The sequence below is a fragment of the Epinephelus lanceolatus genome, chromosome 3 (assembly GCF_041903045.1).
Source record: "Epinephelus lanceolatus isolate andai-2023 chromosome 3, ASM4190304v1, whole genome shotgun sequence".
NCBI lineage: Eukaryota > Metazoa > Chordata > Actinopteri > Perciformes > Serranidae > Epinephelus > Epinephelus lanceolatus.
In genome coordinates this window covers 24,318,374-24,445,164 of record NC_135736.1, presented here as the reverse complement: position 1 = coordinate 24,445,164, position 126,791 = coordinate 24,318,374, and the positions used below count along the sequence as shown (strand labels likewise).

The following is a 126,791-nucleotide window of genomic DNA, read 5'->3' as shown; positions in this document are numbered from 1 at the left end:
CACCGGGTGATGTTTTCTCTTTTTGATTGATAGAGCACAATAGAAAGGCAGAGGCCAGGGTGAGTGTTGGGTTAGATGAAGTGTAATTTGTATTTTGGTGGTTGAATGATGGCTGGTTGACAGAATTCAGCATTGTATTGTCTCTATCACTGAAACATAGGGCTCAACCCTGGTAAAATTACAGCAGCTAATGACGCTTAATAATAATTGACGTCTGAATTGCAGCAGTTAATTACAGGAAAGTCTAATAAGAAAATCTAACAATACTGACATGGAAATAAAAGCCTGCAGCTGTGAACAGAAGGTAAAAGGTTGACTCGCACTTCAGTGACACTGCTAAACAGAGAGATGATGCAGGACTCTACATCAGCAGCCTCTCACAGATTTGCCTGGGCATTTCACCTGGTCAGCTCTTAGACATCAAAGCAAGTCTGGATTATAAGCGAAAGTGGCATGATGTCATTGCCAGACAATGTCCTCATGCACTCATACCAGGTCCACTCATTCAGCACCACTGTGCCACTTTAACATTGGCCAGACGAGTGAACCTCGGTATCAGCTGTTCCAAATGTGGATCTCTTTGGAAAGCATCAGTGGAAAGATGTGAGCGAGTGCCACTGGTCAGATAAAAGAGTTATTTTCTCACAAGATCCATGTGCCAGCGTGCTCTCCTTTATTGTGGGCTATTCTAAGAGAGGCCATGAGGGGTGCGGTGGTCGCACAACTTAGGGCTTGGATATTAGATAATGGCAGACGTGATGCGGATGAGGACAGGGCGCTGTGGCCATAAAAGCATGACACATGCTTGATGATGTCATGCCCTCTGAGATAAGGTTCTTGTTGCCACCCTTAAAGGGAAATACTATTATGGGAAGCTTTACATATTTGCATTTCAGTGAAGGTTTGACACATATCCAGATACTGTGTGCGGACAATGATGTATTGGTTTCTTGACTGTGGGCAGCTTCAGTATATCTTGTATCCAAGGTCAGCTTTTTGGACTGCACTCACGTCAACACATGACTCCACACATTGCACAATGATGACACCTCCACTACCTATGCTTAAAGCTCATTCTGAGCTCTCAGAGGGGGTTGGTAAAGATTCCTGTGACTATATGTGGCAACACAGTCCAGGAGGCCAAGTTATACTGGTTGTCAATTTAGGTACACTAGCAGCATGGCTCTATGGATGTCATTGTAGGCCTGTCGGTTCACCACTTTGATCCAGACTGACACACTTAACTATTGTGGTTGATTTACCGTTACATTTTGTAAAGACAGTCATGGCCCTGAGAGGATGTGGCCTACTGACTTTGGTGATCCCCTGACTTTTACTCTGGCACCATTTCAGTGAAATGTCTCAGACTGCCTATGCATTTGGTACAGATTTATGTCTTATGGATGACTTCTAATCATTTTGGTAATCCCTTACCTTTTTATTTTGTGCAATTGTCCAGTCAATTTTTTTTAAATTTTATTACATACTTTGGTTTATGACGAAATAGCAACCTGGGCTGAAAATTGAAGCCAAAACTTAACGGCCAAAACCTGCAGTTCTTTGAACGGCCACTTGAGGCTGGCTCCAGAAGCCAGTCAATCCCCATAGACCCCCATGTTAAAATGTCCGACTTTGTAGCAGGTATAAACATGTTTATAACCTGGTACGAAAAACTGTTTTGGTCCCATTAGCTAATTTAAACACTCGTGAAAACTGTAATGTATGAATATTTTCATAATTCACCCGTTTACATTTTATTAAGTCTTAAAGTTACACATAATCAAGGGTGGACTGCTTTAAACGACAGACTGTCTGCCAGTAGTATCCTCGGCTTCTCAATCAGATCTTTCCCCTCGCTCCTCCACAGTGCTAGCCTCTTGCCCAAATATGGTCACTTCTGGCTCCAAAAACGCAAGATGGCAACAGCTGTAATGCCGAACTTGAATTTGGTGACATCACGGTTACTACGTCCATTATTTTTGCAGTCTATGTTTATGGCTAAATACCTGCAAAATTGATGATATTCTCATCAGCCTCAGCTCTACTTTGTGTTTAGTTTAGTTATAACAGGTTAGCATGATCACATACCTGAACCTAAACATTACGACTGCTAATCATCAGTGTGTTAGCATTGTCACTGTGAGCATTTTAGCCTGATGATGCTGGCATTTAGTACAGTCAAATCACTGCTGTGCCTAAACACAGCAGGTCCCCAGGAAAAGAGCTGGTCTGTGAAGCCAGTTTGAAACAATGGCCAATGTCATGAGATTTTTTTTCTTTTTTGAGGTATATTAACTTCCCAGTACAAACACTTAAGTAGCCCTTTTCTAAATCGTTATGTCCTAAAAGTAAAATTTACTAATAGCCAAATCCAGAGTTATGAACTCTCATGTGAGTGAGACCAAGCAGTTGAGAGGCAGGGTTAAAAGAAACGTTTGCGCTCACTCTTTAAGGCCCATGGATGTGAAAGATCTATAGATGTAAAATAATAACAAGATACTGGATCCCAAGATGGTACCTATTCAGTCCAGTACAGCTGTGCCCCTGGTGCATACGCTTAAAAAGAAATTTCTTTCTTCCAGGTTTACTTTTGCACAAGGCTTTTCAAAAGAGGCTTGGACACGCTCTTTGACCCCATGGGAGCTACGGAGTATGACACATGTGCAGTGTAACTGGAGCTTTGATGTTGGAGGGTTACAGCAGACGGGGCTACAAATAAAGAGATAGTGTCTGCTCAGGTGCTCTTTTGGGTGTGCTACTTTTAGCCCTCTTGGGTACACCCAACCTGACAAAGACTTTTTGGATACACTCAAATGGATGGCAGCTGATATGCAGTAGAACATTTTCATATTGAAAACATCTGTTTTTGGTATTTTATTAAGGATGTTTTCAAAAGCTGCAGAATTGTAATTCTCACCCATATCTTTCTAAATATGTTTTGGACTGCAGACGCCACAGTGAGACAAATCAATCATCCTCATGTTGTATGATAGTGTGCCAGCTATTGAGTAACCTCCTTTAACCTCCTTTAACCTCCTTGGGTATGCGGCCCACTGAATATGCACAGTGGTGTTTCTCTGGCTGGCCATGCCTTCAAGTTCTCGCTCAGCTCATAGACTTTACATTGTGATGACATCACATTTCTTGGCTTGGGAAAAGCTTTACTAATATGAAACCTCCATAGATCAAAAATTCATAATAGTCTTAATTGAGGTTATTTGTAGTTCAAGGTGTCCTGTCAACAGTTTTACAGATGTCTCTTTCACAGTGGTGGTCAATGGGGAAATTGCTTTTTGGGCTGCCGGGGATTTTTTGCTGCAATGCTACAAGTGGCCACTGGAAAAATTGGAAGCAAGGCTCAAGGCCGGGGAAGATCCTACTAATTTTACACCCGGAGGTCAAGCTAACTTTTTTTAGTTTCATGCACCACTGGAATGGGATAGAAGTGAGGTCCCGCTTCCATCGCTATAACATATGCATTGGGCTGTGTGTTCATGATCACTGAAGGAAATAGACTTACAGTGTAAAAATGAGTCTTGGGATTGTGGTTTCGTGCAAATATAGCGCCAGTGAAATGCAAGCTGTTATGCTGCCTATGTAGACAGCTGAATTGATTAAAATAGAAGCTTATCTGTTCTGTGTGTGAGACGGACGTCTGAAAACACGTCTGAAACACCTCCTGTGTAGCCATGCCATTAATCTTGTTCTGTAATGTGTCTCAGCATCCTAAGCTCCTCCCTCAGTATGTCTGCACCTGTACCACCAGTGGACCACCGCATACCAGGCATAATGTAACGTCATCATCCTCGCTCGCCCCGTCAGACTGGATCGCTGAGAATATGTCTGTGGATAACATACCACCTATAAAAAGGGACCTACTTGACAACAGTAAGATTCAGTAAGAGCTGCCTTTGCCGCACATAAGAGCTGGTGATAAAAGACCTAACCCATGCATGCGTGCGTCTACACACACACACACACACACACACACACACACACACACACACACACACTCACAGATGTGGTCTCGTTGACACTTTGAAAAGGTCAACTATCAATAACGGTCTAAATTTGTGCACCTTTAATGTTGACAGGAGAAAGGGCTCTTTATGCATGTGTGAACAACAAAATAACACTGCAGCTTTAAAATGGCTTATTAGTTATTTGTCATTAATGTAACTTAAAGTATTACTTAAATCTAAGCTGACATGTTAATTGACCTTAGAGAGAGGTTCCACCATCTTGGAGCATTATATAGTAAAATACAGTATGATCAGAAATATTCACCATACTAAATCAACTGACAGGAATATCGTTAGAGAGGACATGATTTTTATATTAACATAAAACCAGGTGATCTACAGATTAAAAGCGCTGCAGAAAATTCCTTTTTTTAAGCAAACAAGGTCATTCATCAGTTTCATTACGTAAAAGTGGTTTTATTATTAGGATTTACATAAAGCAGTGCAATTTCTGCTGCTGTTTGGTGGGGGATGTGAGTTAGCTTTGCATAATCACAAAGCTATTAAAAACACCATTAGGCTGAACAGGTGAACACATAAACTTGGCACTATTGCGTAAGCTCGTGAAGGATTTGTCAGACATTTACATAAGAATGGATGCATTCCTTAAGTGACATTTTCACAAGGTAAAAGGGTCATATCTTTCCATATCAGCTCACTAGACTGTCTCTAACAGCCCTCTGAAGGTTTTAAGAATTCATGAGCAATGGGGCTTTTGCCTTTTAATCCAAGTCTGCAGATCTATGTCTCTGATGTTGCACTGAGACTTCATATTTGTAATTACTGCAAACATTAGATGGATATATAGATTTTGTTTTGAACCTGTTGGTTTAGCTGCTTCTCTGGGTGCACAATAAGAGGCCCAGAGGACAGACTACTCATGTTATGTCATTTAAAACAAAAGTAACCAATGTGGTAAATGTGTAAAGGCCATGTTTTCTGCCATGGTCACAGGATACCCAGCATTGACTATAAAGGGCTACCATCCAGTCTGTAAATAATTTAACAGCTTGGTGTGTGTGAGAGACAGAGAAGGAGACACACAGACAGCTAGAGGGAGAATTCCCAAGTTAAACCATCAAAAATCAAGACACGGTCCAGTTGCTTTGCCTGATGAAGACAGAGTTAAAACAAATACGGCTTTGTTACAGGGCAGCACTTAAAGAGACGAAACCATAATTCAGCTTTGGCGTTTACCTAGCAAACGTCAGTTTCAATTTAAAATGTTGTGTGTTAAAATCAACACCATGCCAGTGCTGATATAAATCCACACCCATCAGAGTTTAACACTTTCAGATCATTACAGGATTTCACTGCGGCAAAATGATGTCAGTGCTCTGTCAACAACTGAAAAATCCACACATGCGGTGTTAACACTGAAACAGTTGCTGTGTAGATGCACCACGATGATTAATGATTGGTAGAAGCTAACTATGGAAACTCATTTATCCAAAACACCTCACAGAAATGCAGATATAGGCTACTGGAATCTGTAGTCCTGTTCTACAGAGTGCTGCAGAGATGATGTTTATTTGTAGGCCAACATAGAAGTTAATATCGCCCTGGTTCCCTCGACATAAAGCCAGTGGGATATTTCCATTGGATTTGGATTATTGCTGAAAATAAATTCTGTGGCAAACAAAGGATTATGATACTATATGTTTTGCTCAGCAAGATAATCTTCACAAATGCATACCACTATAGAAATAAACCAGTAAACCAAAATGCCAATACCACTATGATTGTTTAAATGCAGTCACCAGAAGTAAAACGCTAACCTTAGGCTATAAAAGAACTCCTATACTATGGTCGATTTCTTTAGTGTTGCCACCACAAGACTGTAAAGGCCATGTTTGGTGCAATGATGTTCTGCAGTCTCATTTAGCCACTTGTTAGCAACTGCTTTTTTTAAGACATGCAAAAGCTTCTAAATTCACGACTAGTTTGCTGATGTATTTTATGTCGTGGAACAAAAAGTGTCTGAAGCTTGTGTTAACCACAGACCTTATTTCAGACATCTAACCAAAAAAAACCAATCAAAACAACCAACTGAATTCAAGGCAAGGCAACTGAGAGTGCAAAAATGCTGACTCACCTCCGGGTTTTTGGACTCATTCCTGCACCGCTCTGTTATCCAGTGTTGGGGAGCAGCTAGTTACAGTACATGTGACTAAAACTACAAAATAGATGTAATTGTAATCGGTTACAGTTACTGAGACAAAAATGTCTCTAAATTACAGTTACTAATCAAGATGTTGGTGATTACAAAGGATTATATCCAAATATATTATTTTTAAGAAAAAGCTAATATGTAGCATAAAACATTCATTCTGTTGCTTTGCATCTTTTTCACTTTTTCTCATGCAGGAATGCCTTCTTCTGGCAAAGCCTATTTCCAGACAATGAGTTACATTACTTTGATGAAGTAATTCAAATAGTTTCACCACTTATTTTTTTTAACAGATTATAGTAATCTGTAACCTATTAAAGTAACCTTCCCAACACTGCTATTTTTTTTTTTTTTGGTCAGACTGTCTGTCAAGGACTAGGCATCTAGGACTAACATACACCAACATATGCGTACGGAGATGAGTCAAACAGAGGTCCATTCATTCCTATGGGAATCTGTGTGATATCTGATGTGCCTGCAAAACTCCCTCCCCTTCGTAATATTTTGGTCCGGACTGCCTCGGGTGCGTTCAAAAAAATTTGAACATTTGCGGTGGATTTCGTAGGGACTCTATGACGGTGTGCTAGCTAAGCTAACAGGCTGCTAACTAGCTAACAGGCTATTTTCTTAAATTCAGTTGCCTGTGTTGATGTCAAGTGAGTTTGTTTGAATAAAAAGAACTTGTTTATCTAGTTTTAACGCATTGTGAATCTGAGTAATGTTATTCTGTTAAAATATTTCATACAGTCAGATTGTCATTATGACTCCTTCAGCCGTTCATACGTCTTTTTAATGGAATATTTCACAAAACATGCCACGTACCTGGCAGTCCAGCATCTTCAGTTATTTGTTGCAATGCAGTATTGGTCCTGTTTTTGTCCTGGTGCTGTTTAAAGCGCATATTCCAAACTACTGGATGGCAAAAAAATTGACAAAATTAGCCTCTTCCCCACAGCTAGGTAGTTTCTATTAGGTTTCTATCCATCTGTAAAGAAATGCACTTCCTTGCATTGGACACTAGAGGCATCATCCATAAACTCACGGCTCCATGGACACCAGTCACATATGTAAGTGAAAACAAGGCGTAAGTGGTTGCAAACAAAATGTCTGCAATAGCCTACTATAATAACATTTGAGTAATATAAATATCCTTGTTTTACCTATTTACAGTGTTGGAAAGGTTACTTTTTAAATGTAATAATTTACAGGTTACTAGTTACCCTGTTAAAACTAGTTCTATTACTACTATTCTAATTACTTCATCAAAGTAATGTAACTTATTATATTTAATTATGTTTTGAATAGTTTTCTAACAAATGTGTTAAAGTGGGCAATTAAGATAAGCTAAGTTAAGCTGCACTCGTGGAAAGAACAGAATGAATGTTATATTCCACACATATTATTTTTAACAGAAAGAATATATTTACATGCAACCCCTTTATAATCTCAAATGTTTTAAACTGGGCAATAAAGCTAAAAAAATGTCTGAAAATAGGCTCTGCCAGAAGAAAACATTTCTGCACCACAAAAAAGAGAAAAGATGCAAAGCAACAGAATAAATGTCTAAGGCTACGTTTTTTTGTTTTTTTTTTACCAAAAAGAATATATTTGGATATAATCCTTTGTAACATTTTGATCAGTAACTGTAATTTAAAGATTTTTTCTCAGTAACTGATTAAAATGACATTTATTTTGTAAATTAATTACATAACTCTGCCTAGATATAACCTCTACTCTGCTTGCACTTCTACAGTGTATAAAGAAGATATTGAAGGCTTACCTGTATGCTTAGTGTGGCCCTACAGGTTTATTTTAAGTTTATCTTTTTCAGTTCTTTAATAGAAAATGTAACCCTACCCTAATAACACAAGTCAGGCCCATTTCAAACAGCCCAGTAGCCTAATTCTACAAGGATGCCAAGCTATAACTTACTTGTCATTTATTAATAGCTCCACATATGGCCTGAAACAGTTTGATGACAACATGGTATGCTGCCAGGGAAACACATATACATGTTGGCACAGCTCGAGCTTTATTCCCAGCATGGCTGTATGTGGATCACCCAGTAAGCCTCGCTGTATTATTATCATGTTGTGGCCATTAACACACAGCATGGAGCCTCCATTAAAGTTTCTGCTGCAGATGCAGGGTAAAGTGGCACTTTGCTGTTAGCTGTGAGCTGCACACAGGCCTGCTATGTGTGTGTGTGTGTGTGTGTGTGTCCTCTGTGAGCACTGATTGAACCGCGGGCGTTGCCATGGCTACACGCAGACCCAATGAGAAGCTCGCGGTGGACTGTTGCTGAATGAAAATAACAGAGGCCATTTTGCGCACGGAGCCACGGCATCATTCAATAATAATAAAAAGCGGAAACAGGAGGCAGGTTCAGTCCATTTCGGGACAGACGGGAGTGTTTGAGAGCCGGCGGAGCGGTGTGAGAGCTGCGGGACCGCGGTGCGACTGGCGGCGTAGTCAAACACACAAAAACACAGCGGCATGCGGTAACTACTTGTGTCGCCGCGTCGCCTCTTCCGTGGTGGTTTGTGTGTTGTGAGGGGGAAAAACGGGGACAGGACGACTTCACCGCATTGCTATCCGAGCCCTTGTGACCCCCGAGAGAGGGAGTTGTCTTTACTTAGCTGACCGACACCGGCGACATCCATGCGCGTCGAAAAACAGGTGTACGGTTTCATCACACGGACACCGCACTAGCTCGCGAGCCTCTGCTGCAGCTCGCGGTCTGTCTGCCCCGAGTTGAGTCATTACACATGGAAGAGGCTGATTACCTGACAATGTGCTGCGGGATTAGTGGAGAGAGGCGACGGTCGTTTTAAGGTAGGTATGAGCAGTCTGTTGTTGTGAAGGGGCTGTTAATAATATCTCTCCCTCCGCGCCGCTTTGAGCAGCTGCAGCGGCTCCGACCTAGGACTCCCTGTTTTTGAGGAGGTAAACAGGCTGTTTGGGGTGTTTTAAGTGTCTTACAAGCAACAGTGACCCTTTAGTTGTAATCGGGCAAATGAATCAGCTCATCCGGGATGCGGTAAGGTCGCCTCTGTTTCCCACCAAAGTGCATTCCGGTGGATTGCTGTTTCCAGTGCATTAAAGGGAGATGCGGTCAGAGCTGCATGGATGGAGGATGTTAAATACTCAAACCACAAGCATTTCAGCTGGGGAAATGTTGTTTTGCATTAGTAGCAGTAGCCTAAAGATTGAGGTACAACAACAAGCATGAATTGGGATATCCATGTTTAACCTACATCCCAAATGCTTAGGATAATCTCTATTGTTTGCTTGCACTTCTACAGGACAGTACAGTGCAATGTTTGATGTGCCATGTCAAAAAAAAAAACTTAGTTTAGCAGGTTTATCTCAATTAGATTTTACCCATGTGCAAAACTAACCCACAAACGCATGTTTGTTGCATTCACTGGCCTTTAAAGGTTGAAATCAGCCTCTTCTTGAGAGGACATGGATGCAAACCAGTGGGCCCCTGCTTGACTTTTGAATGCTGCTGCAGTAGTGCATTTTATGTAACATTTTAAGACAGCTGTGTTGCCCATGTCATATCCCAAATGTGACAGAAAGCATCAAGAAGTAGTCAGCCGCTGTGTTCTTTGGTGGTGGCTGCTGACTGTTATGAAGGGATGATGTAATGAGGAACAAGAAAAGGCCAGCAGCGGTGGATGGTATCTATGAGTCCCATTTGAATGCTGGGTGAACAGGGAGAGTGGGGAGGTGTCCACACCATGCACAAAGTGTAACACTATCACTCCGGGAACCTCATACCACTCCCAGTGTGGCCTACCTGTTCTGTGTGTGTGTGTGTGTGTGTGTGTGTGTGTGTGGAGGCTTAACTGGATGGTATCTTTGCTGTAGTATTCTGTGTATTTCTATGACTGCATACTTGTGTCTGGGGGAGAGGAAGCAGCACAATGGGACACAATATGCCGAGCAACAGTTGGCCGCTATCTGTCTCATGAGGGGCTACTGCACCAATAAACAGCCCCTCATAGAGGCTTAAATATACACACTTAATGGGCCATCATAGCATTTGGACTTGATTGATGGCCAATGTGCCAGAAAGTATGTCTCTGTTAGCGTTAACTCAGTTGCACCTGCCAGTTTAGAGTTACTGAGAGAGATTGTGTGTGTGTGTTTGGTGTGTGTGGACATGCATGTTTGAGTGAGAGCAGTAGAGAGGATGAGAGGAGGAAAGGGGATCAAGGCAGGCCATCAGGGAATAGGAGAATGTGATAGATTTTCTCCTGAAAGTACACAATGTAACAGGCGGTTGCTCTGATAGTTCACTTCATTTCCCCCTGGCTGTCGCTCTCTTTTAATCTCGCTCTCACACACTCTCATTTTAATTTCCCTTTGTTTTCGTGCCCTTTATTTTTGTGCCTTCTTCCTCCATCTGTCTCCATCTCCATCCCCCTCTCTGCCCTTCTTCAGAGGCTGATGTCATGGCTCAAGCGGTGTGTGAAATGCTTGCCTAATTCTTAGTCCCACTGATAATAGGGGCCGCCTGCAGGACATGCTTCCTCCCTAAGCATTTTCACTGACCAAATCCGTGAAAGCCAACCGAGCTGTTTGATGGTGGTGACTTTTTGCCTTAACTTCTGAGCCTCTTTTTGATAAACATATTAATTTGTTGCCAACAGTGGACTCATCAACGATTCTGGGTCAGTTTAAGTAAAGGATGTCACGATAATTTTGAATTTATCAATTAATAGGGTTAATATTAATAATCCAGACAGTCCTGTTATAAATGTAGCCAACAACATCACATAGTGGAAAAACAAATTTTGTATTTTTTCACAAGTAGAGATAGAATCAAAACATCATATCATGCCCTTTTCTACTTGTCAAATTGCAACGAGGAAGCACCACTCACTGTGGACTGTGTGGCAATACTGTTGCATTTACATTTACAATGATCAGATGTAGAAAAACAAATATTCTAGTGGCACATACAGAAACAGCAGAAGCAGGAACACTAAAGCAGGTTTTTAAAATGTCTTAAATTCAGTATTACAACAATAAAGCCTTAAAAGTCATTAAATAGTCTTAAATTATATTTTGTGAGGTCTTAACTACTGCAACCATTTAATCTTATTTCATATATCCATTTTTAATTTCTTTTTGTGAACATGAGTAAAGCCTTTCTATGTAAAAGTCCACATTTCTAATGTTACTAATTAAAAAACTATAATACTGTCATTTTACTTCATACTTGCACTTACCTGTTGGCAAAATGTAGATTGACACAATTCACTCTAATAACCATAATCGTACATAACACTTACCTCTGCACAAGACCACATACTACTTGCCTGCAGTGTTTATCTGACATGGCTAATAAGTAAAACATGATTTGTCCAAAAATCTGTCCGAAATGTGGTTAAAATGTGTCTTAAACAGGTCTTAAAAAGCATTCAGTTTAACTGTCTGATACCTGTAGACAACCTGTAAAATGCATAATGTAATAAAACAATTCTTTTTGTGCTGTTTAATTTAAAATTTGTATTATAAATGTGAACTTTTAGACAACCAAGACCTCCTGAGGTGGGTTAGTATTATTGAAATGTTTGCAAACCATGCCCATACAGCACAGGTAAATGTTGAAATCCACCAGCAACTCAATGGTAAATCATGACTATGTGTCTGAAATTTACCTGACACTTTTTTTACCAGCATATGGCAGGTGGCTGGTGCTAATTTCCCACTCTCACTAGAAAATTAATGGATTTGATATCTTAAACTTGTACGTATCAAAGTTAGGGATATCCATTTTGGTTAATTTAGCTGCTCATAAACCTGGTTAGTGCGTGGTGCAGCAAACTGAAGAGCAGCAAAACAAACCTATAGACTGACATGTGTTATCCGTCAGAAATATTCTCTGCAGTTAACCTGTTAACAGGTAGCAGTTGACATCCCTATTTAAGGTGTGTTAATGTGGAAAAATCCTAAATTCATTAACTGGTACATCTTTACTTAGTAATGTCTTTCCCAGCCAGGATCCTTTTTTTAATCCTGTTATGTAAATACAACTTCCATTTAGGGAATTTTAATGTATCTGTTTCATAAACACAAGTTTATTGCAGCTTTATAAAAAGGCAGAATTTAAAAAAAGGCTCTAAGCAGTCGAGGACTGAGACATGCTTTGAGCTAATTAGCGACTCAACACAGAGGTATTAAGGAGTCTTTCCTGCTAAGCTAGGAGAGAGTAGAGGAAGACTACCTTGAGAACACAGGTAGGTCAGAAGTCTGATCTTTAGATAATGTTAGACGAGTGTTTGCTGCCTAATGCTTGCACATCTCAGTTAATGGAGAAACTTGTGGAATTTTAACAGAATAGTATTATCATTTCTGTTCATTGTAAAGACAGAGTTCAAGTCTGATGAAGAGCGTCTTGCTCGAAACGTTACTTGTATTCCTCTGCTGCACACGGTGCTAATAAATGGACTGAACATTGGAGCCCTGTGGTGTGCGAGCTGTTTCTTCTTTGCATTCTATGTTCATTGTAAAGAAAATCACAGCAGCACCACAATATTTTTGCTGATGTAGTATTCAGCCTGTCATAGATCAAACTAATTTGGAAATGTGTGGCTAATTTCCGCTAGATATTTCCATATGAATTCAGATGAATTTAAAATAGCTAAGATAAAGCTGTCATAGCTTACAGGTTTCCAGATTGCATTTTGGCCAATGCCAAGCCTGTCCACATGGACTGTGGTCAGTAGCCCTCAGACTACAAACAGACTACAAGTGAACTAGCCTACATACTGAAACTAGAACGCTTCCAATACCATAACCTGCAAATTCAACATAATTCAGACAGATGATGTAAGAATTAATACAACAATTAAAGGCAATAATATTTAATGAGATAAAGTAAAATGTGTCCATCTGTGTACCGGAGTGCAGACCTGTAAGAGAATCTTTGTGGGAATTTTCTAGGTCAATGGCTGCATTAATTCTTTATAAACTGAACTCTGTAGGGAATATTCTGCTCCTGTTTGACACCAGAGGCCTTAAAACCTTTCGAGGTTATGGTTAGCTGGTTTGAAATGTATTATAAATGACTTCAACTTGCATCTAAAAATTGCATTTACTATATCAACACAAACCAGTGAGTCCTGTAGCTCATACTCCTGCATCGTGTGCTGCTCCAAAGCAACGACAGGTGTGTCTTGTCTCTGTCGAGCAGTACATTCGTGGGTATATTTTTCCTTTTTTGATCTGCTCCCAGGTTGAAGCGTTTTCCAGTAAGTGACACTTACTAATGTGTACATGCACAGCTCTCCTGCTTTTAATAACCTGCCACTTACTTAACTGGGAATGGCAGGGCCTTGCAGAGGCTGATAATGAATTAGGTGTTGAAATCGTACGGACGAGACCATGTCGACGCGGCCACTGTGGTCCAGACTGGCTCATAGGTCAAAGTGTCGGTGCGTTTGAGTGTGAGTGTGTGTCAGTCGCTATAAAAATAGTTTGCGCTGGTACTTTAATGAGATCCTTCCTAAGCTGCTGGTGTGTCATGTTGGTTTTAATGGTTTTGTAAATCATTCCTTCACATGCAGCAATTGATAGGAGATGCTAACTTTGTTCACTAGTAACACTGAGGCTCCCTGACGAAACTTTTGGGAGCACCAGTGCAAAGTTTTGGACTGGCCCTTTTAAATCAACATACAACACAACACATTTTCATGTTTTTCTCCACCTTAACTACATTACTCATGAATGCTTTGGTAATAAATAGGCAGTTTACATAAATAACAATGTGTTGTTTTATTTAAAGGAAAAAGACACAAACTCTTCCTACGCTCTGAAGTTAGCTGGTGTTTGCTGGGAGCTGAACTTGTGTACAATGTTTACACCTCAGATCACCTAGATATTTCAAGCTGCACAAATATTGGACTTTAATTTTGGCAATTTTCTCAAACCGATACAGTAAAAATGCTTGATTGTGAGTGTGTATGTATTTTGTATGTGTTGTTTGCTGGTCCGTATTGGAAAGGTGATAGGACCTGAACAGATCTTAGTTGTGGTATGGATGGAGTAGTGACAGTATATGTTGACGCCTTATCTTGAAAGGCTGATGTCACGTGTGTATTATGGACTGTTTCAATGCATATATCTAAAGGTCAGGATTTTGGGGCACAGCAATTTCAGTGGTGGCTGGTTTGACCATGGAGACGTGAGTGGCTGCTAGCTTGATGCAGAAACATCAAACCCTGACTCGATTCAAACCAGCCTGGACCACGTTAAAGACTGTGGTCAAGCTAGCTGTCAGTGGTTAAACCAGCCTCCGTTTAAGTTGCATCCAGACACATGCAGAGCAGAGCAAAGTTGCAGTGAGTAGAGCAGACACAGTGACGTTGTTTGCAAATCAACACGCACACCAATTCTTGATCCGTGCTGGTGTTTCACAAGATATACACAACGATGACAAACAAACAAGAAAGAAATACAAAATGGGTGGCATATTTACAAGTCGCTCCCAGTAATATAATTTAAGGTGCTTTCACACCTAATGCATTTGGTTCAGTTAAAACAAACTCAGGTCCGTTTGCATAATTAGTATTGTTCATTTGGGGTGGTTTGAAGCTGTCAGTTGAACCCTGATGCAGACTAAACCACCAGACCGAGACTGCCTAAAAAGATGGGTCTTGGTCCGTTTCCAAATGGACTCTGGTGCAAGCTAATATGTTATTTTAGCAGGATTTCTACAGCTACACCAAGTCTAAACAACAAATCCATCTGCTGATTGTGAAATCCATCAGCACTCACGTTATTGATCTTGAGGAAGGCCATGTGTAGCCCATAACCTATTTATGCTAATGCATACAAGTAACCATGGTAATATGTATGAATGTTGGCAAGGATATTTTCTCTGATGAAAACACTGTTAATACTGCCATGATTGTATCTGACTAGGTGTGCATTGTCTGTTGATTATGTCCATTAAAATGTGTGTGACAGTGATTCCACAGTGTAAGACCCCGAATCATTACTGTACAAGATGCATTCCTTTCATCCTGTCTCTATGTTAGTCATTACTCATAACACGCAGTTGATTTGCAGTCTAATACTTTCCCACTAATAATGCTTCCAATCAGTTATTTCTCTATGAGCTCTTTGTGACACCAAAGAACATAAATAAACATTTTAAAGGCATTAAAGTGCTACTGCACAAACTTTTGTTGGAAATTGATTTCCCCAAATTTCCCCCAAAACTGTCCAATTGACATGTTACTTGCCAGGCGGTAGAACTTCATGATTATCCCTCTTGGTTAATTTGCAAAAAGTCGGTGTGAACAGGGATCAAACCAGAACTAAAATGCAGCAGTACTTTTCCTCTGGTATGGACCGAATGAACCGAACTACAGGTGTGAAAGCACCCTAGTAGCACTGTCTCCAAAAATGGGCGCAAAATGAGACTAAATGGTCTGAAGCCCTGTTGGTCATCCTTTATAAAGTCTCATTTGGGTTTAAGGATAATGTCTAAAGTACATAGATATTAAGTTTAATACCAAACTAAACTCAGGTGCTGCGGCCGTTCAATACTTTATCGGTCTCTTGATACTCCCCTGATTCTGTCCCCAGTGTTACATCATTAGCACCTGTCAGTCGTCAGCTTTTCACCATACCTCCATGATCCTTGGCACGTGACCAGAAATTTCCAGGGGCCAGCTGCTGTTTGATCACGTCTGCTGACACACCAATCACTGTAATAGGCTGCCAAAACCCTACGGTCTGCAGTTGGACTGTTTGGGGGGCATAGTTGCAGGAGTGCTACTTATCATTGGAGCTGTCCGTGCACGTGTAGATGGGATTTTTACATTACCACTTCATCACTGGCATGATGACAGCAGACACAGATAGTGTTGATCCAGGACATCTCAGCTAAGGCCGTCCATGTTTGATTTAAAGTTTGCCAGCATGTTGACACTTGAGTAAACGTGTTTATGAGTTTCGTGTTTTACATTTGGAGATTTATACACCATCTGCGTAAAATACGTGACCCAGCTAAACTCAGTGGTTTTTTACAGTTGCACTAAGTGGTCCACTTAAGATATAGAGCGACACATGGGATTGTTTTTAGTTGTTGGCACGCCAGCTTAAAAAAGGATGTGGACTAAGGAAGCTGATGTCACCCCACTGCTTTATTTAAGTAAGCTGGAACAAGGCAGGAAAACCTCAACAACAGGCAGCATCAGTAACTGTACCAGTAATTGTTACAATCACAGTAGTTTCAGCCATCTGTGTTTGTAGAGAAAAAATAAGTCACCGCTCAGCAATCTTATCAGCATTTACTCGCTACTAATGGAGCCGCATTACCATTTCCTTTATAACGACTGCTGAACTCTTCCTGAACCCAACACGGTAATTTGTTAGTCGCTGATTTTTGTGCCTGTTTTGTTTATTGTCGAATACGGGTGTGAAGGGAGGAGGTGGAAGTGATCCAAATAGCATATTGCACAGTAGCTGCCTGGTTGGTTTTAGGTATCCAGGCTCTAAAAATGAGATGCTAATAGCAGTAGTTACATCATCATTCTGGGAATAGCAGGGAGTCTGGGGTCTAGAGGTGCCTCTGGCTGACCTCCTCTGCTGTGTATATTCAGCCTGTGTGTGTACGTGTGTGGTCATTTCCAAATATACATTCCCATATGGATTACACAGCAGTAAGATTATTAATGACACAGGTGAGTGGACACATAATTAGTCTGTATATATTTACAGCCCGATATGACACTGACTGCACATGGTTTAGTTGTGATAAAAAGAGCAAGAGCCAGTGTGTCTGCTTCTCCTCTGTGTTTATGTGTGCACATTTGCGCATCTCTGAGCCACCCCCTCTTCGCAGGCAGTCAATGTGTCGGCAAAAGAAAGTGAAAGAAAGTCTCCTGTGAGAACACTTTGACACTCCTGTCAGTTTCCGTGTGGAGTCGTCCACTTGACATAGCCCCACACTGACGACATTGGCTGCTGTGTGACATTAAAGCCCTGGAGGGGCGATGGGCATGTGGAGACACCCCTCTCTGTCTGCTCACTCCCACTGCCATCCTAACCCTGGGTCATTTAACCATGCATAACTTGTCAGAGGTGCACCTACCTCACGCATTTTGTACCTTAGAATTTCAATGTGTGTGTGATGCTGTTTGTAGAGTGTGTATGTAGTATAGTCTGTCTCTGCTTGTTTTTGTGAGTGCATATCATGTGGTATGCATGCAAACATGTGTGCGTGTGGTAAAATAGAGATAGTCAACCCTGTCACTTTGCCCCCACCCATGTACACTGGGGGGTAACTTTCCAGTCTCATAGACGAGCATGCCTGAGTCTGAAAATAGCCGTATCTGATCACTGCTTCACCCAAACAGGGAACTCTCATTCCCTGTCACTCCCACTCTTTGGCTCTCTAACTTTCTCCTCGTTCTGTTGTCTCTTTGCTTCCCAGGCATTAAACGGGATAAGACCTGGGAATAAAGCCTGACCAGGAGGAGAGACTTATCCTGAGCGGAGGGAAGAAGACGTATAAACAAATCAGAACATAACAAGACAAAGCGTGAGGAAGAGGCAGTTGGGCTCGCAGCTCACCTATACCTGACTCTTCCTAGCAAGTCTCCAGTCTTTTGGTTTTATGACGGTAAGAGTTAAATTTCCTCTGCTTGATGGACTGTTGCACCTGCACCCTGCTGGCTTTTAGGGTTAAATACCACAAAAGATACTGCAGGGTTGTGTTTCATTAGGAGATAATGTGCTCATGTGCATTTTAATGCCAAAACAAAGGAGAAGTTTATTATTTAAGTCCAGTTTTCAAAGTGTTTGAACATTGGGAATTATGGATCAACAATTACAGGTTAAATTTACCTTTCTGACTCACAAAAAAAGAATACATGTGATTTACATACATTTGTGTTCTTAAAATTATCCTCAGTGTTTGATTTCTGCACACACACAAACAGATTACATAGTGCTGTCTGTTCCTCTGTGATGTGTCTGCATTCATATACACATTGATGCTTTAAAGGGAATGTAAATTAAAGAGATGTGAATAGATTTTACAACCCAAACGCCAGAAGTGAATTGTATTTATCTGTTCTGCCAAAACCCACAATTATAGAGCTAGAGTAGAATTTTTGTCTTTTGTGACAGTGGACAGGGGAAATGGTGTCAAATAAAACCGTGGTTGCTACCGCAGTCACCTCAGGAATAGCATCAGCAAATAACTCAGATTACAGTTTTGGATTGAGAAGTTTTATGCATCAAACCCAGAAGATTAATTTAGGCTTGAATAAAAAAAATTGCCAAACTTTTTGTACTTTGATTGACTAAATGTCAAGGAAAGTGTAAATTCTACCTCCTGAAACTTCCTGTCCTCTTTCCGTTTACCGCTTACCTTCCCATAATTTGGCCCCGGAATCACTTTTTCCTCTCTCTGTCCCTTTTATATACTTCCATCTCCTGTTACACCCTTTTTCATGGTCTCTTCTTTCCCACTCAACAAAAGCCATGCTCCAATCCCTCCATTAGGCCAGTCTCAGAGGTGTTGTGGAATGTCACCTTGACCCCTTGGGTACACAGTAAGGGGTGGTTCCCAGCCTCGGTTCGTAGCACGGGTTCTCTTGGTTTCCTTACTGCCGGACCCGACATACAGCGAGGCACTTTGTCTGTTCCTTGTAAACGTCACAGGGCGCTCCATTTTTCCATGGTATATGTGACATTATTGAAACATATATTGATTCATACCAGTCCCAGTAAAACTATTTGTTTGCAGACTTTTATAATACTCCTGTTAAACTGTTTGGTTAGACATAAGCTACATTATTTGGGACACAGATGGCTAGATAACCTGCAACGTGGGTCTAGGATGAAGTTACTCTGTTGGAAATAGAACAAAATAAGTCAGATTTGAACACAGATTTGTTTATTTATATGTCTAGACTTAAGTACAGAATGAACTCGTACAGAATGTTTCGAGGTATGTGTGTCCTACAAATCAGGGAGCTTACCAGGGTGGTACAAAAATACTAATGTCTCACTTTCAGCAGCTTGAAAACTTCAATTCCCTTGTTACTGTCACACTGTTTTGCCCTCCTCTTCCTCATTCCTTCCTGATAGTGAGTATTTGTTTAAAAGCTGATGTACAAAAGCGCAGACACATTCAAAAGGTGCCTTTGCAGAATAACTGCAAACACAAGGCTCTTGAATTTCAGTCTCATGAGGCTTTGTGATACTCTTAGTAAACAAGCATCTTTCCTTCCCTGTCTGACATGCAAAATACCTTTAAAATGCCTTGGTATTTATGCACATATTTGAATATATATTGACTCATATTTACTGTCATTAGTTGCAGTATTCTTTGTCACCATTTAACATCAACAAAGGGCTTTCAAACCTCTGACTTAATTAGAATAGATGAACTGTCACCTCTGTAAGATACTTCCTGCCATCATTTCTCTTTAACCAGCTGGTGAATTTTTGAAAACACAAATGTAAAATCACAATAGTCTCTCATGCTTTACATCCAGAGTACATAAAAATTCCTCAGATGCATTTCCATAATGATCTGGACCACCTCAGAGGGTAAAGGGCCCTGTCTAATGGCAGTAAATATAGCACCCCTGCTAATCAAGTTCCTCTTATCTTCGTGCTCGACACTTAACACTGGTACCTGGGGAATCCAGACTATGTATGGGAAACGTAATCTTAGCCACAGCTGATAGCCTTTCAGCTTTAGTGTACCCCTTGTGTCGAATGACAGACTATTTTCAAAATGTTTCGTTGTCCTCGTTAGATTTGAAAAATGGTGTAAAAGAGTGGCACGCAAAGTCTTCACTGAACTGCTAAATTTGTCCCTAAGGTATCAAATCTTAATGTGATAACTACATTTTTCTTCAGCCACTCATTTTTTCCTGTCGAGGTGCAACGATCTACAAGGCTTCTTTGCTGTCAGGCTGTATTTTGCACAGAGCTAATTTCCCCACAAGGGTGATTAATAATAAGCAGTGTTTACCTCCCTCATTCTCTAGATAGGAATGTTTACTGCCCCGGTGTTTAAAGAAGCTAATTCCTGCTTTCTCCTGGATGTCTGTTCTCCATTAGGCCTCTTACTAAACATCTTAGGCAGACTTCTTCATTACTAGATAGTGACACATTCAGTCAACATTTTTGGCCTTATGTACTGGTATGAGATTGGAATCAAGTTGGAGTGAAAGAAAAATGTATATACTGTTGAAGTGAAGTATCAATCAGGCAGTAAAATCAGCATTTGTCTAGAAAATTCTCTCTCAAAGGCATGAACCTAATTTGGAAAACATTCATTTAAAAGCAGACATGTATTCAGTGTCATCTACAACCTCTTTACTGTCTTTTATAACCTGTTAGTATGCTATGGTACTCATCTTACTGTAGATCCTTCTCTTGCTTGCATTAGCTGGTAGGCATTTGCCTACCATGGATTCCTGCTCTCAGGAGTGAGAAGTCTTCGTAAAGATCATCATCCCCGTAGCATTTTAAGAAATCATTTGTTGGTTTTATAGAGCCTGTGCATAGTTTGTGAGCAGTGTAAAGTCAAGTGGTCTAGTTTGTTTTACAGCTTGTACATCACAGTTTAAACTTAAAGTGTTTGAGATTCCGAGGTGACCAGCAGTTGTTCTCCCGTCACTCAACCATTTGAAAAAGCTGAGGCCATAACAGGGGCCCGGCTACAACACTAAGTCAAACTGTCTTGTCAGGAAAAGCTCAAGCTTCATCTTTGAAATTGCTTTGGCGTGCTGCACCATGTAGCAGCACTATATCCTATAATATAACTGTATCTCTGCTTATATTTGCTTGTTGTGATTGTCTACATGTAGAGTACACATCTTGCAGAGGAGGACATGGAATAGTGGCAGCTCTAGAGGTGTTGTTTACTTGTGATGCTGTGTCCCCAGACAGCTCTTGCCAGACTGCTTACATAATCCTACATGCTAATATCAGCTCCTTCTCATTTTCACTCTGTGTTTGCCTTTTCAGACATATTCCTTTTGGGAATCTCTCACCCTCTCTGCATCATCTAGTTTTTTATTTGAAATTTCCATACCGTCTTTTTTTCATCTCTCTCTCTCTCTCTCCCTTTTATATCCCTCCTCGTGAACATCAGAGCAGTCTAAAGCGAGTGCGTCTTTGGCTGTGTGTAGACATGGTAAGATAACAAACCCACAAATTGTCACATCCAATTCATCCTTCTTCTCCCATAGCCCCGACTCACAGTGCTGGGGCTTGTGTTGCATAATTGCATTAGTGCTCTCAGGCCAGTGGCTCTGCTCGTTAGTGGGGTTGTGATGCAATCTGCAGAACACACGGGCCTCTGTTGTTTGCAGTATGGGCAGTGAGTGGGCATGCAGGGTCAGCGTATTGACCTCCCCTATCCATTCATACAGCCAGAGGGGGGTCTGCTAATGAGTGGCAAGGTTGAACAAACAAGGCTGATAACGGAGACTTTGTTGGAAGAGGTTGTTCTTCAACTAGTGGCAGTGTTGATGCAGTCGAACAGTTACATGGAGCTTAAATATATTCCTTATAAAATGGCCTCCATCTAATAACAAGTATCTTTGTGTGAAAGAGAGCTTTAAAACTTTGTATAAAGACTCATTTCATTTGAGCTATTAGTTCTGCATTAGCTGTGTTTCTCAATTTTTTTAGTAATGCATTAAGACTGCTTTATGTTTAGTATTGATTTTTGATTTAAGGCATGGTTTGGCTCGGGGGTATTCACTGTTCTAAATTCAAATGCAGGCCACAAAGTTGCTTAAAAACCTATGCAACCATGCCAGTATGCTAATACAATAGCAACCCAAGCATAAGAAGGCTAACCTTTAGTGCATAATGTTTTGCAGAACGTGTCCACAGCAGTCATCAACATGTGCCAGTGTTCTTGTTAAACATTTTTGGCAAGTGACCAGGGAATAAGCAGGATAATCTTCTGAGTTAAGAAGAACCCTTAACAAGGATTTTGACACATGCCTCTGTGCTGTGCTTTATGTGCTTAAACACATTGATGTGGATCAAATTCAATGTCACATTGTCAGATTTTGATTTCAGAATTTTGACTGAATGGTGACACCATCATGGTGGAAAGTTGTTGAGCTATAACTACTATATTTAGGAGGCCTTACTAGACAGAGTCATAAACAAAACATTGAACAGAACTTGATTTAATTCATTCTCCTGCTTGTATGGAAATACAAATTCAATAAATCCAGATACTTGTATGGTCCAGTGGTTCCTAGCTTGTATGCAGTATACCAGCCTCCGCTGTATCTGAAGTTACCACAGCCTCAAATGAATAGACACATTTAAAAAATCAGAACAGCCTCATTATGTATTAATGTGTCATCAAGATGAATAGGTCCACTTCACCAAAGGCTACACTTCAATAAGCTGGATGGCTGTCGAGCCAATGTTATTTTATTAACTTGTCCAAAATGGAGATAACAAGTGATGAGCTGCCTTTGTGGCAGCTGATGTAACACTTTGCTGCTTCTGCAGGATTTACAAAAACTAGCAAATTTATGCTTGTAGTAAAACATTATTTGCATCAAGACCACCGTATCATTTTTTGATGATTTCCTGTGATTCAAACTACAAAAGTAAGCACCCGTAGAGTGTGAATGTAATTAACTTTAGTCAATTGTTAAAAAGCCAAAGCCAAACGTATAACCATTAGAAGAGAAGAGAATCCTTTATTTGTCCCACAGCGGGGAATTTTGCAACATTACAGCAGCAAAGAAACAGTGCAAACAGGAAGCATCAATAAAATAACAAAAAAAATACAAAGCAGTTTATAAGTACATAAAATAAGTAAACTGTACAAAATCAAAGAGCAGTGTAAAAACAAACAGTATAGAAACACTAAACAATCTGATAAGGAAGCATTAAAAAAATAAGCAGAGTGTAATAAAGAGACAGACTGAATGACTGATTTTACATTACTGACCAATGGAAGTAAAGATAATGCACAGTTTAACAACAATGATATTCCACTTGAGTGATCGATTGTAAGCAGTAAAAAATAAAAGCAAGATATAATAAGTATCCTTCTCCTGTACTGTTTCATCATAGCACTGAATGATGTACTGTTGAAATGTTAATTAGTTTCACTTGTTTGGCTCATGCCCGGCAAAACATTGAAACTGTAAAATTCAGTGTCCACTGAAAGCACAGTGGGTATTTACATATAGCTAGACTCTTATTTTGATTCCCAAGCCCTCCTTTTTTCCTCTTACCGCCACCACATACTCCCACATTTTTACCACAAAAATGCACCACTGAAATAACTTGGCCGCAATTCAGTAATTAAGGAATGAAGCATTTCTAAATTCTGCCATTTTTGGAGGGGTCATTGTCCCTGTCAGCAGGGTTTCAGGCTGGCCATGCCTCGACTGAGATTTATGTGGGATCTCCTGGGACATTCTGTTGCCTTGTTCAGGGTGGATTTGTTCCCTCTGATTTGATGAAATTGAATGTTTTACATTAATATGGTGTCTGTTAATATTTCTACCATAATGTATGTAAGAGGAAAAATCTTACAAGCTTTCAGCAGCTGATAATCTTTGGCATATAGAACAGCTGAACATAAAATGTCTATCTGATGACTTTTTGGTTGGGTCTTTAAATAGATCTGCTAAGGAGCTTAATCTGTTGACATCCTGTGAGTATGTCTCAGTCTGAGTGACCACTCAAGGGTCAGGACCCTCGAGGCCATAGTCGGCTTATCTCCAATGATTGTTCACTCTCTCCTGCTGCCCTCACACATGCGCACACAAGGATCATTAAAATGCCATCCTGAAACTGAGTAAATGACATGGAAATGGCTACAAATAAACTTCTATACAAAAAGTTATATTTCAGTCCAATGAGTTTTAATGAGTTGAATCATTTTACAGTTTATTTGATCATTTATATAATTATTGGGTTTATTTTTGTATTATTTCATGAGACTTTTTTTTCATTGTGACATCATTTATCATCAGCAATTTTGGAGTCCAGTTGCTGACAGGGGTGCATGCTTTCATAAGTAGCTGAAATGATAAATTCTTGACTTGTCTTGTAAAGGGAGTGAGCAATCAATGGAGGAAGATATGCAGCTGAGCTAGTGCAGAAGGAATTAGGAGTTGTCTTCCGCCCACGGCCACGTACTGTAACCACAAGACTGAATAAGGTCGTGTAAAATCCTTAAATAATGCTTCAGACAGTTCCATCATTGTTATTATGTCTTTTGTTTCCATTGTTATAATTTTTCTCATGGAAGGATGGTGACACACTTGTTTTTAGACACTTGTTTTGTCTATGCCAAGGCAAAGTGCCAGTGACTAATGGCATCCCAGCCAGTGCTCTTTGAGGACATTGTTTGTGTTTTTCTTTCTTTTCTTTTGTGTCTCCATTAAACTGTTTGGGTTACATTCTTCATCATGTTATTGTTTTTTCAGGACATTTCTTTTAGTTTAAGAATCGTGCCAAATGACCTTTTATTTGCTAATAAGGGCACCAATGGGGGTTCAGGACATTTATGATGCGCTTTAACCTCATTCATCAGTCGCATTAAGTTTGTCATCAAAGTGTTGTCTCCACACTCATTTTATGAGGTAGTTTATAAATAGCGCACACAGAGACAGATTACTTATTGAATGTCCTATATTCTCAATGCAACTTAAGTACTATTCGGACAGGATTAGTTTTACATAGCGATGTGGACTAATGTCAGTTTACCACAGGATGTCTGTATAATTCTCACAGGACAAGAAATCTCCGTAATTCTTCCAGAGATGGGAGTGGTAACTCGGTTTGCGCCCTGCCATCACCTCCTTGTTATCATGTGCATGCTACCTTGCTTCCTGTAAGCATCAGCTGAAGGATAATAATAATTAATGATTAGCCCAATATGAAATATTGCCCATGATCAGGATTGTGTGTACACAACGATTAGCAATATGGATTTATATTAGGCCTACCTAACACAGCCAGAAGTCTCGTGGCTCTGAAAAGTGCTTTCCTCTCGACCTTTTTGGTTGGTCTCCTATGTAGGGCTATGCGATCATTAGAAGAATGTCCACTATCATGACTGAAGACAGCACAGAATGCTTCTTCAAGCGCCTCCATCATCGAAAAAACAGAGGATCGCATTCGCACGGGATCAGTATTACCCGAGTTATTTTCTCTGGACCGTTTTACAGAAGGTAAAAGTCGCCGTAGTTTTTACTGACATTATCCGTAATTATTACAGACATGGCGCATTTGGACGGGACTAAAACCCCTGGTAATAATTACTTTACCCCACGTCTCCACGTTAAACTAATCCCGTCCGAATAGGGCTTTAAAGACATACTAGGCTGAAATCATCAATTACTGCTTGTAAACAGGAAGGCCAGCAAAAGTAAAAGTAAAAGCGAACCCCAGAGTCACTCTTGTTATGGAGCGAGCTTTGTCCATTTGTCATTTCGTCTCTATTTATTTGTGTTTTTTTATTGCTGTATCCATAATTTTCATAACTTCCTCTTAGATGCATGCTGCTTACAGTCTTATCACCTGCCTCTACCTTTTTATGAAGTCCTGACCTTACCTTCAGACTTTGTCCAGGTCTGTCGGGACACCGCAAAATAAGAAGAAAATACAGGAAGAGGGCAGGTTTCTTGCAGATAAATACACAGCTACACACATCTAGTGGGTCATATGTGATGATTGAGGGGGATTACGTCTGTGTGAGTCTGCGCATTGTTTATAAGCAAAATCCTACATAGTATAACTCTAACTTCCGGTATGGAAAATTCTCATGTCATCAAGTGGAGGAAAATGGCTGTGCCATTATAGAAACAGTTTCTGGTGATTTAGCTAAAATCAATGGTAATGTTCTTTAAATAAAGAGACGATGGGGGTGAGCTGTCTACCACAGTGTCTTATGTTTCTGAAGGAGTCAAAGCTCAAACCCTTTTAGTCCACTGATATGATCTGATGGCTCCCAGTAGGTCACCCAACAGGCTAATGAGACTTGATGGGCTTGTGGTGTTGGACATCACAGCTTTCTGTGGCTTATAGCTCTGACTTGGGTATTTGCAGTCCCACAGCTATTACACTCAGTAATTGCATACACACTAGTCTCCAGAGTGGCCGAGCAATGCCTAAATTACAGTCGGTGGATAAACCACGGCAAAGTAAGAAAATAAAGTTAACATACCAAATGCCTTGGCCAGCAAAACTAGGACACGAATTGAAAACTGCTCTTTGGAAACTAAGGTCTCTTGTTTGTTTATTTAGCACATTTAGCTTTCATTCAGTAAAGATATAGCAGGAACTTAATGTAGATATAAGTTCTGGGAATTGGCATTTAGATTAATTCATTATTAGAAATGAAAGGAGCGTTTGATCTGTCAACATTTATTCCCACAGCTTGTAATTATTACATTAGGCATTACATTTCAGAGAAGCACTCCTTGAATATTAATGGAAACATTTGTTGCCTCTCCAGTATACTGTATACCATGATGTGCATACTGAAAGACATGAGCTGCTAATGATCTATCTCTGGCTTTAGAGAGAGCTTCACATTTTGTGATTAAAAGCTGTTAAAGGTCTGAGCGGATAGTGAAAGTTGTCAGGAAGTGTCAAGCCTGGCGGGTTTTCTTCAAGTGTCCAGCCATAACATTACACCATGCCCACAGCTGCTGTGTCGCCGCGGATCTGTCCCCAAGAAACATGATCCTGTTTATAATCTGACCATCATTTGGACGGCGACTGCCTGCGACGCCAGACCCATGATTTACCCCAGTGCGTGTGTGTGTGTGTGTGTGTTTTCAGAGATAGATTTATGAGGGCATACTGTATGAGGGTGAGGGTTAGGTCTTGAGGGGCTGAAAGTATCCCACGGTGCATGGCTTCATGTAGTCCCACAAGTAATATTTCTTCCTCACCAGCATCAACTGAGTTTGCAAACCTTTATGCAGTGTCAACAAAGTAGTTGTGTATGTGGATAAATTAGGGTATATTAATGATTTGATGGTTGATAGTGAGTTTTTAATATTAGTATAGTACTTATAAGTTACTTCTGTTGCAGAAGAGCTCTTGTAAAGATCGTTGTCAGGCCGTGCAGGTTGAGTTCAAATAAACACAAGAAGTTTGTGCTCTAGAGAAAGGATCAACACTCAGTGAGAAACCTAAGCCCTATGATAAGCTAATATGGCAAGGCTTAACTGTACAAACCAATGAGCAGTGAGAACTAGCATGTCTTTGGGGCCATCGGGTGGGAACCTCCTTTCACCGGTGTTTTGTCTAGTTGGTCCCACGACACCTCCAGGAGGCTAGACAGTGATCTCTAGCGTCCCAGAGACACTCCCCTAATGCCAGGTCTCACTGCTCTCCTCCCTGCACCAACCCAATAACCTCCTTTACCTTACTTACGCATGACTTTCTCAGCCCAAACAGCACTGCCACCTTCAACCAAACCCAGGCTCCGTACATGCGAGCTCTAGGTAGAAGCAGGGCTGATACTACCTTTCCTAGCACATTCACCACACTCTATTTCACACGCTACATAGCATAACTACATATATATATATATATATATGTAGTTATATATATATATATATATATATATATATATATATGTATATATATATATATATATATATGTATATATGTAGTTATGTCTGAAGTGTTTTACCTGAGAGAAGTGGTCCCAAATGTGCCTTTCTGTGTGTCCAGTAAACACTGTCTTTAACAAACTTAGTAGAACATTTGCATTACTCATGTCACTGCCTTGGCAAAGCAAAAACCTACAACATAATTGATGGCAAATTAGATTCTAAATACAAATCAAATGACCTCTTTATAAAATAAGCAGGTAGTTATTTTTATTGACTGCCTCTCTGGGTACAGCTTTTATCATCTGTCTCCATTTAAACTTACCTAAGTTGCATATTCACTGACAGTTGTTTTTGATTGGACAAATACAAATAAATTATACATGTATTTTGTTGTGAAATGCCATGTATCGCAGCATGCTAAAATTCTGACCATGCATAACTAATGGCACCTTATACATAGACCATTTGGTTAGTGTTGGCTACTATGTAAACCAGTGTTATTAAGGCATGGCCCCGTAAGGTTTTGTGTCAGCATGGAGACAAAGTAAGAGAAGTGATAATGAGGTAACAAAACATTTTATGTTTTTATGTTCTGATTATAGCCAGATGTTTGTTGGATGTTATGTTATTTTTGAGGCTGATACTGACATAGGTATTTGGAAGTTTTTTTTAATAAAAACATAACATAATCAACAATCTGGATACAGATTTCTTTGGTTGGTTTTGTACAGTAATGCTACGTGACCTGCATAGTTACCAGGCCATTCTACAGTCAAAACAGTAACTCGTCATTTACCTCTGGTGGACAGTTGGCATGGTGACATAATTGGTTTTGGTTAGGGGTGTACAAATGTTTTTGGAAAGAGGGCCACATTAGTTAATGTGAAAATACCTGGGGACCAGCTGCTCCTCCCATCTAATCAGTTATTGGAAAAAAAATCATACAAATGAAAGATATTCGTCTTTCAGTGAAAAGGTATTCAACTTTCCACGGCTGCTGAAAGCCCTCGCTGTTGACTTTTATTTGTTTTATTGTTTTTGCTGTGGCCATGTCTGCTAACTAGCCAAAAATGTCTCTAGGAAACCATTTGTTTGCTACTTTAGCACCTGTTAATGAAAACACATTAGTTCCTCCTGCATAGTTTCTACCTGGTGCATGTGTTTCTACCTGGTGCATGATAGTGCTGCTACAGTGAAAAATGCAAAATGAACTTGCTTGATTAACCAATATTGTGTGGCAGGCTACATATTTTGAGAAACAAGTCACGGGACATTTAAAATCGGTCTGTGGGCCATGACGGGCCCCGGGCCAGACTTTGGACATGCCTGGTTTAGATCTAGCTCTAATCCTAATGAGAAATATTGTATTGAAGAACTGTAGTGTTGCTATTTGTTGGTTGTGTGGAAATACAGAGCTGCCACAGTAAGGAAAATGTGATTTTACAGCATCTTGTTATAATGGTTTTCTTTTTCTTTTTTTTAATTAACACATTTTATTGCAATAGTACAGTAACAAAAGTATTAGTATTATGAAGAATGTTAAACCCAGTTTTCTTGTTCTAACAGTATATATTGTCATAATTAGGTGTTAAAATGGGAATCTTTATATAAGTATTGTCAGTATCAGTTGTTAAAATGGGAAAAGGATCTCAGAAATAACTGCTCTCATATCTGGATGCCTGTAGAATTTTCAGCGTGGTCAAATACACGGTTATGTTATGCCATCCATCTAGTGCCACTCATCACTAGAGCCAACTGCTCGGCCACTCATGTCAGAATATGGTTGCATACCTACCTTCAAAATAAGCCCCGTTAAATGATAGCCATAATTATCCGTCAGTGTGCAGTGAGGCCCAGAGTTGTCACAGTGTTGAAGAAAATGTCTAGTAAGGCATTGTCAGTTTGTTCATACCCAGAGCTGTAACAGGATTCAACAGCATAAGACAGACTGAAAAAGGCACAGTGGGAACATCTCTACATTTTGCATCTTGAACAGAAGAATAGAATTAAAAATACAATTTTCATTCATTTAGGTGTGCAAACTCTGTATGTACTTATAGATGAATTTACAGCAGAAAGTTTTAAATATGCAGTCCAGGCGTAGGCAGGTAATTACTGTAATTGCCCTTCTCTAATGTACCTTAACATATTATTATACATTATTAAACTGCCAGATTACTGGAGATTGTAATGGACAAGAACATTAATTCAACACAGATGCTCTCTTGACAGAATTAAAATAATTTGAGATCACAGATAAGCATATATGTTGGTAAAATCACCCATCAGTCGTGCCCAAATGGGACTTATATGTTGAAACTGTGTATAGCGATGGATGATATTTGTGACTTTGTCCTTGCTGCCTCTTTAAAATATATTTTTCTTTCTGTTACATTTTCAGTTATTAAGATACTGAGATCATTCCAGTCATAACATTTCAGGTCTGGAGCCATCTACACCTCCATTTCAACAACAGCTACTATACATCACATCCCCAAAACTTCACAACAGTATCAGTGTGTGTGTAAGACGAGGCCAGCCTTCTGTATGTCGTAGTTCTTTACATACCAGACATGTATGATCCCCTTGTAGCCACTGTAAGATGTCACTGGTAGTATCTGTCATACACACTAAGTCCCATGATGACACACATGTGCATGCATTCACACAGCGATGCATCACTCTGTGTTGCGCCTTTGGCTTTTGATGTGTGCCGCTATTCATATTAATCATGCACCCTACTGCAACAGTTCTATAAAAAGGTCTCCTTATAGTAGGAGGCAGGCATCACATATGGGTACAGTTAAGTAAACATGGCACTCTGTATCATTTATCAGTGCCATTTAAGTTATTTTTGTTTCATATAAGTGCTGTAAAGCATTTGCCAAGGTCATTAAGTCACTCAGCTGGGAGAAGTTATGTTCCCACATGTTGGTTTCTTGGGCTTTGGCTTAAACATCTTTCTGAACATGACAGGCAGTATGTGTTGATTTGATTTAAACGTTTACTTTTTTTACAGTGCGGCATAGTAACTCAAGAGACAGAGCCTGTATGCCTGCTATTCCACAGCACTGAAGAGAAGATAGCATGGACTCTTTTGGAACTTATATCTCTTTTAGCTGCACTAAATCACAGACAGTTGAAGTATAATTTCTGTTCACACTGAAAACACTAATGTATAAAACAAGTCCTACATTTATGTGTCAGATGTTAACGCAGTATTTTTTGTCTTGTTGAAGCAGTTAGTCAGAAATGCCCTCATAGTCTTTCTGTGATGTTTCTAATTCTCTGGATCAGCTTCTGTTAATGATTCATCACCATGCAGTATTATATGTGTATCCACTTTCTAACACTCCTGTCTTATTTAGTGTGACTGGGGGCCTATCCTGGCACACTGGCAACACCTTTTGTCGACAGTCAGTCACACGTCTATACCACTTAATTGAGCGTAGCGTTAGATCAGGCAGGACATGATGTCAAGCTCAGCTCACATCCCAGCTACATCAGCTGATCTCAAACAGCCAATCAACTGATGGATCAGCTGATTGATGGAAGGGGGTCAGCTGATAGATCACACGATTCATTTCTATGCAACCAATTGAAAAGTCTCATTCAGGGCGCCCTATTTAAACTGCTCTGGGCTGCCTACTGTTGCTGTTTAATCTGCAAGCCACTTTGCAACCCGCCTCCACCCCAGCTCCTAACCCATTCTGTGTCTGACTTATCAATGTCATCTCTGTTTGTCATTGATGCTTCTCTGTTCTGTTCCCGGGGGTCTTTGCTGCTGCTCTCTCTGCCTTAGGCTTTCCATGTAGGCACATGGAGGGGCAGGGAGTTTTGCTCTTTCTGCCTCAGGCTTTCCTCATTTGCACATGGATTGGCAGAGAGGTGTGCTTTCTTTGCCTTAAGGCTTTCCATGTAGGTGCGTGGAAGGGCGGAGTGGTATGCTCCCCCCACCTTAGGCTTTCCATGTAGGCACATGGAAGGGCAGAGAGGTGTGCTTTCTTCTCCTTACGCTTTCCACGTAGGTGCATGGAAGAGGCTTTCTGTGTAGGCCCATGGAAAGGCAAAGATGCCCCAGAACAGAGCCATACCGGCAAATATAATACTGAAAATGGAAATATAATTTTCTTTAACTAAAATGTTCCTTACTGAACCCTGATAATCAGATTAATTGCCATTTTAGTTCACTTTATATGAATCAGTGAACAAATCAGCAGTTGTTCTGAGTTCTTGGGTCTAGGACCAGGCTAATGCCACCTTATTTTGCCCATAAATTCATAAATACACTATAATTCAGTTCATCCGCATGGCTGTCAGTTTTAATGTCCAGGAGGTCTACACTTCAGCCCTCAGCCTAGGGTTTCTCAAGATTGGAAAATGAAATGTGTGAAGTTTAAATTGAGCTGACTTGCAGTCATTTGCAGTATGTCAGCAAACAGCATTCCCACTCCTAAACATTATTAATCTCTTCAGACTCTCCCTGCACAGAGATTTGGGCTCTTTGTCGTGTGAACCTATTGACCTTGTGGGCAACGTAAAACTGCCTGATTCCCAAAATAACTGTTTATATTTGAGATTTGATAGCAAAAGAGTTTACGCAAAAAATGAGATTGCCTCCTATAATTGCAGTGAGTCAATTATTTATTGAGTAGCAGCCTCAGGAAGATCTTTGTGTAAAAGCAAAGCACTTGAAAAGACGATAACTTTGACTCTTTTAGTGGGTCAATTAACTGTTCTAGAGACATTTATTGTTTTTCTGAAACACTTTGTTTTTGTTTTGCAGGAAAGTGTGTCTCCCTGCTGCGTATCAGTAAGAAGTGCTCTTCAATATGAATACAGGTATTTAAGTTCATGCACACACACAAACCATACAATGTGTGAGATTGTTGGGGAATCGTCCACTCAAAGTCCATGTCTATTATTTTGTGTGGTAAAGCTGATTAAGTATTTTGTTTTATTTTTGCAGTCTATCTCATATTTCTTTGTCAAAATCACCTGCTCATAAAACTGTTGTTTACATTTGATACTCTCCTATATAAAGTCAATATGCTTCTAAAATTCAGACCACCGAGCTATTTTAAAAGCTGCTATGTGTCCTAGTTTCCCTCGACCACAGGCATGAGTCTATAATTCTAACCCTGACCCTGTTTCACCACTTTGATGTGATTGTCCATTTCGGGCCTGGTTTATTGTGACTGAAAGCATCAATAAGAATAGTAAGCCTGTTGCTTTTAACCACAGTGACGTATTCCTCCCTCAATACATTCCCAAAGCTTTGTCCTAAACTTGGCAGTCATCCCAAGTTAAAGTGTGTATTGCAGCCGGAGAATCAATGATGAGTAATCCGTCTCTGAGCCTTCTACACACACCGCACTCCACCACACGCTCTGTGTTGGTGCCAGTCGTAGCTTGAATCATCTTGGTTGTTTGCCCGTATTTACAATATAGATAACACAAAAATAGCTTTGCCATGTGTTGAAAAAGAGCTAATAACACAACCAGAATTAGACCAGAGTTTGAATCACAGATTTTAAACTACCTGTACTGTCTAGGGGCCTCATTGCAGAAACTTGTTTAGTCTGAAATCCTGTTTTATCTTAGTTTAGGGTGACATGATAACATGTGTCTTAACTCAATCCTATCTTATCTTAGGATAAGAATTTAGCTATCCAAAACCATCCTAATTTAGGATTCCTGCCTTGGGAAATCCCTAAATTAGGATGGCATAGATAGACCCTGTCCAGCAGTCAAAATAAGTACCAAAAATGTGTCTGTATTGCAATGACAATTAAGATGGGAACAATATAAACACTGAAATATAATGATTGAAAGGCTACTCAAACTGTATGACGACACTTTAAAGTTCAATACTTCAAGTACATTAATTAGTTATTTAATTTTAATAATAATAATTTAATAATTTCTTTTTGGTTCATAGTAGCAACTTAGCCAGCCAGTAACAAGTGAGAACCATTGATATTATGGCTTGTCTATCCCGAATAGACTGCTGGTACATTCTAATCAAAGACATAGACATGACAGGATAAGTGCCGGCTTGGTTTTTGTTTTAACTGGCGTGCATAATGGTGCTTATTGATTGTTTTTAATGCCTCTGTTTATGCTTGCCATCATTGAAAATGAGGGTCTCACTCAGTTGATTTCCCAAGCCTTAAATAAAGGTTTGAATGAATAAATGAATGAATGAAGAATCGAGTTAACAGTTACAGTTTGGATTTCTTAAGATAAGATAGGAGGTCTGACATGTTCCCTTACGTTAAACCCATGTATCACATTAGTGTCACTCAGGTCATGATATTGTTTGTGATTTGTTAAAACTAATTCAGGGTAATCCAGTTTAAAAGGTCCAGGTCTTGCCATCATGAGCATACTGTTCTGTCAGAAATGGGTAGGCTAGTGTAAACTACTGCAACATCTGCTAACTTCTGCTTTATAATTACATTTTTCCATTGTACTACACACTATTTTGAGCTCATACAGTAAAAAGCAGGCTCTTTTAAATGCATGTGCTTTTCCTCCACTTGTTTGCATTATATTTCTGCCTGGATGCAATTGTGTGCGAGCGCATTTGTGTCTTTGTGTATATGCATGTGCATGTTTGCTACTGCTTCTGCCTCTGTGATCACCCGCCTGGCTGTGATTTCTCAGATAGCGGAGGATGCTCTCGCAAAAGCGTGGCCTTGTCACTCATGCTCTCTCCCATGAAGAGGGTCCAGAGCTCACCAAATCTAGGCACAGGTACTAACACTCAAAATACACACTACATATTAACACGTTTGAATAAGAAGAGTGTAACAAATAGCTAAAATACAGGCCGCTTCAGGAAATCACTGGACTAAACTCTCAAAGCATGAGGTAAGTCTCAGTGGCTTGTTGTTTTGCAGAGATCATGTTTGGCCCTCATCAACCTGATATGGCTTGAGCATGTTTGAAATACTTTCAAATAGGCTGCGTCAGTATGCTTAAGCAATGTTTAGACTGTGGTACGCTGTGTTTTTCTAATCAGTTCATTGTTTAATCCTTTTATTTCCTTTTGTTTAGTCTCTCTGGTCTTGGGCTTGTTTTTGCTTCCTAAATCAGTCATAAATTATACTGCATCTACCTACCTGTTGTTGAATCTTCCTTCCTTTTGACAGCTCTCATATGTCATGCTCTCACACTGCTCCATGCTCTCTGCCCCTCTTTATGGGTAGTTTACTCTACTCACCCTGTTATCTTAGATATTTCTTCCACTACTCTTTTTCCTCTGTCAGTATTGATTGGTGAGACATGACACCGCTCCCTAAACTCTTGAGGAATGTGGAAATTTTTTGGATGGGCTTATGTGTTGCCTAAAATGGCACCATTCTGTTTGATTCCTCCTGATGAGTGTTTTAGTTTCAGGCAAGCACCTCACAGTAGATCTGCTCCATGTCTCAGCCCCCTCATCCTAAAAATGCTGCCTATTTTGTTTCACACGTAACCACAGGTCAAGTTTAGATTAATGACTGAGGAGATTTTTACATATCACCAGGCAGAGCTGAAGCTAAAATATATTCTCAGCTTCTAGAAGCTACAGCTGGTCGTCCCCAGCTGCCTGTTCCTTTGCTCTGCTGAAAAGGCAGTATGCATGTGCCTGGACTATGTCAGCATCCAGGTTAACTACTGCACCCATGTCAGCATTCTAGAACTGTCAGCTCCCTTTTAACAATAACAGGACACTGCCTAAAAACTGATGAGCTGTTGCCAGGTATAGAAGGTTTAGGAGCATGGTAGGACTGATCAAACCACCACCCAGAGGGCTTTAGGATCATGTGTGTAGGCACTAATGCATTATTGTGCAGGAGACATGCAGGCGTCAGCTTCTGAGGGACCCTCAGCCTTGCCCGGGGTGTACACAGTACACCCACCTATGCTGTTTAGCATACTGTTATACTCTGAGTCTACACTCCAAAATCTGCAATGCTGTTTCCTAGAAATACAGAAAGCACCCTTGAGCCATCTCCACTGGTGAAACAAGCTGTTACAGTGGAAACTGCTTATAGTGATCACAGCTACAGAGATCAACTGCTTATATGGATCAAAGAGCTTCAGACAGAATCATTCCTGTACAAATGCTGTTTAGATAATTCACTTGTAGTCCACTAACAGTATTCATTTAGGGTCTTTTCATTAGGGCTGCAATGATTAGTCGATTAGAAAATTAATTACCAACTATTTTCATAATCAGTTACTCATTTCAACCATTTTTTCGAGCAAAAATGTCAAACATTTGCTGGTTCAAGCTTCTTAAAAGTGTCAATTTACTGCTTTTATTTGTCATTTATGATAGTAAATGTAAATGAGTCACTGGATTAAGGACTGTTGGTTGAAGAACAGAAGCAAAGTGAAGTTGCATTTCGGGTTCTGGGAAATTTTATGAGCATTTTTCACAATTTTTAAAAATATTTTGTGGACTAAACAATTAATCGGTTAATGGTGGAAATAATAATAATGGCGGATTAATCGATAATGAAAATAATCATTAGTTGCAGCTCTACTTTTCACTTTTCGTTTTATTACGTTTTATTCATGTAATAAATATACAGATGTCAGTGAGATAGTCATCTACATGAGAAAAAAGAAAGATATCGGCTATAATAATCATCCTTGTGTAGTTATTAATTTGACCTGGAGAGACATGATCACTATTAGCACGACCCACAGAGCTACAGCAGCCACCTTTATTGGAAATATGCCAGGTTGAAAGAAACCAAAATTATCCCTCAAGAAATCATTGCTCCGTGCACAGTGGTGTTTCTTCTTTGTAGATTTTAATCTCCTGTTCAATAATGGGGCTCACATTAGTGTGCTCTGGAGGATTTTTTCTTTTATTAGTCTTGGGAGTGAAGTGGTCTATCAAGTCTTAATGTGCATGTAATGCTTTAAGCACTCCTCCTCTCCTCCTCTCCTCTTTTACTGTACACAGCCTGTAGTCATTTCTTTAATAGATACTGCACATAAAAACCAACCGTCTGAAGAAAGCCTGCTTTCATACATATAATTTATGGATATATCTTTATTTGATACAGGTAACGTTGTGAGAGTTTTGCCTTTAGAAATCTGGAGTGTCTTTAGCAACAACAACTTGGACCTTAAATCATATCCAACTGTTAGTTTGCCCTGTGAGTGCATAGTATTTTTCAGTTTTCCATTTTACAAGGTTGTCGGGAAAGCAGCAGGTGATATTGCTCATCACAACAGGATAATCGTGCAGTGCTTAAGAAAGATTTTCTTGTTCTTTGCTCTTCTTCTTCAGAGCTCTGTCTATTCCCTTACCCCTAACACCACGTCTGTCTTTCTCACACAAAACATCCTCAAGCATTTTGTCAGATGACGACTACTTCAGATGACACCCTATGCAGTAGTATTGACATTTCTTGCAGGGATGAATGTGACCACGCCTTCACTCATGTCACTTATCATTGCTGTGTCTTCTCTGTTCCCCAGGGAGTGATTCTCACTCATCAGACTTGGGTAAGTCTCTGTTCCTTGTGGTGAATTGGAGTTAAGAATCTTTGAAGAAAATTAAAAAAAAAAAAAGCTAGGAAACACCCCGTAGGAGACCAGTTAAACTTAAATAAAACACTGTAGTGTGTGATGTTAATATTTTGAACTTTGTCTCCAGATTCTTGGCGGTCACGCAGTGTAACAGATGGCCTTAAGAATGGAGACGCCAGCAGCTCTTCTCTCGCTGCCAAAGGCTTCCGCAGTGTCAGACCCAACCTGCAGGACAAAAAGTCACCAACACAGGTAAAATGTCTCACACATCACACTGACAGATGTTGGCATTTGTGTTTTTGCTTTTCTTTTTTTAATGCTATGTGTAGTTTAATCAGAAATTGGGGGGTTGCTTGTCTGTGTGAAAGGCATTTTCTAAACGACACCACAAACTATCATAATTATGGATAATTTACAGAGAACCATGTGGTATTTCTGAGTATGTGTATTTGGGACAACTTGATGATTTGCACTGATGATTTTTCTTTGTTGTTGTTGTTTGAACGTAACGTTGGCTGTTGCTTTCTAATTGGCCAATAAGGACATCAATCACGTGCCGTTGCCACCCCCCAGGAGAGAGAGTTTCTCCTTCTCACCCACAGGCACTAACCCGCCAGACTACAGCTCCCTCGTTGCCCTGGCTAATGATTTCAGCCCTGAAACGTTAACATTCACGCAGAACGAGAAAGCCGTTTTGAAAGAGTCCTACACTATTAAAAGCACATCTTCTTACTCCTACTCAGAGACCAATGCAAACTCAGTCCAGCAGGCACAGCAGTCCACTGTCCAGAATCATATCACCAATTGTATTGCATCTGCCGCTACTAATACACAGGCCCAGGAGCGTAAGGTGTCTTCCCTTAAAATAACCCCCGTCACCATCCCTGACCCCCCGGCTCACAGCAACTCTTACCGTGACCCCCTGCCTAAGACCCAGACCACAGGCTCCCCTCCACCCACTTCCCCGCCTCCACAGACAACCTTCTCACAGCCCCTGACACAGGCAGCCTCGCTCGCTGTCCACTTGGGCCCAGAGAATCCGAAACATCCACAGCGTCAGCCTTCAAACAACACAGTGGAGCTCAAGGTCCCAGATCGAGCCTCAAATCAAACCTCAAGTCCAGCTCCATCCCAGGTGGAGATGACGAAGGCTCCTGAGGTTCCACCAAGACCTTCTCCTGCACAGCTGTTGGTACATAACTGACTACATACTGTAACAACAGAGAGCAATGACTGTTTATTTTAAGGTCACTTTAATACAACATTGGCAGGTTTTTGTCTCGGTGATATCTTGAGTGATTGAAGGGTAACAGACTGGCTGCGTCCCATCATGTGACGCCCACACACACACACAGCGTGCCATATAAACAGAAGAAGAACTCAAGATATCGTTGCCAGGATGTGCCAAACTCAGAGTTCAAATGTGATAAAGTTGCTGTTTTTCTGGTGTTTTGATGCGTGCGAACACTGGGAAGTCTGACAGTGACCCATGAGGTCACTTGCGTCGGGCCTTACATAGAAAACAAGAAGCGCAGGTGTTTTGATGCACGCCATATGCTGCTCGTGTGTGTTGCACTTTAGTTTGTCAGTCTTGGTGCTGTCATCCAATCAGCCAAACTAATTGTGGTTCTACATGTGTGAACTCATACTGTATGTGTGATAACCAACTGTTTTTATTTATTTATTTCATGCCAGTGTTACAGTCTGTATATTTGCTGCCTTCCTCAGAGTTTGAACTAACAGAGCCTCTTCATTTCACAGCATTAATCATGTTTCAGAAGGTGACGCTGCAGCCACAGGAGTGTGGTTTCACAGCAGCATTTCACCTTCTGTCAGGCTCACGTGTTACTTCCACACATCCTTTGTGACAACGTGGCTATTGAGTGATGTCACTAAGCACTCTCCTCCTTTCCTCCTTTTCCAATCAATTCCCTCTCCCTCCACCGCCAGGGGCCTCCCTCCCCCGACCCCACAGCACGGCACTCCCCCTATCGCTGCCACAGCTCAGAATCACTCGACTACCTGCCTGGCCTAATGCCCAAGGCGCTATCACCCACCCCGTATGTTCCTAGCGGAGCCGGTGCAGTCAGCAGGCCGAGCCTTCCCACAATCAGCAGTGCGAGCATCGGTGGCTGCGTGTCACCCTCGGCTTCCCCCGTGACGGTGTCAGCTCTCAGCCACTACTCGTCGTCCACGGCGGGTCTGCTGGACGAGCTGCAGATCTGTAGCCTGGATTCACCCGGCGCATCACCCACGCCATCGCCCACCCTCAGCCATGTCTCTGCCTACACATCCACTGCTGGCCCTGATGATGTGCTAACAACCTTTGCGGCCTCCACTGCTGCAGCAGCCACTGTCACTAACGTAATTATCCCAACAAGTCACTGCTGTAACACACATCATTACCAAAATCAAATGGTTCCTTGCCCCCACTCATTTGGATGGCTGAACCAAGCCTTCACAAAATGTGTCATTACTACCGAGTTTTTACCTTTCACTAACCATCAACTACAACCTAATGTTCCCTTATTATGTTAATGCGTCTGTACTCTATGTCTATGTGCTTCTCTTTGTTTCTCTGTTATGCCTTTTATGCAGTCAGTTATACTGTCTCTTAAGGCCAGTTCATATCAAAAATTCACGACAAGACAAAAACATTTTATAGTGAAGCTGTAGCAGGGTTATGTTGGAAGCTGTTGGCTGCTTGGTTTGTAATGTAACATGTGTGAAGACTGTAGTTATGTTTCCTGTCAGCTCGTTATATGTCCCTGGGAGTAGATGTGAGGAGCTCTGCAACAGAATGGTACGTCCTCATTTAATACGTTTCCATGTGCACCTTGTCTGCCCAGTTGCAACAAGATAGATACTGACGTGGAATTACCATTTTGTTAGCACTACATCATTGCAGTCGCACTGCCTTTTTTATTTAATTGAATGCCGCGAGTGAAAAAAAAAAACACTTGCTGCGTCTTTATTGTTGCCAGGCAACCACAGACTCACCTCCTTATTGTAGCCTTACCGTGTAATCAATCTACCGTTTATTCATTCATTTTAGTTATTTGACGGTAATTGGTATCTAGTTCCTAAAATGGACAAGCAGAGGGTTCTTGCTGTAGCTCTGGTTGAGGGTGAGAGGCTGTCTGTAAATAGTTTGTTGGGCACAGGGAAACAGAGATCTGTGTGGCTACATGTGACCTTAAAAAAGAGGGTGGATCACGGGGAGTACCACGAGTTGGTCCAGGAGCTTCGCCTCGATGATGGCCGTTTCCGGGCATATTTTAGGATGACTCGGGGGCAGTTTGACAACCTGCTGTCTATCGTCAGGCCGTATAGCTCTGGGTACCCAGGAACCGGTACCACCAGTTTTTCTTCCATTGTTTACCAACTGTAAACTTGTCGTCATGGCTACCACAGAAGGCCTGCCTCTCAAATCATCTGATTGGACAATGGGGAAAAAGATGAAACAGAGAGATGACTTGGGGCGTATTTCCAGTTTGAGTTGAAGTATTTTCAACTCAAGGAGTTCAGAGTGCTCTGGCATAAACGCCAGGCGCTTAGGGCGCAGAAACACGAGGTGCGTTGCAGTGCAGAATCCACAAGCAAAAAGCTTCATTCTCATTAAAAACAATTACAAAAAGGCACGTCCAGCTGCTAAAACAATTTCTGTGTGGTCAGGGCTTTAGTCTGACACTAGCTCCTTGTTAGCCAAGCATTAGCTTGGTCTCTTTCCTATCACTTACTCACTTACTTTACCAGCATCAGTACCACTGTTCCCTTAAAGGAATACTGATACCAAGAAAGTACAACATTCTGTGACCCCTCCTTCATTCGATACCCATTATGTTGATGGAAGCATTCCCTATGCCACCAGATGTCATAGGTGTGCAGTAGGGCATTAACGACTTTGATTTTTTTCAGGTCGACTTATCTGTCAATAAAGTCGAAGTCGAGTCGACAAGTCATTTGATGACGTCATCACATTGACACGGCGGAGGAAAGTGAAGTATCTCCACACATGTGATGTGTGTCTGTCAAGGCCCGAACATACTCGGGCGGAACGTATGCGGAACGGACTCTGTGGAGGTCCGCGCAGACTCAAAGCGGACGTCCGCGAGCCCTGTGCGCGCAAAGCTCAGATTTTATGACCGCGCCGCGCACAAGTGACTGTTCGGCATGTATTTTTCACATCGCGGGGATTTTTCACGGACATTTTTACAGGAAACTACAACGCGGAAGTGCTCTCAACTATGAAAGCCCGAATGACTGGAGTTGACTTGTGCCACTGACATCGACACGTCGACAAATCGACTTTTCTGTTAATGCCCTAGTGTGTAGTATAGCTATACTTTTGAAGGTTTTGGTGGCATCTTGGCACAGTGAACTGCCAGCTCCATCAAATGCGCCATGCTTGACTTCACCTCATCGCAGACTGTATGAGTTGTAGCTGCTGCAGTAGTTGGCCAGTCACATGTCATATTAAATTGAAGAAACATTGCGATGATTGGCTGCAAGCAAAACCATACAAAAAGTCTTTATTTTCCTAGATCTGGGTACAAAAAGGATCAAATGCAGGTATTGTTTGATGGGAAAACATTGGATGAGACTTGGCACTGGGTTATTTCAGTCGATACCATACAGATATCCAGAACCAATGACCTAATTGTCACTGTTTACTCAAAGCATTGTGACTTCCATCCTTCCCTCAGTGCAGTTGAGTGAGAAATACCTCCACTGCATGGTGTTGTTCTACCAGAGATGCCATTCCCAGGTGCTGATTGGCTTGGTTGCTTCTCCAACCAAGAATATATCCATCCACAAGAGCAACACCAGACTCCTGGAACTAGGTGATAATAGACCAGCTTCAAACCCTTGGTTTGAAATTGTGAGCTGTGGCATTACAAACATAACAGCAGTAATCTGCTCACTGTCATCGAATTATCCATTTTGCTCTGTGCTTTAGCACTAAACAAGGAGGAAGTTAGAAGTAAGACATAACACTGTGTCTACACTGAAGGCGTAGCGTGAGCAGCACATTAGCAGAGCAGCAGCTTCAGGGATCCATCTGTGTCTACACAGGATGTGTTTGGCAGAGTTTTGCGTGTAGGTCACCTGTGTTTTGGCATTGCTCAGAGCCCAGATTTGACTTAAAGAGGAAAGATGTGCTTTGGGTCACAGTTGCACACGTATAAGGTGAGTAAAAGACAAGCAGTCACGCATCCTGTGTACAGCTGGATTGTTTAAAATAGAAGCTTATCTGTTCTGTCAGACGTGTGTGAGACAGTGGCAGTAAGTAAGTGTTGTCACCTCAGTGTTTGTCTGTTTTAGTGCGAACTGACGCCATGGTGTTTTTTGAGAGTTACTCGTTGGTTTAAGACTTATCATGAATCTTTGATCTAAACACACTGGCCTTAAAATTAAAATCCTGTGTTTTATCCTTTGTCAGATGAAGTCATATGTTCCTGTGTCATGTTGAATGGGAGAGCATTCTTCAGAAGAGCATCCCATTGTAACTGAATCCTGTCCGTTGTCTTGTTTGTCACAACTAATATAATGAAATATTTGTGAATCTGTAAGAATTTTGTTTGCTTACCGTCACTGCTTTAATCTCTTCTGTCTGTTTGGAAGTAAAGTGATTCGATAAGTGCCCCTTCCCCCTGACTAACTGTTCTTACATTGTACAGTCACTCCAGATTCAGCAATTCCTATGAATCACATCAGCCCCAGTATCTGTCTACTTGTACATTCATTTCCATAATTGGCTCCTTTACCCCTTTAAATGTTAAGTTTTATAGCAATACATTGACTAATAATGGATTTTGTAGAACTAATCATTCTCTTGTTTCACTACTTGTTTTTAATATTTGCACTCATTATCTAATGTCATAGGGCAGAACAGCAACATTCCCAATTTTAAATGGCAATTTGTACATTTTGCTGCAGTTTGCGATTTGCAGTGGCTGATTATCTCTGTTGTTGGTTTGTGGGTCACTTCCAGGGCCAGGTCCTCTCTCACGCTATGAATGGAAGTACTAGCCATCCACAGAGGCCCCTCTCTCCTCCATCCTATCCTCCTCCACCCACCTCACTCCACACTGGGCTCCAGAGACAGAGCAGGAGTTCAGGTGAGTCACTGATCTTTTGTCTCATCATGTGAGTGGAGGACAACACATGGTAGCAGTTCTTTGAAAATCACCGCCCGCTATATGACATGCGGAAATCATCCACAGGCATGATTAGAGAAGTCGTTATGTCTTCGTCAGGTGTCTCATTTAATACTGATACTGATACCATTAGACCCCATAGAGATAGAGATGGTAGGATTTCAAGGTGGGTGATGAATCCAATGCAAGAAGGGAACCCCTCCAGGGTCTAGATGCTGGTGGTGGTAGAGGTGGTGAAGATGAGATGAAGATGTGGAGAAGTGCCGATGATCTGGATGAGTAGAGAAATGAGCCTTTGTTGAGCTCGTCCTGGACTCTGGATACGATGGCTGGAGGTGAACGGGGTGGAGGAGGGCGCAAAGATTCTGCCAAAAATGATGGCTGACAGCAGCAGAAGAAAGAGCAGATTTGAAATTTTGCAGTGGCATCCTTATTGGCTGAGAAAGATCGTGGCAATGTTTCATTTGATAACTAGAAGAGTGAACACCCATAGTGAGCTGATTAGAGGAAGCGGTGGGAGTGGAATGGAGGGAATTGTGAATGGATGAGCACAAAGAAAGTCTCTCTGATTGAACTTACGCTGAGCTTCATATGTGGCTTTGCTGCTGCCTTTGAGCTGCTGTCAGAGCAATGACAGGAGGCAGAGAGCTCTCGCCCAACAGCAGAGGCTCCTTCTCCACCCAGGAGCAGAGCTCTACCTTGCTGCTCTGCCGTTCCCCACTGATGACAGTCCCAGGGGCAGCAGTGTCCGTGTGCATCGCCCTTTTCTACACTATAGTACAACCAAAATGTCATGTAGATGATGACGCAAGTGTACTCGCATACGGAACATTGCTAATGTGAAAGCTGAGCGGTGGGGGAGTGGAGAGGGGGCGCAATTGTATTCTGCACGGTAGGAATCAGATGTACCTAATATGAAAACGCCCTTAATCTCCTCATCGTTGCGCATATCAATTAAATAGTTAATGGGTCTTTAGTTAATGTGTTTGTTATAAGCCCAGGATATGATATGTGGACACCTACGAGTAGATGACAGAACCAATTGGAGAACAGTATGAAATTAATTAGTACAAAACGAGGAAAAAGACAGTGGTTGTTCTTGTACTACTCAAACCACGAAGCATGCAAAAGAGCAGCTAATCTCAGGATGATTCAGTGTTCGCTTGTTCAGCTGGTGTTGGTGCCCAAACTTGGATGTCTGTTTGATTATCAGTAGCTACAACTGACTGTGTTTTTCTCTTTCCTCTCCTCTTCCTCCTCCTCATATCCAGAGGGCAGTGAGTCAGTTACCAGAGAGTCTGTGGTGTCGGGCCACACCAGCGTCAGCAGCACTGTGCCCATCGCCCGCTTCTCGGAAGAGGAGAAAAAGGTGTCCATTATTAAAGCACCTCATTATGAAGGCATCGGCCCTGTGGACGACTCTGGCATCCCCATCGCCATCCGCACGGTGAGGTCACACACACACACACAGAGCTAAACACACACAGTGGTGTGCAGCAGGCTGAGACAGTTAGGTACTGTAGTGTTGCACAGGAGTGTCTTTTGACCCATTTCTGTTGTCTTGATATGTGATCAGGCTCACGAGAGGGGATTACTTTCAGCTGTCAGCAGCTTTTGACCCCATATTAAAAGCCCTTTCTCTCCCGCGCTCAGTATCTCTCCGTATCTCTTTTACTCTCCCTCTGTGTGCTAGTTATAAAGATGAGCTAAGTCAAGGTCTTTCCTTCAGCACTGCAAGGTCCTCGCTGCTTACTTGTCAAAGTGTGTGTTATCTCTGTTGAGGCTTTTCGTGTATTAACACTTCACTCAGTTATCCATTTCTTGAAGAGTGACATTTAAAGGTGGACATGTTCAACTACAGAAAGAGTGAGCCAGAGAAAGTTACGGGAAGAATGAGAGACAGGTAATAAAAGCAAAGAGAAAAGGTGAAAAGAAAAAGCTGCAAAGAAGAAAAACAGATGCTCCTTGTTGTGAGCAGACAAACATTTTTGTGGGCACTCTATGTGGTAACCATGGAGAGTGAAGTGGTAATTGGCCCATCTCTCGGCCGTGCCAATGCTACATGCTCAGTCACACACACTCCTTCACTGTGGAGCCAAACTGCCTCTTCTCTGACCAGAGTCCAGACCCAGTGTTTAGCACAGCTGAATAAAGGGAGGATTAAGTCTCTCTGCCATTTGATAGCTCTTTTTTCAAGTGGCTGTTAGATCTATACTGTATACACAAAGACAGACATACCAGAGTTTCTCCTGGATTTTCCAGGCAGAGCACCAGGAGCTCCCAATTTGGTTTTGTAGCAACATGGCTTCTGTATCCTCTATGCTGTGAGACCAAACCTGCTGACAGTGATTTCTGAAAGAAGCCACAATCACCTTAAAACACACACAAAATTCATATCAAAACAACCTCCATTAGTAGTTCGTCAAGTTTGTGATGGCACTGTCAAGTTTTTTCTTTATAAATAATTTATTCATGGCTCAGCATAGGTTAAATTCTCTGTGAGTGAAATATGGATCACTAGAAGGGCTGAGAGTGTATTTTTCTCCTCTCAGTGCGGTCTCAGTCCCATAAAACAGTGGGAACCTTTTCTACTTTCCAATTTCAGCTATCCAGTTTATGTTGCATTTCGCGGCACATAAATCTTTACGATTATTTCTCTCTCTGCAGACGGTGGATAGGCCTAAGGACTGGTACAAGACTATGTTCAAACAGATCCACAAGGTTCACAAAGCGGGTAAGTCTGTCCCGAATCACACTGAAAGGCAGAAATGTCCCGTTACTGGATGTGATTTGATCGTCAGACATTATGAGAGGAATTGGCCAGGCATGCATGCTGTGTACGCACTTGTGTATGTGTGTGTGTATCTGTGTGTGTCTGTGCATGTCGATTCTTGTTAAACCAAAAGACCCAGAGAACCTCAGAGCCAGAACTCATTAGATGAGAGCAAGAGAGTCTGGAGAGGAGGAGGAATTGAGAGAAACCTCTAATAGACACAGAGCCGTCCTGGGAAATCTGCTCTAATTTTATGGGCTTGACAGTATCGCACACTCGGTTCAAAGCTTGTTTGTTCTTAACTGCTCAGGCCTCTTCTTCTGCTGCAGCACACACACAAACACACACACTATTTCATGATTGTGTGTGCCCAAAAACATCTACAGGCCCGTGATTATCTTTTTGGTGCATCTCGGAGAGTTCCCATGGCTCTCTGAATATTCACATATTCTCAGTGAATTTATAAAGCAATATTCCAGCCCCGCTGGCGTCTATCTTCTGATTAACCCCCTGTAGACTTACAGACTCAAAAAAGTAGTTTCCTCATTTGCAGAAAAAAGCACCTTTGAATTCAGCTGGAATCAAATACTTGTAGTTATGAAAAAAATGGTTAATGCATGCATCTGCAGGGTGCTGTGGCCCCTTCATAGAAATTTAAAAAGGCATATTGGAAAAACAATTGTGTGAGACATGCTGAGCTTGTGGATGAACAAAGGGGAAGTGGTTTATGCTGCTTGGGTGGTTTTGATTCTTCTCTCCACTGTGAAAAATGGTCACTATTGGAAATTACTTTGTAACTGACTGTATTCAAGCTGACTAAAGGTGCTGAGGAAACTACACACGTTTATGCTCTGTACCATAAAGCATGTTTGTGCTTGTTTCCCAATCTGTCTTTGTTCCATTCCCCCACAGACGATGACTATTCTGACACATACAATGCAACATACGCTGTCATAAACAATGGTAAGAGATGTTCTGTGTAAAACAATACCCTCAAACAATAAGTAATTCCTTCCCAACCCATTTGTCTCCTCCTGTTTGGCTTGTTCTGCCTCATTATTTCTCCCTCCGCTCTCCCCTCTGTCCTGTCCTTAACAGATGACTACAGCCTGCCACCCCACACCACCATGGCTCACCCCGCTCCCCGGACACATACGTACAGGCCACTCGCCAAAAGCCCCTCGGACAATAGAGGGCATCTGGGCCCTCGGGAGCCTTCGCCATCCCCCGTTCCCCCACCACCTCCGCCAATGCCATCTCTCCTCCAGCTGAGGGCCAGAGACAGTGACCGTGAGAGAGACTCGCCTGACACGTAAGAGGAGCTTTGTCATGTCTCTTTCATTTATTACACCTTGTTAGTTATGAAATACTGGCGCTCAATCGATATTATATAAGCAATGAAAATGAAATTTAGATCTCCCCTTGTCATGCACGTAGACTAATAAATGGGATCGATTATTTATTATGATAGTTTATGTGCTTTTTGTGAATTAAAAGGGCTGTGTGAGACATTCAGAGCATTAATAAAAAATTGAACTGCTGTTTTGGTGCTGTTAAAGATATAGTGGAGTAATGATGTCCTGACAAGAGAATGAAATCACGTCTGATGTCGGTCTAGCCATGAGTGCATGTGTGTGTGTGTTTGAGTCCTGTGTGTGTGTATCCCACTGGCTAGCTAATCGCTACCGCTCTGCATTGGGTCATACAGCAGATACTGCTGATAATGCCGTCCTGACTCACAGTGGCAGAACGGTCATGTTGCAAAAGCATAGCACCCACCCTCCAGTCCTCAACCCCCCCCCACATTAACATTGTTAGCTCTGTCAGCACTGTTGCCACTGTTAGAATTGTTAGCTGCTAGCCGCCGGCTCAGCCACCTCCGTGCTAAAAGCCGTGTGCAGACAAACTCGGCTCAGAATCTAACTCAAATGATCTGAATGTTGCATACAGCTCCTGTAACCTTTATTTGGTCTCATGATTTCTGAGCTACTTTGAATTCTATTATTTAAAATGCACTAGAAGTAAGTGCTGAATGATTAGCTAACTCAGTTACCTTTCTAAGACACATACTTTTGTGTTTTTTGCACCAGGAATGAATGGGGTCCCCCCAACAGGAAAGTGGACACACGAAAGTACCGTGCAGAGCCTAAGAGTATTTTTGAGTATGAGCCTGGGAAATCCTCCATTTTGGAGCATGAAAGACCAGTGAGTATATTTTAAAAATGTTCTTTCATTGGATTATAATGTTTTCTGACATTTTTTTGAAAAGTTGGAAGCCATCATCACATTACAGCCTTCCTTCATGTCTGATTTACATGTGAGGGTAGCTGACTTCACATCCGCATCCTGGGAGAATATTTCTATTACTGTGGCAGTGAAGTGATGTCAGTTAACTATTGTTGCTTGTTATTGTTCAGTAAACAAGTAAACAGTATGCAACATGAAGTGAAGTAACGCTGCAGAGAATGAGCCATAGTACAAAAAAACAACTGGATGGTCAAGCACATTTACTTTTCCTCCTTGCTAGTCTTTATAGACATTACTGTGTTGTTAATACATTTTCACATTATGGGCTTCTGCATGGACTTGTTTCCATCAGACATGCTGTGGGCGTTAAAAAGCGAAGGTTTCCAGTGCTGCATCCTCCAGCGGCTGTACTGGCTGTTCACTCTGTGTGGGGTGAATGACAAAGCAGACAGCAGAGATAATTACTGTGTAGAGGGAGGGCGAAAAATAATAGACATGAGGTATCTGAGATAAGAACAGGATAATGGAGAATGCGTTACAGATGAGGAGTCTGTTATGTGGAAAAGGTTTTTGTGAAGGTTTTGGAGATGTTTAATGCAATGACTGCAGAGAGCTCTCAGGGTAATAATGCATGAGTCAGTTCCTGATAAGGCAATAAAAGGAGAAAGCTGTAGAGAGTAGAAGTGAACCCACGCTGGCTAATCTGCTGTCTGAGATTCTTATATATACCTGTGTTGTTTGTTAGAAGGGTTTTCTCTTCTTTTTCCAGGGTAAGAAATAGCACCCAAAAACATCCTGTTCGATGTGAGGTGTCCATTCGGTCTCCAATTATGAGCCATCGCACCCAAAATTGTTTTTCTGGCATCTGTTCAGTTCCTTTTTTGTGTGTCTGTCCACAGTACTGGTGTGATTGGCGGCCTCTGCTCCAGGCTCCCACTTTTTTTTTAAGGGTGACTCATTTGTCTCTGAGCTGAATTCTCTTTTTAGCAAGAGAGATGTAACACCACAACACCTACAAAGCATCTCCTGGCAGTGTTCCATTCGGCGTGAAAACTCAATTTCCATGTGGGAATGGGGTTAGAAAGGGCAGACAGAGTAGTAAACCAATGCATAATCTCTTCAGTTACGATAACAGTTAAATGAATAAGCCTCTTGACTGTAGTGCACGCTGAAGTGCGTAAAATAGAGAACACTGTTAGATTTTAAACGTTCGACAACAAAGAGTAGATGATTAACTGGCTATACAGCGGCGACCTTGTTTTGGCTTCTCCGTCTAATTCTGTTGCATGTAAATACTTACATCCTATCTGACAGTGTTTACTGCAGGATTATTTGATATGAAAATGTTTCTCTCTGTGATACAAAGGAAGTGTTTGGCATTAATAATCCACCATATCACATCAGCAGAGATAAACCTCTGCTTCCTGAGGCAATTTGTCCGTCATTTACATGCCATGCAAATGCGAAAAATAGCGGCGGAAATAAAGAGTTTTACACATTGGATGGCAGCTCAGCAGTCTCAGCATGAAAAGTACATCTCAGTTCTGAACTAGAAATTAAATATTTGCAAATCTGCCCGTAAAAGTGTCTCTTTTATTAAACATGAGGGGTTTAAGGGGAGAGTTGTGTGATTGCAAGAAAACACAAGCTTATTTGTATAGCGAATTTCAATAAGATGGCAGTTCAAAATGTTTTACATAAGACATTAAAAAGGAATTAAGACAGGATGTAAGAGAACACAAGTTGATATAAAAAGATGCATAAATAGGGTTTTAAAAGAGTAAATTAAGAAAATGTACGGTAATTTTCTTATATAGAGATATAAAGTGCGAGGTCAGTTTAGGCCTCATACAACAACTCCCAAAACAGCCAGTATGTGTAACTCTGATCAGGTATGCTCAGGTACATACATACAGTAATGTTGCATTTCATTAGTCGTTCAACGTGCCCTTGTTGCACTTGCCGTCGGGGGAATCTTTGCCACCATCATAAGTATCATTCCATATGTCTGAAAAACTGAACTTTGATTGACCCTCGCTGGGCTGAGGGAGCAAGCCAACAATCATGGTCACTCCAGTGGTGTATATCACCCACAATGTGTTGCAGTTATGCATTTGGTGCAAGAAATAAATCCATGCTTAGGTGGCAGTGACGTTCCTAAAACTCTGTGTGCTTACCACCAGAGAAGGAGAAGAGAAATCAATTGGAAAACAAAGTAGGTAATAAAAATAAAATGAATGCACTTTTTGACATGCTTTTCAGTTTCAGTTTTTCCAATTTATCATAGGAATGTTTAGGTACAGGCTTTCATGTTTATCGGTTCACTTTCCCTAGTTAGAAGAAAAATCTCAATATTATGGATAGCTTGATATTTTACTGACAACTGGCACATAACTCATTGCAGTTAATATTTAGGTTGTTGTACTGTTCTGTTTTGCAACAAATCATAAATCAGAATCAATAATAGTTGGGATAATCATGATACAGATCAGAAACAGGCATTTCTGAATCAGAAACTGATGCTGACATATCATAGTTATCCTCACAAGAGGCCTTCACCTTACTGAAATGCAGGTATTTCTGATGATTTGTAAAAGCAGTATAGTGCTAAACCCACAACTGCCGGTCGATCCATAACAATTTGGGCTTAAATTGAACAAGGGCAGTTACCTTCCATATAAATCCCCTGCTTCTCCCTTGTCCACTTTCCCTCTGCTCTCCAAGTGGCCTCTGTGCAATGGATGCTGTTACATAACAGTAAGGGCTGAGGATAAGTGAGTGAGGGAAGTGGAACCACTAATGAAACACAGGGTGTAAGTGCGTAACACTTGGGTCAGTTGGATAGCTGACTGTGATGCCGTCGTACCCTCACTGATGTAGAAGTTAAACCTATGGTACACCCATATGAATAACCCCTCATGTCTCTTCCAAAATATGTGCCCCTTCTTCTTAAATATAACGAGTACCTCTGCTGATAATCTGGCCTTTCCCTGCCACTCTGACATACTGTGTTTAGTATTCCATCCACTGAGCCTGCACAAAGGTGTGGATAATGAGGCTGGGTGTTAAATATGTAATGTCCAAAGTAACATGCTGATTTTCATTATCTGTCACCTGCGCTAAAGCTGCGAAGAAAGCTGCGGTAATGTGATTCTGTCATGGGATTCACAGGCCTGTTCATTTTTATTCATATGAAATTAATGAATATTAATTAAAACTGGCCGAGGTGTTGAAACTGTCTGCCTCCTCAGTCCCCAATGGTGACAAGAGTTGGATAGTTGGAGTCGGAGAGTTGGAGTTGTGCATATTAGATTATTTAGTGTGCACAAGTTTAATCACTGTCTGATGACATATATGGCGCTACTTTACACTGGCTAACAAGTAGTTTGGATTCTCTAATGTTTTGGAAGTGCTGTCAAACCAGTTAAAGTTGTGAAGCAAACTGTTCTCAGTAGGATTTGTCAGTAGTAAATTGGTTTTGCATCACTGCTTTGGTCCCCATGAGCCAGTCTGAATCTTCATCCTGTGCCCATCTTTCTGCACCACCGTTGCTCATTCCTAACCATGAGGTCCATGTCTCTCTTTGTGTGTGACTTCTTTCCACACTGTCTTTCCTCTACCTTTTTCTCTCTGTCACTGTCATGCTTTCCCAGACCTATGATGACATAGATTTAGAGAACGAGCCTTGGTATAAGTTCTTTTCCGAGCTGGAGTTTGGGCGGCCGGTAAGTCAGGGCCATAGCTTACTTCTTCAACCACAACCCTGCCTTAGGCATACACCCACTCTCTACACTCCACCCAGGACTTTTTTAAATGTCTCCGCCAATAGACTGGGTGGGGCTAGTTGTTTGGGCATGTGGTACTTGTTGGGTGCTGTGACCCCCCCTTCCCCCCACCCCTGTGACAGGCTGTGTTATGTCTCTGCGTTGCTGGGTTTTTTGGTCTGGTGGCTAGCAGGCACTGAAATGTTCACACACATACTTGGATAATTTTATTTCAGTTGGTTCTGTGTTGCATCTTGCCCCAAAATAAGCAGGACAAAAGGTTAAAAAGGCAGTGTGCTCCAGATGCTTTAGATGACCTGGCTTTTTGGCGGGTAAAACTGCACAGAACAGTAAATCATCGATCAACATTGATAATATAAAATAATCTTATCTCTCTGTTTTGCATAACAATCTGAATCTGTGCAGTTTCTTTAACATCTCTTGCACATGCTAACATAAGTATCAGTTAATCAGCCCTTTATTTATCTGGTTAAATCATTTAATCATTTATTAATTTTTGCTAGTTCATTTTTATCTTCACCTCTGGTGGAGCAATGCTCTGCATACAAACTAAATGCTGTAGTGCCCTCTGCTGGATGCAGGTGGTAATAACATCCTAGTGGCTCAGAGCAGTGATTGCCTCTAGCCACTGATCTGAGATCAAATTACCCCAACCTGGCCGATTTACAAAGAGTCATGAGGACACGCCTCTGTCCATGTCAGAGCATGACATCAGGTGATGGTTTGTTGGGCTTATTCGAAATGTTCAGGTGCAAATGTCACATGTGGAGCTGACATGACTTCCCAGAGTCCTGTTAGGCTGTGTTGAGATTTCTACCTGCAATATTTTGAATGTTTCACACCACTGAATAAGCCCTTAGAGTGTAGACGGTTCCCCTACATGCACTGACTGCTCCAGCTGGGACAGAATCTCACTGTATGTTCAGTGTTTGAGTGTTTATTGAGGTGACAAGTCACGAGAACTTTTGACCGACTGAGTGAACGATAGTTTATCTGCACTAAATCACAACATTTGATCGTGCAAGTCACTGCACTTTCAAATAAACACAACACTGCCGCTTGTGCTTCACTCGGCTTTCTGCTTTACAGCTTGCTCTTACACTCTGCATGTGTGTGTGGTACATGGGCACATTTTTGTGTGTGTATGTGTGTGTGGTATAAAGGTTTATTTAGTAGGCCTGTTTATTATAGCATTGACATACTGTAGTTTGATGTTGCTGTTTTGAGAATACAAACACAGCATTAATAGATGACATTAGAATGTGAATAGGAATGAACAAGTATTTTGTGTAAGTGTGTGTGTTAGTGTGTATTGAGTGTGTGCACACGTGTGCATTGTACATGCAAAGCACATGTGCAGCGTTTGTGAACTAGTCCATCTCTGATTACTCAGATTCTCTAACGGGTGTCACTCTCTCCACATGTTTTTTGTTTTTGTTTGTTTCTCCCCATGACGTCACCACTGCTTCTCCTCCTTCACCTCATTTTCACCCTCTTCCTATTTCTCCTCCTCCTCCTCCTCCTCCTCCTGCTCACTGCTGCCGCTTGGGGCTCAAGCCTCCTAAAAAACGGCTGGATTATAATCCAGACATCTCCGCTCGCCAGCGCATTGAGGTAATCTCACCTTCATGAGTGTTGCAGAAGTGTTGTTAATCTCAGAATTTCTAACCAATGATAGGAATTAAAATCTGTATTGTTAAGGAACATGATTGCTTTAAATGAGTGTAATGTAGCGTAGCAACAATTCAGTATGATGTCATGTCCCCATGTCAGCTATCCATGACAAGATGAGAATGATGTTGCTTTGAAAGCTCTGATGCTGGGCATTTATTTGCTTGGGGTTGTATTGTATTATTCACTGGAAATCATTCTTTTGTTTCCTGTGTTTCATCTGATGGGTATTATTTCCTCTGAGAGATCTTTGCAGTTAAAGTGTATCAATCATTCTTTACCACAAAGACCCATTCCAGCTGATCCATGCCAGATTTTGCAGGGCAACATTTGCCCCCCTGAGCTCAGCTCAAAACATCCTTTGCTGTATCACCTTTGTCATCATCCTTAAGAGCAGCCCAAGAGTGCTCAGAAATTTTTCTTCACTACGTACACCGGTAGGCCTCTTCTCACTCAGGTGTGCCATGTGGAACCAGCATCTGTCGCACCTTACGCTGGGGGAGCATTTTGAGTGTGGCACAGCAACAACCGCATGCAGGCTGTGCATTGTGAGCTGCTCTGCCTCGAGTCTTTGTTCTTGCGGACCTCACTTTTCTCTTTTGTCGTCTGCCCTATTTCAGACATCCCTGCACATCGCTCCTGCTGACAAGGCTCCGGAGAGACCTGCGAGGTAACCTCTGTTTCTTCTATTTTCCCTCTGCATCACCACCCCCCTCCCCCATCTCCTCAACAGCACTGCTCCTTGTTGTGATTCAGCAGGGAATCAAAACTGCTCTTTCTTGCCTTGACTGTTGTGCAAATAGCCTCTGTGTCTGATAATTTTGCAGGGATTAGTGTTCGTCTTTATTTGCTCTTGCCACTGAAGGCAGGGAGCTTTGCATCTCTCTTTCACTAACTGAGCCAGAATAAATTAACCCAGCAAACCTATTGATTCTGCCCTTCACCTCCTATCCTTCACACAACCCCCCCTCTTCCTCCCCTCGTCCTGCTCTCTTTCACAAATGGCCTGCTTATTCAGTCGCATTTTCCTCGGTGAACAGAAAGGGCAGAAATGGGATGAGATGAATAGGCCATGTAATTCATGTGTGCGACATTGAGTGTGTTTGTCCTAAATAGAAAGCCCACTGGGTTTTTAGACATTTTGAATGAGAGAAGTTATGGTAACGCTGCTGTCTCATCTTTTTGGACACAAGGATAATAGCCTCATTATAAGTAGGATGAGCTTGGATATACTTATACTTATAAAAATGATGCCAAGGATTTATCTCTGTCCATAAATGAACATGAAAAAGTTTAAAAATTCCCAAATTTCAAAAGAGATTTTTGACCAACAGTACATATAGTTCATATACTTCATTTGTCTCCTATTTATCTAAGTGGTTTAGAAAAGAGAAAAATGTTTAATCCTTAAAACAACATTCACTTGCTCATAATTAATCATATTTTGGTCTGCATATGGTTTGTAAACAGATGTTATAGGATGTACTCACAAGACATTTCTAGTCCCTGAAATCAATGTGCCTGCAGCAAACTGCATTCACCTGTGTATACTCTTCTGAAAGCATTGTCATTGATGTCTGACTATGCTGCAGTGCTGCCAGCGACTACAGAAAGAGAAGGAAGTCTGAGCCGACGAGTTCCCAAGTGAATGCTCAGTCTCAGAGCAGAGCTGCAACTTCCCCTAAACCAGTGGATGCCTACAGACCCAGCAGCAGCCTCAAGAAGCCTGCGGTTCGTTCCTCACCATCCTCACCCTCCAGAGCCAAAGGTAAACACACAAACATCTTGTTTCACTTGATATTTTTTTTCTCTGTGTATTTCTCTTTTCCCGTCTCTTCCCCGAGCTGTTATATGTGTGTATTGTATTTACCACTTTGACAGAAGATCAAAGATCTGTTGTGTTTTTCACAATATGTCTGTCTGGTGTGGTCGTACATTTCCTTGATTGGTGTTGGTGGAAGTCTGAAGAAAAAAAACATCAGATCGTCTTTTTCTACCTGTCCTCTTTTCTCTCCTAACTCTTCTCCCTCTCCCCAGCTCTTCCACCCTTTTGCTGGGTATTACTGCTTAACATGCTTTCCTCCTTCTTCTCTTTCACCACGCTGCTCTTTATTGGACATCTGAAAGGTGGGGACGCATGCAACATGTATTCAAACAGTTTGACCTCCCCAGGTCCTCATCAGCGCCCCTCTCTGCCCCCTGTCCCCTCTGACCCTGTCCATTGCCAGGAGGATGCCAGCCAGGAGGGCAGCTCCTCCTCCAAGCAGTCTGTCTGTTGTAAGAACAGTTGGCAGACAAAATGCCAGGATGCTGAGACATGGAGCAGTGCTGAGGAGGTACCGCCCGTCCCTGGCAAGCTCAAGTCACGCAGCTGCGATGACTTACTCAATGATGGGCACGCCGACTCGGGCGGGCGCAACGCAACACGCTCAGAAAGTGCTGGGTCGCTGGTTTGTGATGGGAATCCCTCAGGTTCGACCGGATCCATGTCCACTCACTCATTGCCTCGCCTCCACCGCCGACGAGCGCACGATTCACCGGGTTTTCTCCAGCTCTATCGTAAGATGCACCAGATCGACCGAGCTCAGCTCATCCCATCTGAAGTCATCCGCTCGGTGCGCGCTCGTATCCTGGAACTAGAGCGCCAGCCTCACCTGCATCGCCATCGTCTCTCTCCTTGGGCACCTTCTTGGGGCGTTGAGGTGCCGCGCGATATGGTGCCAAACCGCATTTCTGCATATGAGCGCCTTATTCAGAAGTCCAAATCCATGCCCAACTTGGGTGACACTGAGGTGCCTTCAGGCACTACGACGCCAGGTGGCTCGTCATCTCGAGCCAGCAGTGGTGGCGGTGGCACACCCAGTTTTCCAAAACGCCGTTTTTCCATAGAATCTTTACTAGAGGAAGACAATAACGGCAATAGTGCAGTAGTACCTCACACCATGGATCACTTGCATCGACCTCGTAGCCCACCAGAGGGCCAGCCTCGTGTTGGGCCAGAGCCCGGCCGTGCACGGTCCTTTCCTGCCCCTCCTGTTCCCCAAGGCCCACAGGCCAACCCAGACTACTCTGACAGTGAACAAGATGCTGTTGCGTCAGACCTCAGTGACTTCATCCAGGTGGAGGGCTCCTCATTTTGCAGTGAGAGTGACTTTGACCATTGCTCACTAACTTCCTCTGAGAGCTTGTATGGCTCTTCCACCCTTCACCACCACCACCACCTCCGTCATCACCACCACCATCACCACCACCATCACCCTGCTCACCAAAGTATAGGCCAGAGCCAGGGTTACCAACACCGCCACCTCATCAGCTCCTGCAAAGGCCGCTGCCCGGCCTCCTATACCCGCTTCACAACCATGCTTCGCCATGAGAGAGAACGAGCACGCCAGGAGCACCAGAGATCTTCACAGCAGAGCCGCAGCAGCCATTCACACATCCAGAGCTCACAGTCCCAACAAGCGATGTCCAAGCTGGCCTTCCTGGTCAGCCCAGTGCCTTTCCGCAGGAAAAAGGGCTCACCACCTACCTCTAGAAGAAGCAATGGTGGCGGAGATCGAGGTAGCAGACCCAAGTCCAAACAGGCCATTTATGAAGCACTAGATGCAGCCTTGAGAGACATTTATGAGCACATTCAAGCAGAGAGAGGCCACAGAGGGACTCGGGCGCCTGACGATAGCATCCTGAGAAGAATACTGGCCGAACTGCTGCCAAATGTGCCTGAACGAAGCTCCTCATTGCGGGGGAGGAGGGGGTGTTGGCACGGGGGTCACTCCTCTGCATCTTTGTACCCAGATGGGAGCCCCACTGGGTATGCCTCACACAGAGGGGATCCCTCCACACCACGGCTACAGTCACCAATCAGTGCCTGTTATGGACGCCACTCAGACACCTCAAACAATAATGAATATGGAGAGGAGCAGGGCAATGGGAATGGTCTCTGTTATTCAGGTGGAGATAATACACATATCACACCTCAAATATACAAATGTTCACTTTGTCATATAACCAGTCTTACCCACACATAGTTTTTTTTCTGTATACTCACATATAGACGTGTACATAACCCACATACATTCACCTTATTGTCCCTTTCAGTGTTGCATGGGCTTGTTGCCCTTTTCCCCTCATTGGTCAGCCGATACATCCGTTACTGTGCTGTTTTATATTTTACGTGACATTCAGTAAGACCTGTTGACTGTAAATTCTCAAGTAAAACCTGGTATTAAGTAATGACCATTCTTGTGAAACTAAACACCTCCTCCTGATGTTTCACATTAAAGGTCTGCTACTAAAATGCGAGGATTATGCCTTGGAGCTACTGGAAACCTAATTTGAAACACTGCAGAAAATGCTGGCGTTGACAGTAACCTAATACTGAACAACACAACAGCAATGTAGGAACAATTTGAATTAAATAGTGAAGTGGAGCAATAATTCTGTCAGAAAAAGAAAATCAGAGCAACAGAATGGTGAGGAAGAGCATTTTAGGAAACAGGGAGGCATCTACAGTACTAAATGTGATAAAACTGGACTTCTCTGTGACTGGGTAAAGAAATAGTGAGAATTTACAGTATAGTATCTGGTTGGAGTAAATAAATGTGAACATTCTTCTGTTTGTTTATAATTTGATTATTGTTTTGCTTGTATCATTTGTCTGTTTTGCAAGTTTATTTGTTGTAGAGGCATCTTATTACCCTAAAATCATTCTTTCCTTCAGGCCACCTGCTTGTATGTTTATGTTTGTAAATGTATTTTATCATATTTAGTCATCTTTGGGTTGTATTCCCCTTATTTTATTTTGTGTTTGAGCAATTTTTGATTGCATGTGTCATGTTTTGGGAATCCCAATCACCTTGTTTCTACAATGAAATGGAAATAAAACACAATTTTTGATCCTGTGCTATTATTCCCTCATTTACCTGTTGGAATGACGTCATCACTGCACCATTCAGTACTTTCCCAAAGCACGTCTTTGTATTATGAGTATGCATGTGACATAATTGTGGTTACTGTCGTAACCCCCATGACCTTTCTCATGTGTCTCACTAATCACAGACCAGGATGTCTCCAGGTGTTATTCCACCATGGATGGACGCCACACACCCCAGAGTAGAAGACCTACTCCTGACAGAGAGGTACAGCACTGAAACTGATGGCTAGTATTCTCAGCACCAACATGCACTTCATTAGGAGCACTATTTTTCTCTTTATAATAAAGTAAAAATACTTTAGATTGAACTTCAATAACCTTTTTTTGTCTTTAGCATTACTCCTCCACAGCACAGTTAAATTTTCTCACAGAAATTAAAAAGCTGTATTTTATGTTTTGCCTGGTAATGCTCGCCGGCTTTCTTTCTCTCACTCTCATCTCCTAGGTCTCCCATAAACAGATGACACAACTTATTCTGTTCTCTCTCCTCCATCAGAAACAGCCTGCGAGAGCCATTTATGATTTTAAGGCACAAACAGCTAAGTGAGTACAGTAAACGCACCGTGCACGTACAAGGAAGCCGAGCCTTAAAGCATGAATGCCTAACTGCATATCAGCACATCTCGACTCATTGCATTCAGTATTATGGTTTCAGATTCTTGTGCATTTCATGCAAAAAGTTTCTTTTTCTTTCTAAGATAACTTCATCGTCACATCTTACCACCACACCTGGATGGCTTTAACTGATTCCTTTTATTTATACATCCTTAAATAGATGCATGAATAAAGCTGATTTCTGTTGTACTTGGTTTTATATTATCCGCTTCAGTGGCTGACGTTCTGTAGCTGATGCTGTTTACATGAAATGAGCTGTGCTGGCTGAAGTGATCAGCTCATTTTTTCTTCCTGCCTGTGTGCCAGCACTGTGATGACATGAATGTGTTGCAGGGAGCTGTCATTTAAGAAGGGTGATGCAGTCAACATCATCCGGCAGATAGACAACAACTGGTATGAAGGAGAGCACCGCGGGCGGGTTGGGATATTACCCATTTCATATGTAGAAGTGAGTGTGCAGCTGATAAACTGAGTGCAGTACTGTAGATGTACACTAATTTGTGTCTTATGTTTAATTTGTCTTTATGATTTCTCCTCCTCTTCAACACACACATTTACACTATTGCACATAAACAGAAGATGCCATCCTCAGAGAGGCAGCAGCCGATTCGTCCTCCTCCGCCAGCACATGTCAGAGAGATCGGAGAGGCAGTAGCTCGCTACAACTTCAACGCTGATACTAACGTGGAGCTGTCTCTCAGAAAGGTAGTGTTTATTTATTTATTTATTTATTTATTAAACCTTTTTTTAAACCAGAAAAACTCTTTTTCAAGTACACCGTCCGTGAGATTGGCATATAGAAGATTGTGTACAAAAATCCTGCAACAGTGCTTTGAAATGGCCGAGAGGAACCAAAGGGTGCAATTTTAAGTCCTTCTGCAGAAGGAGAAAGAGTTCCTGAAGATCCTTGAAAGTATTAAATAGCATTGAATTCATTCGTCTAAAATTAAATGTCTTAAATCAATATTTCAACAGTCTTAAAAGCCTCTTGTATTTACATCTTGCAAGGATCAGGGTAACTGAACCAACAACACACATATATATTTACCACATCTATCAAATGACAAATGAGAAAGCTTTTTTCAAACCACATAGAAAAGTTTATGATAATAGATTGATTGTTTTCCCATGTGTTCTGCTTAGAAAGTGTTTTGTTTTTTTCTTCAACATTTTAGCTTGATCATTTAACTTTTTAACTTGACCAAAAAAGAAAAAAAGTCATGTTTATGTCACAGTTAACAATTTGGAAAAATTGTCCCTAACCCTACGTAATTGATGTCAGTTCATGTAGTATTGATGAAGTAGTCAATCTAATTTACCTTAAGCATAGGAAACCTGGTGAAGCTGCAGAGTTTATCGACTGGACTTCAGAGTGCTTATTTAAATTTCAAAGTTCCAACATTTTCTCAAATTCTAGAGAAACAAATAATCATTCAGACATAGTTACAAGGTTCCCACCAGGTAGTGATGATATGTTTCATGTGGTTAAAGCTACTGTGTGTAGACTTTGAAGATATCCTGCCTGTAGCCTCAAAAAGATACAGTGGTAGACGATAGTACATATGATTAACCAACTGCGGGTCTGACCTGGAGAAGATTCACAGTGGCTCCAAGAAGTGTGAGAGGAAGTACTATTGAGTTCTGTGTATTTAAAACAGTCTGTATTGCAGTTAAAAACCATGTGTATATTTTGTGTGTGTGTGTGTGTTCTGTGTGAAGGGCGAGAGAATAATTGTGATAAGGCAGGTGGACCAGAACTGGTACGAGGGGAAGATCCCAGACACAACCAAACAGGGCATCTTTCCTGTGTCCTACGTTGACATCATCAAGCGCTCCCCAGCCAAGAGCTCCGCCCACCACATAGATCCACATGGTTACCCGAGCAGCAGGACACCAAGTTCTACACCTGTCAAGGTAGGAAAATCACAACAACGTGACAATAGAATATGCTAAACCAATTCAATACAGACGACTTTGTAACCAGCAGTTTGTTTTAAAGTGCTGGATCTAATAAAGCACTTTGAGCTGCTTTATAATTGAATTTATAGATTTTAAACCAACATCACAAACAATCATTTTCCATCCTCAAAAACTGCTGTAAACCAGTGGTTCCCAACTGGTCCGTCCACGCGGTCCAGATTTCTCCTTAATCATTATTCCAGGGTCCACACAGTTTAATACATTTGGTGTCATACTTGCTTTTGGCCATGTCTTCGAGCTAGTTTGCTGCCTCAGTCAAGTAGCTGTCTGTTATTCACTCACTTTACAGCAGGGAATAGCACTCCAAAACAAAAGCTGTGTGCAGGAAATTCACTGTACTTCAAAATAAACTTGACACGTTTGCGAGTCACTTGTGGTCCATTCAGAATGGACCCACAACCCACCAGTTGGGAACCACAGCTGTAAAGAATGTCTCCAGTTTACTAAAAAAGTTTGTTTTGATATCATTAAATCAGTAAATAAATAAATGCATCATCTGCGTAAGGGAGCAAATACAGCTTTAAAGGGGATAGTTCACCCCAGAATCAAATGTAGGTATTTTTCCTCTTACCTGTAGATTGTTTCTGGATGACTTGTCAAGGGTTGGAAATATAAGCCATAGAGATGTCTGCCTTCTTTCCAATATAATGGAACTAGGTGGCACTCAGCTTGTGGTGCTCAAAGCACCAAAAAATACATTTGAAAAACTCAGCAGCAATGTTTCTTTCCAGAAACCATGACCTGGTTATTTCAGATAATCCACAGCTGTAACATTAGCTAGCTCAGTTGTGCTAGGTGAGCTAGCAGTAGATGCACGCTTTCTCTCTGCATGGTGATGTGGTTGTTGGGTGTAGTTTGATAGAAAGAACAGTCTCTAAATAAAACTGCTCACAACAGGGTCTGTTGATTATCTTAAGTAACTACACCAAGATCTCTGTAAAGAGACATTGCTGTTGAGTTTTTCAGATGTATTTTTTGGTGCTTTGAGCACCACAAGCCGAATGCCATCTAGTTCCATTATATTGGGGAGAAGGCAGACACCTCTATGGCCGATATCTCCAACACTGGACAACTCACACTAAAATAATCTAGACTGATAAATAGCACCACAGGTAAGAGGAAAAGTATTTCCGCTTTGGGAGTGAACTGTCCTTTTAAGCTCTGTTGAGCCCTTAACACTCACACACACTACACACATTGTACTCTCTGTTCCAGTTTTATAAATTCCACTGTTCTTTCTTTTTCACCTCACCTTCATGGAGCCTTTCTACCATCTACCTCCATCCTCCACTATCCGTGACCCCCTGTCCCCTCAGCCCTCCCTGAGGAGGCCTGACTTGCAAGCTGTCACCAGCGAGTGGCTGTCCCTCACAATGGATCCATCAGCGTCCACTCCAGCTCACTCCCTCACAACCACCCCTATACCACCCACACCTCCCCCTCTCCCCGCTGACCTTACACCTTTCCTAAAGGCTCAGGAGTCGAAGCCACCGTCACCTGCGCCATCCCAAAGAGGCTTTGCCCTGCCACCTCAGAGGTTTTCTGTAACTCCTCCCTTTAAAGAAGGGAGACTTGGTTTAGGTCACACCCCTGTTACCCTACCTTTCTCACAACCAGCACCACTACCACCTCCTCCACCTCCACCTCCTCCTCCTCCTCCTCCTCCTCCTCCACCCCCTCTTCCTCATTCTGCATTTACCTCTCCACTGCCTGACTTTTCACTGCGATACAACAGTGGCAAAGCTCCGCCATTACACATTTCTAAGCCAGAGATTTTATCCTGCACAGTGCCAGAGCCAATAAAGTCACCCACACAAGTTCCTCTGCGGCACAAGTCAAATGTGGAAGATGTTACGCCACAAGCTATAGACCCTTATGACGAGCTGTTGTCCATGATTCTGGATGGTTCTACCAGTACAGACGATGCTGGCTTTTCAAGATTGTCTCCAATAGATTCACCTCCACCTACACTAACCAGTGAATCCCAGAGCAGGTTTAAACTAAACGAAAAAGAAGAATCCCATCAGCCAGCAGTGAAACCCCCAGCAGTTACTCCAGCCAGTGACTCGGCAGGCAGCGTTCGGTTAGAGATGCCGTTTCACAAGCTTGTGACAATGGAGCCACTTTCCATCACTTGGGAGGGGCAGTCAAAAACTCTAAGTGAGCAACCGGTTGAGTCGCAGAGACCACCATCGGTGAAAGGAAGGGGATTTACTGAGTTGTTCATTGAGGAAGAGGATGAAGTTAGTGAGGACAAAGAGGACATTAAAGGTTTAAATGAGAGGCTCAGTCCACAGGTAGAGCATGGTGTGAGCTGTGTCTGTTGAGTTTGGAAACACCACAGAGTCCTGGAAGAGAGATGGAGGGAAATGTTTTAAATCTTAGAAAAACAGACCTACTTTTAAATTCGCTTACAAAAGTTTGGCACAAATGTTAATGTACGTGTTTCAGGCAGCCATTACAGAAGCTTGGATGCATTTACAGCAAAGTAGGGTAGAAATAAATGAATTGAATTTCCCTCGGGATTAATAAAGTACCTATCTATCTATCTATCTGTCTATCTGTCTGTCTGTCTGTCTATAATTAGGCATGGAAACTCAAGCCTTAAAATATCACGGTTGTACAGCAAACTGTACATTTACTCAAAAGCATTGGATAGAGAAGTGTTCAGATTCTTTGTACAACTTACAACAACAACAAATACACAAACAAATTACAAATAATTCAATGAAGTATTTTTGCAAATTAGAGTCCTAGAGATGTTTTTTGAATAATGATAATGTAGATGATGATTGTAGAGATGGAAGAAGGTTTTTTCAAAGAGATGGTCCTTTGTATTTCATTGACTAAATTGAAGTGAAAGTCTGAAGAGTAAAAAAAAAAAAAAGTAGCATAAATTACAAGTCCCTTAAATTTTATACAAAAGTACAGTACTTCAAAATCATTTATTTAAAATATTTTCCTCCACGTCTCTTCCAGGGCTCGGTAAAGATCCTCAGCATTTAGCTCCTGTGATTCAGCTTCAGGATTGATGTGTGTGTGTCATTACCTCCATAGGCTGATGTCTCTCCTTCTACTCTGACACGGCTTCCTCACCCCGGCCTCCCCTCACCCTCCACAGCACCACCTCTGACCTCCTTACCTCCTCTGTCCTCTTCTTTTACTTCTTCTTTTACTCCTTTGTCGTCGTCTGTCTCCCGGTCACAACAGCAGGATCGTACCCCCATCCCTCCCTCCATCCCTCCCTCTCCACCTGTCTCCCCTCGGCCCCCATCCCTTCCTCGCCTCATGACATCGTCGCTACCCGCAGTCTCTCTCTCTCCACCTGTCTCACCCCCTCCCCTCCACCCCTCTTCAGCTGTTCCCTCACAGCGCCCTGTCTCTCACCCTCCAAGCTCTCCCTGTCTTCCTCCTGTCACATCCTGCACTGGCACAGAGTCGCCTATTCCTCTTCCTGCTCTGACTCCCCATAAACCTGCCTCTCCTCCCCTCGCCACTCCACGCTCTCCCCCCACTATCCCCGCTGTACCCCATCCAGGACGTAGGTCCCCCAAGGTGAAGGTAAAGCTGGAATGTGGAGATGTTGGCGTTGATTTGAGTCATGTTTGTGGTGCTGAGGATTGGTACAAGTCCTCTAACTTTTGTGTCACTGACATCAGTGAAGCTGAGACTGTGGTTGAAGTGACTGGTGAACTAATCAACTGACAGATGAACATGTTTTATATCTGATTAATCCTTTATGTCATTCATGTGAGGAAAATGCCATTACAATTTGATATTTCATTCTGTTTTTTATCATTATAAATTGACTATTTTTACATTTTTGACTGTTTGACAAAAACTGAGCATAGCATTAGTTCAGGCAGGACACAATGTCAAGTGCAGCTCAAACAGCCAATAAACTTATGGAGCAGCTGATTGATGGAAGGGAGTCAGCTGATAGATCACGTGATTCCTTTCTATGCAACCAACTGGCGAATCTCATTCAGGGCGCCCTATTTAAACTGCTCTGGCCTGCCTATTGTTGCTGCTTCCTCTGCAAGCTGCTTTGCAACCTGCCTCCACCCCAGCTCCTCCTTTTCATGCTGTGTCTGACTTATCAATGTCACTTCTGTTTGTCATTGATGCTGCTCTATTCTGTTCACGGGGGGTCTTTGCTGCTGCTCTCCCTGCCTTAGGCTTTCCATGTAGGCGCATGGAAGGGCAGGGAGGTTTGCTGTCTCTGCCTCAAGCTTTCCTTGTCTGCACATGGAAGGGCAGAGAGGTGTGCTCTCTCTGCCTTTAGGCTTCCCACGTGAGCGCATGTAAGGGCAGGGAGGTTTGCTCTCTCCATCTCAGGCTTTCCTCATTTGCACGTGGAAGGGCAGAGAGGTGTGCTCTCTCCACCTCAGGCTTTCCACACAGGCGTGTGGAAGAGGCTTTCTGTGAAGGCCAGAGGAAAGTCAGAGAGGCCCCAGAACAGAGCCATACCGCCAAATATAATACTGCAAATAGAAATCAAGTTTTCTTTGATTAAAGTGTTCCTGACTGAAATACAATCTGGTAAACTGTGATGGCCATTTTTCACTATTTTTGGACTTTTTATAAACTACACGATCAATCAAAATGTGTCAACAGAATAATAGATATGAAATATAATTGTTTGTTGCAGCCGTAGCTTAAAGTTGTGCGTCATTTGTACACTAAAATACATTGTGCACTACCATGTAAGTGATATGGTGTTTATTAATGGACAGTAGAGAGCATTCTTGAATTAGTGTGTTGCTCTCCTTGGTTGTACTGTGGTGTGTTTAGGAGGATTTTCATCAGCATGTGGCTGGATGATGTCTCACAGCATGTCATTAGCCTTGGTGCTTGTGTGTTGAGCTCATGTTGAGGCCTGCTGACTCATTTACTGTTGAAGATTATCGGTTTGTTGCTTCTGGTTTTTCTTGCCTGTTGAGCAGGATCCAGTTGTTGGTGGTAAACCTCCTCGTAGCCCCATCTTGACTCGGAGGTCCTATCTGTCCCCCATTAGAGGTCGAAGGGTAGGAGGGCATGTCTTCATTCACCCATGTTCTGACTGTTCTCTTGTCTCTGTGCAGGAAGGAAATCTTTAGAAATAACCACATCATTCATGACTCATCACCACATATTCTATAACATACATACTAAAGTATAATGTTTTGGAAACACAGTGTTAATTTCCTTAACATGGAGATAAAAGGAGATACTGCAGTATTTCTGCTGTGTTTGGTTGGTTTACTTATTCATGCCTGTCTGGGTATGAAATTATATCTTATTTGTAATGAGTGACAACATCGGACAAGTCTTTCCTTTTAACCTTAAATCCTAAACAAGAGCCTCACAAATATTTTTGTCTGTTTCTGTCTTTCTCACAGCGATTAGTACAGGATGCACTCCATGGCGGAGGAGACCCGTAAGTGATTTATGTTATTGCACACTGATTTGCTGCCATACAAGAAAAGAAAATATTCCTTAGTGCTAAACTGTAGACTGAGCAAGGTATAAAATATGTGTGCAGTTCAGTTTTTACATTTTTAACATATTAACAGAAACGTAGGGAAAATACTGGATGAAGAAGAAAAAGCAGCGGTGGTGGTGATCATGTTACACATGACAGAAAAAGTAGCATCACTGTTGATTAGAGGCGTCAGTTCACCATTTTTCTTTTTCTTACACAGGTACCAGGCCGTGTACAACTATCTGCCTCGCAACGAGGATGAGCTGGAGCTGAAGGAGGGCGACATTGTAGATGTGATGGAAAAGTGTGATGATGGCTGGTTTGTTGGTAAGTATGAGGAGTATGGAGTTAGATTTGTGTCTTTATTACATGTGAGAAAATAAATGATATGAGAAAAAAAAAAAATGTTTGAGAGAAAAAGTTTTCACACTGATAGCAAAAAATAATTATGTTTGAGACTAAAAAAAGTTTTGAGACAAAGTATTTTGTCATAGAATATATATAAAAAAAAAGAGAGATTTAAAAAATGATTTCCAAGAAAAAAAAACTCTCCAAAAACTTTTTTTTACTCTCAAATATTATTTTTTTTGCTATCGGTGTGAAAACATTTTCTATCAAAAAGAATTGTTTCTCTCAAAACATTTTTCTTCTCTCTCTCAAAACCTAAGTCTTTGCTTTTGTGTCAGGATTTTGCTTTCGCTGCAAAAATGTCATGGGCGGGGCCCCGTTCCTATTGGCCAGTCTCAGTCGAATCGACAGCTGGGTGAGGATTGTCTTGGGAGTCGAATTCAACTGAATCATTCATCATCTGTGTCATCATCTTACCCAAACATTGGAGTCTCCGCTCCCAAATAACGCAGCGCATCTATGCCGGTGAATCAACCATGGTGGATGAATGATTCAGTTGAATTCGACTCCCAAGACGATTCTCACCCAGCTGTCAATTTGATTGAGACTGGCCAAATCTAACTCCATAGAGGAGGGGATAAAGGGTTGTACTTGTCTACTAGATACTAGATTTAGAGAAGTGCATGAGTCAAATAGTCGCAATAGTAGTTGGTTGGACTTATTACAATTATTATAATTTCATTAATGCACACATTTTAATTACATATTGACATAATTTGCATTTTAATGTCATGTCTCCCTGGTTAAATGTTACTTTATAAAAAACAAACAACTGTCCCGCAAGAGGTGAGACAGAAAGAGGGTCAAAGATGACATCCTGTAAAACCAGTGTGGTTTGGCAGTACTTTGATTTTATTTAGTAAGTTGTTGCCTAACTACATTAGGACTGTAAATAATGATTATTTTCCACTGCTGATTAATATGTAGATATTTTTTTCCATTAATCAATTAGTTTTTTGGTCTATAAAATGTCAGAAAATGGTGATTAGTGACGTCCTTGAGTGTCTTGTATTGTCCACAACCTGAAGATATTTAGTTTACTGTCACGGAGTTAATTAAGCAGAAATTATTCACATTTAAGATTTTTTCTTATTTTCTTCTACATTTTCTCTTGACAAAATTACTCAAACCAGTGATTGATTTTAAAATTATTTGGCAATTAATTTAATAGTTGACAACTAATGGATATATCTTACAGAACACCTGGACAACAAATGTACACAATGCGAAAAATACAGTAGGTCAAATTGATGCTCTAACTGTCTGATGTGTTTGTGGTCTGGTTGCAAACAAACAGAGACCACTAGATGGCACTGTGATCACACCACACATTTATAACATGACATGTTTAAGAAGTCAACATTGTCCTGTACAGCTGAGTGAGTCGGACAGTCCTGAGAATCTGTCTGACGTGTTAACCTTTACATTCTTCTACAGACAACTTTGCCCTCTAAAGAGGTTTCCATGTGATTAAGTTTGATCTGCAGCTTTGGCTGAGGTCCAGACTGCAGTGAGCTGGAATAATATTAGTGAGCGCTGCTGCTGCTGCTGCTGCTGCTGCTGCTGCCAAGTTTCAGCCAAACCTTCAAACACTGACAATCTCATTTTATTGCTCTTTGTTTTTGAAGGGACCTCTCGAAGGAGCAAGTTGTTTGGAACCTTCCCAGGAAACTACGTGAAGCAGCTATAATGATGATTCCAGACTCCCTCCCCTCTGGCCCCGCCCCTTCCTGTGACACGTTCATCGCCCTCAGCACAGCACCCGCAGGACACCACATACCAACACTGGTCCCCCAAGACCTGTTGCACATTTCTGTGTTTGCGTGTTATGTGTGGCTGGTCAGCTTCACACAGACAGAACATTTAGCTCTAACTAGCCATCTTTAAAGGAAGACTTCTATAAAATAATGTTGTTTTTTTAATCTTATCTTTTTATCCTTATTTTTCTATCATGGAGAACCCAAACTTTGTGCTCCAGTCAGTGACCTTTAACTTTTGACTGTGATAGAAGGATGTGAAAGGAACTTTGCAAACAGTCAAAGATAGAAAACAGGGCACGGCAGCGATGCTTTTCTTCCTGTTAAAGGGCAGTAAGATCACTTTTTTTTATTTTCCCGCAGTATCTCAAACATAAAAACACTTGTTACATTTCATTTCAGTGTTCACTAACAAATATCCCCAAAGACGTTACAGTGCAGAGAGTGTTGTAAACAGTATTCTGTCAGCAGGTCTGTTGTGTACAAGCTGTGTTGAAGGGATTGCAGCCATGCAGCTGATATTTCAGGTAAAAGGATGTTAGATCCACGCTTACAGGACTGTAAAGACTGTGCATGTATCAATGTTATGTGTCGCCCGAGGTGCTGATTGGTTGATAAGAATTTGGGGATATGAAACACGATCATTATGAAGCAATCATTTCAAATATCGCAAATGAGGAAGTAGGAAAAATATCGGCACTGTTGCACTTGCTGTCTAAACCTAATACAATAGATTTAAAGTTTAAGATTAGAAAACACAAAAATATTTTGGACTTGTTGGTTCTTCATCTTCACGCTAGGATTAATGCACTTTAAGGAAACTTTAACACAATTTCTTGTGTTTTATCTCAAATGTCACTTCAGATTTTACACACCAGGTGTTAAAGGTTCAGTGTGAAGGTTTTAGTGGCATATAATGGCAGAAATTGAACATAATATAACAATTATGTTTTTTTTAGTGTATAATCACCTGAAAATAAGAACAGTCGTGCCTCCATGACCTGAGAATGAGTCGTTTATAGAGCCGTACGCATGCCTCGTTTTGCGCCCTTAAATTCATTGTTTTCAATGTTGACAAGCGCCTACGTTTCAGGGCGCAGTAGCTGTGCCCCAAGATAAACCAAGTGTAACTTTTGGAACACAGCAGTGTGCATGCCAGTCACAGCAGACAGATACCTTTCCCTTCTTTCGTAAATCTCAGTCTGTGGTAACTATAGAAAAGTTGATTATTTTGGTGCAGGACTGCCAGAGCTTTTCATCTGTCCCACGGACAGCGCCTGGAAGAAGATCAGCTCTGCACTCAGTATTTCAGGTTAATAGGCTATGATATGGTGCTTGTTGAGGTTGCTTGGCAACCGCAGACACAACATGCTGGTGCACTCCTGAAAGCTGGCTCGAAAAAGGCACAAAAGAAGTGCCCAGGACCCAACCTCAAATTTCCCAGGCGGTTAAAGACGCAGCATGTGTACCGATCCCGATATCTACATAGGGAGCGGGTTCTCATCCACGGGGATGGCTCTGTTACACCGCCATGTTTCTACAGTGGCCCAGAATGGACAAACTAAACACTGGCTCTAGATAGGGTCGTTCCCGTTCTTTAGATTTTCGGCCATTGTAGTTAGCAGCCCCTTTGTGACGAGCAGTGTTGGAAAAACACTAATTGTTTTTAACGTGAAACTGCATTATTCGCTGTTTTTACCAGTTTTAATCACCCGGTCCATTTGTCTCGGAGAGGAGGAGACCTCTGCTGATAATTTAGCGCCTAAACAATCAACACCAAAGGAATCTTAACCGGGAGTTTACGCTTGGTACATGGCAGAAGTTCAATTTGTTATAATCTGCAGTCCTCACCACGAGAGACCACTAAATCCTTCACACTGCTCCTTTAAAATGTCTGTGGGCCTTTGCAGTATATTGGTCATGTTTGAAAAGTGTATGCATAAAGGCTACCAACCTTTTAGGTATTATATTTATAAGAGGACAAGTGCTGGTTGAACTGTGTTATGAGACGATTTTAGAAAAGATGGAACAACAGGATGCTTTTCTAACATCTTTGAACAGCAGCAAACCCACATATGAAGGACTATTTTATTGTATCAGTGCCCAGATCAGTGCTGAGTGACAACAGGACAGTTCATGATGGTGTCATTATGTTTTATGTTGAATTATTTAAGTGAGACGCAGGATGAGATAGCGTTTTACGAAACAAAAACTCCAGTCACACAACTGCAGTTTTTCCACTAGATTTCGGTGGCATCTTCTAACCCTGTTGTCAGAGCTTGTGGGTCACTGTTTCATGTAGTTATATACTATTTGGAATTATCATCATCTTAGCTTGTCATGCTCAGTGAATATATTTTATGTTTTTGTTTCTCATTTTACGTGTTTCACATAGGATGGACACTGACAACAAAGCAATTGTTAAAGCACCTTAAGATATATTTTGTTTTATCATTCATTGTCCTTCACGTCACCCCCCTGTCATCCACTATCTCAGCTGGTGTGACAACACTCCGTGTGTGTGTGTGTGCGTGTGTGTGTGTCTGTGGTGTTTTTGTAAGCCTTTTGTATGAGAGCTGTAAAATGGCCAACATCCACATGCTTTATAAAGTCAGCTTTTTCTCACCCACCATCACATTTGGTTTCTTCTCTTTCTTTCCTCACATTCTTCATCAGTGGTGCTAATTTCCACTTTTTTCAGACTTATTATTGTAGCCAGGCATGTAGGCCTTTCTTTCCTCCAGTTATCTGTTGTTTTAAGAGCCAGTGACGTATTTAAACTGAAGTTACTGTAGTTAGAGTCGAGTAGAGTTGGTGATTGCTGCCTTACATCCAACTCACTAATTTAATAGCCATGTATATGTAAACCTCTTCTGTGATGCAAAAAATTAATTTATGCATATATAGTCTAGAAAAACATCAGGAAAGTGTGCACAGAGCGCGATCACAAACTCTAGTCCGCCTTTGATACATCGTTAGGAACAGATTTGGATTGAAGACGAGAATTTGACTCCTGATATGTTTATACATGTAATGAAAATGTTAATCTTATATGTTATTCATGTTAATATCAAATTCAATGCACACTCTTGGACCTAAGTATTTCTACAGTATCTTAGCATTTTGTTGGATGATTTTATGGGGCTGTATTGCTAATAAAATCCAGCTGGTAGATGAAATATTTCACCCTTTTTCCCCTTTTAGCCGAACAGAAAAGAAAACTGTTGATGGCTGAAAAGGAAATCTCATTTATGATGTTTAAAGGTATGTTGCTGAGACTCTGACCTGCTGACCTCTTTCCTATCCTTTTATTTCAAGCACAGAGGTGATGTTACACACTTTGACGTCCTCTCTATTTCACACAATTCCACACATGAACAGTTGGTGGCGGTAATGTGCTGATCAAAAAGAAGAAGTTTCAAAAGCCTCAAGAAAAGGGCTTTTGCAAAAAGTAAAAGCACAAAGCTTTGGATACATGCAACACACATGTACAAACAACTCCACAGGCTACACGGGGTATCTTTATACATTCTTGTTATTGCTGACCTCGCATGGTCTAAAGGAAAAGGCTGGTGACACCTATTGTTCTTACTGTTCACAAATTTCAGGAGAAGACCAAAGACAGCAGTTCTCAAGTCCGTCTCTCAGTACTTTCTGACTTCCCCACAGTCATGTAGCTGCAAGCCTGTTTCTGAGGCTGGTCATGGTTGTATAGGTTATTCTTTAACCCTTTGAAATCTGAGTAAATTGGCTTGATTTTTGTTTTAAAAAAAAAAACATGGGAAGAAGGCAATTGGCAACAAAAGAAATGACCCAAAAAATGAAAACAAGAAAATTAGTTTAAAAAAAAGAAAGAAAGAAATTAAAAAATAAAGAAAGAATGAAATGACCAGGAAAAATTATAATAATTCTCTACCATAATTTTAAAATGTGATAATAATTATAAATATAGTTTTTCCCTGATTTTTTTCCCTTTTTCCCTAGTTTTTTTTTTTTTTTTACAATAATTTTCTTTTCCTTTTTGTGCAATTTGTGGGACATTTCTTACCAAGTTGCTTACTGCCTTTTTTCCTATGTTTTTGACAGAAATTGTGCCAATTTGCCCAGGGTTCAAAGGTTTAAATACTTAGGCATCTGAAAGCGGGACAAGAAAAGTGTTTCTCCAGGTTTCAAAGGGTTAAAAGGGGTTAGTAACTTATGAACAGCTAGGCACTGTAGGCTACTCAAATACGAGTAAATATTCTATTTCTTGGGGGTCTTCTAAAGCTGTGGATTAACATACTAAGTGATCCAGTGAGTATTTACAGCAGCAGGAAGGTGTATATGTGGTGGTGACACAAAAGGAAAATAAACTATGGTGCCTGTGTTCATAGTAATGAAGGAACATGTTCCTGAGTGAAACACTGTGGCTCATTAATGTGTTTTTGGACAATACTGGAGGTCCAGGGCAGACAGAACTAAGCTACATCAGGCTTTAGCAATACAAGCAATGCTTGGAATGCCAGTCAACATTTGTATGTGGTTAGTAAATGAGCTCAAAAAGTGGGCCCTGTATGTGGCTGTCCATGGGTTCTATTTTAGCCCCATGCTAATTGCACACATGGATGAGTTTACCCAAGTGGACCTAAATAGGTAATGCTGCAGCTACCTGGGCACCAAGTGGGTATGGGCCCAAAATGGGCTTCTTATCTCGGGCACACTTGAGTAAAACCACCTATGTGGGCAAAAAGCATGGCACCATTATGGAACCCTTGGACAGTCACATATAGGGCCCATTTTTCAACTCATTACTACCCACTTGGGCCCCACATACAAATGTTGGATGGGAATACTTCACCCACCAAATGATCACCTGTGTATAAATTACTCACTGTGTGTGATCTATTCTTGAAGAAAAGTTTTTTTTTCTCGCATCCTTCCACAGTGAACAAAGAATCCAAAAATAGACAGAAGTCTGGAATTGAAGTAAAACAGGGCCGTGTTTAACAACATCAAAACTATATCAAAACATCCGTTCACAAACTCTCACACAACTCGTGGTGTAATCTACGTCAGTTATCCAGTCCTGTACTTAGTACAGGGCAGCTGTGGCTCAGAGGTAGAGCGGGTCATCCCCTTATCCAAAGCTCAACAGTTGGATCCTTAGCTGAAGTATTCCTTAAAAAACTTGAATTAACCATTAGTTTGAATTGTTGCTGATAACAAAGAATAATAATCACCAGACTTGTCCTTTAACTTCTCAGCTTGCTGCAGTGATGTGCAATACTGTGTTCACACTATGAGCAACAAGGCAACAGCATGACCAGCTACATTATCACTTAGTCATTTAGCAACACTTAGTCGTTAAAGTGTTGTTCAGACACCTCTTAACATAGTTACATCATCGCAGACTCGTGTGTGTTAGCTAATTGCCACAAAGCCAACACATTCTCACTCCATTCTCACATTCTGTGGTTGTTGACGTTCTGAGACGCCTAGTCAAGTTCTGCCTGTTACATGCATTGTCTTCTTTCAAAATATACTTCCATTTTCGCAGGAAATTTACCATTCACATACAGTCTCTTTCAAAATAAACACACTGTGTCAGTACAACAATGCAAATTGATGTTTTTCTCTTCCAACAACTAACTAGGTTTAGGAAGAAAAGTACATGGTTAAGTTTAGAAAAAAATCAGGGTTTGGCTTTAGAATCTTACAGGACTTGAATACCACTCCCCCGGGTGAAGTTTGGTGTTTGTTGGACCCATCCTTCACCCCTCCAACCCACCCTAATCAGACTTTTGCCACCTTAACTTTCGTTCTTGTCCCGCTGCATTTTCCCTTGACGCCCCCAAGCACCATTAAACTATAATGGCAACCGGCCACGTATCATGCCGACATTAAAGGACAGCTTTTTTTGTCACCATCTGACGCCGCAAGTCACTGCCTAAGCACTGGGTTTCGACAACTTCGGAGTGAGATCGCCCCATTGCATCCCTGTGTGCACATACAGCTAGCATAGTGTCAGCTAACTAAGCTAACAACAAACATATGATTGGTTGACACTTCATGGCATCATAGGAGCAGTGAAAAAAGTTGAAGCCAGCTCAACTTTGATTTGTAGCGTGTCACACCCATCAGCAGAGATAAATGTCAGGCGTCAGTTTGTAGCTTCATGTCACTGGCCTCCATTGAAAATGAACTGTACTCGATTGCCTTGCTGCTTGTGAGTGTGCTCCAGGGTGTGTCAGTACAGCGTGACATCATTGTTGAGTGTGGTTACAGGTGAAACACACTTGAAACCTTTTAGCCAGAAACTACAGCCTTAAAATCAGAAGTAGGCTACATGTTTTATGATTTTTGTAGAATACCAAAACAGGCCTTGCAATGCACCTCCTTGTTATTTTCAAAGGGTGCACTGATGCTCTAACAACCATTGTTTCAGCTGTTATGTGTTATAAGAGTCACATAGGTCAATTTTAATGTGCATGTCTTTAACAAGTCAAGCATACACAAGGGGAGAGTTTATATAACTGGTTTATGGTAAACTTAATGCAGGCAGACTCTTATTATGTTTGCAAAGAAAGAGACATTTTGGAGTATGAATGCTCCATCATCCACATCCCTTTTTGTCCGGGAGTTTCATCGTCATGGTAACTGCAGAAACAAACCATGAATCCGCTCCACTTTATAACACATGCATCAAATGAGATTTTCAAGGCTGTATGCGGTTGATGGATTTCATGGAAATATTATTAATTTGCACGATTGTTTAAAAGGCAGTTTGATTAATCGCCACAATGGAAAAACAGAGCGAAGGTTTATCAGTGCTGACACAAACCTCACTCACAGTTTGTTGACTAAGTGCTGTCGTCGCCACATAAAGCCTTCTGTGTTTTCATAATTTTGGATATAATGCAGACATGAAAGGCATGCAGACACGAGAAAATTATCAGCCGACTGGAATGAAACACTGTGATCATAAACAAGCAGCGCAGCGAGGAAGGTTTTTGAAGGCTAGAGGAAATCCTTTATTTTAACAGCAAGGACAGACGCAGATATAAACACAGAAAAAAAAAGGATGATGTGTTGGAAAACTGTTGAAACTGGATTGTTGACAAGCTCAGGGGTGAGTGTCCTGGGTCCCATCCAGATCAATAGTGGCTGGAATGTGCCTGTGGGACCTCCAGGGCCTCAGAGCGGAGCTGCGCCTCCAGACCAAATAAGGACAGGAGCAGCAAGACCCGTCAACCAGAGCGAGAGGAGGCCAGCCAGACTGTAAGCTGCCCAGGGATGAGAAGTGATGGTGGTGGTGGGGGGGCTGGTTAACATCTTCACTCTGTCTACAAGTGTCTATATAAGTATGCACACTGTGAGCCAACACTGGATTTGTTCAGGATGACTGAAGCTTCAGTGGCATTTGATTTAAGAGGCAAAACATTTCTGTCTTTTTGGAGTGAGAAGTAGCAAGAGAGAAAAGTAGACACAAGAAAAATTGCTCAATAAAATCAGGAAAACTGGCAACCAAGTGCTGGCAGAGCAGTCCCGGAGCCAGTCTCCAAAATCTGACCAATTACTTCACTGCTGGGGTGGGATCTGTCCATTCTCCTCCCCCCTGCACCCACCCACATGGGTCAAAATCTCCATCACTTTGATACTCCTTTGCTCTTTAACTTTGTGCCCCACAGCGTGCAGTGTGCTCTCTGTGCTGCTGTTATCTAACAGCGGGGAGACATTAAAGGGTCATGCCAGTCACTGTCGTGTTGGACGGTCCGGCCCCCTGGGGGTTTCGCCTGACGGGAGGGAAGGACTTCAACCAGCCTCTGACCATCTCCAGGGTGAGTGAGTGAGAGGATGACTCTGTTATAACAACACAAGAAGGATTCAGAATACTTTCCTCTGAATAACTTGATTAAAAGAAAGACTTTTCTCAGATTTCATGTCTTAACTGATCATTTAAAAAGATAAAGAATGTGACAATGTGAGTGTGGTTTAATCCCCTGGTGGTGCAGTCCAGAGGAGTGTGTGTTTGTGTTAGCATCAGCTTTGTGTTTCCAGGATGGTTCATTCTAGAAAGAGTGTGTCTGGACTGGCACGAGGCTTGCACCTGTGCCACAGTAAATGCATGAGGCTTAGATACAAATAGCAACTTACATTGTGCTCTGACATGCACACACACACTCACTCACTATGTCTCACTGAGTGGATGTCAGACTGAAGAGTTTAGAGGCACGGTGAGGTCACGCAGAGTGGGTGGATTAATTCTGAATTGTGAAAATTATGAAACAAAAATCCATGTTATAATTAAATCCTCCATACTTTCATGCTGACAGTCAAGTCATCATGATTTTGTCAGTGATCAGAGAGCACAGTGTGACTGTAAATGCATCAATATGAAACGTCTATTATAACAGTTAGTGAACGGTCAGCTGAGGGTCAACACGCAGCATCACACAGCTTGTCGTCATCGTAGACTGACAGCTCAAGCAGAGCTGTGAGATGAAGACAGATTACATGTGTAAAACTGAACAACTGATTCATTTACTCACAGTGAGCACATTACTGACACTTTGGACGAACCACAGGATTTATTATAAGACAGAAGACAGTGGCCACTGATACAGATTGGCAAATTGGAGTGATGAAAGTGATCATTTCCTGGACAAAATATGGCATTTCCTGTTTATACCAAGTACAACTGAACAACATGAAAAAACACCAGATGGTTCGTGATAAGAATTTATTCCATTTAAAGGAGCACTTCATGTTTATATGCCTCGTCTTGGTGAGAGATAGATGAGAAGATCCACTCTGATGTTCGTATGGTAAATGCATAGCTTGGGCTAGCAGACAGTTAGCCTAGCTTAGCACAAAGACTGGAAACAAAGGGAAACAACTAGCCTGGTTCTGTCTATAGGTAACAAAATCTAAAACCGAAACTACAACCAGTTCCTCTTGGACATAGAGCACCTGGGTGGACATGTTCATTTTGGTCCTTTTTTTACAGCACCACCGTTGGCACCTTCTGCAACTCTTTGCCATCTCAACTACAAATTTGGTTAATCTCCATCCAAGCAGCGCTCGAACGTCATTTCAAATTTGTTTTTTGCGTTTTAAAGCTAGACTGAACAAGAAACATATATAAAAGTAGAAGTAACCATCATGACATTTTCACTGTTTACTAACCTTGTTTTGCTGTGTGTTTGTGACCCTGAACGTGACACACTTGGGGAAAAAAAAACACAGAACTCGTCTACTCTAATATACCAGGTGTTTTTGGTTAAAAAGGGTATGAGTCGCACTTTATATCTCAATCCTGGAGTCTCCAAAACCCTCCGTATAAACAGCAAATTTTCGTAAAGACATAACGTGCTGGCGAGAAGCAGATTTTGTTTCGTTTTGTCGATCTTTATGCTAAGCTAAGCTAACCTTCTCCTGGTTGTAGTGGCATACGTAATGGAGTCATGTGAGAGTGGTAGGCCTGTCAATCTTGTAACTCTCAACACGTGACAAAGACACACAAAAAAACAAAAAATTGAACAACAAAGATGAGAGGACAGACTGATAAGGGGAATCAATAAATGATTAGCGGAAAAGGAGAAACATGAAAAAGTCAGTATACAAAGAAATGCACAACATACAGCAAAGTAAACATATAAAGCAATATACCATCACTACCATAATAAAAATACTACCTCACAAAAACAGCAGCAGACTCTTCAAACAATAGAGACAAACTGTCTGACTATGGACAGTGGTGTCTTCATCAGCAGTCAGATTTGACTGCTGTATCCCTGCTGTTACACAGGATCAGATGTGAGGAGACCCAGTAATCCGGCTCTGTTGGGGTTATGTGCATCTATATTTAGGGAAAGACCTCAGGAACTACTGACTAAAAGCATAGTTAGCTCTCCAAACCACTGGGTCTGTCCAATAACCCACCACCTGTTGTGTTAGGAGACACTGTGATGAGAGAAGACTGGGATGGACGAGGAAGAGAGGGGGTAAATGATACATGAGCAGTAACACAAGAAGAGACGTGTTAAAATGTGCTTGAATTGGGGGGAAGTACATTAGAGAAAGATATACAGTAAAGTTAAACCTGACTGAAACATCTCAGCGGCACGTTCGCTGTGTATGAACCCTCAGATTTCATTTGAACACAAGTGAATCCAGTTTCTCCCTTCACTGCCATGTTTGGTCAGGAACATCCTCCTCTTTACGACTCGCCGGTGTTCCCAGCTGGTCGAGGAAAGTAAACACAAGTGATAGTCATCTTATTCTTCAGCAGACAGCAGCCTTAAAGAGGCAGTCCACTGAATTTACACATCAAGATCCATTTACTTGATCCTCATGTCATAGAGAGAACTGAGCCTGTGGAAGCAGTTGTATACTGTCTGCTGTCACGTCTGACAAAATAACCCTGGTGATGTCATCAGGGTTATTCTAGCTTGAATGTGGAGACTGGAAATGTATTAACAGTAAAGGCCTTTATACACCAAGTCCATATTTTCTTCCAAAATTGGCAAACATTTAAAACATAAATAAGACGTCGTGTTGTATCAATCACGTTTACACATGACTCGAAACTTTCATCCGTCATTTAAGTTTTTGACACAGGTTTTTGTGTTTTTTTTGCATCCGTCAAAAGCCTTGAGGGAGTTTGCTGACCAAGCAGCAGTGAAGTAAATAGGGTGCAACCTGTGAGACACCCAGCCAGAGAGGGGTTCAGGGCAGAAGTGGACAGGGAGCAGCAAGATAAAGAAGTGGAAATATATGGAAGTAGTGTCTTCCTTGAAATCTTCCATGACAGAGACAAGGTAACATTGGCCTATACAGAAATGGAAAACAGCCATGATGATGCAACCTGGTTTCACCCCGAAGACGTCAAAATCCAGCGTTTGAGTAGTGGCTTGCGGTGTCAGACACTGATGAAAAAGCCGTCCCTTCACTTCATGTTACTCAGCCGCTCAACAGCATCAGGGGGAAACGCAGTGGGACAAGAACGAAAGTTAAGGCGACGAAAGTCCTAGTAGGGTGGGCGGAAGTGGCGGTGGACTTTCATCTGGAAGAGCAGTGTTCACATCCCTAAAGGTTTTTTTTTTTTAAACCTAATCACATGCTTTTGTTGCCTAAACTCAACCACGTACGTTAGTTGTTGAAGGAAAAAAATCATCAGTAAGCGCTGACGCAGTGCTTTTATTTTGAAGGAGACAGTACTTATGTATGTAAGTCTGAGACAGTATGTAAACAACCAATGCACCCAGGGTACCTTTCACGTCGAATCTGGACATGGACAGTCAATGACCAAACATCAATATGTGACAAGGTCAGAGTGAGAATGTGTTTGATGATACTTACAGCAGAGTGAAATTTATTAGCCGTACAGTATCATTTCATAACTCAGGTAGCTGCGGAGCCGAACACAAGATGCAGGCTGAGAGTGCGGACATTCTGAGAGGTACCTCGTGTGGAGAGAAGCAAGGACACAAATATGTCGATCCATTTTGCCTCATATTGCAATTTTTTCCAACAAATAGAACAATAAAACGCATTAGACTCTGTGTGCAAGGTTTCTTTGCGTGATGATTTAACTGATGATGCATTTAAAAAACACATACAAGAAATACAGACTTGGTGTAAAAATTTAGAGCATCAACAGTAGAGATGTTCAGATAGACTCTGGTACTGCCTAAAATGCTGTAATTGGGGATTGGTGAGAACGCAAGTCTGTGCACTGATCTGAGACCATGTCATTTATTTATTTATTAACTTAAAAGTACATTATCATCTGAAAATCAGTTCTTCTTTACTGTTTTAAAGTGGTAGCCTACACAAAGAGTTGCACTGTGCGGCCTCTGGCAACTACTGTTTTACAGTGGCTAGGGTTAGGGCTAGAAGGGTTAGGGAAAGAATTAATTGCCAATAAATAGTGCAAAGTTAATTATTAGCAAAATGTCAGCAATTTGGCAATATTGTACATCAGAAAGTCCCAGCACTTTAGGGTTTAACCTGAGCCATTGACTCATAAGTGGGACCACGTCAGGATATCTAAGCCTCTGCTGCATCAGTTTTAGCTATTCCTTTTGTAACCTGTCATTTTTTCGAATCCTAACTTCATACCAATATTAAATAATTTTTGGCCACGTGGGGGCAGCGCAACAAGCTGTAATCAGCAAATTGTTGCCTCCAAACGCATCCAGCAGAGAGAGAAATTTTAGCATTCATTTTGAGTTGTGTCTCTGGGCACTCAGTAAAAGTAAGTCCAATCTTCTTTTAGCTCTGCTTTGTCTCCACCAACTCCTGAGGGAAGTAACTGTCTCTTTAGCTGCTGAATGCTCCGCAGTGTTCACCAGCTAGTGGCTAAAATTGTCAGGCCGCAGAGTCAGCTGTTAATTCTCTGTGGGTTTGTCACTATGAGCGACCCCTTTTACTTTACACATAGTAATGCGATCCATTGTTGATAGAAAAATTATTGATGAATGCAGCTTTAAATACACCTGGAATACTCCTTTAAGTGACAAGGATTTAGAGTCACATCTGCAAACACTGCGACCCAGAATGGTTTCCCCGAGGCTGTACTTAAGTTTATCACTGTAATTGGATTATCTCGTCCTTTCTTGATTCCTTATTTACTTTTACACTGCATTTCATTCATACTTTTGTTTTACTTCCAAAACTACTCAGACACATATTTATCAACTTTCCTTAAGTATCCAAAATAACAGTAATAACAGGGAAGAATAGAAGAATTTAGTTTTGGGGATTTTTATGCTTGTAGATCAGTTGAGAAAAGAAAAGACGGAAGTAAAGACAGTAGACAAGATGTCAGGAAAAAAGGAAATAAGGAAAAAATAAAGGTTTCAGGAGGCAGCAAAGACAAAAGGAAGAGAAAAGGAAAGTCGGAAAGAAGCAAGAAAGAAAACAGAGGGAAAGGAAGAAGGGAAATATGGTTTTAATTTAAACAAAGACAAATGTTTGACAACCGAGCTGCCTGGAAACAAGAGAATCCGATAAAAAGCATAGTTGCGCAGAGATTCAGGTAACAGACATCAGAGCAGTAAAACATACACTCAGACAGCAGCACTCCCAAAAATGCCTGACTGTAAATTACTGCTCCCTTTTTGGCAGCATGAGACATCCCCTCAGCACTTTCATCCACGGTTATTTATAGGCAGATGACCTAATTCAAGCTTCAATGCAACATCCCAGTGTAGCTAAGTTTCCTATGTCCCGTAATGCAATATGGTTCAGCATAGGTCACGACCTGTGTAGTGTAAGTGGGAATGTTCGGTCGGGTTTGAAGCTGCCTCCGGAGGTATTTTCTGTGACCCTGTGGACTCTCCAGGAGTTCTTATTAATCTTGATCACTTCCTGGCCAGCAGAATACATGTTCCATCTGGATGCTGTCACTTAGTGGGAAGCAGCGCATGTTTACTTTATCTCCATGACAAGGGACGGGTAGTTTACACGCATGCATACCAACCAGGGCAATCTGCATCTCAGAGAGCAGTGTGGTGTTTTTCAGAGCGCGTTAGATGAAAAACCTGTAGATTTAGGTTATGAATGGCCCGAATCTTTCTGTTTATAAGTTTGAGTTTGAGAGTAGTTGGGCTTCTTAGTGGAGTCTGTGTTTTGTATTTTGCTGTTTAGGCCAGGTGAGACTCAGAGGAAGGAGAAGTAAATCATATAAAGCTGCGATATCAGCAGGCGAACATGAACAAGGAGCCTTGCAGTCGAGCTGTGTATAAAAGATGAAGTGCCAGTGATGGAGAACAGACCAACACTTCTCACAAGGCTGCCCCACCTGTACATACTTGACTGTTGAAATGGGATTTATGGAGAGACAGAAAGTGAAAGTGTTTGGGAAATGAGGACACTAATTGTTGCAGTTCTGAAAGTTAAATTCTTTCCCATTCTTGCTTGATATACGACTTCAACTGCTCAGCAGTCCAGAGTTGTCATATTTTGTGCCTTATAATGCATCAACATTTTCAGTGGAAGACAGGTCTGTACTGCAGGCAGGCCAGTTTAGTATCCGCACTCTTTTACTGCAAAGTTACGCTGCTGTATTACATGCAGAACGTTGTTCGGCATTGTCTTGCTGGAATAAGCAGGGACGTCCCTGAAAAAGATGTTGTCTTGATGGCAGCATATGTTGCTCCAAAACCTGTATGTATCTGTCAGCATTCATGGTGGCTTCACAGATGTGCAAGTTACCCATGATGCCATGGGCACCAACACATACCCATACTATTACAGATGCTGGCTTTGAAATTTGTGGTGGTAGCAATCAGGATGGTCCTTTTCTTCTTTAGCTCAGAGGACCAACACATTCTCACGCCAACCTCGTCACATATGCAAGGTAGCCCAGGTATATATGTTTTTGACGTTCTGGGACACCGTGTCACCAGTCTGTTACATGTATTGTGTCTTTTCAAAATACAAATTACCATGCCGATGAAAGAATGCCTTTTTTCGTTGGTGTCTGATGCGGAAGTCAATGCCCAAGTGCTGGTATTTGACAACTTTGGAATGAGACCGGGTTAGGAGGACACAACGTCCTTAATTTTCAAAAAACAATTTGAAATGTGTACTCTACTTTTCCACTTTGTGTCAGTGCATCTCAGATGAGCTTGGGCTCAGAGAAGTCGACAGCATTTCTGGATGTTTTTCATATTAAAAAAGTGATGAACTACCTGACACTTCTTAAGATATTTTCTTAAAAGACCTGAATCATTTAGGTTCTCAGAAACTACAAATTATTTGCATTTAGAGCAGCCTAGATTATTATGGCATGGATTTAAATGTAGCAGGTTTGTCAGCTAAACACTGAATCTGTCAACTCTACTCCAACACGCTCTCATCCCAACTCATCAAATACTGCCGCTTTGTTAGTGGACCTATGTCTAAATAGGACGTGCTAAGTATCCTCCTGCATCAGTTTACACTTATGTCTTTTCAAAATACACTTCCATATTCACAGGAAGTGTACAGTACAATACAAATGTACATGCGTGCAGCCTTTTTCAAAATAAACTTACAACAGTTGTAAAACTTAATTTTAGGTTTATATCCTTAAGTTTAGGCAAAGAAAGCATGTGGTTAGGTTTAGAAAAAAAGGCAACAAATAGCGGGCTCCCTGGTGAAAGTCCAGAGTTTGTTTGACCATTCACCAACCTTCCCGTCCTCTATACACATACTTTCTCACTCTTTATTTTGCAGTAGTTGCCTGCAGCAGCCTGGGGCGTATTGTACTGCCATGAAAGGTGTTTGATTCGTCTGGTATCAGGCGAGCTGGGAGTGAGAGCGGGCTGGCACATACAAAAATAGGTTTCAAGCTCAGTTATGCTGTTTACTCACCTGTGTTATGTGACTTAAAGATAGTGACATCAGACAATTTTGAAAAATGAAATTGAATGAAAAATTGTCATCCTCAGCATTTGTCATTGTTTTAGAATGAAAAAGGTTGTTGGAGAACACTTAGATACAAAACAGGATGTATGCTCTACAAGATGATTTTTTCCTTTGTCATGTTTTTCCCAAATGATATACAGATTTTTAGGCATTCTTTTATCTCACATGGCTTGAGAAAATAGCACATATAGCTGCTGTTAATGGAGAAAAAAATCACCCAAGTGGAGCATGACCCCTGAACCCCCTAGGTTTGGGTTGAGTCCTGCATGTTTACAACCTCTGGCTCCACCCTTGAATGTATTACATTATGTAAAGCCCAATAAGGGACTAACTAATACATGTAAGCATTCACCTCTAGCCCTTAGCAGTAATGATTTTATGAGCTTTTTTAATGACAAAATTCTAACTATTAGAGGCAAAATTCATGACCTCCTGTCCTCAGATAGTACCTATCTAACCTCAAACACAGCTGTAAGACCTAATATATATTTAGATTGCTTCTCCCCAATTTCTCTTCAAGAATTGACCGCAGTGATTTCTTCATCTAAATCATCAACGTGTCTCTAAGACCCCATCCCAACTAGGCTACTTAAGGAGGTCTTACCTTTAGTTAACACTCATATATTAGATATGATCAATATATCCTTATTAACAGGCTATGTACCACAGTCTTTTAAGGTAGCTGTAATTAAACCTCTAGTAAAAAAGCCCACCCTGGATCCAGAGGTGTTAGCCAACTATAGACCAATATCTAATCTTCCCTTTATGTCAAAGATCCTTGAGAAAGTAGTTTCAGACAAAGGACTCATCTCTGTACTTGTTTTATTAGATCTTAGTGCGGCGTTTGACACTATTGACCATCAAATTCTACTGCAGAGACTGGATCACTTAATTGGCCTAAAAGGTTCTGCACTAAGCTGGTTTAAATCTTATTTATCTGATCGTTTTCAGTTTGTTGACGTTCATAATGAATCATCCTTACGTACTAAAGTTTGTTTTGGAGTTCCGCAAGGTTCTGTGCTCGGACCAATCCTATTTACTCTATATATGCTTCCTTTAGGCAACATCATTAGAAATCACTCTATAAATTTCCATTGTTATGCGGATGATACACAGTTGTATTTATCAATGAAGCCAGAAGAAAGTAATCAATTAACTAAACTCCATAACTGCCTTAAAGACATAAAAACCTGGATGAGCACCAATTTCCTGATGTTAAATTCAGACAAAACTGAAGTTATTGTTTTTGGCCCCAAACAACTCAGAGACTCTTTATCTTTATCTGATGACATAGTTTCTCTAGATGGCATTTCTCTGGCCTCTAGCACTACTGTAAGAAACCTCGGAGTAACATTTGATCAAGATTTGTCTTTTAATTCTCATTTAAAACAAACCTCACGGACTGCATTTTTTCATCTGCGTAATATTGCGAAAATTAGGCCTATCCTGACCCGAAAAGATGCAGAAAAATTGGTCCACGCTTTTGTTACCTCTAGGCTGGATTACTGTAACTCTCTATTATCAGGTAGCTCTAGTAAGTCCTTAAAAACTCTCCAGCTAATTCAGAATGCAGCAGCACGTGTACTAACAGGAACTAAGAAACGAGATCATATTTCTCGTGTTTTAGCTTCTCTGCACTGGCTCCCTGTAAAATCCAGAATTGAATTTAAAATCCTACTGTTAACTTATAAACCTCTAAATGGTCAAGCTCCATCATATCTTAGAGAGCTCATAGTGCCATATTATCCCACCAGAACACTGCGCTCTGAGAACACAGGGTTACTCGTGGTCCCTAAAGTCTCCAAAAGTAGATCAGGAGCCAGAGCCTTCAGCTATCAGGCTCCTCTCCTGTGGAATCATCTTCCTGTTACGGTCCGGGAGGCAGACACCGTCTCCACATTTAAGACTAGACTTAAGACTTTCCTCTTTGATAAAGCTTATAGTTACGGTTGGCTCAGGCTTGCCCTGTACCAGCCCCTAGTTAGGCTGACTTAGGCCTAGTCTGCCGGAGTTCCCCCTATAATACACCGGGCACCTTCTCTCCTTCTCTCTCTCTCTCTCGTATTCTATTACTGCATCTTGCTAACTCGGCCATTCTGGATGTCACTAACACTAACACTTCTCCGGAGCCTTTGTGCTCCACTGTCTCTCAGGTTAACTCATATCGCAGTGGTGCCTGGATAGTGTGACGTGTGTGGTTGTGCTGCTGCCGTGGTCCTGCCAGATGCCTCCTGCTGCTGCTGCCATCATTCGTCATTAGTCATACTTCTACTGTTATTATACACTTATGACTATTGTCACATATGTATACTGCCAGATATTAATATATACTTTCAACATATTGTACCACAATAGTCAGAACTATAACTATAATATTATTACTTTCATTAATGTTGTTGTAAGCTACTGTCATTACCGTCTGTCCTGCATCTCTCTCTCTCTCTCTCTCTCTCTCTCTCTCTGTCTCATTGTGTCATACGGATTACTGTTAATTTATTATGCTGATCTGTTCTGTACAACATCTATTGCACGTCTGTCCGTCCTGGAAGAGGGATCCCTCCTCAGTTGCTCTTCCTGAGGTTTCTACCGTTATTTTTCCCCGTTAAAGGGTTTTTTTTTTGGGAGTTTTTCCTTATCTGCTGCGAGGGTCCAAAGGACAGAGGGATGTTGTATGCTGTAAAGCCCTGTGAGGCAAATTGAGATTTGTGATATTGGGCTTTATAAATAAAATTGATTGATTGATTGATTGACCTCTACTATTGTGCTAAATCAGGGCTTTCAACCTTTTCTGCTGCATTAATCTTTTAAGGCCCCAAATCTCTCACAACCCCCATCAGTTGGAGATGTCAGTTACATCTCAGCAATGGTGTTGTTTTCAGTGGGTGTTGGCCTCTGCCAGGCTTGTGCCTTGTCACTGATTCTGTTTGTGATATTCATGGACAGGACTCAGCGCAGCCATGGGGAGAGGGGTCCAGTTTCGCGGCCTCAAGCATGTCTGCTTTTTGCAGATGATGTGGTTCTGTTGGCTTCATCACACTGTGACCTACAGCATGCACTGGGGCAGCTTACAGCCAAGTGTAAATTGGTGAGGATGACAGTCACTACCTCCAAGTCTGAGGCCATGGTTCCCTGCCAGAAAACTGTGGATTGCCCCCTCTGGGTTGGGAGAGAGTCACTGCCCCCAGCAAAGGAATTAAAGTATCTCGGGGTCTTGTTCACAAGTGAGGGTAAGATGGAGCGTTAGATGGATCGGCGGTTTGCTGCAGCACCAGGCTGTCATGGTGAAGAGGGAGCAAAGCTGGAAGGCAAAGCTTTCCATTTACTGGTCCATCTACGTCCCAACACTCACCTATGGTCATGTGTTTTGGGTAATGACTGAAAGAATGAGATCGCAGATACAAGCAGCCAAAATGTGTTTCCTCTGTAGGGGGGCTGGGCTCAGCTTTAGAGATAGGGTGGGAAGCTCAGACATCCGCAGGGAGCTCAGAGAGGAGCTGCTGTTCCTTTGTGTTTAAATGGGTCATTTAAGGTGGTTTGGGCATCTCATCAGGATGCCACCTAAGTGCCTCCTGTTAGAGGTTAGGCTGGAGAGATTATCTATCTCGTCTGGCCTTGGAACACCTCAAGATCCCCCAGGAGCAGGGGAGGGAAGTGTTGCTGGATAGAGGGACGTCTGGTGTACTTTATTAATCCTGCTGCCCCTGCGACCCAGCCTCTGATAAGCAGATGAAAATAGATGGATTGGTGATTGTTTGTGGTTAGAAATTTACATTAAAAATATTTCTGAATTACTGGGTGGATTTCTCTCTCTTTCTCTTCTTTCTCTTTGGGTAAAATCATCAGTTCCTGCTCTGGATGAATTCACAAAGGAATCAAAATAAATTGTCTTTATTTCTGTTGTTTACTTTTTCTTCCTCTCACTTCCAGATCACTCCCGGCAGTAAGGCAGCCATAGCCAACTTGTGCGCCGGTGATGTCATCGTGGCCATCGAGGGAGTCCCGGCCGCAGACATGCTGCACTGTGAAGCCCAGAACAAGATCAAAGAGTCGACCAGCCAGCTCAGTCTCACTGTTGAAAGGTTATATTCAGAAACCAAAAGCATGCACACCAACAGGTGGTGGACACAGTAAAGCCAACACCTGCACAGTATAATGAAACATAATACATTAGCTTTGCAATAATTACTGTGTTTATGAAGTTTATATTGTTCCATTTTTGTGTCAGACAGCTGTGGATTCAATTCTATATTAAGGTGTGGTGGTGTATTGGATTACATACTGTGCCCTAACTGTTGCTTTCACTATGTGGAGTCAGTCCATATGCAAGTGTCAACAAATGTGTCCTTATGATACCGAACAAAAATATAAACACAACACTTTTTGTTACCCCATTTCTCGTGAGCTGAAATAGAAGATTTAAGACTTCTGTATGCACACAAAAGGCTTGGTCCTCTCAAATTTTGTTCACAAATTCTGTGTTAGTGAGCATAATAATCCATCCACTTCACAGGTGTGTCATATCAGGTTACTGATTAAACAGCATATTTATTTATTTCGTATGCTGACTGCAGAAATGTCCACCAGAGCTGTTGCCCATGAACTGAATGTTCATTTCACTACCATAAGCCAACTCCAATGTCATTTTTGTGATTTTGGCAGTACAGCCAACCTTACTCACAAATGCAGACCACATGTAACCTCTCAAACCCAGGACCTCCACATCTGGCTCCTTTGACTGCAACATCGTCTGAGACCAGCCACCTCAACAGCTGATGCAACAGTTGGTTTGCACGACCAAAGAATTTCTGCACAAACTGTCAGAAATCATCTCAGAGGCTGATTCACAGACGACCTTGCTTCTTGGTTAAGAAGCTGGAGGTCATGGGCTGGTTCAGTAAACCCGTTGGATGTACTGCCAAGATGTCATTCAACTAGCATCTTGATAATCCACACCTGACAGGTGAATGGATTATGGCTTATGTTTGCAAAGTGCTCACTGACAGACATTTAAACAAATGTGTGAAGAAAATTTAAGAAGACTAAGCCTTTTGCTTTAACTCATGGAAACTGGGAACAAAAACAGAAGTGTTAAATGTATACTTTTGCTCAGTGTTCATACATACAGTAGCTTACTGGTACTGTGCAGTAGTGGTTCTCAACCTTTCTGGCTTGTAACCCCTTAAAACAAAGTGATGCCTAGTCACCCATTTAATTCCAGTAGTTACCAAAGAGAGATGTTTTTTGTCTTAGTGTTTAATTCAATTCAGTTCAATTCAATTTTGTTTATAAAGCCCAATATTATCTCTGTCCTTGGACCCTCACAGAAGATAAAGAAACACTCTCATATATACTTTTTGAGAGCCTGAAGAGGCCCAATTGTCCAGTAATTCACCAGAAATAAGAGGAAAGGAAAATCAGAGAATTCTGTGTACCCTTTAATCATCTTACAACCCTCTGATTTATCTTTTGATCCCTTCATATGTGCTGACCACCAGGTTGTGAACCACTGCTGGACAGTCTGAACTACAAACTGATCTTCATATTAATATGTTCTACAGTTAATGAGCAAGAAATTACTATACTTACCTGTTTTGTACAAACAGGAAGTGATAGCCTACATGATGTGTACTGTGCTGACATCTGTCAAATTGCTGTTATTGAAAACTTCTGTCTGTGTTTCCACCATCTGACTTTAGTTTTAGAATCTTACCATTCTTTTTTGGCTGGATTATTGGGAAACTTTATCCAACAGCACATTCAAAAATCATTAGAATTAGGTGTAGCTTATGACTTTGACCAAATAAAATGTATCCTATGGTACGGCAGGAACATGTGAGCAGAAGTTTAAACCTCTATAACTGTTTAAACCGCTATAACTGTCTATAACCCTAACCTTGTAGGCTGGGGTTATAGACAATTTACATGCTCATTGACTCAAAGGAGAGTCACTCAACAGTTGACATGTTGTGGTGAACTTCTAACCAGGATCTGATTCTTATTTCTAGAAATGAATCAAGACTGTGGTCACCACGCGTCGTGGAGGATGGTAAAAGTCACCCATACAAACTGAACCTGGAAGCAGAACAGCAGGTTTGCGAGTGTGTTTGAGAAATTGATTCACGTTTATTAGAGATGAGCCATTTTGCTTCACATCACTATCTCATGATTGTCTCAATTATAACATTGTCTTCTCCTCCCTATAGGAATATAAACCAATTGGCACAGCTCACAACCGGAAAGCTCAGCCGTTCATTGCGGCAGCAAACATCGATGACACCCATCAGGTGGTCAGTGCGGCCTACAACACTCCCATAGGCCTCTACTCCACAGGCAACATCCAGGACGCCATGGAAGGCCAGATCCGAGGTCTGGTTTTACCCAAGCCTGTGAGGTGATTATTCTCACTCTATCTACACTTAAACATGGCACCCAGGTTCTTTAAAAGCCCAGTGCCAAACAGCAGCTAGCAGCATGCGAAACATAAGTACACTGATTATCCAAAAGTCATCCTAGCAATAACAATATGACTCAACAGATGGTTATGTTGGTTTGTCATGTAGCCTTTTCAACAGTTGGTCTCTGGTTAAAGGTGACATATCTTCACAACTACATAACACTTGATATCAATAATCCCAGGCTCCCAGGAGCGGCACAAGGCTTAGCATGGATTTTGGTGTAGTGGTCACAATTGTATTTGCAAGTCATGCGGCGTGCTCCGGCCCAAAATGACATTTGGTGGGTGTTTGTTTGGTGGAAAGAAAATAGTTCTGACATGAAACTGCTCACAGCAAGGTCTGTGGATTATCTTGACTGACTGCATCACCATTTCTGGGAAGAGACATTACTGTTGAGTTTTTCAAATGTATTTCTTTTGGGCGCTTTGAGCACCACAAGCCGAGTGCCATCTAGTTCCATTATAGTGGAGAGAAGGCAGACATCTCTATGGCGGATATCTCCAACACTCAGCAACTCACACCAAAACAATCTAGACTGATATATTGCATTAAATGTAAGAGGAAAAATATGTATTTTGGATTTTTGGGTTCAACTGGGCCTTTGAGCTGAAACACACTTTTTGTTCTTTATACGGCAAGGCAGCTTTATTTGTATGGCACATTTTAGTTGAATTGAAAGTGCTTTACAGAACAATAAAATATAAAACATAAAAGGTTAAATTAATTAATAAATGATAGTAAAAGATAATTAAAATGATTTAAAATTGAGTTTAAAAAGGGTAAAGAGTAAAAAAAGATCAAATAAGGTTGCAGTTGTTACAGGGTGGAGTAGGCAGTAAAAAAATTAATAAATAAAATATAATATAATAAAATATATAAGATAAAATAAAATAAATAATAAAATAAATAAAATAGCTAAAGATAAAAATAAAAAATAGAATTAAAAAAAGCACTCACAATTTTCAAAAGCACAAGACCTTTACATCATTTATTTTATCTGACTTAAAGTCACAGTGATAGGAAACAGAGACAAGCAGCAAACCCTCACATTTAATAAGCGGTAAAAAACAAATGTCCTTTTGTTTTCCTTATAAAAGATATTTATAATTAACTGACTGCTTGCAGAATTGCTCATTGCTTTTCTGCCATACTAATTAAATGATTGATTCATGACCTTGGAGAGCTGTATCTAAGATGAAATATTATAAACTTGATTTCATTCACCAGCTTCTTCAGCCAACAGCTCTGGAAATAAGCTGAGCTCAGAATATGTTATCACTGGACAAACTGATGCATTATTTCACCATAGAAAACTTTCCCCTGGCACTGCCCTCAGGCCAAACTTTTTTTCCCCACGAGCAGTAATGACCTAAGAATAGCAAAGTGTCCATTTTCATCCATCCGTATTATATTTTCTGGTGTAATGATCATTGATGCAGCAATACATTGTGATCCCTCCATGTTATTCTCCTTTACTTTTATTGTCCTGCCTTGCTGTTGTAACATCGACTGTAGGCTATTCCACCTGCTCTTTACATGACTCACCTTCTCAATCTCGTCAGTGTGTGTGAAGGTATCAGCTGAGTAGCTTAACACAGCCACAGATGTGGGAGGATGTGTTAGCCTTCAGCCTTCAGCCCTCCCCTCATGTGGATTTCATTAGGCCACCTGATATATGGTGTGTCACTCTGAGAATATATTACCACAGCCCACAGGAATGAATCTGTCCATGGCTGAACCACTGACTCTGAGTAAGACATATATCACGTCAAACCTCGGTCATGTCAGCTGATACACACACTCACCCTGCATCACTTCTGAGCTACTTTACATGGTAAAATAGGAATGTAGATGTTACTGTAATGTATTCATAACCACTGTAACCAGACGACTGGAATTATTATGAACCAGAATATGATTATGGAGAGGAAATATTACAATATGCATGAAAAAGGGCATGTTGTGGAATCAGCATGCTGTAAAACCCATGCAAATCTCTCATCAATCAATGCCCTGTATGTGGCCCAGCTCATGAATTTTCTTCCTCATCCCACATTCAGTATCTGACTCCTTTTCTCCTTTTAAGGTTGACTCATGATCTAACTCAGAGAATAATCTCCAGCTGGTTGTTCTCACCTGATCTGCTTCACTCAGTAACCACAAGTTTAAAAAAAAAAAAAAAATCTCAGAGCGATCCAATAAAGATTGTAATGCATCATTTCTGCCACAAGCATGAATATCTCCTAATGAAACTGACTTAGGGAGGTCTGGGGGAAAATGTTAATTTGTCACAGTCATACTGGCAGCCTACAAACCAAAGCAGTGCTGTGCCACAGATAGTGGCAGCCAAGTACATTTACTTAGTTACTTGAATATTTCCATCTACTGCAACTTTATACTTCCACTCTCAGAGGACAATATTGTACTGTTTTTCAGACAGCTTTGGGCGAGTCATTTTTCAGATTACAATTTACCCTTCCTGCCTAATGTAAACCATGTATCTCCAAATTTGGGAGTGCATCTACTGTATGTTCCCAGGGTCCTAAGTTCCCCAGTTCAATATTCCTTTAACAAACATCAGCGCTTTCTGTAGTATTCAATGTCACTTATCGTCACTTTATGTCCTTAAAATATTTTTGCTTTTGTTCTGCATTTCACTGAGCCCAGTCTCCAGAATCGTCGAATTTTGGCGCTTGATCAGTGACTTGCTGCGTCAGAAACCAACGAAAAAAAAGCATCCTTTAATGTTGGCACGATACACAGCCGGTTGCCTTTATAGTTTAATGGTGCCCAGTGGTGTCAGGGGGAAATGCAATGGGACAAGGATGAAAGTCCCAGTAGGTGGCAAAAGTCCAAATGGGGTGGGGCGCGAGGGGTGGGTTATGGATCCAACAAACACCAATTTTCAACCGAGAGAGCAATGTTCGCATCCTGTAAGATTCTAAAGCCAAATCCTGTTCTTTTTCTGAAACTCAACCATGTGCTTTTGTTGCCTAAATCCAACCATGTTTGTTTGTTGTTGAAGGGAAAAAACCTAAATTCTCAGTGTTGCACCGACATAGTGCTTTTATTTTGAAAGAGACTGTATGTAAACATTAAATTTCCTGTGAAAACAGAAGTGTATTTTGAAAGAAAACAATGTAACGGGCAGAACTTGTCAACAACCAACGCAACCAGGGTACCTTGCCCATCGTAAATGGACATTGAAAGTCTATGACCAAAACGTCAATATGTGATGAGGTCAGAGTGAGAATGTGTTGTTTCAATACACAAGATACATTATATTATATGAAGAGCCATAAACAGATTAAATGCCAGAGTAAAATCAACAAGTAAGAGCGTGTGTGAAGGGTTCAAATCCCCAAAGCAGTTTTTTTTTTCCTTACCATAACTTGTTCAGAGATGGGATTAAACCTGGCCCTAGACCTCTTAGTTAGCCTCTTTTTTGTTCCTTTTGGTTAGTTGTTATTTTATTTGTTAATTCATAATAGTTCTTTTTATTTTTCTTGTGCTGCAAATAATTTGAACTGTTCTAACAGAAATAGCATCTATATTAAGACAGAGACCTGTAAAAGTACAATGTCATCACCCGCAGATTCATGATTTTCATCCCCTAACCTGACATATATCATATTAAGTGAATCCAGAACTGAGAAACATTTTGCAAGTTCCCATTATGTGCTATGGAACTGGGGAACATGGGACCCTGACATAGGACCCTTTGTCATGTTTCCATTGTGTGTTTTCGAGAGCTGGGGAACAAAGGACCCTGGAAACATAGGAATGATTCTCCAACCTTGTTGATTTTGAATTGTAATGATTCTGAAGGAAAGGGTCCTTTATTAAAGGAACACATACAGTCTGTGTGTTTAAAAAAATCTCCTCCTTCTTAGGCTACATAAACTCTCTAAAACCCATCTTGGACCAGCTGGGAAATGTATCAACACAATGCTCAAAAAGCTCAATGGTTTTATTTTTCTGATATCATGAAAAGTCGACTTTTTAGAGATATATGGTTCTCAAAGGACAGTGATACTGCAAACATATGATGATCTTACAGAACATGATGCATTGCTGTAGATATAACAACCCAACAGCATATAAAGGAGTTAAAATTAGCACAACCTTAAACATCTACAGCAGTAAAATGCAACATACATAATAATACCATGGTAATATTAATCCAAAAACATATATGATAATAAAACACTGACAGGGAACATTTTACTGCAGAATGACTGCTTTCACTTTTTATACTTTAAGTGCATTTAGCTTATCTTACTATATAATGACGAAAACTCTGTGTGTCTGTTCCACGTTTTTCTCCTCACTGACTTGGTCAATCCATGTGAAATTTGGCACAGTGGTAGAGGGTCATGGGAGGATGTGAATGAAGAAATATTACATCACTTGGCCAAAAGGGGGGCGCTATAGCAACCAATTGAAATTGCAAACTTTGAATGGGCATATCTCATGCCCTGTATGTCGTAGAGACATGAAACTTTGCACAGAGATGCCTCTCCTCATGAGGAACAAATTTGCCTCAAGAACCCATAACTTCCGGTTATATAGATTTTCCGCCATTTTGAATTTTTTGAAAAACACTTAAAATCGATCTCTTACTAGGAAGTTTGATCGATCTGCATGAAACTCGGTGAACATAATCTAGAGACCAATATCTAAAGTTCCCTCTTGGCAAAAGTTGGAAAACTTACTAAAACTGAACTTCTATAAGGCAATGAATATTGCGGAGGGCGTGGCTCATCACATAAAGGTGTATAACATCTCAAGGGTTTCACCGATCACCACGCAACTTTGTAGGCATATGACCACACATAATCTGAGGGGACCCCTCCATTATTGACCCGATCAAAGAAAATGGGGGCGCTAGAGAGCTAATTTCTTATCTAGGCCAAACCACCATATCGATTTTTACTAAACTTGGTAGATATGTAGAACAGGACGCCTCAAGGTGACTGGAGAAATTTAACTCTAATAGGCAACTGGGTGGCGCTATAACAACAGAAAATTGCTTAAAAATGGCTAAAATGTGACCGATCGCTGTGGCTCCCCCTGTGGCCCCCCCTGTGGCCCAATGTTGTTGTTTTTCTTATTTTTGGTATGTCTAAGTCATGGTGTGGTATGCTGTACATAATCACGGAAACTGTCAGTGTGTCATTCTGTCAGTCAGTCATTCTGTCTGTCCCATGTTTTTCTACTCACTGACGTGGTCAATCTGTGTGAAACTGCACATACTGTAGGCACTGAGGATTGGCATAGGTAGAAGGTGACAACGCTACCAATGGGTATGGACTAGTAATACATAATGGATTAAAAAAAATACTCCACCTGCAAGATGACCATCAGTTACTCACTGTGTTACATTTCATTCATGGAGAAGCCTTTGTTTTGCTTGCATGCCTCCAAGGTGAACGGAGAATCCAAAAAAGGTGAACATGCTTCATGAATTGAGGTAAACGGGGACAACATTTAACAACAGCAAACCTATATAAAACCATCTGTTTACAGACTCTCATGCAACTAGTGCGGTAATCCAAGTCTCATTTATCCAGTTGTATGCTCAGTACTTCCCAAACATATGCATTTTCACTAAGACTTTTTCACATTTTCACTCAGGTGCGCTACTTGTTTGCAGATCTGTTTTTAATAGTAAGAGTTAAGCAAAAATGCATGTTTCTGGGAAGTACTGCACATATGACTGGATAACTGAGACTTCCAAGAGGAAAAATTTGTTGCTAACATCAGTCTCTTCTCTGCCTCATCAGACATGAATCAGCTTCTTATTTGTAGATTACTAAATACTGATCTGTTTCTCCTAAATCTAATAAATCCACAGGAGTTCTTTTGTTGTGCTCCTAGGCTTCTCAGAGGATTCTCACCTCTGACAACAGATAAAATACATAGAGCAGAGACTTGTATTCAATCACTGAGACAAATTTCTGAAATTGTGCAGGTTCATTTAAAAGCCAAGTCTTCTTCAAGACCTTACTGTTATGTCAAGAGCTGATATTTTATGAGATAAATACAGATGACAGCAGTGAGAGAAAAGGGAGCATTTTAGAATCTAAAATTAGGATCAAGCTGAGACAAGAGGAAGGCTTTTTCTCAGGAGGTGAAATTAAGAAGTATGAGAAAATGGTAAAAATCTCATACTGATGTTATCTTGAGGTCAGTTAGGAGAAATAAGCAGGACAAAGAAGAGCTCTTATTTGGAGTTTTCCTTTCCTCTGATTGGATTACACTGCATGAGTTGTGTGAGAGTTTGTAAACTGTTTGATACAGTTTTGCTGTTGTTAAGCGTGGTCACCAATTACTTCAATTCATGAAGGATGTTGCCTTTTTTGTATTCTTTGTTCACTGTGGAGGCATGCAAAAAGAAAAAAAGGTTTTTCAAGGCAACACATGGTGAGTCAGTGATAAACAAATGGTCATTTTGTGGGTGAAGTATTCTTTTAATACATAATTTCACTTAAGAAACAGATGTAAATACTTCCTTCATCACTGGAGTGTTCTTTGGTGTTTTGTATCCTTACTATGTATTGTACTTCTGTGTGTGCGTGTGTGTGTGTATGTGTGTGTGTGTGTGCACACGTGTGTGACTGCTCAGTCCCAGGACTTTGACCAGCATCGAGGATTCTGACGTGTACCAGATGTTACAGAAAGACCAGGAGGAGCCCCAGGAGCCTCGGCAGTCTGGCTCGTTCAAAGCCCTGCAGGAATTTATTGACAGTGATGGTGAGCACCTCACCTCTCCCAGACCATTACCTCCACAACACTAAGACATCTTACAGGTTGAAATGATTACTGGTGCAGAGAAATATTTATACTTTCATTGACATGCCTCATTTTGGAAACACATACAGATGTTTAAAAGGCCCTGAAAATGTATTTTCTAAATCAGCTTTTTTACTATGAGTTATGGGGCTCCGCATGAGGGTTTGATTATTTTACATTACAGTTTTGTATTTCCTTTTTTTCTCTGATCTCTTCTCACTGATTTGAAGTGGGCGGGGCCTTTTTTCTTCTTTCTAAATATGTTAATTGTTTGAAGTATACATTTATGTCTTTTTCATGTCTGTCAATGTGTTTTTTGTCTAGCAGGCTACACCAATACATCATGTGTCCTGTGTCACATGACCCTCACATGAGCTCTTAAATTGCCCACCTGTTTGCAATGCTACTGTGCTACATTACATCCTTGTGTGATTAGGGCTGGATAACACTGGTGTAATTAAGTAAAACAGCAAATAATTTGACAAAAGGCATGTCTTCATCACAGTCTGTTGAAGACAGCAGAGTTATTATAGTTTTGTATTTTTCACTACTTATTATGTTTATTTCTTTTTCATTTTTGTCTTCAATTTAGTTTACTTTCAATTTCAAGAGAGGGACGTGTAGACATGCAGACACATCAGTCTCAATAAACTTAAGCACTAATGCCTCCTTTTATCCAAATTGACAAAGACTAAAACTAAACCTAAAAACATTTCCTGTACATTTTTATGTTATTTCAGTTAGTTTTGTAAGTACACAATATTGTTTCAGTTAAGCGGGATTTATACTTGCGCATCAGCTCTGTGCAGAGCCTATGCCGTTGTGACCGTTTATACTTGTGCAGTGGTGTGTCTGTGTCACTTTGCAGTTACACCTCTAAAACACTAGTTGGCGGCGGAGGTTTCTGTAAAGTGCTGTCAAGTTTAGTTGATTTAAAACACACATTAAACACACATTAAACATGGCTTAATGGCGACAGTTTCAAACACAAGTACACGAATCAGCTTCACTATAACTCGCAGCATTCACAGACAAACACTTGTCTTTATCTGGACACATTTTTCCCACAAATACAACATGCTAACGTTTTTAGCACAAGCCTATGACATTTTATATTGTATAAATTAGCCTAGCGGCTACAGGACTTTTCCTCTACTCATATGAAGCCAGGGACAACAGCAACATTTAACAAAGGTAATATTACATAATTCAGCTCCATTACAACTCACAAGGTTCACCGACAAAACAACTGTATTGTATAAATTAGCCTAGCAACTAGCGGAGATTTCCTCTGCTCATATAAAGCCAGGATAAATCACGCAAAAGACTTAAAATGCAATTTTTTTGGAGGCTTTACTGTCTTCACAATTTTTTGTTTCTTATCTGTGGAATAAAAAAGTAAATGGTTTCAGCTTATAAAAATAGACAGAAGGTCTGCCTCTCCACAACATGCAGTTATATTTCTGAGGAAGTACATGTCAGGCTACAGCGTGGTGTACATCTATGCAGAGCCCACGGCGCATATATGGCATCAATTTGACGCGCAAGTATAAATCCTGCACTAGTCTTCTTTTTGTTTTTTTGCTAAAGTCTAGTTTTTATTTCTGGTTTAAGGTTTACATGTCGTTATATATTATACCCTAGGAAGATAGATACTTTGTCCAAAGCAGCTCATATTTTTATATCCTACACACACATCAGGAACACATTTGGGGGTTTAGTGTTGTTGCCCTAATACATCTCCACATGTGGACCGCAGTGGCCAGGGACTGAACCCACAACCACACAACCAACCTGCTGCAAATCCTACATTACACCTGAATTTAAAGACCCACACTGCTCATTTGTTTACTGTTATATTCTTAATTTGGATACACATTAGCTGCCACTAAAAGCTACTGTTCCTTCAGTCCACAAGCACAAAGGATGACATATAAAACAAGATGTATGACACATATAAAAAGACTAAACTGGAACATGATGACCTACTAACAGTGGTATAACCAATTATTCCAGTACATTCTATTTATTATGCTACAGGGAACACATATGAAGATAACATGCAGTATTTTGACCCTGTATGACTAACCGGTCTCATAACACACACAATATGCTACACATTATGTCATCAGGCCATACGCCTTATTGAGTTGTGCAGCCTTAAATCAACAAAACATGTCATCACAAAAACACTTCTCCTTGTGTTTGTTTTATGAATTGAGTTGTAAAAATGTATCCTGTATCCAAGTTATGAAATATGCTCATGCCCATTAGGGAGGCTTCAGTTAGGATTCAGGAGGTTGTAAGTGCCCCCGCCTCATTTCTCTTGAGTGTTTTGTTTTTATTTATGTGCTCCTGTGTAAGTACGGGCTTGTTTTGCTGAGTGGTCTCTCTCCCATGTGGGCAGGCACTCGTCCCATTGTGACCAGGACAGTGAAAGCCCCCACAACCAAACCAACTGCGCCCACAGGAAACCTGCAGAAACTGCCCGTCTGTGACAAGTGTGGGAATGGGATTGTGTGAGTAAGAATAGAAAGGAAAAGAAATCATCTGTAATTTACATTCAGAGCTTCCATGAATCAATAGGCATACAAACAAAGGGTGGAGGAAAGTACAGGAGAACAATACAGTCCACTACAGCAACAACATTAACTAGAGCAGGTATAGAAGTAATTAACAGTCCTTTTGTCAGAACATACAAAGGCTGAGCATTCATAAAATACTATTTATTGCAGGGCTGTTGCACTGTTACAACAACACTCCCATCACATTATGCGCTTCAATGCCAGTATATTGTTCAGCAATTATAGAAATCTTTTTATTTATTGATAACATAATGGAAAAAATCATTGGTTCAAGGTCCACCCACTTTATTACAATCAGCTTCATACAAAATCAGACTCCCATTCATTGTCTATGGAGCAGCTCCAGGCTTTATACCTGATGACATCCCAGTTTGAGATTTACTTCTCTGGTTTCTGGCTATGGGAGAGAGAAGCTAATGTTCATAAATATTGATTTAACTTTCATTGGACATGGAAATAACATTAAAAAAAAATCTTAATTTAGGTGGTGTTCCCTTTTAAAAGGAGCTGTATATGACAGTCAGAGCATATCTATGATTCAGACTCTTGGCAGTGATTGTCTACACACGGCTCTCAACATGGAGTTGGCTAAGCTGGCGGCCAGCAGCTAATGGTGCAAACCACACGAACAGTGCTGACAACAGCAACAATACTGACAGTTAACATTGTTAAAGTGGGGGAGGGGCATTACACATTATCCTGCCCATAAATGTATAATAATTAACAGATACCGGATGACAAGATATCGCCTATTCAGTCCAGTGGAATTGCTCACCTGGCACGTACCATGGATGTTGAAAGACAACTGGATACAATACTGGGGCAGGGCCACGTTCTTGTCTGGGAAAGTTGCTCAGTGGCGCATGACGCCAAAATGGTTCAACTGCCTCATATAAAATTACACAGGCGATTGGCACTGCTTCCACACTGTGCAGCCCATAGAGCAGGCTGACTAGAGAGTTCTGCCAATTGATGAATGGGGATAGAAGGATTTAATCGTGCAGTCCTTTGAATCTCGATAGTGAAATGAATCATCTCACAGAGGTTGTGATGCTCAAAAAATGTATCCACCGATTTACAGATGTCTCTTTCGTCATGCAAGTCTATGGGAAAAAGTATTTTGGACCATATAGCATCGTCTGATATTGTAATTACACTGTTTGGCCACTACAAAAATAGTCTCAAAGCCCACTGCTCTTCCTGGGGGTCTGGCACATATGTCAAAAAAGATTCTAGTTTACTTCCAGGGTGTGCAGTCCACTGAATACACACAGGAGTGTTTCCCCCGCTGGCGCCATAAACTTTAGTGATGATGTCACCGATTTTTAAATCACTTATCTCGGCTTGAGGGAAGTTTTACAAATGTGAAAGCTACATGGATCACAACATCATACTAGGAAGAGCCATAACTGACCTTGTTTGCAGTTTGAGGTGTTCTGTCAACAATTTTAAGTTTGAAGGTCTATAGAGTAAATGCTTTTTGGGCACAAGGAGCTTTTTTGGCTGCAGCCACTGGGAAACTTTAAAAGCAAGGCTGAGCAGCGTTCTTGGGGGCCTGGTCCTGCCACCATTATCGGCGGTACGGCGGCGATTAGCCATCCAGTGTGCAGTTGTTTTCCCAAGCGTATTTTGAACTTGGCAGAACATGCTTGGGGGAAAAATAACGCTGGTAGGATACACACACAGGGACTAACATGCATGTGTGGTTGGACTGTCTACCAAAACAAAGAACAGAGAAGCTCATATAACAACACAGAGTGCCTTTATTCCCTGATCAGGACCCCATTACTCTGCTATATCTCTACATAGCAAATGGTTGTTTGCTGCTATATTAATGTTCTGAATGTCGTATACAGCTCCTTTCCCACTTGAAACTATATTATACAGCTTTTTACACCATTAGGTTATTATAAAAGCATAAAGGGGAGTTACAGTAAAGAGTTAACGTAATAGGTTTGTATGTAAAACCTTGAGATAATGAGATGGCAAAATATGAGATAATCCCATTTGAAAGTTAGTGCAGTCTGTGTGTTGCCTTCAGGTCACTCGTGTCAGTAATCGTAGTTTGGATCCATTGCATTGTTATAGTTTATAATATACATACTGTACAAACTAATTACTACTACTACACACACACACACACACACTATTCTTTGTGTCTGACATCTTCCTCTTTGTCGTTCATGCTACAGCGGGACAGTGGTGAAGGCACGAGACAAATACCGTCACCCTGGTTGCTTTGTGTGCTCCGACTGTGACGTCAACCTCAAACAGAAGGGCTATTTCTTTGTGGAGGGGCAGCTGTACTGTGAGACTCACGCTCGTGCTAGAATGAGACCACCAGAGGGACACGACCTGATCACGACTTTCCCTTCTGCATAGATTCACAACAAACACTCAGACACACATACAGACAGACCCTCCTACGGCCTACATCTGTTTATGTGATAATCTGCACCTGTTTATCTGATGTTGTCTGTGTGCAGTAATATTTCAATTACATTACACTTTTCTCTCTGAATGTAATAGTATGATGTCTTCTCTGTGTAGGAACTTTTTACAGGTGATATTTGAACAGCCTGGTTGTTTAAAGAGCAGTGCAGTGACTACAAAACACACTTGTCAAATGCATCATGTCAGTTTCTTGATCAATAAAGATCTCTGCTCATAATGTAAGCTCCCATGTGTATGTGAAGTCATGAGATGAAAAACACCGCTTGGTATTATCAGAAAATAGCCTTCATTATATATGGCAATATATAGAGTGCTCCAGGCATGACATTTTTCATCATCATGCATCATATAACCATTGATGGTTGCAGTTTTTAACATGTGGTTAATGTTTGGACCTATAAACCTATGTGGTTAGCTTTAGAAAAAAGATTATAGTTGGGGTTAAATCAAATACATGTTGCAAAACTTGACATACCTACTGACATGTATGTCATGACATCACGTCACGCAGTCTCCTGGGTGAAAGTCCTGTGTATGTTTGATCCATCCATTCACCCTGGACTTTGTTGCTCTTTATACTACTTTATCTATCTCTTTTGCTCCCGCTATAATTACTATGGCCACTAGAGGCTGCCACTGAACGAAAAACGTAAATATGGGTTGTAGTAAACTGCTAGTACAAACAACCATGTGATCATATTTTTGTTGCAGTAGAAAGTACAGGGATAAATATTGAAATGAATGATGGCTTAGTTTCTTCACTCTCAGGGTCCTCGTATTGTGTTTGCTGGCTCACTGTCACACTGTCATGGCTTACAGGGACACTTGAATAACACAGACCCATCGTTAATGTTATAAGTAGCACCTGTGCTGTAAGTGAATTGAAGTTGACCACAGCTGCTGCTCTCTGTGGAGCTACCAACTTTTAAAAAGCGCCTTTTAAGCCTACAGGGGGAGAGTACGGGCAAAGATTATTCTATTATATAAAATGCTTTCAAACACCAACAAAACACACGGCACGCCCATTGTAAAACCACACAGGTGACTTCTCTTCCTTAGAGGCTGTTTACACGTACACAGTGATTTTGATAAACGGAGACATCTTCCTTCGTTTGTGCCCTTTGTTTACACGCAAACGGAGATTTCTCCTCTGAAAACGAGTCTTTCTAAAATCTCCGGCCAGAGTGGAGATTTTGGAAAACTCCGGTTGCGCGTTTGCATGTAAACTGAGATAAACAGAGATAGACGGAGTTATAGGCAGCCGACGTCACAGTATGCGCCGGAACTTGCACCTGTGTCAAAAGTGCGACCTATGTTGCTATGGTGACAATAGATACATGGAAGGCTTGAGCTTCTCGTTACACTGCCACCTACAGGTTTGGCATGCTCTTGTGTATATATACACGGGTAAATGTAAACGAAGAATTTTTTGAAAACGGAGACGGTGAAATTTATGAAAATAGCCGGCAACGTGTAAACGGCCTCTCAGTTTGATTAAGCTGCTTCTCAGGACAGAAGCAGAACCTGAGCTGAGGTGTAATTAGCCAGACTAAGTGAAAACACCTGTGTGAGTGTGCAGGAGCTTAAATGCTTCAACCACAGCTTCAGCTGTAACTTTACTGCTTCTGAGGGAACACATGCTTTGCAGCTAGGTCAAACACAGAGAGCCTTGAGCACACAGATGGATAAAGCACATTAAACATGTACACATCAAGTGACAACATTAAAGCTGGAGTTAAGCCATCCCCATTCAATCAAGGTCTTCAGAGAGGAAGCAGAGGACACTGTAAATGAGTCAAGCCTTTGAAATTACTCTCTTTCAGAAAACATGACACAGATTTGGCTGTTAAACACCAGTGGCCACTTTGACTAGTAGCAGCTTGGTCTTGTGACCTGTTAAGAGATTACTAGAGCAAGCAATGACAAAGAAGTTGATGACTGTAAGAGCATCATGAGTTTACTTCCCACCTCAAACCAGTGGAGCTTCCAGAGGAGGTTTTAGTCGTTGCTGGGCTTTTTTTTTTTCAAGCAATGCCACAGTGCTATTACTGAATTGCAGCTTACTTTAGAGTAGGTTATCCAGACATAACATTGAACCTGTTCAACGATCTGACCCTTAATGAGTGTCTGAATTGGTAGTTAGGACACGAATCTTTAGTGCTTGTTACATTCACTTTTAAAAAAGCCATTATGAACAAAATCATCAACGACACTGTGACTGAGTCCTTTGTGCACTTCAGAATGTGTCTATCAGGACTTCTGCTGTCGTCAGCTTGTAAAAATGGTGACAGAACACAGCCCTGTAATGATCCAGTGGAAGGAACAAATCAGACATGGTGCAATTTAACCTGACACACTGGGATCTATCTATCAGAAGATCTATAAACCATGCATTTCTCCTCTGCTTTTAACAGAACACAGCCCCACATTACTTTCAACTTAACTTCATCTGAAATTCAACATGCTTACAGTGAGGGGGGGGCACATCTGGTGACGTCTGGTGTTTGTGGTTGTAGCCTGCGTAGCCTGGTCTTCATCATCTGTTCTTTTTGAGGAAAAATACATCAGCACTGGCCGGTAGCCAGAGACCGCCTAGTGCTGTATTTGACCACTGCTGCTGAGCAGACTGGTAGACCGGGACCCAATTGTCTGAAAATGGGAACACTGAAGAGGTGAGGTAATGTTAAGGAACTTGGAAGCAACAAGTAAAAGGCAATAAAGAAAGGTGATGTAATACAGCTCCTTGTAACACCACAGGTTTGATCCTGTAGTTCAGGGATACTTAACTTAGTACCAGAGGCCTGTTAATACAGAAACATTAATGATATTTATCCCTGCCTGTTTTCAACCTTTCAACATTTTTCTGCCCCCTCCTCATTTTTGCCAAGAGTCAAATCCAGTCACAGCAGCCCTGCACAGATCACATGTACATATGGGTGTTTCGAGGATTTGAGGACATTCAGGGCTTAGCCCAGACCTCTGTTAGGGGTCCCAGGATCCTCCCTAGGCTCTTTTTTCTTTAACAAGTACAAAAGTACAAATAAATTATCAGTGTGAATCAGTTTATTTTCATTGTGAATTACAAAAATGGTCCTTGGACCACTTGGCACCCTATCGCAGGACAGATTTGGCCCATTGAGTTGAGTATCACTGACATAGCTATTAGCAAAAGACAGCTTTGTTACAACTGTCTGTTTAGTATATACAGAGGGCTCTATCTCACACAGGCTCCACCCTCTACTGGACTCTTTGGGTAATACTCCACTAATCGCAAACGCACATTCACACACTGAGAAAAGTTTAAACATAGCTGGCCAATCAGGATGTGCCTACCTGAATACGTGAGTACCCTACAATATATAGAGGGGAATCCCCATGGCTGACGTCCATTTTCTCTTGAGCAGTTTTGACTAGCACACTGAGCAGCTTCTTCCATGGATGGCCGCTCCTAGTACCTCATCAGTGTCTCGGCATAGACCAAGCAGTGAGTGGTGTTCAGCAGCCACCAGCCTGCGAGGCCTGCCCGATGAAAAAAGAAAAAAAAAAGGACAGACCCTCCCACTGTGGTCAGTGCACACTCCACATGTAGCGTGGCAGTGTCAGGGGCCTTGTTCAGCAGGGTGAGTGTCGAGGACATATGTACAGCAGCATCATGGTCTACACCCTGCCTATTCAAATGGCTCTATCTCTTGGACATGTTGGGCTCCTTCTAACTGCCTGTGCTCACTGGAACGACACAGGATTGGTGAAAAGGGTTGGATGTATGTCAACTGTATTATACCTGACTCCCCTCTGGGCGTGATACACCAACATGTTTCTGTGTTCCTTGATGACCCAGGAAATGTGGTGTGCAGGTTGTCAATGCTTGTCTTTCCACCCTTGTAAGGTTTGGTCAAAGGTCCATGCAGTTCGGTTGCTCACCACCGGGCTACGGCGACTTACCTTTAGCCCATCAGGATCAGGTGTGGCTGGCTCGAAGTTATGTCATAACAGGGCGTTCATTCATTGGGCTCCACCCCCTATACCCAAAGAATCCAGTTGAGGGTGGAGTCTGTGTGGGATAGAACAAAGGTTACGACATTGTAACTCTAGTTCTATTAAAACAGGCAGAGCCCCATACCAAGAGGCCCTGTCGCTCCTACACCGCTTGCTGAAGAGGGTGTTGGACGTAAGATCCGTGAATCTGCCTCCCTATAAACTGTGGGATTCGCATTTCCTCGGGTAGGCACGTCCTGATTGGCCGGCTACGTTTATGCTTTTCTCAGTGTGCGAATGTTTGCTTGTGATTAGAGGAGCATGACCCTAGGACTCCAGTAGAGGACTCCACCTTTGCTAATAGAACTAGGGTTACAATATCGTAACCTTTGTTCTGTAGGTTACGATATGATTTTATTTCCCCTGTTTTTCTTTGTCTGGGTTGCTTCAGCATCCATTACATAACCCCAACAATTGATATTGCAATGGTGTAACATACACTCCTGTTTCTTTTTGAATTAGTTGTTGGCTTGATCACCGTTAGAGGACATGTTTCAGTTAACAAGTGTAAAAGGACAGCAGGGATAAAAATGTTATTGGTGAGTTTGAAGCATTTCCATTTCTGCCTCTGCTACAGTTACACAACTGAGTCTGCTGAAAATAAAGCACACCAAGCTGATGGATCCATCAATCTTCCATGCTGTGTTTTTCAAACCCAGAGAACTTTATTCAGATTCCAGTTTCCAAAATGTCAGGCTTTAATTGAGGTGAATGATCCAACAACAAAAAAAAAACTGTATGGTGCAGTCATTTAAAAACATGGCATTAGGGTACAAAGTTTTGAAATAGAGTATGTGTTTATACTAAAAAACACACACCAGCCTTCTACTAGTGAACAAACCCCTAAGACTCTTCAGTGACCCTACTACACTGTAGAATACAGACACATACAGGTACATTGCTTAATAATTATAGTAACAGTGTTTAACAGTATCATCAGCAGGTTTATATCAGTGATTTAGTCTACTGCACACACTGTGAATCTGCTGGTGTGTTAAGACTCCTGAGACAGTGGGGGGAGCTAAAGTATCATTTTGAGCTCATCACACACAACAACAGAAAACATTGCAGACAAGATATCAGGTATACTGTATACAGAAAGGCTGTATATGCAGAGGCAAAAACTTGAAAATGCGAATGACCCTTTCTAAAGCCAGTGTTTGGTTTGTTCATTCTGGGCTACTGTACAACAACATGGCAGTGCAGCATTGCAGACTCTGTGGAGGTGGACCCACTTCATATGTACATATAAACAGCTCATTCTAAGTTACAACAAGAACACAATGATTTTTATTTTCAGGTGATGATAAACTGAAGAGAACGTTTTCCATTTCTGCCAATATTTCCCCCTGAATCCTACACATCTGACCTTTCACATTAAAGGAAGTGAAAGGTGTCACTTATAGTGACATGCACACAGGATTATCATTTCATTGATGGCTCTCAGCAGCTTGTATTGACCACCACAGCTAGCTGTTTCCATTTAAACCCAAGGTATGCAACCTGCATCACCAAAAAAAAAATGAATGCTAACTTTGCTCTGTGTCTGCTGGATGTGTAAATAGGTAACTGTTGCTAACATGTCAGCTACAGTATAACCATCTTATGTCAGAGCTGGGTGTCTATTGGTTTTTATTATCGTTATTTCCAAAAACAAATAATGCCGCTTTACAATGACCTATTTTGTTTGTCCGTCAGTCCAATAAATCTAAATTACAATAATGTGACGAGCAAACAAACTTGAAAAGTTCAAATGTTGGTCTATTTAACTTCATACATGAAAACATCGTGAAATTTCTGTTTACTTAAATAATAGATTGATATGATTAGTCTCTTCAGCTACACTTAAAATTAATTTGTAGTAACAACCTCCCCAAAGAATGTTATGAGGCACCATTAACCAAAAGGATGCTCTTAAAGTGAACCATCTCTGATTAATATGCTTTCACACTGTGTCTCACTACCAGCTCCACTTAATTATTTCACAATAGAAATGCAAGTCAATGACAAAATAGACACTCTGTCCACTGATGAAATACCGTTCATCAAATATTAATACATATGGATGGAAAGCCAAGAGACAGACATAAGGAGTGACGTAAGTGCTTTCTCTTATGAGAGCCAAAAGACAAGACCATCAGCAAACAAGGATAAATTTAATTAGATCCAAAGCTATTGTTCATTTTACTTGATTAGCAAGTATCTTCCTCCTGAGGGCACACTTTGTGACAGCAGCAGCTGCGCAATAACGTCAGACAGTTAAAGAAATAATTATTGATTTTGTGCCGCATACACCATGAATAGCTTACTAATCATGGACATGTAGAGTTAATGCATCAGTCCCTCGGCTCCTCACGTACGCAAATCAGTGAGGACCTGGTCAACAGGAAGGGCTCTTCAAAACCTGAGCACCGGTGTAATCACTGGAGAAGCAAAGAGAGGTAATTAGGATGCTCACTGAGAACAAAGACAAGGTGGGGAGGGGGAGGAACTCCTCATATGTCTCATATGAAAACATATTTCAGTTTCCTGCTGAACTCATAATGCAAACATCTGCATCCCTCTGTGATTGCAGCTCAGACCACGTAATAACTCAGACCACAGTAAACATCAAGGCTGAAAGAAAGTCAGATGTAGGCTGATTGGTGGGACTTCACATGCCACACATGTACCATGAACTCACATGTATCTGGTATGTATTTGGCCATTTATTTGTCATATGTTTTAGCATGCAGTATAATTTACCACCACTTTACATTTGACTCAAGTTGGCTTGACTGCTAACAGTTGACAGGATATGCTTATTATGTCTGACAAGGCTGTAAAAGTGGGGCATCATGACACTCCATTAAATGTCCATTTAGCAACATTGTTAGTGTAACATCAACACTGAATCAAATGCCTCTTCCTTCGGTATCTTTGATTTATCCTTTGATCAATGCAGACAAATTCCTGATATTTAATAGCTGCATATTTTACTTATATAACATGTCATTATAGGCAGTGACGTCTCTTCAGCATTGCTTGCGCATTTCAGAAAATCAACAGAAGCTCCAGTTATTCTCCAGTTCTATAGCTGCCTGAATGAAACCAATTATTTTCTAGATGAGCAACAGCTCCACAGCAAAATGGAGGAAAATGAACATTTTGCAATGGATAAACTATGTAGCACACTCATACTTTCCAAAGTAATATGACTGCTGGTCAGATAAATAACATTTGTATAATACAATAAGATCCATTGGCAAAAATTATGAAAACCAAACCAGTTCAAAAAGACTTGGTCAACACATTCTCACTCCAACATCGTCACATATCGACATTTGGTCATGGAGCTTCCATGTCCACGTGTGACGTTCAAGGTACCCTAGGTGCGTTGGTTGTTGACGTTCTGGGACACCATGTCAAGTTGCCTGCTACATGCATTGTCTTCTTTCAAAATACACTTCTGTTTTCACAGGAAATTTAACGTTTACATAGAGTCTCTTTCAAAATAGACACACTGCGTCTGTACAACACCACAAATTGATAATTTTTTCCCTTCAACAACACACACACACGTGGTTGGGTTTAGGCAACAAAATCACATGGTTAGGTTTAGGAAAAAAGAACCAGGTTCGGCTTTAGAATTCTACGAGATACAAACACCACTCTCCTGGGTGAAAGTCTGTGTTTGTTGGACCCATCCACCACCCTTCCCGTCCGCCCTCCTTGGACATTCACTGCCTGAACTTTTGTTCTTGTTCCGCCGTGTTTCCCTGTCAAACTATAACAGCGACCAGCCGCGTATCATGTCAGCATTAAAGGACAGCTTTTTTCGTTAGTGTCAGACGCCACAAGTCACTGCCCACATGCCGGATTTTGATGACTTCGGAATGAGACTGGGTTGAGTCGGTGTACTTGGGGGAAAGTACGAGAGACAGAGATTTTAAACCAAGTTTGAGGGATGACACATTCAAAATATGGGCTGACAAAGGACTAACCAGATTTAGCCAGGTGATTACAAATAAGGGGGTGAATATCTCTGAGAAGCTTGCAAAAGTGTTAAACCTTCTGAATGCTCAGTTTTACAAATATCTACAAGTCAGAAGCTATCTGATTTTTTTTTTTTTAAAAACACTGGGCTACAATAAAATCTTAAATGATATACACCCTTTAATGTTAGCTATATCTAACACAAATAATAGTTTAAACTAGCATCAGTTAGAGACCTCTCAGCTGAGTGAGACTGCTTCAAGTTGAGCAGTCTTTTATTTCTAGTCAGTGTGCTGTGCAGTATACTTCTGTGGACATTTTGGTCCCCAGATTTTGCTGCAGAGTGAGCGCTCTTGACTTTCATGCTACCCTTCGGAACAGACAGCTGCAGACCTGAAGCAGCTGCACAGAGGAGAGACTTTGCAGCAAAAGGCTCCCAGATAACACTGTCTTCTCTCCTCTGCTTTAAAGTGGTGAATTTACAGCTCACAGATACTTAATACAGCACAATGTCTGGCTTTTAGTCTTGGACACGGATCCACTGTTAGCACAGTTAGCTTGTGTCCTATATTAAGTGAATGCCACAGTCACTTAGAATGATGCTACGATGATATGATGATGTTACTTCTTAAGATTCTACAGAGATATTTAAATATCCATCAGTATAAGTGGCCGATATGTCTGGCAGTAAAAAGGAATCTTACTGCATATACAGAAGGGAGTAGGTAGGCAATATGTAACATGATTGACCTGAGATGTAGGAACTTCAGAGGACTGTTTCTACCATAGACTATATAAAAAACAATGGACAAAGCCACTGTGACATCAGCCATTGGTTTGTGGATTCCTGTTTCTAAGCCTTCGTGTTGAAGTCTTGGCCATATTTGGATGAGAGGGTGAAGCTGTGGAGGAGAAAAGGGTGAATCTAACACATCCTCATCCAGTCCTTCACTCAAAGCAGCCACACCCTTAATTATTCCTAACATTAAGCCTTCATACAATTTAAACAGGTGGGTTATATAAAAATTCACCCCCTGTGCAGATAGAGAGATACTTTGCACCAGGTTGTAAACATCTTTATTTCTGATGTAAAGTTGGGCATTTTAACATGGATGTCTATGAGATGGACTCGCTTTTGGAGCCAGCCTCAAGTGGTCCTTCAAGGAACTGCAGTTTTTGGCACTTACGCATTGACTTTCAGCCCGGAGGTTGTCGCTTGGTCCTACATTTTAAGAATGTATGGCAATTTTATTTAGTAGGAGTTTTATTTAATGTGAAACATGTATATAATATGTAGTTTTTTAATGCTTGTATGTGATAGATGCTCAAATCATAATTTTTTGTAATGTTTTTTGTTTTATGAATCACCCTTTCCTACTGTGGTTTAGAATCAAACTGAAATAAATTATACTTGATAGCCTGACACATAAGTTATGAGAGGAGAAGCAAAAATAATGTTAACAACTGTTAGAAAAGAACTTTAATCCTTAAAGTGAGACAATCACAGTTACAAACACTGCAACAAAAGTGGGTCATGTTATATTGAAAGTATTAATCAATGAGTACAAGATCGATCTTGCTAAATAGCATGGTAGCTGCAGCTTTGTTATTGGTAGGGTAGGGCAGGCTCCATAAAGCATTTACTGATGCTTGTTAAGCTCATTGTTCAGAATGCAAGGTCAGAACTATGACAGTGACTCAGATGAGTGTAGTGACATGTCTGTTAGCTAAGATCTTCTCTCATTGTGACTGTGGTGCCTGCACTGTATGAGAACAATGTTCAGTCTTTAGTGAAAAAATCAATCTGAAACAATCAAAGAGAGAGGGACATGTGATTAATGTGGCTCTATCCATAGTACAATTGACAGTCCGCCTCAGCCCCCAGCAGTAAACGGTAGGGATCAGAGGTGAGCTTATTGTCCTCCTACTGCCATCGTCAGGTGAAACTGAAACTAAGAAGCTGCTGCTCAGTCTGGAGTGAGTATCTGTTAAATGTTCAACTTAAAACCAACTTCTGCAGCTGGCTTGACCACGTTGTTTTGGACTGGATGGAGTGTGGAACAAGAGATTGAAGCATGCGCAGTCAGCATCCTTGCTATGCATACAGTCGGCACGATCACAAAAAAATGGGCTGCACAGGGACATCCACAGGGGATGTGGGTGGATGATGACATCTATGTCACACAGACCAAAACAGACCCTCACTGACACGCAGATGCGGAAAATGCGAATTGACCTTTACGCCTCATTTCCACTTGCATATGTGACTGGTGTCCATAGATCTGGGAATATACGGATGATGCCTCTAGTGTATAATGCAAGGAAGTGCATTTCTTTACATATGGATAGAAACCTGACAGAAGCTTCCTGTAGCCGTGGAGTAGAGGCTAATTTTGTCCGTCATCCAGTAGTTTGGAATATACGCTTGGAACATTACCGGGACAGAAACAGGACCTGCTAGGTACATGGCATGGTTTGTGAAATATTTGATTATAAAGACGTATGGACGGCTGAACGAGTCATAACGACAATCTGACTGTATATAATGTATAACCACATTTTAGCAGAATATTATCACTCAAATTCACAGTGTGTTAAAACTAGATAAACAAGTTATTTTTAATCAAACAAACTCACTTGACAATCAACAAGCAACTGATTTGTAGAAAATAACCTGTTAGCTTGTTAGCAGCCTGTTAGCTTAGCTAGCACACTGTCATACCGTCTCTCTGAAATCTCCGAAGTTCAGTTTTTTTTAACATACTTGCAACAAAGTCTGGATTGAAATATAACTAAGGGGAGGAGTTTCGCAGGCCCATTGGATATCACAACGATTACCATGGGAAAGAATGGACTTCCAGATGCCTCATCTCTCTACACATACATAAGTGGAAACGAGGTGTTAGGGACACAAAAATTTGCTTTGCGTTTGGTGTGAACACACCATAACTTTGGAGAAAGACAATTGATTGTTGAGGCTCATTTCCAGGTCAGTCAAACACTTTGGACCGTCGTTGGACCGAACCACCAGCCCAAAACATGTTAGTATTTGACAACCTGGAAATGCAACTGAACAATCAGCTGTCTTTCTCCAGAGTCACACACAACACTTTTAACTTTACACTTTACATTAAAAGAAACAGGCAGAACAATCCTAAAGAAACAAGCAAAATACAGACAAACTGTATCAACTAAGAGGAATATCCATCATAGACTCATAAATACCAGTGAGTTTACAAGTATTGATTGGAATTCAAGCCAGTGGGACCCCCCCCCCCCCCCCCCCCCCCCTTGTCACAGTGTTTGTAGTATTAATTTAGTCACTTTAAAATTGAGGTCCTTTTTTTAGACATTTAAGTAATTTCTTTCAACCCACATGTCATTTTTATCATCCCTCAAAATGCCCACACAAAACTAAATTGAAACTTCACATTTCCACAAATGATCATCGATGAACATCCTCTGACTGTGCAGCCTAGACATCTGTTGATTTACAGTCTGTACAAACCCTGTCTCGATCTTTTTGTGTCTCTCTTCCGTTGGAGCGTCTTGACCTCAGACTGAAGGGCTGGTAACACTTACACACACACAGAAAGGCCTCCCTGTAGTTGTTGTTCATCCACCCGTACAAGATGGGATTGACAAATGTCGAGCACATAGCCACAATGTGGAACACAGTGAAAAGCAGCTTAAAGTCCTTCATGGACAACACAGTGCTGTCGATGTCAGCAGCCAACTGGAACGCATGGAGAGGCAACCAACTGACGGCGAAGACCACCACCATGGTCAGCAGCATCTTAGTGGTCTTCTTCCTGCGCTGATTGCGGTCATTTCGACCTCCATAAGTCATGTGATTCTTCAGCTTATTCCAGATGCGGATGTAGGCAACACAGTTGATGGCCAAAGGTAAACCATACTGAACCAGAAGCGCTAATATACTGTAGATGCTTCCGTTCATGCTGCTGCCCGGCCACTTCTCTGTACACACCTGAATAGAATCTTCCGGCGAAAATTCCAACGTCCCGTACTCCCTGAAAATGGCAAGCGGACTGGCCAACAGAGCGCTGACGGCCCATGTGATGACAATGACCACGGCGCACATATCTTTGGACATCTTGGTCTCCATGTGGTAGACGATGCTCCTGTGGCGGTCCAGGGCGATGACGTTCATGGTGATGGTGGACACGTGCACCGCCATACCTTGAGCGCAGGGCAGCATGAAGCACAGTACCTGACCAAACTTCCACTCGCCATACAAAGTGTAGACAAGGGTGAAAGGCAAACATAGCGTGTTCACAAGCAAGTCTGCCACAGCTAAGTTTACGATAAAGAAATTGGTGACAGTCCGTAGATTTTTAAACTTGAAGACAACATATATCACCAAGGAGTTTCCAATGACACCAAACAATATGATTGTGCTGTAAGCAAGGATGAGAACAACTTGAACCCCAACCAGCGTCGTGCTGTCGTCCAGCTTCAAAAAGTTCTCACTATTTGTTGTGCCGGGAGCTGAGCAGCAGTTGTAAGAATTTAGTTCTTCCACTTGAGTCATGTTGAGTTGATCTGCTGTATCCATGGCTAACCGTCCCCATAAGTCACTCTGTGAACAGATGGACATCACTTTCAGCAATGGGCATACATCATGTTGTCACCAAGACAAAGACAATCTTTTCTTAAATCAATCTACAGACAACGACATGTTTTCATTATGTCTCTGAAAACAATACAGTGACATCTAGGCATATGAAAAGCAGTTAATGAATATGTATTCAGTCTCCTGACAGCAGTTAAACAGTGATTTATGATATGCATGGTGAAACAACCTGTGCACAAACCATGTAAGATGAGATGGGTGTGAGCCACGGTCCACCATAAACCAGCTTTAAACCCATTCAGACCCCCCACCATTCCAATACCTCTTCTAGGATGTCTAGATTTATAGTTACTGCCATCTGATTCTACCTACATGTGAAAACATCTTGAGTTGGACGTCAATAGGCCAATAACATTGTTCCATATCATCTGAAGTGGACTGCAGCAGAGCCACACCCTCTTTTCCAACAAGCGTGGCCGACCGTGAGGCAAGGAGGAAGTGTAAGGCACATTTTAATCTATTCATCATATTGTTAAAGTACATCATTTGCGTTAAGTTCAGTTCAGTTTAGGAGTAGATGTTACAATCCCTGATCCACATACTTGAAAGTATAAGCAGGAGTACTAGTGTTGCCTGGGTGTCCAAGTGAGAGCCAAAGGGTGAGACAATAGAAAAGTGGGAAGAGCAAAGGTAGACAGAGAAGTAACAGGGACCACAGGGAAGGTAGAGCCAAGAAGATGTCTATGCGGACTGAACTCCCCCCCTGCCGGACCAGGCTGTACACTCTACCTCCTCCTACTCCCTCCCTAAAATAAAAAGATGAGGTGTTATATTACTTATCAAAATATCATATGAAAGATTTTTGGATTTACTTCATTGGACTGGACGGGGGATCTGAATGGCACTGGGAAATGAATTGTGAAATACTGTTTGAACAGGGAGATAATGTAGTGATCTGATATTTTTTTTTTTTTTATGATACAATCAGTTTATAAGGCATACTTCAGAAACTGATCTTTTTGAAAAGTGGTGATAAATATAATACAAAATATTATGCAAGTTGTTTTAAACCATTACTTTTTTATGAGTTAACCATTCGTGAAAAATGAATAAACTCATGTTTTTTGTTGAAAAATTGCCGATTAATTTTCATTTTTACAATTAGGTGATTCAGATTCTTCATCCACTATTTTTTTTCTTTTCTTTTTCTTTTCTTTTCTTTTTTTTTTTTTTTTTACAATATTTTGTCGTGTTTGGAATAATTGGGTTCTGAACATTAACACTTACCACATCTCTAATACTGTATAGCAAAGTTTTAATTTGTTAATTTGACAAACCTCATTAAAATAAGCTAAACACACTGCAGACGACGCCTCCAGGAGTCTGATCCTGCAGCTACAGGTACAACAAAAGTTGTGGACACTCTGAAAGCAGCCGTAATGATTTTTGCTGTAATATGTGTACACTGATCCATGGCTATTAAAAATAAATCTTACACAAAAATATCTCTAAACTTCTTCTGTCAGTCACTTTATATGCAGCAAGTCTTGATGCTTCTTTGTCCTGCTTATAGTATAACTGCTTCCACTGTCAAAAAAGCACATTAAACATTCTTTTTAGGGTGGATTTTCCCTTTGCGAGATCTTGGCGTATCAAACTAAACGCATGAACCTCAGTTACATACAGTATCCTCCGTGTATGATTGATGCTGCAGTGATATTTCTTTAAAATTCATAAAAATCGTCATCTCATTTTTTCTTCTCATGAAAAAAAACTAAATCTGTGACCATCAAGAGTGAAGATGAGTGACAACCTGTTGCTGGACTGGAAATCTTAATTAGTATGACACAAGCTATGGGACCATCCCACCCCTGAGATTTTTCTCATATTTCATGTACCCATTAAAGTTGTTTTCAAAGTTATATTGCAGTTGTCACTGAGTCCCACAGCTTGTGATGATCATTTATAAGGAAAAAGACATTAAAATTGAGGAACGTGACATAAGTCAGTGGCTATAAAGCTTACAGCTGCTGCCCACACTGATCCAGATAAAAATATCAAATGCAAAATCATCAAGCTTTTCACTCACCTCCATCTGCAGAGTAAGATTCTCAAATTCCTCTCATTGTATCTGGCACCAGTAAAGTTTCCAGAAAGCTTTTTGCTTCTTCTCTTTCTTGTGATATTAATTGATCTTCTTCAAGGAGGAACAACGCGCACCCGACAGCAAAGCGCGCCGCATTTTCCAGTGCGCACTGCAGCCAGTTTGGCATTGAGGGCGCATTACCAGCCCTACGAGACTGTGGGACCCACAGATAAGGCGGGTTGAGTAACAGAGAGGAAACGCGTCCTTCCGCGACCAGCATCCTCACCCCGACAGATGATGTCTCTCTGCCTCACAGTGGGTCGTTTTTGATCCACTTCTTACGCGTCTGCGTCTGCAAATGTCATGTTTCCGCCTGTCAGTGCCAATTAAATAAGGTTATAATGTGTATATAAGGAGCATTTGTGTTACATTTTGCTGTATTAATTAAGTTCTGCATCACTTTTACATTCATGTGAGTAGCTCTGCGCTGGGTGTGCCTCTGCAGATCAGTCCTTGAGTGAGGAGCACACAAAGCTTGACTGGTTATCAAACATGAATCTGCGTGACCCTGAGGGATCAGTGGTTGGATCATAATTTTCTGACGATTTAAACAAAAAAAAGAAAAGATCATTTAATTATCAAACAGAAACATAATGTGACTTAAAGGCCTGACTGAGCTTAACTTCACGAGAGGGGTTTAATGCATTAGTGCAATTTAACAAGGTCAATTATACTGCAGTAATATGTGTGACAAGTCAACTGTACATTTGTGTATACATTAATGTTGAGTATTATAATTCCACAAAATTAGTTTCAGTTGTTATTACCTGACATGCTTAAGCCTCTGTACTCAACATGTGGAACATTTGATACCCAGTTTTTGTACCCCTATGTTCACCTTTGGGGGCACCCCACGTATAAAGGGGTGTCTCCCGCCTTACCTCTCCCCTTTTTGCTGTTGCGCTCTGTGGGAGAGGTAAGCAACATTGCTTTTATGGTAATTTCCGTGTTTTAGTGCTGGTAAACTATGTTTAAAAGTTAATTTTATGCAGACATAATCTTGTGTCGCTTAATTTGTGTAGGGGCTCCAGTTTGTATGGTTGTGTATGACGGAGGAGTTTGCTTTTGCCACTTGCTGTCAGGAGAGGACCAAACAGAGATCACCTTCGAAGATATCCACGGTCTGGGCCTCTTTATATCTAGGCTACACAATGCAGACATCACTAGAGTCCACCATACATCGGCAAATTATGAGACAATTGGGCCCTGGGCAGTGGTTTGCAAACGATCCACACGCCTCTTCTCTAGGAGCAAGACACCCTAGACTTTGTGGTGGTTTTGCATTTTGTGTCTTTTTTTGGTCATTTTGTGTCACTTTGTGGTTGTTTTGCCCATTTTTTCATATCATTGTAGTCATTATGAGTCCAGGTTGGTATATGTTAATTTCACATTTGAAATCCTACAAGTGAAAGCCTATAACTCTTTGGCCCCCCTAGACCTATGCCTGGAAGGCCTGTTCAAAAATCAATGCTAACAGCAGCAACAAAGATGGCAGAGCTAACAGAGTTCATCCAAGGAGAACTGTGGAGTAGGGGCTATGTTTCCACTACAACGTTGTATTTATATCAGGGATAACTGCTGTATGAGCACAGCACAGTGCAGAGTGGTGGCAGTTAGCTAGGTGCATACTCGTGGCTTGGCCATGAAACACACAGAAGCTCAGATTACAACACACACAGAGGCAGTGTGACTTCATCCTCTGCTCAGGACACCGTTTCAATCAGGAGAGACAGAAGAATGAAGTAAAGATGATATTTAATACAGAATATGAGTGTACAGATTAACAGATGATTTGTGTCTTTGGCGCTTGGACACCAGAGGGAGATACTTTATGATCGAGGGACATCTGAGCAGCAGCAGGATAATGGAGTCCAGACACTGGTGGTGGTGACAGTGGCTGATGACTCTGAGGATGATGGCTGCTGAGGCATATGAGGCTGATGAGCCTGTAAAGACTAGGTGGTGATGGGGAGGTGGAGGCCAGGCACGACTGCAGCAAGAAAAAACTACTGCAGAGAAAGAACCATATTTAACATGAGGAGCAGTAAGATGATAGGCTGACAGAGAAGGTGTGTCGCCATGCTATTGGTTGCTGATGACTCAACTGACAGACCCAGTCAATGACACCTAGAGATAGTGAGTGAGCATGTGTGCAAGGAGTGAATGGCAGGGTGAGAAAGAAACTTACAGCCTGAGCATGAAAAGTATTGTCTTCCTGACTGTATTGTCTTCGCTAGAGCTTCATTTCTCCACTGTATCTTTACACAACAAATCGTAGTTTGATAATGCACTGAATGTCGTATAGAGCTCCTTTAAGTCTGCCAAAATCAACACTGTATAGTAGCTACTGACAAACTCAACTGAGTGCCTGAAAATGTATTTTACAGAAATGTTTCTTGGATAAGAGCAGCATCATTATGTCCCAGATTATAATGAGAAAATAAAGCAAACTGCTCCTTCCTGGAGGAGATAAAATCCTGAAGCATCATTGACTTTACTCCACAAGCCACATACTGCATCATCATTAGACCTCAGCAATACTAATATTTCACATTATGGTCAATGACAGGGAGTGTTCGCCATTTAAAGTGTAGTACAATGTGGCTAACCGGTTTCAAACTGTTAAGCCTCTCGCTGGTAATTGTGCTCATAATTTGATTACCACTGTTATAAACCAAGACACCATGTGGCCAGTGGAAATTGAGTTAGTGTCAAGCAGCCTCCTTGGCAAAAGCCCACTTAGCCCATAGTGCAACTACACAGATGGTGAAGTAATGAGAAAAAACAGGAAACCCTGAATAGATGGGCATGTTAAGGGTTTCTCCTTTGACTTTAGGAGGTGGAGCAGACTGTAAATGGTGACCTTGTGTTGACGTGAGTGTCAGCACAAGAAAAGATTCTTTAGTTCTCGTTAAAACTGTGTGTTTGGCGGTTTCGGCTCTTTATCTACATTGTATGTAGACTTGATGTTTTTGCAGACTATTGTCTACACTATCTGACATTTTTATGTCTTTTTCTTTCACTTCCAGGCAGCTGTTGTTTATCAGTCATGATCTCACCACAGTAATGTAACTTTAAAGTCCACTTAATGTCCACTGGGATGGATTACACAAACCAAGAAAGTATTCTAAAGCACAGCAGCATTGCTTGTAACTAGGAGGACAATTTTGCAGTAAATGGGATAACACATACAAATCCACTGGCAGCCTATTCTTTAACAGGAGAGTAGTTCTTAAAGGGCTTACTATGCAGGATTTTCCTTTCAAGAAACCAAACAAACAAAAGAAAAAAATGTATGGACTCATCACTTATGAACCACCAGAAGTGTGTGGCAGTGTGTGATCTGCAGAGACTCTTCCCTCTGCCTGTGTTTTCTTATTTCCTGCATAGTAGGCACTTCATGAAACGGTAGCGACCAGTGGCCACATCATACGCAGCAACCATCCTAGAGCTAGCTGAGCACTTTTTATTACGTGGCTCACGTAGTCACTTTGTCTCTTTCATTTCTTTCTTGTTGTGTATTGCCCTTGTGAAGCACTTTGTGACCTAGAGGAAAACAATCACAGCCACAGCAACAAAAAAACGCAAATACAATGAGATGAAATGCCAAGGGGACAAAGCTCGTTCCAAAACAAGAGTAAATTTGTTGTTGGCTCTCTTTTGCCAGCAATACTGTTTAAACATTAACCAACAACAATTTCTGCATAGTGTTCCTTATGTTATGTTGAATGTATTAGCAAATATATGCACATTTATGTACCCAGCAGACATGAGGCAACCTCAGCATTCATTTGGAGTAGTGTTTTTGGGCACCTGATGAATGTAACTCCAGCAGTAGTGGATGTACCTGAGAGCCGTACTAACCCCTAGTTCCTTTTACTTGCCTGGTGTGGCGACACATTTTGACAAGCAAAGGCCTGTCTCAATTAGAGGCCTGGTCTGGTTGCCATGCAGTTCAGTTTTATAGAAGTTCTTCGGATATATAAAACCGGATTGTTGGCTACCTCAAATTATGTGTCCATTCCTCAATTACCCTGTAAGTTACTCATATTCCCTTAGACCGTAAGGGTCCTCAGATCGAAAGAATGAAAAGAGATTTTGATAGAAATTACTCCAAGTCTTCAATATTGTTTTAACGGGATAAAGTGGTGTTGTGCCGGTATGCTGGGTGCTGCAATCCACGAGTGCTGTATCTCTCTCTCTCTCTGATGCACTGTGTGTTGAACCTAGATCAAACGAATCAAATGAATGATTCATTACTGATATATTATCTGTAGCCTAATTTTTATACAAGTAATATTCATACTGGTTTAAATGAACTATTTGACTGTATTTCCTGATCTTTGCTGAGCAACAGTTTTGTGTGAAAGGAATTAAAGGCCTGTCCCAAATATAGGCCTGTTGATTTCAGTGATTTCAGTGATAGCCCAGGCAACTAATTGAAGTTTAACAGTATATAAATGTAAAGTATTGAAAGTAAAAGTACATGTAAATGCTGGTAATAATGAAAGTGGTCAGAATTCTGAGGATTACAAAGTTTATTTCTTAACATGAACACCACCTTAAAAATTGAGCGTACATTAAACTGACAGAAAAACAAGGTCTTCTTAACAAATTAAGGATTTAAAGAAAATCTTTGACCATCCAGGGCTGACACACAGCAGGGGAGCAGTCACAGCACAGTTACATGTCACAAGTCTTTATCTCCTTACTCACCGTCTCTGCTGTGAGACGCCATTGTCTGCTTCTATCACAAAGTCGCTCTCATCGTCGAGTAGAATGTAGTCGCTGGCATGAAGCCTCTGATCTGACGTGAAGCCTGGGCCTGACTAGAAATCAAACCTTCACTGCAGCTTTAGGAGCACTTACTTGCATTTGCCCTTATGTGATTAACCTATGATCTAACCAGTGATTTGAAACCTCCAATTTTATTCTGTAGTAACGAAGTCATGAAAATGCTTAAGACATAGAAATACATAGATACTGGAGTAAAACTGGAGTAAAGTATACATTTTATTCAGGAAATGTAGAAATGTAGTGTATGTAAAGTAGAGATAGTCCGCAAGCAATGAGCTGAAAGATGCTATAAGGCTGTTAATTCTCTGCTAGTTCATCACCACAAGGAATACTTTAAATTTTACCCATAGTCACTTGACGCATAGCTGATATTAAAGTATTGATTAGAGCAGCTTAAATGTATTCCCCTGTATTATTGTTGTAAAGGGATCAGTGCTGCAAATGGAAATGCAGGAGCTCTCTGAATAAATAAATGTTAGTTTATTAAAACTCAAACTATGTATAATTTCATATTTAATCTACATCTTTCTTCTATCTCTGTCTGCAATTTGATTTTAATTTGCATTTTATGATCAGACTAAGTTCCCACAAGGTTGCTCCAAACGATTAATGAGAATTTCACCACATTAATTTCTAACATTACTATATAATGAGAATTACTATAATTCAGTGCTTGTATAATTTCTGCAACCTTTCCAGTAAAAAGTCAGCAAGGCAAAAAATGTAAATGTATTTCCTCATTGTTTTATGCATTATTGATCCTATTTAGAGCAGAGTTACATCAGTCATTGCCTTAACTTGCATCCAAGAAATCAGCACGACTCATCCGCTGCATTAAAAAACAACACACAGCAAGGCGGTACCTGAACGCCACAGCACAGTGACTGATTATTGATTTCCTCGATTTGAACAGAATCATGCACCGGAGATATCTGAAGTTAATACCTGCAGGAGTTCTCGTAGCTTACACGCTGTGTTTGTGGAGGATGACGGCACATTTGTCATTCTGAACAGCACAGGCATTAATATGCGGAGGCACATAGGGGCCCATATGTCAGGGGACCATCTATGAAATAAAATTATTGACCACATGTCACCTGTTCTTTACAAAACGGTACACCCCCGCGCCCTCTAAAGACCAAATGCCAGATAAAAGATTAAGTGCTTAAACAAGAAAACTTCACACTGTACTTGCTTTGATTTTAGCTATAAAAAAATAATAACTGGATTAACTTTTCATGCTGTGTTATTATTAATGGAGATGATGTTGTTGGTGCCGTAATGTCAAGGTTGTATAGTCTCTTATAACAAAAAATCTATTCTACATTCAGGTGTTGCCGCTTGTGCTGCCTCTTGTGAGAACACACAATTCAAACTCTATGCTGCAGATTCTCTCCTACACATACACACACACACTTCTTACAGATATTTCTGCCTTTATTTTGATAGTGACAGTACAGAGATGACAAGGAATGATGGGAAAGAGAGAATAGATGAAATGCACCAAAATTACATGGTCATCCCCTCTGAGGGCAAATATGCAGATTTTGTGTCATCCTGTTTATACTCTAAGGCATTATTTGCAGTGAAATATTGAAGGTATTTTCTATCTATATGACCATGCAGGTTTCACTTAAAGGATGCTTCTTTAGATGCATTGCCTTCAATCTTGATATGTATATCCAGACACACCAGAGTCCTTTATGAATCCAAATGAGATGATCATGATACATCCTCAGTCACAACTGCCGGAAATTTGTATTCACATAACAATAAAGTTTTGCCCTTCCTGAGCATACATACAGGACTCCCAGTGTGTGTGTGTGTGTGTGTGTGTGTGTGTGTGTGTGTGTGTGTGTTTGTATATAAGGTCAATTTGGGCTTGTGTTACCACACTGCCTTCTCACAGCCAATGCATATAGTCTTTCTGTCTGCTGGCTTATCTGCGTCAGTATTCATCATGATCACCATGTGTCATATTTACCCTTACAGTTTAATAAAGCTGTGGACAACAACAACTGTGTTTCTCAGTTAGGCATCGGACCAGTTCAACTACCTTTAACAATAAGAGAATGATTTTCCATCTTTGTCTTAGGTGCACAGAGATGCTGTAAGTAATAATGATAAACCAACTCTGCAACTGTTGAAGCTGAACTCAATGTTGAAGATGTGTTTAAGGGTCCCACAACGCTGCTCACACTGCCTTACTTCAGGTGGCCTCTTGTGTGATCATCATAACATGAACATGAGCTATAATGTCATCCCCAAATTTGAGTCACACTACAGAGCATGAGCTGGAGTGTACTGTAATAGAAATGTGCCACGAATAAAGCTCATTTTTTGTGATTCAGAAATGATAACAGTGTAGAGGGAAAATGCTAATTTGGTTTTAAAGACTAACACAAGCTTAGTTTCTGCATGGAGTCATCATGTATTACTATATTTTGGAATCGTTACAGAAACAATATGTTTGTTTATTCTCATTTCAATGCTGAAAAATCAATAGGGCTTAAAAAAAACAAGACAAAAACCTTGGCAGTAGTTATCAAATTGGCACCTAAATGTAAATGAACATCCCAGTCTGTTTGTCAGAAGCAACTGTTGGCATTGCACTTTTGTGCAAACCACAAATATGTTACATTTGCATGTTTCATACCATGTCTATGTTTCTCATGGTGGTGGAGGGGATGGTGGATGGTGTGTCACCTTGGCAAGAAGTTGCAGATTACTGCAAACCACTGACCAACAAATAACCAAAAGTGTTTTGGTGAGTCATTGCTGTGTTTCCATCAGCTTTTTAGGCTCCAAATGGGGATGTTTTGTAGCAGCCTGTCACTGTTTTTCCATTTGGGATAATGCCACAAAAAGCAGTTGTTTTTTACCAAGACACCGCCCTGATTGTGCCCCCAAATCTGGGTATTTTAAGCCAAACCATGATCTTTTCATAACCATAATCAGGTATTTTTTGTGCCTAAACCTAACCATACATTAACCACAGCATTGCTTAAACGTAAAGTTTCAATGTATTTGCAACAAAATAATGTATGTGGCATATCCATGGTTTGCAGAAACATACAATGCCAACATTAATTTCTGGCAATTAGGTTAAACATCCATGACCCAAGACTGTTTTTTGCAACACATTCTCACACCGACTTTGTCACATATCAACATCTGGTCATCGACTTTCCACATCCGCATAAGGAGTAAAAGGTACCCTGGGTGCGTTGGTTGTTGATGTTCTGGGACACCGCGTCAAGTTCTGCCTGTTACATGCATTGTCTTCATTCAAAATACATTTATGTTTTCACAGGAAATTTAACGTTCACATGTAGTCTCTTTCAAAATAAATGCTTGAGTGTTGTACAACACCGCAAATTGATGGGTTTTTTCTTCACCAACAGACCCATGTGGTTAGGTTCTGGAAAAAAACAACAGGGTTTGGCTTTATAGTCTTACAGGAGACAAACACCGGTCTTCCGGGTAAAAGTCGGACCCATCCACCACCCCTCCTTTCCACCCTACTCAGACTTTTGCTGCCTTAACCTTAGGTCTTGTCCAGCCATGTTTCCCCCGATGCCTCCGAGCGCCATTAAACTATAAAAGCAACCAGCCATGTATCATGCCAATGTTAAAAGATGGCTTTTTTGTCAGTGTCTGACACTGCAAGTCACTGCCCAAGTACCGGATATTTACACCTTCAGAGTGAGACAGGGTTGTTTTTGGGCCAATCATACACATCTAAGGTTTCATAGGATTTAACTGGCTGGCAGTTGAACAGAAGACATTTTTGCACGCAAGTGAGCAAGTCTGTGAGTCGTCATTGGGTTTGTTTGCATATAGATTTGGATGTCATCGGCATATGTGAAAACAACATCATTACTATGGCAGACTTTGCCTAAACATTGGAGGACAACAGAGAAAGCAGCGTACAGCATGTGCCAAAATACCAGTACCAGTTGTTTTATATGCACCCCACACACCAACAGCGTCTTGATGTACGTCATTGCAATTTGATGGACAGCAATGTTGCAGGATCAATGTCTCATTTCCCATCTTCAGCATGCGTCCTCTCTAGAGAACAGTACATTTATCATATTTAATCCCCAGACTGGCAGCTTGTAGACCTGGTATGGGCATCAGTTGACGCATGTGTCTGACAATGTGTGTTGCAATTTACACTGACAAGAAACTAGAATGTTTACTGTGGCAATTAGGTGCTGTACACTAGTCAGGGAATGTGCCTTTACACCATGAAAGTCCCAGGCAGCAGATGTCAGTGTTAGACTTAGACTTAGACTCAGACTTGCTTTATTGTCATTCAACAAATACACCATCAGTGCACATATTAAACGAGATTTCGTATCTGATTTAGATAAACAGTATGTGATCAACTGTATTAACTGCTGC

General features: G+C 41.1%; 3 protein-coding genes across 20 annotated transcripts; 2 read left to right on the top strand and 1 right to left on the bottom strand.

Moving 5' to 3' along the window:
• Positions 1–8,473: 8,473 nt before the first annotated feature.
• Positions 8,474–71,784, top strand: sorbs2a (sorbin and SH3 domain containing 2a). 18 transcript variants are annotated; one of them, XM_033624201.2, is made up of 29 exons: positions 8,474–9,027; positions 17,654–17,842; positions 32,602–32,657; positions 34,485–34,574; positions 37,305–37,331; positions 37,483–37,607; positions 39,306–39,719; positions 43,351–43,477; positions 44,788–44,963; positions 46,184–46,250; positions 47,202–47,252; positions 47,388–47,601; positions 48,380–48,494; positions 52,190–52,261; positions 53,879–53,935; positions 54,613–54,662; positions 55,585–55,760; positions 56,120–57,943; positions 59,051–59,130; positions 59,371–59,468; positions 59,874–59,988; positions 60,117–60,245; positions 61,260–61,454; positions 62,783–63,817; positions 64,578–65,081; positions 66,467–66,547; positions 66,902–66,939; positions 67,205–67,311; positions 69,021–71,784. In XM_033624201.2, the coding sequence occupies exons 3-29, from the start codon at positions 32,648–32,650 to the stop codon at positions 69,080–69,082; spliced, it is 6,039 nt and encodes a 2,012-aa protein (XP_033480092.2). In that variant the 5' UTR covers positions 8,474–9,027; positions 17,654–17,842; positions 32,602–32,647; the 3' UTR covers positions 69,083–71,784. The 18 variants fall into 18 exon arrangements, with proteins under 18 accessions (XP_033480092.2, XP_078022290.1, XP_078022289.1 ...); XM_078166164.1 differs by lacking the exon at positions 39,306–39,719 and adding an exon at positions 37,897–38,547 and having other exon boundaries at positions 59,422–59,468; XM_078166163.1 differs by lacking the exon at positions 39,306–39,719 and adding an exon at positions 37,897–38,547.
• A 4,998-nt stretch (positions 71,785–76,782) lies between these two features.
• Positions 76,783–103,051, top strand: LOC117255373 (PDZ and LIM domain protein 3-like). The gene is made up of 7 exons (XM_033624215.2): positions 76,783–76,966; positions 88,473–88,624; positions 90,551–90,635; positions 90,749–90,936; positions 97,629–97,756; positions 100,203–100,314; positions 102,573–103,051. Exons 1-7 carry the CDS (start codon positions 76,874–76,876, stop codon positions 102,760–102,762), a joined length of 948 nt encoding a protein of 315 aa, XP_033480106.1. The 5' UTR covers positions 76,783–76,873; the 3' UTR covers positions 102,763–103,051.
• An 11,106-nt stretch (positions 103,052–114,157) lies between these two features.
• On the bottom strand, positions 114,158–117,736 carry npy2r (neuropeptide Y receptor Y2). Its single transcript, XM_033625210.2, has 2 exons — positions 117,528–117,736; positions 114,158–115,444 (listed from the first exon to the last, which is right to left on the bottom strand). The coding sequence occupies exons 1-2, from the start codon at positions 117,531–117,533 to the stop codon at positions 114,320–114,322; spliced, it is 1,131 nt and encodes a 376-aa protein (XP_033481101.2). The 5' UTR covers positions 117,534–117,736; the 3' UTR covers positions 114,158–114,319.
• Between the last annotated feature and the right edge of the window lie 9,055 nt (positions 117,737–126,791).

Excerpts from the sequence above, each read along its gene's own strand:
- LOC117255373 (XM_033624215.2), top strand. The coding sequence starts at position 76,874 with ATGCCAGTCACTGTCGTGTTGGACGGTCCGGCCCCCTGGGGGTTTCGC. Across the intron at positions 90,937-97,628 it reads GTTTTACCCAAGCCTGTGAG|TCCCAGGACTTTGACCAGCA; the intron begins GTGATTATTCTC and ends GTGACTGCTCAG. Across the intron at positions 100,315-102,572 it reads AAGTGTGGGAATGGGATTGT|CGGGACAGTGGTGAAGGCAC; the intron begins GTGAGTAAGAAT and ends TTCATGCTACAG.
- sorbs2a (XM_078166163.1), top strand. Across the intron at positions 43,478-44,787 it reads GAGACAGAGCAGGAGTTCAG|AGGGCAGTGAGTCAGTTACC; the intron begins GTGAGTCACTGA and ends CCTCATATCCAG. Across the intron at positions 66,548-66,901 it reads CCCCCATTAGAGGTCGAAGG|CGATTAGTACAGGATGCACT; the intron begins GTAGGAGGGCAT and ends TCTTTCTCACAG.